The 144,179-nt window shown below is 40.3% G+C and overlaps 1 protein-coding gene across 7 annotated transcripts; it reads left to right on the top strand.

Moving 5' to 3' along the window:
- Positions 1 to 74,457: 74,457 nt before the first annotated feature.
- Positions 74,458 to 136,191, top strand: LOC132045752 (uncharacterized). Of its 7 annotated transcripts, none has more exons than XM_059436337.1 (6): positions 74,458 to 74,532; positions 130,568 to 130,624; positions 131,363 to 131,435; positions 131,951 to 133,339; positions 135,187 to 135,243; positions 135,998 to 136,191. In XM_059436337.1, exons 4-5 carry the CDS (start codon positions 131,953 to 131,955, stop codon positions 135,216 to 135,218), a joined length of 1,419 nt encoding a protein of 472 aa, XP_059292320.1. In that variant the 5' UTR covers positions 74,458 to 74,532; positions 130,568 to 130,624; positions 131,363 to 131,435; positions 131,951 to 131,952; the 3' UTR covers positions 135,219 to 135,243; positions 135,998 to 136,191. The 7 variants fall into 7 exon arrangements, with proteins under 7 accessions (XP_059292320.1, XP_059292321.1, XP_059292314.1 ...); XM_059436338.1 differs by having other exon boundaries at positions 135,187 to 135,256; positions 136,002 to 136,191; XM_059436331.1 differs by lacking the exons at positions 135,187 to 135,243; positions 135,998 to 136,191 and having other exon boundaries at positions 74,459 to 74,532; positions 131,951 to 134,144.
- Positions 136,192 to 144,179: the final 7,988 nt, after the last annotated feature.

Genomic DNA, 144,179 nt, shown 5'->3' with positions numbered 1-144,179 from the left:
TAACAAGTATAAGCATAATCAAAGACAGGAGTACAGAAACATAACAGACGGAACTCTGATTAGAATCTGAAGTACAAAAGGTAATACCTTGTCCGAGACCTCAGAAAACATAGTGCCAAAAGATAAGTAATGCATATCAGATCATGTAATATCATGTGAACATATGTCGTGTCCCGGCCCTCTGATAAGGGACTCGGTAGGTGAAATCATGCATAACAAAATCATATGTTATATACAGACAACGTGTCCCGGCCCTTTATTAAGGGACTCGGTGATGTGGAATCATGTATGTCGGAATCATATATCATGTATACATAACATGTCCCGGCCCTCTACTGCGGGTCTCGGTGAATAATAATCATGAGCCATCCTGGCCACCATCCCCGTATCATCACATCATAATCATGAACAGATAACGTGTCCCGACGCAAGTACGAGGGACTCGGTGAATAATACAAAGAAGTGCGCACGAGAACATGTCACTGGCCCGGGCTCGGTGAAAAGACATATCATAGCTTGCACGAACGGATCAATGCGTAAACATATGCATACAAGTACGGACTTAATAGACAAATCAACAATAAGTCATAATTCGTACCTCTCGGATGTCGTGACGGATTATGTCAAAACGGAATTTTGAGGCTTGTTCATACGAAGCAAATATATCACAAGGCTTACGGAATATTCAGAATGATCGTTCCTTAACAAATAGAATAATTTAAATGACATATCGCTGCAAGGAAATCGGATGACAATCATAGTACATATATAGGCCCTTTTTGGGGATGGCACGACAACTTGCATCGAATCATATTTCTAGGATCATAACATATATCATAATATCATAGATTCGTCGTATTTATCATTTGACAACGGTACAATGATCACAAGATTCCTTTAAGCATTTTGTGTGTAGACATAATCAATTAAAACCATAGTAAGAGGTCTCGGATTACGGGCCCACCTCGGGTGAATCGAGGTGGTGAACTCAAATCATGGATCATAAGCCTTATGGAGTCATTCATGAGAGTTTTGAAACAATCCGAATCTATTTGGGAAAGTTACATACATATAAGTCGCTTAAACTACAATTTGTAAAAAAACTAGTTCAATTGCGCTGAAAGAAATGGGGCCAATTTCAATCTCGGATTTCAGGAGACAGAGTCCTATCTAAGGCCCGCGTTCGAGCCTAACACGTTTAGAACATGCCAGAGAATAGAAGGGAAGACTTTACATACCTTCCGCGCCTTTCTTGCTTACCAAAACTCCAATCCCGTTTCGTCGAAAATCTGCAAATGGTCATCTTTACCAGTTACTATTCATGCAAGTCAACATTCAACTTTGGGGTTATACTTGGCTACCGAAATTTCGGCAGCACTTCCCCTATAAATATGACGTCCCCGAGATTCAACTCGGCTCAAAATAATCAACAACAACCCAACAACAACACCAACCGAACTAAAACGCTTACTAACATAGTTAATCTTCTTTCTCATAAAGCAACAATTTCCAACTAACTTCACATTTCCAAACTAATATCAACGTTTTCATACTCATTTACTCATGCAAGAACATTCAAATACAATTCGGGCGCATTTCGCATTATTTCACAAGTTATGCAAAAATTCCACCGAAATCATATTTCGCTCAAAACTTCCAACATAAACTTCCATGGCATACTTTTAACTTTCAATTCCGTTAACTACTATCATAGTTTGCATCTTACCACTTCCATTCCATATTTACATAAACTATATAAAAATTCGCATACTTTCCGACAACAACTTAACACAATTAACATACTAAATATCATTTATTCATTCCTCCTACACATTAGGTATCACACGGCCACACCAATACATGCACATATACACGGCTCACACAACATACCTCCTAATCCCATGACTTTCATTCAACTTCATTCATCACAACACTTATAAATTTTCTATAACATGAAAGGAAAACATGAAATCCTTGCTTCTTCCCAACATCATGGCTCACGGCCATGCCTTGTTTCACACACACATCACACTCCTTTAATTCTTATCCAATTCTAATCATCCTAACATGCATACTCATTCCATAACATAAAGAAATAGAATTCGTACCTTATTCTTCAAATTCCAACTCACCGCCAACGTAGCTCTTTCGCTTAACCAATGGTATCACGTCGAAGAGCGTCTTAAGCTTGTTGATAATTCAAGAAAGGCAAGATTTTTGGATGAAGCTAGAAGGCTTGGAAATTTTTTTTTCTTTTCTTTTTCTTATACACGGCCGAATGGCCTTAAGCTCTCAACTTTCTCTTTGTTTCTTTTTTTTTCTTGAATGTTCTATGGATGAACATGAATATAATACCCTTTCCATTAGTAGCTCACATGTTATCCACATGATCCATCCCATGGGTTGGGCCAAGGCTCTTGGCCGGCCACCCTCAAATTTTGGGCCTAAATTTTCTCTTATTTTTTTTTTTGAGCCCAATTGGTTAAAATTCTCGTTTTGCGATTCCCGAAACTAATTTCCGAAATTTCTATCTTGCCCTTAGGCCTTCTCCAATATTCTAGCATCCATACATCCATAACCGGCATACCAATATTAAGAAAAAATCCAAACATGGCCTTATTCCTTACAAGTCAAGGTTAGTTCCAAACTTTCGAATACGCAAAAATGCCGGATGTAACATCCTCCCGCCCTTTAAAACATTCGTCCTCGAATGTTAAATTAGCCTTATAGGTTTTACAAACACTTCGGGGAAAGGTCTTCCTGCCAATCACATACTCACACTTAATCGAAGTAATTGTAAAAGCCTTCACTTTCCAAATCCTTCTATCATTTTCCGATATCCCAGTATTGGGGCTGTTCGAAATCCCAATCTAGTGGTCCACACGATTTTAAATCGGATATAGGGTGAACGCAAATTTTTATCGGAGCCGGAAGATCAGAAGTATGTCAAATGAAATCGTATCCGGAATCAGAAGTACAGAAACGTAGCAGACAGAATCGTAATCATACGTCATACAGAACAGATTCATGATCAGAACCAGACACACAGAAGTATATCAGACAAACCCATATTCAGAGTTGTTACATCCCGTATTTTGAGCGACGAGACGATTCGGGTTAACTATGAAAAGTTAGGATTAAGACCATTCCGGGATGCGAAGTCGAGACGTGTGACCTTCGATTTTGTCATGCGACCTAAGTGTGTATGACGTTATTGGTATGGAATCATCAAAGAAACTTCGGGACCAAAAGTGGAATTAAGGGAAGTTGGCTATTATTGAAAGAAAGAGAGGGAGTAGCATATAGCCATGTGGCCGGCCACCTTTGAGTGGGCCATGGCCACATGGTTGGCCATTATTTGAAATTAAAAAGATGACAAAGTCATCTTATTCCATCATCTTCTCCCTTAGAAAAATCAAGAACATTGGAGATCAAAAAACTCCAAGCATTCGGCCAAGGAGAAAAATTTCAAGACCAAGAATAAGCCATTCCAAAATTATTTCTTTGATGCAAACCTACTAATTGGAGGGTGCTTAGTAACGTGGAGGTGTTGTTTCAAGCGTTGGATTGTTCGTTTTCATCCTTGGCCAACTTTGGACAAAGTGAGGATTTGTGAAGAAAGGTAAATTCTAATCTTGTTTCATGAGTTATGGAAGGTTGATGTGTGTTGTTGTATGTTGTTATGGATGAAATTCATGAGATATGGCAATTTGAAGTTGAGGCCGTGTGTGTGTGAGTTGGCCGTGTATGTGTGTTGTGTGTTCTAAGTGATGAACTAAGTATTATGTAGTGTGTTTGGTTATTGTGGTGTGTTGAAATAAATGAAAATCATGAATATGTATGTGTGCAAGGTTGGCCGAATATGGCCTTTGATGTGTGTCAAGAAATGGATTAGTTTCCTTGGAATTTTGGTTGTTGTCGTTATGTGAATTCTATGTTGGAAATGAGAGTTTAATGATTCAAGTTGGTATTGTAAGTGTTAGGGGCTGATTTGGAAGGTTTGGTGCATTTAGTGTAATTTTTATGTTTATGGAAATGGCATGGTTAGAGTGTAGATTGTTGGAGCAAATCATGTCTTGAAATCAAGGAATGTGTTAGAGTTGAGGTTCTCGGGTTTGGGGACTATTTCGGGTGGATTGGAGTGTTTGTTGGATTGTTGGAAAGATTGTGTGTATTGTTTAAAGAGTTCTTGAATGTTGTTTGAGTGGTTTTGGATCGATAATTGAATATGCGTTAGTTTGATTACATGTTGGTTTGTAAGTATGTAGTTATAGTAAGTATAATTGGAATATTGTTGGAATGTGTGGAGAAGGATTTTTAATGTTCGAATGCGTTTCGAATTGATTGTGGATATTGTTGGAATGATTGTTGGTTTGTTGTGTTGTTGAATTTGGCCGAGTTGAATTCTCGGGGTTGGTTCATTTATAAAGGAAGTGCTGCCCAATTTTCCGTAGGATTATGTGTTAGTTGGAAATGAACTTCTAAATGCTTGGTTGACGTTGGTATTTGTTGATGTTATGTAGATCTTGGAGAGTTCGAGACATAAGTTTGAGTTGGATTAGCGTTGTGTGCGAGCGAGGTATGTAAAGCTTAACCCTTCTTTCTTTTGGCATGTCTTAGTTTAATATAGGCTACGATACTAGCCTCGAGGAAATTCCATTCTCATGATCCGAGCATGTCTATGATTCGCGTTTGTCTTTTGGTACTCGTATGTTGATGTGGGAAAATATTGGTTTTGATGTTGTTGGAAAAAAATGATTTTAAAGTTGCATAAAAACTTGGTTTTCAAAAGAGTTTTATTCTTAAACGATGTTGAAACTTCGAACGCTCATAACTTTCGACTAAGGGCTCGGATTGCCTCGATATCGTCGTGGGAGGTTGTATGACGTGTGATGAGTATGTTTTCCATAGGCGGGCCCGGCTCGGGTCGACACTCGTCCGTGGGTCCCGCGACCCTCTTTTGTGCATTTACGAAGACGTTTGGAAGAGTTTGGTATGACGATTTTCCCGATTCCCAAGTATGGTCATTTTACTTACTTTTTGAACTTATGATAATGATTTTATGCATATGGTTACTCACGACTACGCTCGTGCGGTTTGTTGGTACATCGTTCGCCGGTTCCGGGCCGGTTTGTTGTCGTGCGCATTATGATGTATATATTCCGGAGTTATCTTTGTGTTACGGTTCCGAGACCTCGCCATAGGGCCGGGTTCCGTTTATGGAGTTATCTTTGTGATATGGCTTATGATGTGTTGTGATGATGTGTTGTGTTCGGGGATACGGAGATTTGAAATCTTCGGTGTTATCTTGTGTTATGGCGCCAACGACGGGCGGGCGACCATATTTTACGTACCTATGCATGCTTTGTATTTTGAAAATAAACATTTGGCATTTTGGAAGGGTACTTACTTTCGGTACTTCGTTTCGAGTGTGTGTGACTCGGTTATTTCTTTTGTATTTTACTCGCTTTGCATACTCGGTACATATTTCGTGCGACCCCTTTCTTCGGGTGTGGGCTGCGTTTCATGCCGCGGTACGGACGCCCGGTTGATGATCCGTCGGTTTAGGACACCTATCTCGCCGTGTTGGAGTGCTCCTTTTATCCGGAGCCCACATTTTGGTTTATACTCGTTCGTTGCATACGTATGTGTTTGTTCGGGGGTACGGCGGGGCCTGTCCGTCGGATGAGTTTGTTGGTTTGTTTAGGGTACGTAGACGTATATGTGGGTTGTGTGCCTACCCGTACGGATGAGTTTGTATATTATATGTTTTGGGCCGATGTGCCGTCCGGTAGCCTTGTCGGCTTTCGATATGTATGTGTTTGAGTTTGAGATGTGTTTGAGACAGCGTTTGATACTTGTATGCGCGTAGGTCAGCTGTGTGTGATTTAGGTTTGATGAATGCGTTTGGGTGCCCAACTCGGGCACTAGTCACGGCCTACGGAGTTGGGTCGTGACAAAAGTGGTATCAGAGCAGTTCGTCCTCGGATTGTCTACAGACCGTGTCTCGTAGAGTCTTGTTTATCGGTGTGTTGTGCACCACATCTATAAGCAGGAAGCTACAGGGCATCTAGGGTGTTATCTTTCTTTCTGATCCTAGATCGTGCCATAGAGCCAAGTCATAGGAAATGAGATTCCTTACTTTGATCTTTGATTTCGACAGAAGAATGGTGTTGATAACCGAAAGTGATTAGCGATGTTGGAAGTTGCAAGCACGCGAGTAAGTAAAGGTATGAAAGACATATACGAGGTGTGTTTATTATTTTTAAATGCTTGTTGTTGATGTTGGGAGCCATGTGAGGTCATGTGATATGATATATGATCGGGTATGGGGTATGATGTGTTTGGAGATATGCAATCTTTCGAAGTATGATGTCTTTGTGGCGCCGGATGGAGCGGCGACCACGTTCTGTCCGCCGGGTCCCATTATGGACCGTATATGATATGATGAGTCTGTTCACCGAGTCCCCAGTTTTAGCGATCCTTTGAACCGCATATACGCTTTGGTAGGTAGGTGGAATCTAGAGGCGGCACTGAATGTGGGTTCAGGTATATGAGCCCTTATTGTAATAATACGATGTATGTGTGTTTGTTGAATGAATGTTGTTTGATAGCGGCAGTAGGGATCCGAAAGCCGATAATTAGGTATTTGCAACTAACGACGATCGAGGTATGTCTGTTGCCATAGAGAATTTGGGTGTTTGGAATGAGAAGTAGGCATGTCCGTCGATGAGAAGTTAGTGTCGAGGTTTGGAGAGAGCTAAAATAGTAAGTGTGTTATGAGAGCGTTTGGAAATACGGTTAGAGCTTCGATTTACTCCAGATTAGGTGATGAAAGTCATGTGATGGGGTGGACGCGATTATATTGGAGTTAGAGCATCGTATTTCATCGGAGTTCCTGTCACACCCCGACCTCACTAGGGTGTGATGGGCACCCGACTCTCCTCAGAGTCGAGCGAACCCTTAAACATTCGCATAATAAAACCTGCCATTTCGAAAATTTCTTAAGACATGGAACTTTTCAAACAACAATCATTATCTGGAAATACAAACTCTTTTAACATTTACAATCTATTCGCACTTCCCGACGCACTATCCACAGGACACTGTCTGCAAAGTCTCTAACATACGCTGAAAACCATGACACGAACACTTTGACTCGGCAACACTCCGAACTGAGGTGGAGCTCGCCAATCCCGCGGGGACAACTTCTAACAAGTCTTCTCTTCATCTGGGTGTACCTGCGTGGCATGAAACGCAGCCCCCCGAAGAAGGAGGGTCAGTACGGAATATGTACTGAGCATGTAAAGCATTACTAAAGCGTAAATCAGAAAAGTACAACAGAAAGCAAGTTTAGGTTACCTGACATGAATTAAATATTTAACTAAAATAGTCCCTTCGGACGGCCGCTTCCGGCACAATAATAATGATGGCCCCTTCGGGCATTGCCGCTTCCGGCATAATGATAATGATGATAATAATGATAATACTAGTAATAATAATAGTAATAATAATAATAATAATAATCCCCTTCGGGTGTGCCGGTCCGACGTCATCCCGGCCCCATCGGACATGCCGGCCCCGACGTAAAATGATGGCCCCTTCGGGCATGCCGGTCCGACATACGTCTATCCCGGCCCCATCGGACATGCCCCCCCGGCATAATAATCCCGGCCCCTTCGGGCGGTGGGCATGTCACTTGTGGCATACGGCTACCCCCGGCCCCGTCGGGCATGCCACTCGCGACATAATACTAATTCTAGCCCCTTCGGGCATATTAATATTAGCAATAATAATAATAAAATATCGCACCCCCTTCGGAGTGGTTTTTAAAAAGTTTTATAAAATATCACACTCCCTTCGGAGTGGTTTTGTACGCACCCCCTTCGGAGTGGTTTTAGAAAAACCTTAGAAAATAATATATCACACCCCCTTCGGAGTGGTTTTAGAAAAGCTTTAGAAAATAATACATCTCACCCCCTTCGGAGTGGTTTTGAAAAGTTTAAATAATAAAATATCACACTCCCTTCGGAGTGGTTTTGAAGGATTTAAATAATAAAATATCACTTAATGGAGTCATCTATGAAGTTTCAAGGCAATTCGATCACATCCCTGCAAGTTACGAGCGTTTGAACATTTTCCAACAAAATATAAAGATTCTAGTTCGGTCGCCGACCGAATGAATAGTGCTCAATTTCGAATCGACTTTCGATGAACGAATAACCCCGAAGCTCAAATTCAAGCCTAGAACACCTAGGACATGCCAAAGGAAGGAGAGGGATAGCTTCACATACCTTTCGGACGTCTTATGCTCGCTCAATCTCGAATCCCGTTTCGCCCCCGAAATTTGTAAATGGTCATGTTTACCAATTGTCAATAGTAGACCTTTATGCCTTCAACTCTTCCATTCTTCACTTGTCTACAAAATTTGGGCAGCATCTCCTCTGTAAATACACCATCCCGAGAATTATGGCTCGGCCCAAATTCAATAACAATCCGAGAATGGAACTCGGCCACATTATCACAGCAATGCCAACAACATCAATATTCAATTACAAACACATTCTAACACTAGTAACCTTTATCTCTACAAAACAATTCCAACACATTTTCCTTCTTTCAAATTCATAATCTATGTCAACATTTTCATATGCTAACAACATGATTCCCATAAAGCAAGAAGCTCTATTCAAATCACATAAATTCCCCAAATCAGTCCGCCCCATTGTAACTCCATCATAAGTCATTAGACGTTCACTTTCATCATAAAATCTACAATAAACAACAAGTAAACCACTAAATAAAATTTGTTCATCTCTTACACACAAAACTACCTCCATTCGGCCACCACCTCAACATCACCATGTCATGAATTTCATTCATTTTCTACACCTTACAACAACACAAAAACATGCTAAATTCACCCAACTCCCTACTCCTACACAACACACACTATGCACGGCCAACCACTAACATCCACGGCTCAACTTCAACATCCATATTTTCATGTTTTTCATTCATTTCTACATACTACAACACCCCCAAACCATACATAACACATAAAAGAAAGGTTGAACCATACCTTCTTCACCTTTGTTCTTCACACGGCTAAGACAAGTTTTGCAAGTAAGGAGTGTTTTTCTTGCTCCAACAATTAGCTCATGTTGTAGAGGGCCTTCTAATTAGTAAGATAGCAAGAAGAGAATAATTCCTTTCCTCCAATTTTCCAAGGCCATATTCGGCTGTGCCATAGCCGTATGGCTTGTCTTGCCTTTTTCTCCATGTTTCAAGAAATTTCTAAGAGGTGAGCAATGGAAAAAGATGACTAATTAGTCATCCCTCCATATATATATATATATATATCATGCACATGACCATGCACATGCCTCCTTTTTCTTCCAAATTTTTCTAGAGACTTTCTTTTCTTTTCTTGAATTATAAAAGATGACTACTAAAATTGGGCTTGGCCATCCTTGGTCCATAATTAAATTGGGCTTAATCATTCTTTGGCCATATATATATATTTAGCTCCACAAATATATAGTATGCACTTGTGCCATTTCATGAAAATTCTTTTCCAAATTTCTACCTCCATTTTCTCCAAGTTCCAAATTTACCCTTAACGTTCCATTCCAATAATATTTTAAACGACTTGCGCATTACAACAAAACCGGAAAATGGCCTTGCCCTTAACTTCCCGCAATTATCTTAAAATATTCCAACGTACAAAATGCGGGATGTAACATCCTTCCCCCCTTTGGAACATTCGTCCTCGAATGTTCGACTGGGCGCACAGAGTCTCATAAGCGCCTCGGGGGAGCTCCCTTTTTATAGCTATTGCTGTCCTCCATATTGTCTTTTAGGCTATCCAATACCATCCCCTTGTCATACTCTTTTCCTTCGCACACCTCCATCTTCTAGTGTTCTGCCACTCGATGTTTTTGCGAGACTTCTCACACTGCCTCAAACACCATCCTGATTCTTATACGCTTATTGTTGGTCTTTCCGACCTTGTTACCTTGGTTCCATGAGGGAGTTTCATTTGTGGCCCAAGCATCCACACCAAACATACTACCGTATCAACTGTTCCTATTTCATCCTTACATTCCTCTCACCAGCTTCCCCCCTTTAGGGGCGTACTTATGCCATTAACCACTCATGCCTATCTCTTTTTTTCGCGCACGAGAAATCTTACGCTGCCTTTATGTCGTTCAAGCCTATCCTAATTCCAAGGCTGTAGCGTACTTTCTGTCTCTTCTCTAATCTCGCCTGTCGCGTGCTGGGTGGCTCCTTTTATAGCCTCCAACCATCTTGCACCTTCTATTTTCCTATTTGTTTCTTGGATCAACGTGTGAAAATTTTGGCATACTTCCCAGGGGGGTCACCCATCATGAAATTGCTCCTACCTGAGCACGCTTAACCCCGGAACTTCGGTGGGATTTGGTGCCTTAATGCTGATATAATCGCGTTCACTCCCTCATATGATCTTTACTACATAATCTGGAGCCAGTCATCGCTTCACAGATTCTGAGGCATTTTCGCAGCACGTCCTTTCTCCTACAATTACCGTTTTGCCCTTTTTGATTCTTAATGTTCACCTTCACTTCCATTCTCCCGACTTACATTTCAGTAATACTTCAATACTCTTACCTCATCCAACGTGCTTCGTCCGCACCGTTGTTTACCATCGTACTTTGTAACGGTTGATGTCATAGGTCGCTTTCTTTTATCGACGTCGTCCTTCAGCTGAAATAAAAGTTAGTACAAGGGACTTCATACCCTATGACTGGGCTCTATCGCACGATCTTAGATATGAAAGAAGGTCAACAATTCTTAGATATGAAAGAAGGTCAACAATCCCTAAATGCCCCGTAGCCTCTTGTTTATAAATGTGGCGCGCAACACACCATAAACAAGACTCTACTGGACACGACTTTGCAGACAACCCCTAGGACGGACCCGCTCTGATACCACTTTGTCACACCCCGACCTTACTGGGGCGTGATGGGCACCCGACTCTCCTCAGAGTCGAGCGAACCCTTAAACATTCGCATAATAAAACCTACCATTTCGAAAATTTCTTAAGACATGGAACTTTTCAAACAGCAATCATTATCTGGAAATACAAACTCTTTTAACATTTACAATCTATTCGCACTTCCCGACGCACTATCCACAGGACACCTGTCTCGCAAAGTCTCTAACATACGCTCGAAAACCATGACACGAACACTTTGACTCCGAACACTCCGAACCGAGGTGGAGCTCGCCAATCCGCGGGGACAACATCTAACAAGTCTTCTCTTCATCTCAGGTGTACCGCGTGGCATGAAACGCAAATTTCCGAAGAAGGAGGGTCGATACGGAATATGTCGAGCATGTAAAGCATTACTAAAGCGTAAATCGAAAAAGTACAACGAAAAGCAAGTTTAGGTTACCCGACATGAATTAAATATTTAACTAAAATAGTCCCTTCGGACGGCCGCTCCGGCACAATAATAATGATGGCCCCTTCGGGCATTGCCGCTTCCGGCATAATGATAATGATGATAATAATGATAATACTAGTAATAATAATAGTAATAATAATAATAATAATAATCCCCTTCGGTGTGCCGGTCCGGATACGTCTATCCCGGCCCCATCGGACATGCTCGGCCCCGACGTAAAATGATGGCCCCTTCGGGCATGCCGGTCCGACATACGTCTATCCCGGCCCCATCGGACATGCTGGCCCGGATAATAATCCCAGCCCTTCGGGCGGTAGGCATGTCACTTGTGGCATACGGCTACCCCGGCCCCATCGGGCATGCCACTCGCGACATAATACTAATTCTGGCCCTTCGGGCATATTAATATTAGCAATAATAATAATAAAATATCGCACCCCCTTCGGAGTGGTTTTTAAAAAGTTTTATAAAATATCACACTCCCTTCGGAGTGGTTTTGTACGCACCCCCTTCGGAGTGGTTTTAGAAAAACCTTAGAAAATAATATATCACACCCCCTTCGGAGTGGTTTTAGAAAAGCTTTAGAAAATAATACATCTCACCCCCTTCGGAGTGGTTTTGAAAAGTTTAAATAATAAAATATCACACTCCCTTCGGAGTGGTTTTGAAGGATTTAAATAATAAAATATCACTTAATGGAGTCATCTATGAAGTTTCAAGGCAATTCGATCACATCCCTGCAAGTTACGAGCGTTTGAACATTTTCCAACAAAATATAAAGATTCTAGTTCCGCCGCATCAATGAATAGTGCTCAATTTCGAATCGACTTCGATGAACGAGAATAACCCCCGAAGCTCAAATTCAAGCCTAGAACACCTAGGACATGCCAAAGGAAGGAGAGGATAGCTTCACATACCTTTCGGACGTCTTATGCTCGCTCAATCTCGAATCCCGTTTCGCCGCTTAGAATTTGTAAATGGTCATGTTTACCAATTGTCAATAGTAGACCTTTATGCCTTCAACTCTTCCATTCTTCACTTGTCTACAAAATTTGGGCAGCATCTCCTCCGTAAATACACCATCCCGAGAATTATGGCTCGGCCCAAATTCAATAACAATCCGAGAATGGAACTCGGCCACATTATCACAAAGAATGCCAACAACATCAATATTCAATTACAAACACATTCTAACACTAGTAACCTTTATCTCTACAAAACAATTCCAACACATTTTCCTTCTTTCAAATTCATAATCTATGTCAACATTTTCATATGCTAACAACATGATTCCCATAAAGCAAGAAGCTATATTCAAATCACATAAATTCCCCAAATCAGTCCGCCCCATTGTAACTCCATCATAAGTCATTAGACGTTCACTTTCATCATAAAATCTACAATAAACAACAAGTAAACCACTAAATAAAATTTGTTCATCTCTTCCACACAAAACTACCTCCATTCGGCCACCACCTCAACATCACCATGTCATGAATTTCATTCATTTTCTACACCTTACAACAACACAAAAACATGCTAAATTCACCCAACTCCCTACTCCTACACAACACACACTATGCACGGCCAACCACTAACATCCACGGCTCAACTTCAACATCCATATTTTCATGTTTTTCATTCATTTCTACATACTACAACACCCCCAAACCATACATAACACATAAAAGAAAGGTTGAACCATACCTTCTTCACCTTTGTTCTTCACACGGCTAAGACAAGTTTTGCAAGTAAGGAGTGTTTTTCTTGCTCCAACAATTAGCTCATGTTGTAGTAGGCCTTCTAATTAGTAAGATAGCAAGAAGAGAATAATTCCTTTCCTCCAATTTTCCAAGGCCATATTCGGCCGTGCTTATAGCCGTATGGCTTGTCTTGCCTTTTTCTCCATGTTTCAAGAAATTTCTAAGAGGTGAGCAATGGAAAAAGATGACTAATTAGTCATCCCTCCATATATATATATATATATATCATGCACATGACCATGCACATGCCTCCTTTTTCTTCCAAATTTTTCTAGAGACTTTCTTTTCTTTTCTTGAATTATAAAAGATGACTACTAAAATTGGGCTTGGCCATCCTTGGTCCATAATTAAATTGGGCTTAATCATTCTTTGGCCATATATATATATTTAGCTCCACAAATATATAGTATGCACTTGTGCCATTTCATGAAAATTCTTTTCCAAATTTCTACCTCCATTTTCTCCAAGTTCCAAATTTACCCTTAACGTTCCATTCCAATAATATTTTAAACGACTTGCGCATTACAACAAAACCGGAAAATGGCCTTGCCCTTAACTTCCCGCAATTATCTTAAAATATTCCAACGTACAAAATGCGGGATGTAACAGTTCCTAGGTTAAGCGTGCTGAGGTGAGAGCAAATTCAGGATGGGTGACCCCCCTGGGAAGTTTTTGGAAATCTTGCAAGTTCGGATGTAAGAGGCAAATGAGAAGCTAGGGAGTATGTTATGATGTGTGAACGGAAAGTTGTAAGACGAAATCTAAGCCGAGGAGCAATAGAAGAGTTCGAATTCGAGATAAAGAGTATGATTGGTAGGTACGACTATGTGTTATGGTAATAACGGGAATCATCCCCGAGGTCTTCGTACGACCTTATAAGACTAGTTGAACATTCGAGGACGAATGTTCTAAAGGGGGGAAGGATGTTACATCCCGTATTTTGAGCGACGAGACGATTCGGGTTAACTATGAAAAGTTAGGATTAAGACCATTCCGGATGCGAAGTCGAGACGTGTGGCCTTCGATTTTTGTCATGCGACCTAAGTGTGTATGACGTTATTGGTATGGAATCATCAAAGAAACTTCGGACCAAAAGTGGAATTAAGGGGAAGTTGGCTATTATTGAAAGAAAGAGAGGGAGTAGCATATAGCCATGTGGCCGGCCACCTTTGAGTGGGCCATGGCCACATGGTTGGCCATTATTTGAAATTAAAAGATGACAAAGTCATCTTATTCCATCATCTTCTCCTTAGAAAAAATCAAGAACATTGGAGATCAAAAAACTCCAAGCATTCGCCCAAGGAGAAAATTTCAAGACCAAGAATAAGCCATTCCAAAATTATTTATTTGATGCAAAACCTACTAATTGGAGGGTGCTTAGTAACGTGGAGGTGTTGTTTTAAGCGTTGGATTGTTCGTTTTCATCCTTGGCCAACTTTGGACAAAGTGAGGATTTGAAGAAAGGTAAATTCTAATCTTGTTTCATGAGTTATGGAAGGTTGATGTGTGTTGTTGTATGTTGTTATGGATGAAATTCATGAGATATGGCAATTTGAAGTCGAGGCCGTGTGTGTGAGTCGTCGTGTATGTGTGTCGTGTGTTCTAAGTGATGAACTAAGTATTATGTAGTGTGTTTGGTTATTGTGGTGTGTTGAAATAAATGAAAATCATGAATATGTATGTAGCAAGGTTGGCCGAATATGGCCTTTGATGTGTGTCAAGAAATGGATTAGTTTCCTTGGAATTTTGGTTGTTGTCGTTATGTGAATTCTATGTTGGAAATGAGAGTTTAATGATTCAAGTTGGTATTGTAAGTGTTAGGGGCTGATTTGGAAGGTTTGGCATTTAGTGTAATTTTTATGTTTATGGAAATGGCATGGTTAGAGTGTAGATTGTTGGAGCAAATCATGTCTTGAAATCAAGGAATGTGTTAGAGTTGAGGTTCTCGGGTTTGGGACTATTTCGGGTGGATTGGAGTGTTTGTTGGATTGTTGGAAAGATTGTGTGTATTGTTTAAAGAGTTCTTGAATGTTGTTTGAGTGGTTTTGGATCGATAATTGAATATGCGTTAGTTTGATTACATGTTGGTTTGTAAGTGTGTAGTTATAGTAAGTATAATTGGAATATTGTTGGAATGTGTGGAGAAGGATTTTTAATGTTCGAATGCGTTTCGAATTGATTGTGGATATTGTTGGAATGATTGTTGGTTTGTTGTGTTGTTGAATTTGGCCGAGTTGAATTCTCGGTTGGTTCATTTATAAAGGAAGTGTCGCCCAATTTTCCGTAGATTATGTGTTAGTTGGAAATGAACTTCTAAATGCTTGGTTGACGTTGGTATTTGTTGATGTTATGTAGATCTTGGAGAGTTCGAGACATAAGTTTGAGTTGGATTAGCGTTGTGTGCGAGCGAGTATGTAAAGCTTAACCCTTCTTTCTTTTGGCATGTCTTAGTTTAATATAGGCTACGATACTAGCCTCGAGGAAATTCCATTCTCATGATCCGAGCATGTCTATGATTCGCGTTTGTCTTTTGGTACTCGTATGTTGATGTGGGAAAATATTGGTTTTGATGTTGTTGGAAAAAAATGATTTTAAAGTTGCATAAAAACTTGGTTTTCAAAAGAGTTTTATTCTTAAACGATGTTGAAACTACGAACGCTCATAACTTTCGACTAAGGGCTCGGATTGCCTCGATATCGTCGTGGGAGGTTGTATGACGTGTGATGAGTATGTTTTCCATAGGCGGGCCCGCTCGGTCGACACTCGTCCGTGGGTCCCGCGACCCTCTTTTGTGCATTTCTGAAGACGTTTGGAAGAGTTTGGTATGACGATTTTCCCGATTCCCAAGTATGGTCATTTTACTTACTTTTTGAACTTATGATAATGATTTTATGCATATGGTTACTCACGACTCGCTCGTGCGGTTTGTTGGTACATCGTTCGCGGTTCCGGCCGGTTTGTTGTCGTGCGCATTATGATGTATATATTCCGGAGCTATCTTTTGTTTACGGTTCCCGAGACCTCGCCATGTGGCCGGGTTCCGTTTATGGAGTTATCTTTGTGATATGGCTTATGATGTGTTGTGATGATGTGTTGTGTTCGGGGATACGGAGATTTGAAATCTTCCGGTGTTATCAAGCTGTGTTATGGCGCCAACGACGGCGGGCGACCATATTTTTCTCGTGCCTCATGCATACTTTGTATTTTGAAAATAAACATTTGGCATTTTGGAAAGGTACTTACTTTCGGTATTTCCGTTCGAGTGTGTGTGACTCGGATTTATTTCTTCGTATTTTCGCTTTGCATACTCGGTACATATTTCGTGCGACCCCCTTTCTTCGGGGGCGCGTTTCATGCCCGCCAGTGCCGACGCCTTGATTTGATGATCCGTCGCCAGGACACCTATCTGCGTCGTGTTGAGTGCTCCTTTTATCCGAGCCCACATTTTGGTTTATACTCGTTCGCTGCATCCGTATGTGTGTTTGTTCGGGGGCACGGCGGGGCCCCGTCCCGTCGATGAGTTTGTTGGTCCGTTAGTGTTTAGGGTCCGTAGACGTATATGTGGGTTGTGTGCCTACCCCGTACGGATGAGTTTGTATATTATATGTTTTGGGCCGATGTGCCATCCGTTAGCCTTGTCGGCTTTCGATATGTATGTGTTTGAGTTTGAGATGTGTTTGAGACGCGTTTGATACTTGTATGCGCGTAGGTCAGAGGCGTGTGTGATTTAGGTTTGATGAATGCGTTTGGGTGCCCAACTCGGGCACTAGTCACGGCCTACGGAGTTGGGTCGTGACAAGAGTCAGGTATATCGGATTACATCGAACAAGTTCGTAGTCAGAATCAAAGGCATAGGAGTATGTCAGACAGATCTGTATTCGGAGTCAGACGTATAGAGATTTATCGGACAGATTTGAAATCAGGATCAAACGTATCGAGGTATATCGAACGGAATGTGATCGGAGTCGAACGTACAAAGGCATATTAGACAGAAGCGTAATGGGATTCAGAAGCACAGGGGTGTAGAAACGTGGCGTACAGAATCGCAATCAGAGTCGAATTACCTTTACTATACTTCAGAAACTTACGGAGATTTCCTTGTCATCCTACTTGCAAACATTTCCAATCGCCATTCAAATTTGCCCTTTTTGGATCTCTAATCACTCCACATACTCAAATTCCACTTAAGTTACTCCAAATTCTCATTTAGTCTCCATATCCATATTTGTGACAAATTCTTGACGTACTTCCCGGGGTCACCCATCCCGAGATTGCTCTAGTCTTAGCACGCTTAACTTCAAAACTTCCATGCATTTTGATGCGTTATCGACAATATCACCGCGTCAAATGCCCCACACGATCCTTGCCACGTAATTTAGGCGATTCGCGCCTTAATAAATTTTCTTCAGAAATTTCCGTAGCGGGTCCCGCCCCGGTCCAAACTACACAATTATGCAACAAATACACATATATAGAACAAATTTCAACAATTACTCGTATACCTGTGAACGAGCTTAGGGATCTAGTAAGCTTGAGCGAGGGGTCTCCTCCTCGTCACCCACCTCGTCTGAATCTGAGAGGTATAGGTGGTCCGGCGACTCCTGGTTCACCGATGACCAGGATAAAGGGCTGGAATATGGCGTAACGCTCACTGAAGAAGCTGGCGGAACATAATGCTCCTCCATAGCGACCGGCATATATATATATATAGGGGAGCTCCTTCCCGGTGCCCCCGCTCCATACTCGGACGGATCCGTGTCGTAGTCCGCTTGCAGGGGGATCCTCCTCACCGGGGTCGCACTCCGGAGGGATTGTCGCAGGATCCTCCGAAGGATCGGGCCTCGACGATCGAATAGCGGGGCTCCGTCTACTGCCCGACATCCCGGGGCTTTCTTAGCACCCCCATCCCTCCATCGGCTCGCCCTCTTCATTCTTTGTCAATCTACAATCACCTCAGAGAGAGGGGTCGAAACAATTTCCCAAAATACCGACGTTGTCGCTCTTTGGAGCCTCGCCGTATATACAAACTCGTTAGAAGGACCCATCCTATTACATACGCTATCGCACGATCTAGGATTCCAAGAAAGGGTAACATAACATCCTAGATGTCCTGTAGCCTCCTGTCTATAGATGTGGGGCCCAACACACCGATAAACAAGACTCTACTGGACACGGCCTGCAGACATTCCGAGGACTGACCGCTCTGATACCACTTTTGTCACGACCCAACCCCGTGGGCCGCGACTGGTGTCCGACCTGGGCACCCGTACGTACCAAAAGCTCAAAAATAGTAACTCAAGTATTTAGAAAAATTTGGGCAGAGTTTCTCCGTTTGTCTTACTAACCAAAATTTAACTCGCACGCGTAAAATACCAACAAAGGCCACACAAATATAACATATTCATATACACACGTATAGGCGAGCCGCAAGGCCGCCGCGCGGGATAACCGCCCAAACACATAATACATACACAGACTGTACAGATAGGACCATAACCCACTCTTTATGTCTACAGGCCTCTAGTATACAGAACAGAATCAGAAGACGGGACAGGGCCCCGCCGTACCCAAATGATCATATATATACAGAATGCTACGGACGACGGAAGATATATATACCAAAAGTATCGGCTCCGATCAAAGGAGCTCTCAAACAGTGTTGACGATGTCCTAAATCGGCGGCGTATCACGCGGCGCGTCGTACCGCGGGCACGTAGCGCGCCCGAAGAATAGGGGTCAGTACGAAAAATGTACCGAGTATGTAAAGCGGAAAGGTAACAAGTATAAGCATAATCAAAGACAGGAGTACGGAAACATAACAGACGGAACTCTGATTAGAATCTGAAGTACAAAAGGTAATACCTTGTCCGAGACCTCAGAAAACATAGTGCCAAAAGATAAGTAATGCATATCAGATCATGTAATATCATGTGAACATATGTCGTGTCCCGGCCCTCTGATAAGGGACTCGGTAGGTGAAATCATGCATAACAAAATCATATGTTATATACAGACAACGTGTCCCGGCCCTTTATTAAGGGACTCGGTAATGTGGAATCATGCATGTCGGAATCATATATCATGTATACATAACATGTCCCGCCCCTCATGCGGGTCTCGGTGAATAATAATCATGAGCCATCACGCCACCATCCCCGTATCATCACATCATAATCATGAACAGATAACGTGTCCCGCCCGCAAGTACGAGGGACTCGGTGAATAATACAAAGAAGTGCGCACGAGAACATGTCCGGCCCGGGCTCGGTGAAAAGACATATCATAGCTTGCACGAACGATCAATGCGAAACATATGCATACAAGTCCGGACTTAATAGACAAATCAACAATAAGTCATAATTCGTACCTCTCGGATGTCGTGACGGATTATGTCAAAACGGCCGTAATTTTGAGACCGTTCATACGAAGCAAATATATCACAAGGCTTACGGAATATTCGAATGATCGTTCCTTAACAAATAGAATAATTTAAATGACATATCACGCAAGGAAATCGGATGACAATCATAGTACATATATAGGCCCTTTTTGGGGATGGCACGACAACTTGCATCGAATCATATTTCTAGGATCATAACATATATCATAATATCATAGATTCGTCGTATTTATCATTTGACAACGGTACAATGATCACAAGATTCCTTTAAGCATTTTGTGTGTAGACATAATCAATTAAAACCATAGTAAGAGGTCTCGGATTCGTGGGCCCACCTCGGGTGAATCGAGGTGGTGAACTCAAATCATGGATCATAAGCCTTATGGAGTCATTCATGAGAGTTTTGAAACAATCCGAATCTATTTGGGAAAGTTACATACATATAAGTCGCTTAAACTACAATTTGTAAAAACTAGTTCAATTGCACTCGAAAGAAATGGGGCCAATTTCAATCTCGGATTTCAGGAGACAGAGTCCTATCTAAGGCCCGCGTTCGAGCCTAACACGTTTAGAACATGCCAGAGAATAGAAGGGAAGACTTTACATACCTTCCGCGCCTTTCTCGCTTACCAAAACTCCAATCCCGTTTCGTCGAAAAATCCGCAAATGGTCATCTTTACCGTTACTATTCATGCAAGTCAACATTCAACTTTGGGGTTATACTTGGCTACCGAAATTTCGTGAAGACTTCCCCTATAAATATGACGTCCCCGAGATTCAACTCGGCTCAAAATAATCAACAACAACCCAACAACAACACCAACCGAACTAAAACGCTTACTAACATAGTTAATCTTCTTTCTCTCATAAAGCAACAATTTCCAACTAACTTCACATTTCCAAACTAATATCAACGTTTTCATACTCATTTACTCATGCAAGAACATTCAAATACAATTCGGGCGCATTTCGCATTATTTCACAAGTTATGCAAAAATTCCACCGAAATCATATTTCGCTTCAAAACTTCCAACATAAACTTCCATGGCATACTTTTAACTTTCAATTCCGTTAACTACTATCATAGTTTGCATCTTACCACTTCCATTCCATATTTACATAAACTATATAAAAATTCGCATACTTTCCGACAACAACTTAACACAATTAACATACTAAATATCATTTATTCATTCCTCCTACACATTAGGTATCACACGGCCACACCAATACATATACATATACACGGCTCACACAAATATACCTCCTAATCCCATGACTTTCATTCAACTTCATTCATCACAACACTTATAAATTTTCTATAACATGAAAGGAAAACATGAAATCCTTGCTTCTTCCCAACATCATGGCTCACGGCCATGCCTTGTTTCACACACACATCACACTCCTTTAATTCTTATCCAATTCTAATCATCCTAACATGCATACTCATTCCATAACATAAAGAAATAGAATTCATACCTTATTCTTCAAATTCCAACTCACCGCCAACGTAGCTCTTTCGCTTAACCAATGGTATCACGTCGAAGAGCGTCTTAAGCTTGTTGATAATTCAAGAAAGGCAAGATTTTTGGATGAAGCTAGAAGGCTTGGAAATTTTTTTTTTCTTTTTCTTATACACGGCCGAATGGCCTTAAGCTCTCAACTTTCTCTTTGTTTCTTTTTTTTTCTTGAATGTTCTATGGATGAACATGAATATAATACCCTTTCCATTAGTAGCTCACATGTTATCCACATGATCCATCCCATGGGTTGGGCCAAGGCTCTTGGCCGGCCACCCTCAAATTTTGGGCCTAAATTTTCTCTTATTTTTTTTTTTGAGCCCAATTGGTTAAAATTCTCGTTTTGCGATTCCCGAAACTAATTTCCGAAATTTCTATCTTGCCCTTAGGCCTTCTCCAATATTCTAGCATCCATACATCCATAACCGGCATACCAATATTAAGAAAAAATCCAAACATGGCCTTATTCCTTACAAGTCAAGGTTAGTTCCAAACTTTCGAATACGCAAAAATGCCGGATGTAACAGGGTTCTTGTGGATGAAGAGTGGATAGGGTTCTAGAGGATTCTTGAAGTGTGGCAAGAAAGAATGAAATGAATTAAATGAGATTGGGTCCTTATATCAACATTTAAAATCTGACCCGACACGAACATACGGACCAACATACGGTTTGTATCTTTTATATCTTCCGTATGTCCGGCCGTATGTTTGGTCCGAGCCAAGGTCCTCATTCGGCGTAACATACGGCCGCATGTTTTATACGGCCAGTATGTTGTACCGTATGTTGCCCAACTTTCCGGAATTCGTTCTTGTCGACTCGTTTGATATCCAATCCTTATGGAACCTGCTTAACACTTGTTTAACACCTCATTAACAATCCAAGGGACATTATCACTCTTCTCCAAAACATCATTATGCCATCATTAACTTGTCACTCTTAAATCCCTTCCGATACATAACGTATACCTTGCCTTTCTTGGCAAACTTTCTTCTCCTACTTCGAATGTCTTTGAAATCTCAATTAGGACCATCAAATGCTATTTCTTACTTATCAAAACATCGTATACGTCGTTCCCTTCGTTAGTCTATTCACTGTACTTTAATGGGAAATTTCTATAATCTCCCCCAAACTGAGAACCTGAGGCCCTCGAACTCTGACCCTGTCTTGAATGAAAGGAGCGATCAAACCTCCTACCTGTAAATCGTAGTGGTGCACTAGTCACCGACTGGCTTGAGTGTCTAGAATGTGACTGCCTTAATCCCCCTCTATAATCACTACCTGCCCCCATAGATCTGGCCCTCTTGCTTTGCCCTCTATCAATATCACGATCACCCCTCTGCGGATGACGCGTTCCCTTCTAAATTCCGGGGTACGGGCTTGAATGCGGGAAATATCCATCCCATCTTTCAATGAAGCCGTCAAGCAGTCCTTGAACAAATATGGCCCTAAGCCACTCACAAATCTATGCACCCGATCTCCCATGTCGGCCACCATAGTTAGAGCATACCTAGCCAAAGAATTAAATTGAAGGCTATACTCCCGGGCACTCATATTTTCTTGCTTCAAATTTAAAAATCTATCCGCTCTAGCTTGGCGAACCTCGGGTGGCAAATAGTGGCGGATAAAGGCATCTACGAATTCTTGCCAAACGGGAGGGGGCGCATTCTCTTTTCTTGATGATATTTAATTATTGTACCATAAGACCGCCACATCCCGGAGTCTATAAGATACCAACCATACAGATTCGATTTCGGAGGCATGAATAATCTTCAATGTTCTCAACATTTCATCGATAAAACTTTGCGGGTCTTCATCCGGCTTTGACCCAAAAAACACCGGAGGATTCACACTCATGAAATCACGGGCTCTAGTACTAACGGCCCTATCACTTAAACCCGAACCCTGCCGCTGTGCCTGGCCGGTAACTAACTGCATCAATAGATGAATAGCCTCGGTCACTTATTGACCCGAAGTAGCCGGTGGAGGAACTGGAGGCATAGGAGCTGGAGCTGAAGCTCCCTCATTTTCTTCTAAATTAGGCGGAGTAGAAGAGGCATTAGATGGAGCCTCATTATGTGATTCACCCTCTTCTACATTCATTGGTAGCTCTCTTTCTACCTGCTTTTTCATCGGAATCTTGCCCTTCTGGGCGGTTGTAGTTTTTCCCTTTGGCGGCATTTCGGAAATCGTAGCACACTATCAGGGAGGAGAAAATTTTATACACGGCTCTATCGCACGATCTCATAAGAAAGATGGACATTTTTCCTAAATTCCCTATAGCCTCCTGTTTATTAGTGTGGCACACAACACACCATAAACAAGACTCCACTAGACACGGCTCGTAGACACTTCCTAGGACTGAACTGCTCTGATACCGCTTTCATCATGACCCGACTAGGGCCATGACGGGTACACGAGACTAACCACCGAGCACCACTCATCTATTACTCCTTTTTGCGATCATTCATTAATCTCATGCTTATAATCATAGAAGAACCATTTCTACTTGAAACATATTTATCTTATATACATAAGCCCTCCGGCTCTCAAAATAATATATATATATATATATACATACGATGAGAAATCGTGAGACCGTACTACCCACACATACATATCTACGAGCCTCTACTATAGTGTTAGACATAGGGACGGGACAGGACCCCATCGTGCCCAAAATATATGTATATACACAAAAGAATAAGTTAATGGCACCTCCGGAAAAATGGAGTGCTCACAAGTCAGCTAATAGCTCCTACGAGTCTGGATCACCTCCCTGTCTACCTGTGGGCATGAACACAGCTGTCCAAAGAAAACGGACGCGCACGAACACGGTGCAGACGAGTATGTAAGGCATCAACAATAATAATACATCAATGAAATAAGGAAGCATCAAATGAGGAGCAACTTGTAACTGACTATCAATTATAAAAGAAATAACGCATGCTGGGTTACTCCATAATCGTCATCATATCATGTATACCTATAAGTATAAGCTGCCCGACCATATAGGTACGGTGTGATAATCATTAGCCAGCGTCCAGGCCTCCCGCGTCCGGGGTACCATCTCATGCCGCCCACTAGTGGTGTCTGCCCATGCCACCTAGACATAGTGTATATGCTGCCCGCCTTAGCGGTGTCTGCTCGGCCATATAGACGCGGTGTAATATCATCATCATGTACTCGTCGTAATGCATGCATGGAACTCAAAGACAACTATACTTTATCGGGGTAACATAAGGTCGTGAACCCCCGATTCTATTATGGAGCATTCATAAGCATTCTGTCTCACCTTGAAGGAATTAGCATATAAGGTGAGGGTATACAATCAACAACATCAATGGATCGTAGTTAACATCATTAGCTTGTAGAAACATCATATCGTGAACTCTAGAATCCTTGGACTTAAGCTCATCATCATCATGTTCATAATATCTCTTATCTTTAACTCATATGGCTATTCATAAACATAGACTCTTAGTTTTCCGGAATGTAGGAAATTCATGGAGAAGGAGGGAAGGTCGTGCCATAAGATTCATGCCTTAGAAAGAAAGGACTATCCTTACATACCTTTTCCTTTAGCTATTCTACCACTTGATCATTCTTCTTCAATGCTCACGTCTTTACCTTCAAGGGAGTTCGTATTAACATTAACTAAACGACTATAAGAACGTGCTTACTAAAGCTAGAGAAAACTGGGCAGCATTTCCTTTGTTTATACAACTTTACCCATATTACATATCAACTCCAAAACATCCATAACAACATTCACAATATTATGAGCAACAATCATCATTCATCTACATTATCCACATTTCACAATTTCACAATTTCAATTCCTCCATAATCATGGTCATAGTTAACTATTGCGTTTTCTCACATATAATACTTATCCCATGTTCTAAATGTCATTCATAACATACTTACAATTACAACATATCAATATTTAAGACTCATTCCAAACTACTACTCAAAATCTCATTATTCCTATCTTTGTGACCCATTTTCTATCTCCTTCCATAATCTAAGTCTTTCAGCCTCTCATTACCGTAAACAACATAAAAAGATCATAAAACTTACCTTAGCTAGTGTAGGAATAAGCCTTCATTTAAAATACTCTTCTTGCACCAAAACCCTAGTTCACTTCCATTGGAATTTCTTGGCTTGGATGAACTTCAATGAGTTTCATACACTTAATTTTGTTGGTTTGATGAAGTTGATCCTAGATTTCTCTTGGGTTCTTGTGGATGAAGAGTGGAGAGGGTTCTAGAGGATTCTTGAAGTGTGGAGAGAAAGAATGAAATGAACTAAATGAGATTAGGTCCTTATATCAACATTTAAAATCTGACCCGACATGAACATACGGACTAACATACGGTCCGTATATTTTATACCGGGCCGTATGTTTGGTCCGGAAGGTCCTCATTACGGGTAGAACATACGGCCGTACATACGGCCAGTATTTTTTATATGGCCAGTATGTTGGACCGTATGTTGCCCAACTTTTCGGAATTCGTTCTCGTCGACTCGTTTGATCTCCAATCCTTATGGAACCTTTTTAACACTTGTTTAACACCTCATTAACAATCCAAGGGACATTATCACTCTTCTCCAAAACATCATTAAGCCATCATTAACTTGTCACTCGTAAATCCCTTCCGATACATAACGTATACCTTGCCTTTCTTGGCAAACTTTATTCTCTTACTTCGAATGTCTTTGAAATCTCAATTAGGACCATCAAATGCTATTTCTTACTTATTAAAATATCATATACGTCGTGCCCTTCGTTAGTCTATTCACTGTACGTTAACGGGGAATTTTCGAGGTGTAACAGATAATGAAACAAAAGGCTGAATATGATGATATAAGATGCTAGAAAAGAATTCAAAGGCCAAGAACGCGCTAATTTGCCGGCTTGGACTAGACAAGTACAATAGAATCTCCAGATGCACAACAGCCAAGCAAATTTTGGATGTCATGAAGACATCTTATGAAGGAACAAGTCAAGTAAGAAATTTTAGGAAAATCATGCTCTCCACCGATTATAAAAATTTCAGGTTGAAGCCAGGAGAGAAGAGTTGCTGAGATGTTCACTCGATACACCTCCATTGTGAGTGAGTTAACCTCACTTGGAAAGGTCATCTCCACTGAGGATTCAGTCGACAAATCTTACGAACTCTACCAAAATCCTTTAAGATGAAAGTCACGACCATCAGGAAAGCAAAAGACATAGAGGAGATGTCTCTAGATGAACTAGAGGGAAATTTAAAGAGTTATGAGATGGACATGGAGAATGCTAGAATAGAAGAACCAAGTTAAGAAAGATCTTTAGCGGTCAAACCCACAGATAAAGAGGATGACGATGACATGGTCCTTGTTACAAGAAACTTCAAGAAGTTCTTAAAACGAGAAAATCAATGGAGAAAATGCAACACTTACGAGGGAATGACAAATTTTGATAAAGCCCAAACAGGTAGATGTTTCAAGTGTGAAAAAACTAATCACATGATCAAAGACTATCCACTGTGGGAAGTTGAATGGAAAAGAGAGAGGGCAGAAAAGGAGAAGAAAGAGCAGGTGAGCAAGAACAAGAAAACCTCAAAAGAGATAGTAGCCGCCTAGGCTTTCGATGACGACTCTGATGGAGAGATTCATCACACTACTCTCATAGCTTCTGATCATTCAGAATTAGATATAGAGGAAGACATCAAGGTAATCACTTACGAGCTCAAGGATAAGTGAGATTAAATCTCAAAAAATAAAGGAAGACCTTGATGAACACCCTAATTGATGAATATCAAGAGAAGAGCACCAATCGAGTTGAGCTACAGGGTGAATCTACAAGCTTACAGGATCAACTGTTGAATTGCGAAGCCTCTAAAGTCATAATTGAAAGGGCGAATTCACTGTTGAAAGAACAGGTTGCTCAACTTGGTTCATTAGTCATGGTTCTTCAATCCAAAGTCATTAAGCTGACCATCAAACTAAGAGAGTGTGGGTCAAGTATTGAGCCAAGTGAGGTTGAGGTTGAACTGCAAAGGGTAAAAAGGGAGTTTCATCTGGAGAAGGAATTATCCAGAGACCTTAAAGCAAAGCCTCTTAGGACGGAGCATGATCTTTAAAGGGCAAACTATTGGACTCAAGCTTCTCAATTTCTCTCAAGTCTCACCAGCCAAAGGCATAATATAACTACAGGACTGGGATTTGATAGAATTGCCAAACAAGAATTATCTGAAGAAGAATTGTGTACACAACCTTAAGAAGTTGGGACATTGCAAAATTAAGTGTCCAGTTAACATGAGCTACAAGGAGAGAAATTTGAAGGTTGTAACTTGAAACACCAGGCCAATCAAGAAGGGTGCAACTAGTGTTGGAAATGGGTTCACTTGTGCTCTGCCTGAATGGACAAAGAAAGAGCTAATCCATCTGATGGTCAAAGGAAAAGGACCTAAGCTTGCCTGGGTGCCTAAAACTAAACCTTGAATGTTGTTGCAGGTAAGAGGAGCAGAAGTGCAAGTTATAATGACCTATGAATAGTGCCTGCTCATGTTAGAAAATGAATTACAAAATTACTTTTGCTCACTCTTAGAATAAGGAAAAGAAGGATCTTGCACAAGAAAATTCATTCAATCTACTTAAACGAGAAGGCATTTAGACAGGGGGAACCTTTGATGAAACAAGTAGATGAACCTGGTTCCCCACTGAAAGACCAGCAAAACATTCTAAGAGAAACTTTAAGTGAAAAACGAAGACGAAGAAAACACCTCCAATAAAGAAAGAATAATGCACAAAGACAGGGGGAACATCTGATGTAGCCACTATGGAAAAAATTAAGGCCACGACTGTCACGCCCCAATTTCCGAGGGACGTGATGGGCACCCGACCCCATACCCGGAGCCGAGCGAACCCACAGACTCCTATCGCACACATAAATTTTTTTCCAAAACTCAATACTGAAAAATTATAAAATACATAACGAGGCTTACAAACTTGACAAAATCTGTAATTACACAAAATTCATTACATAACACACATCGACATGTCGGCTGATGGAGCCGCTGACAGACTGACACATCATACCCACTACACTGTCTGCAAAGTCTCTACTGCCATCCAGAAGACACAACGTACATACTCGGACTCAGCAGTGCTCCAGAAGGAATTGGAGCTCACCAATCATGCTGGAATATCTTCAACTCATCTGTGGGTACCTGCGCGGCATGGAACGCAGCCCCCGAAGAATGTGGGTCGACGGGAAAATGTACCGAGTATGTAAAGCGAAAAACTAAAAACGTAACATAACCAAAATTAGAGTACGAGAATAGGACCGATGAACCGTAATCGTACTCGGCAATACGATCAGAAGCGTACAAGACCTTAGGCGTATCCGTGGGCACGGCGTAACGTACACAATCGTAAACGTAATCGGAGGTACGAGAAGGCATACTTGACGTTTATTCCAGACGTAACCGTCATCGAGTGCATTTATCGAGTATATCGGACGGATTGTAAACAAAGCGTACGTACGAGGTATATAGACGTAACTAGTAATCGTAATCGAGGATACGAGTGAGCGTAATGTCGTCGGACACCGACCATATGTACCGACACAAATTATGCGTAACGTGTAATGTCCAAGGCAACTCATACGCATCGATACGTATCGTATGCAACATGCGTAATGCCGGTATACGTACGCATCGCGTGCGCATCATACGCGTACGTACCGAATATTGTGACAAATCGATTATATGCAAATGTAACATACAGTATCAAACAGATCATATCCATATGCAGATAAATGCATCCCGCCCTTTTGAGGGACGCGTAACAGTAATCGAGAATCATATATCGTAAATGCACATAATCGGAACGCCGTAGGCACATATATCGAACCCGGCCCTCCAGCCGAGTGGCGCGGTAACAACCCGGCCCTCTAGTACGGGACGCGGTGAACAGACAAATCAGATGCCATCCTGGCCACCACCCCATACATCAAATCATAATATCATAAATCAGAGCCCGGCCCGCCTATGAGGGACGCGGTGAACAATGCAGAGAGGTGCACGATAACGTAACTGGCCCGGACGCAGTGGGGCGTATACGTACGGTGCAGCGTAATGAGCACGATAACATATCAGAACCTGGCCCGGGACGCAGTGAAAGATACATTGAGCCTTGCACGAGCAGAGTAGTGCAGAAACATATGCATACAAATCAAGACTCGACAAACGAATATTCTTACCGATATCTGAGGCCCAGAAGCAGATTTCAGATCAATCCTTACCGGACGTTGCAACTATCGTGTCGAACGCCGGTGACGTATCGATCGTGGTCAAAGCATATCATGTCGAACGTACATTCCGACGCAAATCCGAGATCATTCACGGAAGTCGGGAACATTTAACTTACGAGCTTTCGGAGGACGGATGTGATAAACATACCCAGTTACCATACAGACGTATATAAGGGAGGTATTGGGAGTTGTGGGCCCACTTCGCACAAAGTCGAGATAACATACAGAAGTTAGGAATGTTCATACTTACAGAACTCTTTTAGTTACAGAACCTCCTTGTACTTATTCACTTATCAAACATACGCAACTTAGTGATACTAACAGGCTTACATATGACATAAATCATAATCATAAACAGACTCATAAATCAAGAGCGGAGTTACCCCGAACGCACATTATGTCACAACTTATTGGCTCTAAGACATGCCATAAAAAGAAAAGGTAAGCCTTACATACCTGCGCCGCCTTGCTAGCTACACTTGTTCATCCCAACTTGCTTATCTACATTCACAAGGATCCATATGATCATCAGATTCATCGACTTGCGTTTGCCTTAATTTTTCATACAAGTTCACTTGTGGGCTACCGAAATTTCGGCAAGATTTCCTCTCAGAATACGACATCCCCGAGATTCTCACTCGCTAACTTTTAATCAAAAACAATCCGGAATTCAACCCGGCCAAACCAACATTCATAACAACAATATCGATACTCAACTCACAACATGTTCAAAGCATTCCAACCCAAATCTTCCAAATGCCATAAGAATTCCAACATTACATTTGTTTCTTTCAAACTTATAAACTATATCACAATTCCATACATATACACTATTATTTCCATGAATTCAAGGAAGCATATTCAAATCATGTTACATTCCAATTCAGCCCGCACGGATTCAACTTCAACACGGGATCATTAAACTTCGTTTTTACATTATAAATTTCATAACGACAACACCCAAAGCGCTAGGTAATCTTGGCCCAACACGGCTGCCCCGAAACAGTCCACATACGGTTAGCATCAACATGTAGGATTTCATGATTTTCATTTGTTTTCTACACATTGTAACAACACACAAACATGCCAAACGCAATTCGTTCTTCACTCCTACACAACCACACACTCACACGGCCACCACAACAATATGCACGGCTACAATATAGCATCAATATTTACACGAATTTCCTTCTTTTCTACACATTACACAACAACCAAAACACAACACACACACACATGCACGGCACACTACTATTCTCGGCCACAACACTCCTTCACACACAACACCATATTTTCATAGACTTCTTTCATTCCTACATCTCACAACATCTACAAATCATACACAACACAAAAAAAATGAGATTAAATCTTACCTTTCCTTCCTCTTATCCCCACGGCTAGCTTGCTCTTTTTGCAAAACGAATAATTTTCTCCTTCCAACAATCACTCCACGTCGAAGAGAACCTTCTAATTAGTATAAAAGCATGAAGAAAATATTTTTTTTTTTCACCCACAAACCATGGTTGAATTTTCTGCCACCATGGCCGTGCCTTTCTCCTTCTTATTTTTCCTTCTTTCTTTGTTTCTTTTTCTCTTCCCTTTCTTAATTAAAAAGATGACTAACACTCATATATATATATATATTTATTTGGTAGCATGTGAGGGCACATGCCCCTCTCTAGAATTTTCCTTTCTTTTTCCCTTCTTTTCTTTTTCTAGAATTTTCTTCATTTCTCCTTTCTTGAATTTTTCTAGAGTTTGTAAAATTACCATTTTGTCCCTCGTCTTTCCACAAAATTACCATAATGCCATTTTGCAAATTTTCCCTTTTTGCCCCCAGTCTTTCTCAATATTTCCACACTAATAATATTTTCCAACGACTTACGCATTACAACGGAACCGAAAAATGGCCTTGCCCTAAACGTTCCACCATTGTCTCAGAATATCCAAAGGCTCAAAGTGCAAGGTGTAACAACGACACTTACAAGGAAAGATGAATGGTCAAGGATGAAACCCTTATGAGGAGTAATACTAGCAAGGAACAAGCTTTAAGTGATGAGATTATGTGAAAGGCTTAGCTAGAATAAGGGAGAAAACAATTGTCCATAAGAGCAAATTGGAGGATCAACAGAATTGCGATTACTCCTGCAACCATCTAATAGGATCAAGAACCTGTTCCTAAAAATAAAAGAAGATGGTTAATTGGAACAGGTATTGTCCACTCCTGAGAATAAGGGCTAAATTTCAGGATCACTAAGGAAGAAAAACTGGAAGGCACAAGTCTTGGTAAAGGCAAAAACATGTGGTTAGGTTTGTACCATTGTTGGCATTTATTATGGCCAAAACTAAGGAGTCTAGCATGTCCATTCCTTGGGAAATAGAAATACATGTCAATACTGCTAGATCCCCAGCTTAGCTCAAGGTGACTGACAAATTTGAAGAAGTCTACCCAAATAGCTTATAAAAGAAAGAATTGTGTTGATGTTGGGAATGATTAAAGTTGTACATAGTCAGACTGTCTGGCTCTTCAAGTAATCAACATATTTTACTCAGTCTTATACATTCGATTTTATGTCCTATACAATGATAGGTTCATGATCTTCTTAAAGTCTAACATTATAACTATCACAGAAGCAGGCCTAAAATCAAAGATTGCATATGGTTAGAAAATGCTCCAGGTATGTTTTCTTTTCCCTACAGTCAATTATATGCTCAGATCATGGAACAACTTGGACAACTTGTTCTCCCTATCCTAGTCTAGTCTAGGCATCTTTAAAAGTATATTGAGAAGAGAAAAGTGAGTCCTGATGATAATATTGAAAAAGCCACCACTATCCAATCACACTCTTCCCAAAGAAACTCTTTAGTTGCCCCTTTCATCACTACATAAACTGGCTAAAACTCATCCCTCACCATAGAACCAAATTGAAAACAAAATGTCCTATCTCTCTTTAGGTTCCAATCAACCTCTTCCTTCCACAAACTCTCTTGATTCCTAAAAATCAGATTATATTCATCACGTAACCCTTATTAACCCACCCTTCCTTATTATACATATACATATAACAACTGGAAAGGAGAATGGAGGAAGAAAAGGAGTTGGAGCTCATAGAAAGGGGGAATACATAAAAAAACAAACTAGAACATGGAAGAATATGTAAAATATCAATGACAAAACAGTTGCTCAAGAGAATGTATTGGTTGACACCGCTAGCTCATCTCAAAATAATATAATCGGGCTATTACAAAAAAGAAACTATGAAGACAAAAGGGTTCATGGAGAAGTATGGAAGGTTGAAACAGAGAAGAACCGCCCACCATCTAGGAAAGAAGAGCAGCCTCGGATCTTGGTCTTCATGGACAAAATCGGTGGAAAAATTTGATGGGTCTTCTTGGGGGAAAAAAGCTGGACAAAGATGGAGATCTATCCAAGAGAATGGACTGATTCACATAAAGATTTAGGGAACTAGATGAAGAGATATTCTCCCTTCCAACCAAAGTCAGTTTTCACCTCCAAGCTAGAATCCCCTAAGACTTAGATTGTAACCTCCACATTGGTCCCATTCACTTTCCAAGTGACTAGTTTTTCTCTAGTTTTATCCATGTATAAATCTTAGAGTCTAGTTTCAAAGATCTATTGTGTATGATTGTACTCAAGGGACTTGAATTGTACTTATTGAAGTTAATGAATAAAACTATTGCATATCTTACAAATCAGTGTCTTATGTGACACGAATGTTTTCTTTACTTAAATAAGTAAATGTTCCTATCTTCTGTATATACGATGCCCTGGTGGCGATCAGTTCAATATTGATTAAAATTTACTGGCCATAACTGAGTTAACTTTTTAATGATGCCAAAAGAAGGAAGATGCTACACCCTTGAGATTTATGAGTGCTGGCAGTTTCAAGTATGGACATTGGAGTTACCTCCAAGGATACATGAGATTTGATTCCCTTATCCTATGTTATGAGGGTTTAAGTTCATATAATAAGCGGCGGAAGGATTTGGAGGGCAAGTGAATCAAGGAAATTAAGTTTATTGAACTTTGGAGAAAATATGAGGGGTAATTTGGGCCCTACTTGAGGAAGGAATATCTTTTAGTATATGAGGAGTTTTGAAGCAAAGTAGAAGCCTAAAATGAAGTTCGAGAAGTCTAGTCTCCAATGTAACAAACCATGCATCGATCGGACATCGGAATCAAAAGTTATGAGCATTTTAAGATGTGCTATCAGAGCAAGAAATTAACCCTGCGCGAACGCGCTAAAAGGTAGCGAGAATGCGCAGGGAAGGACCCTGCAACTCAGCACGAATGAGTTCAGAAAGAGTCAAAGGCAGCAGTATTCCATACATTCAGGCCAATCAGTGGCCAGTGCACCTCCTCAATTTACGGGCAAGAGATTTGATCGTCCTATTTATTCTGGATCGGGCCAAAGCTCCATAATTTTGGGTTTCCAGTATAATAATGATTCAGGCCGGGTGAGACCACTTTCACCCCGGTGTGCTCGGCGTGGTAGGCCACATTCTGGACAAAGGCCGCTTAGGTTCAGGAGCTTGTTACGCCTGCGGTCGGGTTGGTCATATGATGCGCGATTGTCTATTGAGGACTGGCAGAGATAAATCTCAACCCACAGGATCAACGGTTGGTTCTTTATCGACAGTACGCCCGGTGGGGCAAGGTTCGCAGGTGCCAGTAGGCCGTGGTAGAGGTAGGGGAGAAGTATCCAGTTCAAGTGGTCCTCGAAACCGTATCTATGCACTAGTTGGATGATAGGATTTTGAGACCTCTCCCGATGTTGTCACAGGTAAATTTTTAACATTCTCTCATGATGTATATGCATCGATTGATTCGAGTCCTGCATTCCTATATGTTATCCCTTGTATTGCTGGTTGGATTGGGGTGAAACTCAAGCTAATTAATTCTTTCGAAGCGTTTCATTAGTGAGACGTCAGTATGAGTAGGTGGGCGGTGTAACTTCTTCTTGAAGCAAGAGGTGGAAAGTATAAGATACATTTATGCATGACCCTTGAGTATAAAAAAGCTAACAGTTGATGAGCGCAAAGGGGTAGAAGAGGTAAGAGAATAATGTGCATGCAAAAATAGCTAGATATCAATAAGGGCTTTTTTATCATATAACGTATAAGGGCAAGGAGGTTGTACGAAGGTACGAGTATAAGGATATATGGATATAAGACAAAGTTAGGACTAAGGTACAGAAAGATTCTTTTTTCGGAAGATCCTCTTGTCACAAGAATTATTGAGTTAGTAATATAAGGCTAAATACCTAAGGAACGGTGTGAATGATGCTTTTAAGAGATTGGTTATGTAGTGGTAGGCGAATGAGTTGGAAGTCGAGAATTGATATAAGATGTACCCTCCAATAAGAAGATGAATTCATAGTTTAAAATAAGTTGTCTAAAGACCGAGTGTTATGTGGCAAAGAGAAGGAGGAACATTAACAATCAGGGCAGATTTTGAGAATTAAAATTAGCACTAGATACCATCGCGGTAAGGAAATAGGGAAAGCGAATAATAGGAGAAAGGTGATCTTGGAAGAACAGTAACTATGAAGATCTTTTTGATGAAATCTTAGGCCCATCTAGGATTAGTACGTCTATGAGGATATGTGACTCATTACGAATAAGTACAATCGATTAGATAAATTTAGACGGTGAATAGTTATGAGTAAGATTGGTTACGGATTCACTGAGAGTGTGTACTTGCAAGGAAAAGGCGAACTAATGGGATGTTAAACATAGAATAAATGGATAACACCCTGAGGGGGTGGGGGGGGGGACATGAGACAAACAAGTGTTGGACCAGAAGTAGGCCTTGTGAAAAGACGAAAATTATGGCAATAAAGGAATTGGAAACCACCTCAAAAGGATACTACATTAGCAGGATGATAAGGTGAACTGACGATTTGATGATAACCATAACCAGTCAGTCATGTGCATGACCAAGTAAAGATTGTAAGGGAATACACTAAGGGAGAAGAAATTACTCAGAAATTCAAGATAAGAGTGTAATAGAAAGTTCAGAGATGAAGAGGCAAAGAAGGGTTAAGTATGATGGTATTCGAAGTAGATAGTACACTAAGATAAAAGTTAAGTGAAATAGCCACTGAGGACAAGAGGAAGGTTAATAGGCTAACGAGTTTGGGCAAGAGACAACACATCAATAACAGGGGATAAGAGTCTTGATAAGGAGTACAGGAATTCGATTACAAAAAAAAAAAAGGATGAATATATGAGGGATGTGTAAAAGTATAAACAAGTTATGGTATTGAAGGGAAGATAAGAAGGGGACAAAGATTGATAAGATATTGGAATAACAAGGACGTCTGACTATAGTACAACCACCTAATTAAGGGAGACCACAACATAGTATGAGCTGAGCAAATGAAAGAGCGGGTTGTGGAAAATAGTTACGATAGTACTGAAAGGAAATTTCGAGATATTCTGGATGTAAGTATGAGAATTATCGATAACCCAGACCGATCATAAAAGAAAAGCAAGGGTCAAATAAAACGGATGGTGAAAGGAAACTTCGGGGTTATATTAACTGGAAAAAAATTAGAATACCGTGAGGATCGATTCCGTCACTATAGAAAAGCAAGGGATACTATATTACCAGTTTCTGAGGTGTCCTTAAGAAAAGAAGGATAAGTTAAGCTCTGAGAGAATAAAGGCATGGAATATCTGTAAAGCATAAGAAGGATACATAAGAATCTAAGGAATAAGAGTTTTGACAATACAAAAGGGATAAAAGTATGTGGTAAGCACTGGGTACACGAAAATATAAAGGTATAAACAATAGAGATTGAAAAGGCAGGGAAGATGATAAACTATGAAGGACTAGGGGACAGACAGGTGATAAGAAAAAGGGATGACAGCCAATACGAGTATGACTTCTAGCCACAGGAAAAAGAAGAAGAATATCCAAGAACCGATCAAGCAAGAAATTCAACAAACTTGAGTCTATAGGTACACAGGATTATGAGCTAGTAGTTGTACGAGGAAGAACTGCATATGTATTAAGGAAGAAACAATTAAATAAAAGGTTCAAGGTATCCTTGATATGAATAACCAGCCCAAACGTAATAAGTCAAATCAAAGGAAGAAAGGATTAAACAAGACATTTTAGCATTGCTCTAACTGGGCAATAAAATACCACAGGAAGTAATTCGACTACTGTAAGAAAACAAATTAGGCTATAATATGACCAATTTTGAAATTATCTCAAGGGAAGGCGCGTCAACCCCAGCAACACAAAGGTCGGAGATAGTTGTTAAGTGTAGGAAGGATACACAGAGATCGGAGAGAACAAAAAAAAAATTCCCGAATAAAATAAGGATGGGATCAGAAACTGGATAAAAGTATGTACCGGGGAAAAAGAGAATATAGGAGTATAGACGATTGAGATGACGAACTAACGAGAATGACTAAGCACTAAAAGTTAGTAAGAAAAAGGAGCGACCTTGAACACGAGCATAAGTTTTTACCGCAAAAAGAAAGAAAAAAAGATAAGTGGCACAATTCAGATAAGTTCAGTCTTAATGAGCAAGGCAAACAGCACGCAAGTAAGGTAGATACTAGTAAATCCAGGCAAGAACATTGGCATCCACCTCAGAGCGAACTCTACTTTAACATTCGAGGATGAATGTTTTTAAAAAGGGGGGGGGGGAGGGGGAAATGTTACACCTCGTGGTTCTGCACATTGAGATTTATGAGTGCTGGCTGTTTCAAGTATGGACATTAGAGTTACCTCCAAGTATACATGAGATTTGATGTGCTTATCTTATGTTATGAGGGTTTAAGTTCATATAATAAGCAGCGGAAGGATTTGGAGGGCAAGTGAATCAAGGAAATTAAGTTTATTGAACTTTGGAGAAAATATGAGGGGTAATTTTGTCCCTACTTGAGGAAGGAACATCTTTTTGTATATGAGGAGTTTTGAGGCAAAGCAAAAGCCTAAAATGAAGTTCGGGAAGTCTAGTCTCCACGCAACAAACCATGCATCGATCGGACATCGGAATCAAACGTTATGAGCATTTTAAGATGGGCTGTCAGAGCAAGAAATTAACCCTACACGAACACGCCAGACGGTAGCGCGATCGCGCAGGGAAGGACCCTTCAACTCAGCGCGATCGCGCTGAGCGAATTTTAAGTCGATTTGCACAGAATATGGAACCATATATTGTTATATCCCGTATTTTGTACGTTGGAATATTTTAAGTTAGTTGCGACAAGTTAAGGACAAGGCTATTTTTCGATTTGGTGTAATGCATAAGTTGTTTATGAATTTTATTGGTATGGAATATTAAGGGAAATTAGGGGCTAGAAGTTGAAATAAATATTTCATGAAAAGGCCAAAGTGGCCATGTGTTAAGGTGGGAACCACATGTCGGGATTTTATAAAGGACATATGAAGAGATATATGGGTAGTATATGTGAAGTTGAGCAAGTCCTAAGAAGGACCCATAAGCTAAAAATGAGTGTAAGCCCTCCAAAAGGATGATTTAAGAAAACGTCTTCGGGTGATCTGACTTCGAGGGGCCAAAACGGTATTACGAGTTTGGAATTTGGGAAAACTCCCAGAATGAAAGTTGTATATAATTGAAATAGCTTTCCAACCATAGGTCGTGGGTTGACAGCCGACATCGGGATAAGGAGATATCTTAGGCGGCCATGCGTATCAAACATAACAAACATATCGTGTGGATCAAATCCGTGTGATGGGCAAAGGAGCGGGAACCCTCGGACTCCAATTTCATATGTACATCGCCTTTCGAACATACATACATGTACAAACATATAGGCCGTTCGAGGCCACCATGGCAAACGGGGCCGCTCGAGACACGGATCTCGGACCCACGACTGCGTCCGCAAAGTCTCTAACACAAATCAGAAATCACAACTCGGGTATGCTCTGACTCGGCGACACTCCGGAGGGAAATGGAGCTCGCCAATCTCGCTGAAACTCCTCCTAGCAAAGTCTTCTGATCATCTGGGTGTACCTGCGTGGCATGAAACGCAGCCCCCGAAGAAAGGGGGTCAGTACGGAATATGTACTGAGTATGAAAGGCAGGAAATACGAAAACAAAATCATGATCGAAATCAAATGTACGAAGTATAGCGAGACGAAATCATAACCGGATCCGGATGTACGAAACATATGTACGATATGCGAGTAACGAAACAAATACGAAGTGACGGATCAAACACACGCGAGAATGCAAATGTACGGAATGCAAATAAAAATCATGCATGGGCTCGGAACGTGGTCACCCCCGACGCCGGTGCCACAACACATCATACTCCGAGAAGATTTCAAATCTCCGTACAAACTCCGAACACATCGTAACATCATACACATCATATCATCGAATATATCGAAGCCATATCACATCATAACACCATAGACGGTAACCGGCCCTATGGCGAGGTCTCGGAAACCGTAACACATCATACTGCCGAATATGTCATAATGCGCACGAAATAAACCGGCCGGGACTCGGCGAAGGAAATCGTAACATATGCACGAACAGAGTAGTGAGAAACTAAATGCACATAAACCAAGACCCGATGAAATAATCAGACGTTCATAATGGATTATTCATAACAGAATACTTATATCAGAATCTTCTTATCGAATATTTATATCGAATACTTATATCGAAACACTTATGTCGGAATATTGATATCAAGGTTAGGAATACTCATACTTATATCGAATACTCAACTCGTCAATACCTATTCCAAATTTCTTGTATCGAATTTCTCATGTCGAACGCTTGTGTCAAATATTTACATCGAATATCTATATCCGGATGCTTAGACCGAATGTTTATATCGGGATACGTATACCGAATGCTTAAATCGAAATTCGTCTGTCGAATTATTAGATACTTAAATTAGGGGGGGGGGGGGGGGGGACATACGACTCCTAAACGATTCGGAATCACAGAATAGAATAACCCGAATATACATATCAATATCACACCTTACTTGGCTCTAAGACATGCCAAAAGAAAGAAAGAAAGGGTAAGCCTTACATACCTGTGCCGCGACCAACTAGTTATGCTTATTTGTCCAAACTTGTCAATCTACATACCAAAGAATTCACACAATCATTTAATCCATTGTTATTCACTTGTCTCAACTTTTCAAATAAATTCACTTATATTCTGCCGAAATTTCGGCAGCATCTCCCCTGAAAATACACCGTCCCGAGAATATGGCTCGGCCCAAACCAACATCAACAAACCCGAGAATTCAACTCGGCCAATCCAACAACAATACTAGCAGTTATTCAAGCAACACTTCTATATTCAATTCAATTCAATTCAATTCACTTCAATTCAATTCAATTCAATGCAATTCACATAATCTTCTAACAACTCAATTAACATATTACTTTACCCGAAACCTTCCAATTCACAACAACTATACATTTCATCATCATTCATGTATACTAACTTCAACAACAACCTTCCCCCTTCATCACATAATTCATAACGACGACAACTAGAATATCCAATAATATCAATTTACATTAACAACATTTTCCATGCAATGTAAGAATTCAAGCCAATATCACATTAACTATTCTAATATTCCGATAACGACTACAACTTCATTTTAAGCCATCAAACCTTCATTTTTCATCATGGATTCCGCAACACAACAACTAAAATATTAACTAGAATTAATTCACCATAACTTGTCAACCTTCCATCATTTTCGGCCACAACAACTACCAACAAGTTTTCATGAATTTTTCATCTATTTCTATACATTACGACAACAACCAATACTAAGAACAATTAATTCATTGTCTTCTACATCATGCAACAACCATACGGCCATATTCCATATTTCCAATTTCAACCCAATTCATTCAACCTTCACTTCCAATATAAAATCCACAATATCCACAACTAAAATACTACATAAAATTCAACTTATTTTGTCTACACAACATTACACACACACGGCTTCATACACACATATAAACACCACGCAAACTTCCATATTCTCATGAATTCTAACCATTTCTACATACTAGAACATAAATAAACCCTTCATAACATATAAAAAGAGATTAAATCTCACCTTTTTCCTTCAACTTCTCACTTGGTGTAGGGTTGGTGCATGACACCAAACATCCTTCTACTTGCTTCAACACTTGCACCATGTTGTAGAGGATCCTCAAATTGATAGGAAAACTAGGAGAAAAATATTTTTCTTGCTCTCTCCCTCATGGCACCAATTCGGCCAAGGCATGGCCGAATGGCCCCTCCATTTTTTTTTCTTCTTTCTTTCTTTCTTGCTTTCTTTCTCTCCTTGTTAAAATATGACCACCCTTCTCTTATATATATACATATTGCATGCATGTGAGGGGCACATGCCCCTCTCTAGATTTTTCTTTTCTTTTCCCCTTTCTTTATTTCTAGAATTTTCTTATTTTCCATGGCAAAGATGACTTAATTTTTGTCATCATTTTCATTTCATTTTTCTAGAAATTTCTTGAAATAACAAAGAAGACTTAATTGTCTTCCTATGTACACTTTAGCCCTCATAAAAAAAATGTGAGCATACACCTACATATGCTACATTTTCGGCCAACATGGCCATTCCATGAATTTTTCTAGAACATCATAAATTCCCATTTTACCCTTAGCCTTTCCGCAAAATTACCATGATGCCATTTGCAAATTTCCTTTTTGCCCTTAACCTTTCCCAATATTTCCATACTAATAATAGTCATAAATAATATTTATAACAACTCGTCCATTAAAATAATTTCTGAAAATGGTCTCGCCCTTAACTTTCCACGACGACCTTGGAATTTCCAAACGTACAATATACGGGCTATAACATCCTCCCCCCCTTTAGAACATTCGTCCTCGAATGTTCAACTGACCTTATGGAGCCTTGTAGCGCTGCGGGAGGGGGTTTCTTTTATCGTTGCCCTTTTCTTCATGCTCATTCCATATCTTTTATCCTACTTTCCTTATTATCAAGCCCCTAAATCCTTACACGAATCCTCATTCTGTGTTATGGGTTTCCTTTCTGGTACTTGAGAATATGGTGATCCCCTTGCCTACAATAGGGTCTCCCCCCCTTTTTAAGGGGCTCCTCATATGCCAACAGTTCCTCTTTTCAACTCCGTGCACAACATAGCAAAATTTCTTACTGTAAGTGTTCCTTTCATTTTCCGTCGATACCATCCTTCTTGTCGGCATTCCCATATCTTTCCATCCACTATTGGTCCTTTCGTACATCTAGTTTGCTTACTTACTTGTAATTTTTCTTAACCGTGCACCTGCGTTGCAACGGCATATCCGTACTTTTGAGCATTTCGCCACTCTTGTTCTTAGCACAAAATCTTTACGATTGGTAGCTTCTCCTTTCTTGTTGTTTGCAGCACCGACTTGAAGTCCACAAAATATTCCCTCTAGTGTACAAATCTGTCCTATTCTTAATTCACCTTTTAAGAGAGTTCCTCCACACCCGAGGCAACCGTGTTAGTGTAACTGCCCATTTATTCCCTTATATACCTTTCAAAAACCGGGATCTTCTAACATCATCACAAGACCTAATCGCCCTTTTCTCTTACTTCACGTTTCTTGTCATGGTCGCTATTCTGTTAGCTCCACTTATTTAAATCGGTTTTCAATCCTCACACACTTTTCCTTCGTTTCATATTACTACACTTTATTCTTTTTACGCACCCATGCTTGCAACTTCATCCCAAATAATCTGTGTCTTTCCGAGTTATTCCTTTTAAGGTCTTGCCCGATCATGTTTCCTTATCTTTCACTTCTTTCGGATATTTGACCTCTTTATTTCCCACCTACTCACTCATTTTCTTCTTCTAATATCATAGCATTAAGACTTTTCTACTCTTAACCTATAGCGAAGATGGCGGCTTATCTTATAGTACCTGTACCATTTGTTTTCTTACTACCGCTCAGGTTTCAGTGCCCTTACTCGGTTGAGGCCTTCTTTATCGTAGCATAGGTTGTTGGGGCACACGTGTCCACTGACATCATCACATATGGGATAACATATACATTCATATATACATATATAGTTGTTATCAACTAGCCCACAAAAATATTTTCAAACTTTATTCAAGCCTATCCTAATTCTACAACTATGGCGTACTTTCTGTCCCTTCTTTAGTCTAGCCTGTCGCGTGCCAGGTGGCTTTTTATGGTCTCCAACCATCTCGTATATTCTAATTTCACTTAGGCTATCCCAACTTCTCATTTGTCCCCTTAAATTCCAACTTTGCAAGATTCCCCAGCTACTTCCCAGGGGGTCACCCATCCCGAAATTGCTCCCACCGAGCACGCTTAACCTTGAAACTTTGGTGGATTTTAGGGCCTTAACGCTTCGTAATCGCGTCCACCTCCGCGTATGACCTTTACTACACGAGTTGGGGTTAGTCGAGGCCCTACAAATTCCAGGACACCCTCGTAACGCGTCTTTTCTTCCACAATTACCATTTTACCCTTTTCGGCCCTTAGTGTCCACCTTTCACTTCCGTACGTAACTACCTTTCATCCTAGGTTCCCAGATTCCTGATGGTAACAGATACACACTTCCTTGCCACTACTTCATAAATACCCAGATATCAGTCCGTTCGAATTCCTACTCACGCTTTCACCTAATATCCCGTAGCAAGTTAAATTGTCAACTTTCCGAATCCTTCACCAAACCTTGTTCTTCTTATACCATCCCCCCGTACACAAAAATATCAATAATGTCTTACGTAACATACAACTATATCACATTCGGTCATCCGAACTACCGATTTCGGGTAATAGGTCAAATACGTCAATACTTACCCCTGTGGCTTTCCATGTCGCCACTTACCTTTTCCGTCGTATGTAAGGCTTACACAAGAGATTTCATTCCCTATAGCTTGGCCCTATCGCACGATCTAGGACAAAAAGAATGTCAACAATCCCTAGATACCCTGTAGCCTCCTGTTTATAAATGTGGCCGGCTTCACACCATAAACAGGACTCTACCGGACACGACTTTGCGTACAACCCCACGGACGGACCTCGCTCGATACCACTTTGTCACACCCTAATCTTGATCGGGGTGTGATGGGCACCCGCCCCACATACGGAGCCGAGCGAACCCTCGTACTCCAATTTCATACATATTCCTTTCAAATTTCCGCATCAAATCACATGAAGCGTACGTAAAAGACTTTCAAAGGAACCGATAACGTACATCGTCTTAGGCGGCCATGCGTATCAAACATAACAAACATATCGTATCAAATCCGTAGGCGGGCGGGATGTACATCGCCCGAACATACATACATGTACAAACATATAGGCCGTTCGTGCCACCATAGCAAAAAGGCCGCTCGAAGACACGGATCTCGGACCCACGACTCGTCCGCAAAGTCTCTAACACAAATCGAAATCACAACTCGGGTATGCTCGACTCGGCGACACTCGGAGGGAAATGGAGCTCGCCAACCTCGCTGAAACTCCTCCTAGCAAAGTCTTCTGATCATCTGGGTGTACCTGCGTGGCATGAAACGCACCCCCGAAGAAAGGGGGTCAGTACGGAATATGTACTGAGTATGAAAGGCGAAATACAAGAAATGTAATCATGATCGAATCAAATGTACGAAGTATAGCGAGACGAAATCATAACCGGATCCGGATGTACGGAACATATGTACGATATGCGAGTAACGAAAACAAATACGAAGTGACGGATCAAACCACGCGAGAATGCAAATGTACGGAATGCAAATAAAAATCATGCATGGGCTCGGAACGTGGTCACCCCCCGACGCCGGTGCCACAACACATCATACTCCGTAAGATTTCAAATCTCCGTACAAACTCCGAACACATCGTAACATCATACACATCATATCATCGAATATATCGAAGCCATATCACATCATAACACCATAGACGGTAACCGGCCCTATGGCGAGGTCTCGGAAACCGTAACACATCATACTGCCGAATATGTCATAATGCGCACGAAATAAACCGGCCGGGACTCGGCGAAGGAAATCGTAACATATGCACGAACAGAGTAGTGAGAAACTAAATGCACATAAACCAAGACCCGATGAAATAATCAGACGTTCATAATGGATTATTCATAACAGAATACTTATATCAGAATCTTCTTATCGAATATTTATATCGAATACTTATATCGAAACACTTATGTCGGAATATTGATATCAAGGTTAGGAATACTCATACTTATATCGAATACTCAACTCGAATACCTATTCCAAATTTCTTGTATCGAATTTCTCATGTCGAACGCTTGTGTCAAATATTTACATCGAATATCTATATCCGGATGCTTAGACCGAATGTTTATATCGGGATACGTATACCGAATGCTTAAATCGAATTCGTCATCGAATTATTAGATACTTAAATTAGGGGGGGGGGGGGGACATACGACTCCTAAACAGATTCGGAATCACAGAATAGAATAACCCGAATATACATATCAATATCACACCTTACTTGGCTCTAAGACATGCCAAAAGAAAGAAAGAAAGGGTAAGCCTTACATACCTGTGCCGCGACCAACTAGTTATGCTTATTTGTCCAAACTTGTCAATCTACATACCAAAGAATTCACACAATCATTTAATCCATTGTTATTCACTTGTCTCAACTTTTCAAATAAATTCACTTATATTCTGCCGAAATTTCGGCAGCATCTCCCCTGAAAATACACCGTCCCGAGAATATGGCTCGGCCCAAACCAACATCAACAAACCCGAGAATTCAACTCGGCCAATCCAACAACAATACTAGCGCTTATTCAAGCAACACTTCTATATTCAATTCAATTCAATTCAATTCAATTCAATTCAATTCAATGCAATTCACATAATCTTCTAACAACTCAATTAACATATTACTTTACCCGAAACCTTCCAATTCACAACAACTATACATTTCATCATCATTCATGTATACTAACTTCAACAACAACCTTCCCCCTTCATCACATAATTCATAACGACGACAACTAGAATATCCAATAATATCAATTTACATTAACAACATTTTCCATGCAATGTAAGAATTCAAGCCAATATCACATTAACTATTCTAATATTCCGATAACGACTACAACTTCATTTTAAGCCATCAAACCTTCATTTTTCATCATGGATTCCGCAACACAACAACTAAAATATTAACTAGAATTAATTCACCATAACTTGTCAACCTTCCATCATTTTCGGCCACAACAACTACCAACAAGTTTTCATGAATTTTTCATCTATTTCTATACATTACGACAACAACCAATACTAAGAACAATTAATTCATTGTCTTCTACATCATGCAACAACCATACGGCCATATTCCATATTTCCAATTTCAACCCAATTCATTCAACCTTCACTTCCAATATAAAATCCACAATATCCACAACTAAAATACTACATAAAATTCAACTTATTTTGTCTACACAACATTACACACACACGGCTTCATACACACATATAAACACCACGCAAACTTCCATATTCTCATGAATTCTAACCATTTCTACATACTAGAACATAAATAAACCCTTCATAACATATAAAAAGAGATTAAATCTCACCTTTTTCCTTCAACTTCTCACTTGGTGTAGGGTTGGTGCATGACACCAAACATCCTTCTACTTGCTTCAACACTTGCACCATGTTGTAGAGGATCCTCAAATTGATAGGAAAACTAGGAGAAAAATATTTTTCTTGCTCTCTCCCTCATGGCACCAATTCGGCCAAGGCATGGCCGAATGGCCCCTCCATTTTTTTTTTCTTCTTTCTTTCTTTCTTGCTTTCTTTCTCTCCTTGTTAAAATATGACCACCCTTCTCTTATATATATACATATTGCATGCATGTGAGGGGCACATGCCCCCTCTCTAGATTTTTCTTTTCTTTTCCCCTTTCTTTATTTCTAGAATTTTCTTATTTTCCATGGCAAAGATGACTTAATTTTTGTCATCATTTTCATTTCATTTTTCTAGAAATTTCTTGAAATAACAAAGAAGACTTAATTGTCTTCCTATGTACACTTTAGCCCTCATAAAAAAAAATGTGAGCATACACCTACATATGCTACATTTTCGGCCAACATGGCCATTCCATGAATTTTTCTAGAACATCATAAATTCCCATTTTACCCTTAGCCTTTCCGCAAAATTACCATGATGCCATTTGCAAATTTTCCTTTTTGCCCTTAACCTTTCCCAATATTTCCATACTAATAATAGTCATAAATAATATTTATAACAACTCGTCCATTAAAATAATTTACTCATTGTTGGTGTAAAATGGTCTCGCCATTAACTTTCCACGACGACCTTGGAATTTCCCAGAGACTTAAGTTTGGACTTGCTTAGGAAGCGGACGAATTATGTAAATAAAGTGCTAGCCAACCTTTTTTCTTTTTTGGCATGTCTTAGATCTTGAAAGCCGAGACTTAAGTTTGGACTAGCTTAGGAAAGCGGGACGAGGGTAAAGCCTAACCTCTTTCTTTTGGCATGTCTTATCCGAGCATGTCTACGGGTCTTATTCACTTTTTAACGTTGGCATTCGTAATGTAATAGAATAATGGTCCTTATGTCTTTGGTATGACTGGATTTCAAATGTTGCATAAAAAGTTTTGTTCCTAAAGGGTTCTACGTCGAAAAAGGGCCGTAACTTTCGTAGACAGAACCGGATCGCCTCGATATGCTCGTAGAAGATTTTGTAACGTATAATGACTCTAACTTTCATAGGCGGGCTCAGATTGGGTTGATACTTGCCCGTGGGCCCCCGAACTTTCCTTTGTGTAGTTCTAACGACTTTTGAAAGAACTTAGCATGACTATCGTCTTAACCCTCGCGCGTCGATTACTTACTTACCTATCGAGTCTGTAATGATGATTATGTTCTTGACTTCCATAAGCTACTTCATATGATTTTGATACGTATCTATGATTTCCAAATTTCTATTTGATATGTCCCCGAGTGACATTTGGGGGAAACTTGATTTGACTACTGTCTTGGTTTTTCAATGATGGTTCGTTTTGATCATTTTATTGAGTCTTTGAAAATGTTTTAAGCTGCATATAGTTGCTCACGACTCTGCTCGTGCATATGGTTATTATATCTTTCGCCGAGTCCCGGGCCGGTTATGTCGTCGTGCGCACTATGTTATATTCCGGTGTTATGCTGTGTTACGGCTCACCGAGCTCCTCGCTAGAGGGCCGGGTTCCGTTTATATTTGGTGTTATGCTGTGTTATGGCGTCATGATGTGTTATGATGTGTGACGGGGATACGGAGATATGAAATCTTCTGGTGTTATGCTGTGTTATGGCGCCAATGACGGGAGGGCGACCATATTCCTGAGCCCCATGCATGATTTGTGTTTTAATAAGTAAGCATTTTGGTATTTTGAAAGTTGCATTTACTTTCTGTACTTCCTGGTTCTGATTATGATCTCGTTTACTATATTTCTTACTTTGCATACTCAGTACATATTCCGTACTGACCCCCTTTCTTCGGGGGCTGCGTTTCATGCCCGCAGGTACATATACTCGCTTTGGTGATCCGGCAGCTTAGGATTTCCACTCAGCTATTTTGGAGCGCTCCCTTATTCCGGAGCTTATGTTTTGGTGCAGACTCTTCCGATGCATATGTATATATCTATTCATGGGTACGGCGGGGCCCTGTCCCGTCATATGATTCTGTTATTGCTCTTAGAGGTCTGTAGACACATATCTGTGGGTAGTGGGCAGTTATTGTACAGTTGTGTCTGTGTGGTTTGTGTTCAGGACGTCCCCCTATATTATGATAGCCTTACCGGCTTATGTGCGATATATATGCTTATATGCGACGGTTTGAGACGACGTCTGCTCTTTGTATATGTATCCTCTGCTGAAAGTTGTGACTACGATATGTGTATAAATTTGTGATGACTTTGGGGCGACGTCTTACTTTCTGTATGTATAAACCATTTGTATGTTGTTTCTGGTTAATGGGTGTGTACGGGTGCCCAGTTCGGGCACTAGTCGCGGCCTACGGGGTTGGGTCGTGATAGAAGTGGCATCAGAGCAGTTCGTCCTCGGATTGTCTACAGATCGTATCCGGCAGAGTCTTGTTTATGGTGTGAAGCCGGCCACACTTATAAACGGGGAGGTCGCGGGGCATTTAGGAATCGGTGACCCTTCTTCCGTCTTAGATCGTGCGATAGAGCCAAGTCGTAGGAAATGAGATTCCTTATACTAACTTTTGATTTCAGCAGAAGGACGACATCGACAGAAGAAAGTGATTGACGATATTGGAAGTTACAAAGCACGCAGGTAAGCTAAGGTACGAAAGGTATATGTCGAATAAGGTATTGAAGTACGAGCGAAATGTAAAGTTGAAAACCGAAAGGGAAAGTAAACAGGAAAGTGTAACAGGTGCAGTTCGAGTTGGACATACGAGGTAAGTCCACCATTTTCATACTGTTGTCGATATTGGGAGCCCTGTGTGGCTGTGATATGATATGATATGTATATATATATATATATATATATATATATATATATGTTGGCCCAGTGAGGCATTGTTGGTATTTCCTGCGTGCAGGTTTTGAGATAGTAAGAAATATAGAGGAAACTCTGTCAAAATTTTCCAAGAAATAAAAAGAGAATGAGATATGGGTTTGTGATATGCTTTGAAAGGTCGAGTCTATAGTAAGGATAGGATTTGACTAAGTTGCAAGTACGGCTGACCTTGAGAAATAAGTTACTGTTGAATTGATGGTAATAGTAATTAGGAGGTCGATATCGATATGATGAAAAAGATTTGGAAAGGGCTTGTGATATGAAGAAGACGATTTAGAAGAGAGATCGGCAAATCTTGATAGAGTGTTATATTACGGTGACCAAAATGTCGAAAGAGCGAAAGAGTAAGAAACACAAGGGAGTAAAGTCTCCAAGAGAGACGACGGGCAAAGCACGGCACGGTTTGGATAAAGATTTGAGGGATAAAGGTTAAAGGGACAGTTGTGGCAGGAAGCTAAAGGAATAGTTGTCACAAGAGCCCAAGGATTTAGTTTGAACTCGAATTATGAATTACCATAAGTGTAGCTGTACTGTGAAGGATAGCGAAGGGTGCAAAACCATTTCGTATATACATACTTGGGATCGATGGAAGTAGTCCTGGGAAGGAACTAGGAGGAATAGTTTAAGGGACATGACCATTGTACTCGCTAGCGAGCCATAGAATGAATAAGGAAGGCTTATCGAGTTCTGTAGAGAAAGTTTGGAATAAGGGTTATATAATAACGGAAATGATAGCGAGTGTAAGAAAAGAAAGGGTGATTGGAAGAAGGAAATAAGAAGAAGCGAGATAACAGTGTAGTAAGAGACCATCACATGTGTGGCCAAGGATGCGAGTACTATAAGTGACGGGATTGTGAAAGACTCGGTTATAGAAAGGATGAAGAACGAGATAAAATGAGAGCAGAAATCCAGAGGCCGATAACCAAGTATTTATAAGTAACGGCGATCGAGGTATGTTCCTCACCATTGGGAATCTGGAAGTCTAGGACGGAAAGTAGTCATATCCATAGGTGAAAAAGTGAATATTGAGGATTGAAAAAAAGGGCTAAAATAGTAATTGTGGAGTCAGAAGAGTAAGAGACCCTTTCTAATGCGGAAGGAGATGTGTTGTGAGAACATTTTGGAATCTGTTAAGACTTCAACTTACTCCAGATTATGTGATGAAGGTCATGCGGTGAGGTGGACGCGATCATACTAGCATTAAAGCATCGTATTTCATCAGAGTTCCAAGGTTAAGCGTGCTGGAGTGAGAGAAATTTTAGGATGGGTGACCCCCTGGGAAATGTTCTGAAAGTTTTATAAATTCAGACATAAGAAGCAAATGAGAAGCTAGAGTAATCTAAGGAAAAATTAGAGTCTGCAGAGTGGGCAGAAACCTTAAGAGGTCGCGTAGAACGAGGCGGATTAGACCGGTGAAGAGAAAGAAAGTTCACCACAGTTTTAGAATTAGGGTGAGTTTGAGTAGTGTTTGAGAATATTTTGTAAACGAGATGCTGGTAACTATGTATATATATAGGTGCACATGATATCCCGCACATGGCTATATCAGCGGATACGTGTATTCCGGCAACCAACGTGGCGGTATATGGAAGGCATTGATCGGACAGGGCAACGAGGTTCAAGTGGAAAAAAAAAATATAAATGGCACAAATGTTACACGGCAAGCTGATACTGTTTTCACTACAGGTTAAGCTAGGAAAGTTCTAATACAATGATATTTGGAAAAGAAAGGAAGTGAGTAGATGGAAAGGCAAGGAATAAAAGTGACGCCTAATTGAGATTGGAAATACGGACATAGGGCAAGTATAAACGGATAATAGTATAAGTACGCCCTTAAGGGGGGAAGCGAGTGCCAGAGATGCAAGTGTAAGATGGGGACAATCGACACTACAATATATTTGATATGGATGCTTGGGCTACAGGTAAGATCCCTGCTGAGACAAGTTAGTAAGATCTAAAAGCCAGTAATAAAGGGGTAGAAGTTAGGATGATAATTCAGACAGTGCTGAGAATTAATTGTAGAGATCTTAAATGATATGACATTGGAAAGTGGGTGCAAAAAAAAAAAAGGGAGAGAATACTATAAGAGAATGATAACGAGTAACTTACGGAGACATTGTGAAAGGCAACACTGCTATGCTGGATTAGAGGCTAAGATGTGGGCAATAGAGTTGTTCGCTAATGATACTGTGACCTATAAGTAGCAAGGGAGAAAGATAGAAAACCTCCTATAGTAGGAAGTGAGAAAAGGAAGGGAAAGGAGTATGACAAGATAGGCTACCAGCGAATGTTAGTACGGAGGGGAGATGTGAAATAGCATGAACCAGGAAGAAGGAAAGATCGTGACTAAGATTGAATACACTTTATACAAGTCGTACAAGAGTAGTTATGTTACCCATGAGCATTATATGCTAGGGATGAGACCAAGCAAATACTTAATGAGGAAAAGTTTGGATTCAAAAGAATAACAATATGGTTACGAGATTTTTGGGTGCATTAAGGAAAGATGTAAAGATAGTTTAAGCTGAATTACCGAGATAGAATTTGTACTGAGGACAAACAGGACATGGCTATGGTTGAACCAAAGACCTATCCCGATACCAAGATAAGAGAGGCGAAGACGAAGTAAACCATAAGGATTAGTGAAGCCACGCTAAGGTATTTCTTGGGCTAATTTGAGCACCTTCGTATATTCGCGTAAAGATTGCAACATCATGTGTGACAGGAAAGTTGAGAGCAAAATCTGAGCAAAGGGACAATAGAAGAGTTTGAATTAAGGATAAAGAGACGACACGAGATAATGTGCCTAGAATGTTACAAGTTGAGACGATTATAAGACGATTTAAGCAAGATGATCAGAACTAGCTGGTCACTAAAAGAGGGTGAATTTACGTCAAATTCTTTTAGAAGTATACCAGCTGATGATAGTTAAAGCCAGGAGCGGCTATGTAAAGTTATTATACGAGGGGACTTCGTCGCTACTTGATAACTAACTCCAAAGACAGAGACTAAGAGCAAAAGATGGAGTGATAATTAAAGCCTTTTAAAGGAGTTGAGAAGAAATACATGAGGCTCGGTATGGCAGAAAGTGTGGATCACCTACGGGCTAGTTTGATGTTGAGGAAGACTAAGTTAATCGGCCCAGATATGACTCAGCAAGCCATTGATAAGGTAACACTTGTTCGGGGAAAGGTCACTAACAGCTCAAAGTCGACAGAAGTCATATGCAGAGAATCGACGTCGACACTTAGTGTCACACCCTTAATCCGACAGGGTGTGATGGGCACCCGACCCTTACCTAGGGCCGAGCGAACCCGCTGACTCTCGTAATACTCGTAATCGTACTGGGCCCTTGGCCATAACACAAATATGTAATGAATTTTTTTTTTGAAAACAACATGCCTTTCCGTCTTTCTCAAACCAAATAAAAATCTGTAATCATAAAATACCTGTAATATAATGCATAACAGTACATCGGCTTATAGATCCGCTTACATAACTGACACATTATACACATGACTCTGTCTGCAAAGTCTCTAACATAGAACAAACTTTCATAACATAAACATTCTGACTCGGCAGTACTCCGGAGGAAATGGAGCTCGCCAATCCCACTGGAACATCTTCTACTAACATCTTCAGCTCGTCTGGGTGTACCTGCGCGGCATGAAACGCAGCCCCCGAAGAAAGGGGGTCAGTACGGAATATGTACTGAGTATGTAAAGCATGGAATACAGAAAACGAGATCATAACCGAAATGAGGAGTACAGAAAATGTGCATAATAGTCAGAATACCGAAGTACATGCATCTGTAATACAAATAGTGCATAAGAGGTACAGAAGACAGATATAATAATCAGAATGCTCAAAATACTTAGCTTTCTTTTGAAAAACATTTCTGTCTCATATGTATATAAAATAGAACATATCATAGTAGCTGACATTAACCGATGTGGGATTCGCCTAAACCAATGTGGGATTTGCCTAAACCAATGTGGGATTCGCCTAAACCAGTGCGGAATTTTGCTTCGCCACTGGGTTTGCTCCACCATTGGGTTTGCCCCACCACCGGCTCCGAAACTAACAGATCATATTTCTGAATACGTATATATATAACACGTAACGTGTCCCGGCCCTCCAGTGAGGGACTCGGTAAACAGAATCATCAGATTATCATATCATCACATCAGACAGAATCATCATATTATCATATCATCAGATTAAACAGAATCATCATATTACCGTATCATCAGAACAGATTTATTAAATTATCAGAACGTCACATCATCAAATCATCATGTCATCAGATCATCAGATTATCATATCACATACCCTATGCGGTCCGTAATAGGACCCGGCGGACGGAACGTGGTCGCCCCTCCTGCCTTGGGCGCCACAGCTCATCATACTTTTGAAGTTTCATATCTCCGTATCTCCGTCACACATCATAACATCATATCATATCATATCAGAAGCTCATCATACTTCGTATCATATCATAATTCAGAAACTCATCATACTTCGAAAACATAACATATCATGTCAGACGCTCATCATACTTCGGAAGCTCATCATACTTCGGATTGTGCGCACGATAGTAACCGGCCCGGGACTCGGCGAAGGAAGTAACAATAATATGCACGAGTAGAATCGTGGGATCTATATGCAACTCAAACATTTACACAGACTTAACAGAACAATAAGACAGATTATCATTTACAAGCCGATGGCATTAACCAAATCAAATATCTTCCGGATATTACTCGGAAACATATCAGATAAAACTCTATCAATCATAGTTACGTATCCAAAAACATATATATACACATCCTCATTACAGACTTAACAGTTGAGTAAGTGATCATACTCGGGGGTCGGGGTGATAATCATTTTGAAGTTCTTTTCCAAAAGCCGTCAGAACTTTACAAGGGAACGTCGCGGGACTCACGGACGAGCGTCAACCCAATCCGAGCCCGCCTATGAACATTATAATCATAATACGCTACCTGACCTTCTACGAGCTTATCGAGGCGATCCGAGCCTTTCGGTGAAAGTTACGGACGTTCGTAGTTTCAGATTTGTTTAGGAACAAAATTCTTTTAAAGGCAAACTTTTATGCCACTTTTAAAATATAGTCATACAAAAGACATAAGAACCATAAATCAACTACATTAAGGATACGGATATCAAGAGAAAGCCAAGAATCATGAACATGCTCGGATCACCAGAGTAGAATTACCTCAAGAATCGTGTCATAACTTATTTACTCTAAGACATGCCACAAGAAAGAAAGAGTAGCTTTACATACCTTGGCCGCCCTCTGAACTAATCCAAACTTACGTCTCGGCTTCTCACGATCTACAATAACGTCATTGGACACCCAACATTAGCCATAAGCATTGAAGAACCCAATCCCAAGCCGTCACTTTATCTACAGAAATTTCGGCAGCACCTCCCCTATAAATCCAACAACCCCGAGATTTCCACTCGGCCAATTTGTCAACAACAATACCACAACCATTTTAACAACCTTCAAACACACTTTAAACAATTTGCACAACATTCCAAATGGCCAAACCCACTTGGCCGAAACTTTCCAATTTCCATAGGGACGACATCAACACATTTCTTCCTTCCAAATTCACAAACTATATCGACAAACCACACATTAACAACATTATCCTCACAAATTCAAGAAACCATAATAAGATCACATTAACTTCAAATCAGCCCACACGGTTTTTCAACTTTAGCTTGGATCATTAACCTTCATTCTACATCATAAAATTTATTACGACGACGACCAAAATGCTAGATAACATCAACTCATTTCTTGCATACCAAACAGCCCCTAATCACGGCCCACACCCATATATATAATTTCATGAGTTTCATTCATTCTCTACACATTACAACAACACACAAACATGCTAAATTCAATAAACTCTCCACTCCTACACAGCACCACCTACACACGGCCAACACACATACACACACACGGCTACACTTCCATCTCCATGTCTTCATGAATTTCATTCATTTTCACTTACTACAACATGCACAACCATCCATAACATATAAAAATAAGATTGGATCACTTCCTTCCCTCTCTCTCTCGGTTTCAAGCTTGGCCGAATGGCTTGGCTTATTTTTCTCTCCAACTCTCTTGAAATTTCTAGAGCAAAAATGATGAAGTGTGGTCTTTCCTTGACCATCACACATATATATATATGTATGAATGGGCACATGGCCGGCCATGTGCCCCTTTTTTTCCTTTTTTTTTCTTTTCTTTTCCTCCAAATTTCTCCAATTTTCTAGATTTTTCTTAAATCATAAAAGATGAATTCTTCCTTGTCATCTTTGCCTACATATACATTTAGCCTTCACACATATAAAATGAACACATGTGCCATTTCATGGCATGAAAATATTGGCCAACCATGGGTGGGGCCCACTTTCCACTATACATGGCCACTTTGGCTTTTCATGGCTATTTCATGAAAAAAAAAAACTCTTTCCACATTCCAAGTTTGCCCTTAGTATTCCATGCCAATACTTATATGCGACTTGGACATTAAAACCGAATTAGAGGTCACAAGCCTCTACCTCTTCTCCCATAATTGTCTTGTCCTCAACTTTTCACGACTAGCTCGAAATGTCCCGACGTACGAAATACGGGATATAACACTTAGGGTTCCAGGTTGGCGAGTGAGCATTCTTGAAGATATCACCCATAAAAAGTGTAATGCGGTTTGACAAAAAGGAGAACCCTATAGCTACGGATCGTCAGGTAAGAAGATCGCGTACTAAGGACGTAGCTTCTGTTAAGGTATGGTGGCGGAGCGATAACAGGGAGAAGATGACTTGGGAAGCTGAAAAGAAGATGAAGAAGAAATATGGTTGGTAGATGAGACTACGTGTTATAGTAATAAAGGAAAACCCCCCGAGATCCTTGTAAGACCTTATGAGACTAGTTTAACATTCGAGGACGAATGTTCTAAAGGGGGGGAAGGATGTTATATCCCGTATTTTGTACGTTGGAATATTTTAAGTTAGTTGCGACAAGTTAAGGACAAGGCTATTTCTCGATTTGGTGTAATGCATAAGTTGTTTATGAATTTTATTGGTATGGAATATTAAGGGAAATTAGGGGCTAGAAGTTAAAATAAAAATTTCATAAAAAGGCCAAAGTGGCCGTGTGTTAAGGTGGGACCCACATGTCGGGATTTTATAAAGGACATATGAAGAGATATATGGGTAGTACATGTGAAGTTGAGCAAGTCCTAAGAAGGACCTATAAGCTAAAAATGAGTGTAAGCCCTCCAAAAGGACGATTTAAGAAAATGTCTTCGAGTGATCTAACTTCGAGGGGCCAAAATGGTATTATGAGTTTGGAATTTGGGAAAACTCCCAGAATGAAAGTTGTATATAATTGAAATAGCTTTCCAACCATAGGTCGTGGGTTCACAGGAGACATCGGAATAAGGAGATATGAACATTTTAAGGTAGAAAGGTCAGTGGGCCAGGCCCAACCCGAGCCCAACCGGGTCAGGCCCATTACCCACACCTTTTTAAATGAAATATCAGACTTTTCTCCTCATTTTTCATACCAAAACACCCAGAAAATTCTGGAGAAAAATATAGAGGAGATCCTAGAGAGAAAAACTAATTTTGACCAAAATCCGCGCCCCGAATTCCGAAGCCCATGAAGAGAAAAGTGTCCTACGTCGCGTTGCCTTCAATTTGAGCTAAAAATCAACCAAGAAGAAGAGGGTGGACGTGGTGGCTGCACACTTGAGGTAAGATTAAGGTTCATTTTCATTGTTAACAAGTTTATTCAGAGTTTAACGGATTAGAACGGAGGGAATAGTGTGTAGAAATGGATGAAATTCATGAAACTTTGTATGTTGATGTTGAGCCATGAGTATGGGCTATTTTGTGACAAGGAATGAACTAAATTTACTTAGTGTTTTGGTTGTTGTTGTTGTGGATTCTATGATATAAAATGAAGGTTTAATGGTTCAAGTTGAAGTTAAAATCGTGTGTGGGCTGTTTTTGGAAGCTAATGTGAATTAAATATAGTTTCTTGTATTTATGAGGATAATGTTGGTAACGTGTGGATTGTTGGTGTAGTTCATGAATTTAGAAGAAAAGAATGTGTTGTGTTGCTTTTGTCGAGTTTGGGAGGTTTCGGGTGGCATTGTATATTGGTTGGGTTGTTTTGAATATTGTGCGGATTGTTTGAAATGTTCTTGAATCTTGTTTGAAAGGTTTCGGATTAGTACTTGAACGTGTGAGCATTGATGTTGGCTTGAATGTATGTAGTTGTATTGAATGTAAATGGAATGTTGTCGAATTATGTAGAAAAGAGATACTAATGTTAAAATGCGCTTTGAATTGATTGTTGATGTTGCTAATATGATTGTTGGTATTGTTGTTGATGATATTGGCCGAGTTGAATTCTCGGGGTTTTTGAATTTACAGGGGAAATGCTGCCCAAATTTCTGTAAATAAAGTGCTAGCCTAGAAGCTAGATTCCTAAGTGCTTATGACTAATGTTTGGTGTCTAACGACGTTGTTGTAGATCTTGGGAAGCCGAGACTTAAGTTTGGACTAGCTTAGAAAGCGGACGAGGTATGTAAAGCCTAACCTTTCTTTCTTTTGGCATGTCTTAGTTGCGAGTAGGATATGCTACGGGCCTAGGGGTAACTCTATTCTTGCGATTCGAGCATGTCTACGGTTCTTATTCACTTCTTAATGTTGGCATTCGTAATGTAATAGAATAATGGTCCTTATGTCTTTGGTATGATTGGATTTCAAATGTTGCATAAAAAGTTTTGTTCCTAAAGGGCTCTATGTCGAAAAAGGGCCGTAACTTTCGTAGACAGAACCGGATCGCCTCGATATGCTCGTAGAATTTTTTGTAACGTATAATGACTCTAACTTTCATAGGCGGGATCGGATTGGGTTGATACTTGCCCGTGGGCCCCCGAACTTTCCTTTGTGTAGTTCTAACGACTTGTGAAAGAACTTAGCATGACTATCGTCTTAACCCTCGCGCGTCGATTACTTACTTACCTATCGAGTCTGTAATGATGATTATGTTCTTGACTTCCATAAGCTACTTCATATGATTTTGATACGTATCTATGATTTCCAAATTTCTATTTGATATGTCCCCGAGTGACATTCGGGGGAAACTTGATTTGACTACTTTTTTGGTTTTTCAATGATGGTTCGTTTTTATCATTTTATTGAGTCTTTGAAAATGTTTTAAAGCACATATAGTTGCTCACGACTACGCTCGTGCATATGGTTATTATATCTTTCGCCGAGTCCGGGCCGGTTATGTCGTCGTGCGCACTATGTTATATTCCGGTGTTATCTTGTGTTACGGCTCACCGAGCTCCTCGCTAGAGGGCCGGTTCCGCTTATATTTGGTGTTATGCTGTGTTATGGCGTCATGATGTGTTATGATGTGTGACGGGGATACGGAGATATGAAATCTTCTGGTGTTATGCTGCGTTATGGCGCCAATGACAGGAAGGCGACCATATTCCTGAGCCCCATGCATGATTTGTGTTTTAATAAGTAAGCATTTTGGTATTTCGAAAGTTGCATTTACTTTATGTACTTCCTGGTTCTGATTATGATCTCGTTTACTATATTTCTTGCTTTGCATACTCAGTACATATTCCGTACTGACCCCCTTTCTTCGGGGGCTGCGTTTCATGCCCGCAGGTACGTATACTCGCTTTGGTGATCCGCCAGCTTAGGATTTCCAATCAGCTATTTTGGAGCACTCCCTTATTCCGGAGCCTATGTTTTGGTGCAGACTCTTCCGATGCATATGTATATGTCTATTCATGGGTACGGTGGGGCCCTGTCCCGTCATATGATTCTGTTATTGCTCTTAGAGGTCTGTAGACACATATGTGTGGGTTGTGGGCAGTTATTGTACAGTTGTGTCTGTGTGGTTTGTGTTCTGGACGTCCCCCCTGTATTATGATAGCCTTACCGGCTTATGTGCGATATATATGCTTATATGCGACGGTTTGAGACGACGTCTGATCTTTGTATATGTATCCTCTGCTGAAAGTTGTGACTACGATATATATATATTTGTGACAGCTTTGGGGCGACGTCTTACTTTCTGTATGTATAAATCATTTGTATGCTGTTTCTGGTTAATGGGTGTGTACGGGTGCCCAGTTCGGGCACTAGTCGCGGCCTACGGGGTTGGGTCGTGACAGAAGTGGTATCAGAGCAGTTCGTCCTCGGATTGTCTACAGACCGTGTCCGGCAGAGTCTTGTTTATGGTGTGAAGCCGGCCACACTTATAAACAGGAGGCTGCGGGGCATTTAGGAATCAGTGACCCTTTTTCTGTCTTAGATCGTGCGATAGAGCCAAGTCGTAGGAAATAAGATTCCTTATACTAACTTTTGATTTCAGCAGAAGGACGACATCGACAGAAGAAAGTGATTGACGATATTTGAAGTTACAAAGCACGCAGGTAAGCTAAGGTACGAAAGGTATATGTCGAATAAGGTATTGAAGTACGAGCGAAATGTAAAGTTAAAAACCGAAAGGGAGAGTAAACAGGAAAGTGTAACAGGTGCAGTTCGAGTTGGACATACGAGGTAAGTCCACCATTTTCATATTGTTGTCGATATTGGGAGCCCTGTGTGGCTGTGATAGGATATGATATGTATATATATATATATATGTTGGCCCTGTGAGGCATTGTTGGTATTTCCTGCGTGCAGGTTTTGAGATAGTAAGAAATATAGAGGAAACTCTAACGAAATTTTCCAAGAAATAAAAAGAGAATGAGATATGGGTTTGTGATATGCTTTGAAAGGTCGTGTCGATAGTAAGGATAGGATTTGACTAAGTTGCAAGTACGGCTGACCTTGAGAAATAAGTTACTGTTGAATTGATGGTAATAGTAATTAGGAGGTCGTTATCGATATGATGAAAAGGATTTGGAAAGGGCTTGTGATATGAAGAAGACGATTTAGTAGAGACTGGCTAATCTTGATAGAGTGTTATATTAAGGTGACCAAAATGTCGAAAGAGCGAAAGAGTAAGAAACACGAGGGAGTAAAGTCTCCAAGAGAGACGACGGGCAAAGCACGGCACGGTTTGGATAAAGATTTGAGGGACAAAGGTTAAAGGGACAGTTGTGGCAGGAAGCTAAAGGAATAGTTGTGGCAAGAGCCCAAGGATTTAGTTTGAACTCGAATTATGAATTGCCATAAGTGTAGGTGAGCTATGGATCAAAGGATAGCGAAGGGTGCAAAACCATTTCGTATATACATACTTGGGATCGATGGAAGTAGTCTGGGAAGGAACTAGGAGGAATAGTTTAAGGGACATGACCATTGTACTCGCTAGCTAAGAGCCATAGAATGAATAAGGAAGGCTTATCGAGTTACTTAGGGAAGTTTGGAATAAGGGTTATATAATAACGAAAATGATAGCGAGTGTAAGAAAATAAAGGGTGATTGGAAGAAGGAAATAAGAAGAAGCGAGATAACAGTGTAGTAAGAGACCATGACATGTGTGGCCAAGGATGCGAGTACTATAAGTGACGGGATTGTGAAAGACTCGGTTATAGAAAGGATGAAGAACGAGATAAAATGAGAGCGAGAAATCCGAGGCCGATAATCAAGTATTTATAAGTAACGGCGATCGAGGTATGTTCCTCACCATTGGGAATGCGGAAGTCTAGGACGGAAAGTATTCATATCCATAGGTGAAAAAGTGAATATTGAGGATTGAAAAAAAGGGCTAAAGTAGTAATTGTGGAGTCGAAGAGTAAGAGACCCTTTCTAATGCGGAAGGAGATGTGTTGTGAGAACATTTTGGAATACGGTAAGACTTCAACTTACTCCAGATTATGTGATGAAGGTCATGCAGTGAGTTGGACGCGATGATAATAGCATTACAGCATCGTATTTCATCGAGTTCCAAGGTTAAGCGTCTTTGGAGTGAGAGAAATTTTAGGATGGGTGACCCCTGGGAAATGTTCTGAAAGTTTTATAAATTCAGACATAAGAAGCAAATGAGAAGCTAGAGTAATCTAAGGAAAAATTAGAGTCTGCAGAGTGGGCAGAAACCTTAAGAGGTCGCGTAGAACGGGGCGGATTAGACCGGTGAAGAGAAAGAAAGTGCACCACAGTTCTAGAATTAGGGTGAGTTTGAGTTGTCACGACCCAACCCCGTAGGCCGTGACTAGTGCCCGATCTGGGCACCCAAAAACTTCCTCAGATAATATCAAACACATCCAGGTATATAACAGAAGCCGACAAGGCTGTGTTTCAAATTTATAAAATTTTCGAAAAATTTCGGCGAGTTTCCTTTGTTTTACGGACTATCCAAAATAACCACCGCATGCGTAAAATACCAACAAAGGCCACACAGGGCCAACAAAACAACATATATACATATGCGGGCCGACAAGGCCGCCACGGCGAATGGGATCGCCCCAAACACAACATATACAAACACAACTGTACAGAATGGCCATAACCCACAAACATGTCCACAGACCTCTAAACAGACATACAGAATCATATGACGGGACAGGGCCCCGCCGTACCCCTGAACAAATATGTACAATGCAACGAACGAATATATACCAAAAGTAGGCTCGGAATAAGGGGGAGCACTCCAAATAAACGAAGAGGGTGTCCTAAACAAGTGGATCACCAAGCGTGCGTCATGCACTGCGGGCATGAAACGCAGCCCCGAAGAAAGGGGGTCAGTACGAAATATGTACTGAGTATGCAAAGCAGAAAATGTAGTACACAAATCTGAGTCATGATCGAAATAGAGGTATAGAAAGTAAATGCATTTCCAAAATATCAAAATGTTACTTCAAAATATAATCATGCATAGGGCACAGGAAATATGGTCGCCACTCATCAATGGCGCCATAACACGGCATAACACCGAGAAGTTTCAAATCTCCGAATCTCCGTCACATATCATACACAGCATATCGCCATACACAGCATCACACCAAATATAAGTGGAACCCGGCCCTCTAGCGAGGAACTCGGTGAACCATGAACACAGCATAACACCGGAGTACATCATAATGTGCACGACAACAGAACCGGCCCGGGACTCGGCGAAGGATATAACAGAATGCACGAACGGAGTAGTGAGGGATCATATGCATCAAATCATTTTCATAATCTAAAAGATAAGTAAAATAGTCATATTGGAAATCGAAATAATAATTGCAACATTCTCTTTCAAAGGTTGTCGAAATTACATAAGGGAACATCGCGGGACCCACGGATGAGTGTAGACCCGAGCTGGGCCCGCTTATGGAAAACATACTCGTGTAACATCATACAACCTTCTACGAAAATCTCAAGGCAATCCGAGCTTTTCTGTGAAAGTTATGGGCGTTCGTAGTTTTTGAATCGTTAAAGAATAAACTCTTAAAAAAAAAAATCAGCTTTCATGTAACTTTTGCAACTTATAAATTTCAAGGTCATAAGGATCAATGTTTTGTCATATCAACAAAAGAATACCAAAGAACAAAAGCGAATCATAGACATGCTCGGATTGCGAGAATAGAGTTTCCTCGAGGCTTGTATCATAGCCTATTTTAACTAAGGCATGCCAAGGAAAGAAGGTTACTTTACATACCTCAAACGCTCTCCAATATGATCCAAACTCAAGCTAAATCCAACCTATGATTCGGGCTGCCCACGATCTATAAACAAGCCATAAAATGCCAAACATTAGCTAAAGACTTTTTTGGGCATTAAATTCCAATTTCGCCCTTAATTCTACAGAAATTTGGGCAGCATTTCCCCTGTAAATAGGCTACCCCGAGAATTTAACTCGGCCAAATCAATCAACACAACATCAATAACCAACCTAGCAATATCAACAACCAATCCGAAAGGTAGTTCAACATTAATAACTCTTTTTTTCATCATTCAACAACATTCATAAATTTAATTCGACGACTTACCTTCAAGCCAACATCGACGCTTATACATTCACATACTAACCCGAACCCATACCAACAATATTTAAAGACATTCTAAGCAATTCATACAACATTTCCAACAACCCAAATTTTTCTCCAATTCAGCCGAATTCGACTTCCAACCCGAGACACCCCTATATCATGTTCCTCATTTCCAAACCATGATTTGTATCCACAATTCACAATGCTATTCTCATCAATATATAAATTACATCAATTGCACAATAGTCTCCAAATCAGTCCGCAACAACTACACATCAATTTGAGTTATTAAACATTCATTTCCAACATAGAATTCATAACGACGACGACTAAAACATTAAGCGATATTCATTCGTTCATTGTCATATAATGTGACCCATTTTCGGCTAGCACACCAACATACACATATGGATAATTCCCATTCATTCTTCACCTTACAATGATCATAACATACTAACTAGACCTTAATTCATCACTCCAACATAACACAACACACACACACACACACGCCCAACCCTCATACATATGGCCTCAACTTCAACATACTTTATTTCTTGATTTTTATCCATATTAACATACTACAACATACATACAACCTTTGTAAAACATAAAACATAATCAATTCTTACCTTTCCTCTTCAACTTCCCAATAGCCTAGGGTTTTCAAGGATGAAAAATAATGGGTTGATCGCTCCAACGACACCTCCACGCTACTAAGGGACCTCAATATAGTGGGTTTGCATCATCAAAATAATTTTAGAAGAGCTAGAAATGGGACTTGAATTTTCTCTTGGTTGGCCGAGAACAAGCTTGTTGGTTCTTCAACTTCTTGAAAATTTTTCTAAGTGTGGTGAAGTGTAAATGAAGACTAGTTAGTCATCTTTCCATTATATGAAGTGTACAATTGCCCTTGGCCCACACCATGTGTTGTTCCAATTAAAATTGAACACACTTTATGTGGGCCAACTCCACACTACACGGCTAGCCATGGAAAAATGGATGACTTTTCCAACTTCCAATTTTATCACTTTTGGTCCCAAATTCTCCTAATTATTCCATACCAACAAATTCATGAACAACTTATGTCTTAAAAAAAAATCAAAGGTCAAAAATCCCCGACTTGTATCCCGGAATAGTTTTGTCCTTAACTTATCATAATTAATCCGGATTGTTCCAATGTACAAAAATACGGGATATAACATGAGTAGTGTTTGGGAATATTTTGTAAACGAGATGCTGGTAACTATGTATATATATAGGTGCACATGATATCCCGCACATGGCTATATCAGCGGATACGTGTATTCCGGCAACCAACGTGGCGGTATATGGAAGGCATTGATCGGACAGGGCAACGAGGTTCAAGTGGAAAAAAAAATATAAATGGCACAAATGTTACAAGGCAAGCTGATGCTGTTTTCACTACAGGTTAAGCTAGGAAAGTTCTAATACAATGATATTTGGAAAAGAAAGGAAGTGAGTAGATGGAAAGGCAAGGAATAAAAGTGACGCCTAATTGAGATTGGAAATACGGACATAGGGCAAGTATAAACGGATAATAGTATAAGTATGCCCTTAAGGGGGGAAGCGAGTGCCAGAGATGCAAGTGTAAGATGGGGACAATCGACACTACAATATATTTGATACGGATACTTAGGCTACAGGTAAGATCCCTGCTGAGACAAGTTAGTAAGATCTAAAAGCCAGCAATAAAGGGGTAGAAGTTAGGATGATAATGGAGACAGTGCTGAGAATTAATTGTAGAGATCTTAAATGATATGACATTGGAAAGTGGGTGCAAAAAAAAAAAAAAGGGGAGAGAATATGTCACACCCCAACCTTACTAGGGTGTGGTAGGCACCCGACCTTTATTTAGGGCCGAGCGAACCCTCAGACTCTTGCTGCACATAAAATCACGTCAAACTTTTTAAATCAAATAAGATAAAATACATAGTAGATTTTTTTTTTCGTAGCCTTCAACTCGAACAAATCTATAATCATACAAAAGTCAGTATATAACACAGACCAACATATCGGTCGACGGAGCCGCTACAAACCGACAACCAATACCCACGACGCCGTTCGCAAAGTCTCTAACATACATCCGGAAATCATAACAAACAAACTCGACTTGGCAGCCCTCCGAGAGAATGGAGCTTGCCACCTCTGCTGGAACACCTTCTATAATAACTTCACTCGTATCGGGAGTACTGCGTGGCATGAAACGCGCCCCCCGAAGACGGGGGTCGATAAGGAATATGTACGAGTATGTAAGGCATGCAACACAAAGTAACGAGAACTATAAATCGAACGGACAGAACTATCGTGTGCATACACTACTCGAATACCGTACGCTTACCTTTCAGACACAGTCCATACATACCTGTCTCATACGCCAGAAAAGGTACAGAAAGTAAGTAGGTCAACCAGAGTACCAAAATGCTTATTTTACAATCACAGGCCGCATGTCCGAAGAGGTGCAGAAAATACAGAGTGCAATCGGAGATGTCACGCCTCGGACGGATACGAACGTACAGATTATTCGGATAAGTTTATGTATCGGACGAAATACGAACGCACGAGAATGCTCGGATGACTTCTTATACCGGACGAGAATACGAACGTACAAAATATTCGGATGAGGTCATATAGCGGACGGAATACCGGCGTACGAAATTCCCCGAATGCTTACTTCCCGCCTCCCGGACACGAGGGACTATATATATCGAATCATATAGAATTTACACAGATACAGAACCCGGCCCCCTTTACGAAGGGACGCGGTGAACAGAATCACCATATGCCAAAGTAACATATCTTATATGCGTGTAACGTGTCCCGGCCCTCCTGTGAGGGACTCGGTGGATAGACTCATCAATGCATGTCAAAATCATAGATCACATATGCATATAACGTGTCCCGGCCCTCTGATGAGGGGCTCGGTGAATAGGATCATGTATAACAGAATCATATGTCATATATGCAAATAACGTGTCCCGGCCCTTTGTTAAGGGACTCGGTAATATGGAATCATGCATATTAGAATCATGTACCAAGTATACATAACGTGTCCCTTCCGCCCTCTATTTGCGGGTCTCGGTGAATAATCATTATATGCCATCCGGCCGCCATCCCCATATCATCATAAGCATATACAGATAACGTGTCCCGGCCCGCGAGTAAGAGGGACTCGGTGAACAATGCAGTGGAATGCGCACGAGAACATGTCCTGGCCCGGGACTCAGTGAATCAAAATCATACCGTAGAGTACGCACGAGAACATAACATGCCCTGGCCCGGGACTCAGTGAAAGATACATTAAGCCATGTACGAGCAGAGTCGTGAGAAACCATATGCACATAAATCCGGACTCGATGGATATGTACACTTACCGACATATGAAGATCCAGAAGCAAGTTTCGAGTCCTTCCGAATTAGTACCAGAAAGTTATGGACGTTTGAAGTGTAGAAATCTCTTCGGACTTTTCAAGCGATCCGGGATCGTGTATGAAGAACATTAAAGCTTACAGAGAATGTTCATATCAAAATACTTGTATCAAATGCTTATATCACAACACTTATATCCGAATACTTATATCAGAATTTCTTATTTCAGAATATTTACATCGGACTGATTATATCAAAATATTCATATCGGATCATTCGTATCGGAGTGTTCATGTCAGGATAGTCAAATCAGAATACTCATGTCTGAGTTACCGGATACTTATAGCAAACACGGAACATTAGCCAAAAGTTTCCATTAATTATCGTACGAAAATAAGGCAAATAGAACAATACACATAGGTCTCGGGGATTGTGGGCCCACCTCGGGTCAAATGAGGTGGCGTACACAATTTACGTATTTTACACTTCATGACGTTATTCATGATAGTTCTAAGGTAGTCGGGTCCCATTTGTTCAAGTTCTAGGTATTTAGTTAACTTTTCCAACCATTAGCAACATAATTGGTTCAATTCCACTGAAAGAAAAAGGGGCAATTTCGGACGTGGATTCCGAAGAGTAGAGTTGTCCCCAAGGTCCAAATTCAAGCCTAGTATATCTAGGACATGCCAAGAGAAAGAAAGGGTAAGCCTTACATACCTTTTCCGCTTCTTAAGCTTCTCCAAATTCGAATCCCGTTTTCTCCAAAATCTTTTCCGCTTCTTAAGCTTCTCCAAATTCGAATCCCGTTTTCTCCAAAATCTTTTCCTTCAACTTCCTCACTTAGCTAAGGTTGGAATTTTGCACCAAAAAGTGATTCTCTTGCCTCAACAATTATACCATGTTGAAGAGCATCCTTGGATTAGTAGGAATATCATAAGAATATAATTTTTGGGATCAAATTTCTTGGCCTTGGATTTTGGCCTCTTGGCCTAATAGTATGGCCTTCTCTTTCTCTTTTTTTTTTTTTTTTTTTTTTTTTTTTTTTTTTGTCTTTGTTTCTTTCTTGCTTTCTTTCTCTCCTTCTTCAAATATGAACACCCCTCTCTTATATATATATATGTGTGTGTCACATGACCATGCACATGCCTCATTTTTTTTTATTTCAAATTTCTCTAGATTTTTCTTTCCTTTTCCTCCCTCTTTTTTTCTAGAATTTTCTTTCGTTTTTCTTTTTCTAGAATTTTCATCCTTTTAAGGATGACTTAGTTTGGTCATCCTTTTTCATTCTTTTTTCTTCACATGCCCAATATGGCCCCTTCTGGAGCTTCTTGAACACAATGTGAAATTACCATTTTGCCCCCAGCCTTCCACATTATTCCCATGACGCCGCTTTGCAAATTTCCCTTCTTACCCTTAACCTTTTTCAATATTTCCATACTAATAATGTTCATAATTAATATTCGCCAACGACCTCTGCACAAAAATAATCTTGGAAAATGGTCTAACCCTTAACTTCTCGCAATTATCCCGACTTATCCGAACGCATAAAATACGGAATATAACATCCTCCCCCCCTTTAGAACATTCGTCCTCGAATGTTCAACTGACCTTATGGGGTTTCATCACACTTCGGGGAGGTCTCTTTCTTTTCCTTCTCTACGCATAACATATCGAAAATTCCTTACCATAAGGCTTCCTCTCACTTTATGTCTATATCCTTATTTATCCACGTCTTCATACTTTCTCTTTTTCAAATATCCTTATGTCAAGACTCCTCCATCCCTAACCTGTAGCGAAAATAACATCAGCTTATTTTATGACACTTATACCATTTATTTTTACTGTCACCACTCAGGTTTCAGTATCCCTCACCCGACTGAAGCCGTCTTTACCGTAGCGCCGGTCGTTGGGGCACACGTGTCCACTAATACAATCACAGATGAGGCGTCATACACATTCATATGCATATGCATAATTATTATCAACTAATCCACAAAACACTTCCAAACGTAGTTCAAGCCTATCCTAATTCCAAAGCCGTAGCGTACTTTCTGTCTCTTCTCTAATCTCGCCTGTCGCGTGCTAGGTGGCTCCTTTTATCGTCTCCAATCATCTTGCACATTCTAATTTCCCATTTGTCACTTGGATCAACATTTGTGAAAATTTTAGCATACTTCCCAGGGGGTCACCCATCATGAAATTGCTCCCACTTGAGCACGCTTAACCCCGAAACTTTGGTGGAATTTGGTACCTTAATGCTGATACAATCGCGTCCACTTCCTCATATGCCCTTTACTACATAATCTGGAGCCAGTCAAAGTTTCACAGATTCTGAGGCATTTTCGTAACTCGTCCTTTCTTGTGCAATTACCGTTTTGCCCTTTTCAATCTTCCATATCACCTTCACAAATTCTTATTATCCGAAATCTATACACCGCGAATACCATCAATACCTTACAGAGTATATAACTCCATATCACATTCTTGCCATCCGGTCTCGGGTAACTGGTCAAATATATCCACACTTACCTCCTTCCGTCGTATGTAAGGCTTACGGATGGGACTTCTTATTTCATTCTCCTATGACTGGCTCTATCGCACGATCTATGACAGAAAGAAGGTCAACAATTCCTAGATGCCCCGTAGCCTCCTGTTTATAAATGTGGCGCGCTTCACACCATAAACAGGACTCTACCGGACACGACTTTGCAGACGACCCCTAGGACAGACCTGCTCTGATACCACTTTGTCACACCCCGACCTTACTAGGGTGTGGTGGGCACCCGACCCTTATTTAGGGCCGAGTGAACCCTCAGACTCTTGCTGCACATAAAATCACGTCAAACTTTTTAAATCAAATAAGATAAAATACATAGTAGATTTTTTTTTCGTAGCCTTCAACTCGAACAAATCTATAATCATACAAAAGTCAGTATATAACACAGACCAACATATCGGCTGACGGAGCCGCTTACAGACTGACAACCAATACCCACGACGCTGTCTGCAAAGTCTCTAACATACATCCGGAAATCATAACAAACAAACTCTGACTTGGCAGCCCTCCGAGAGAATGGAGCTTGCCATCTCTGCTGGAACACCTTCTATAATAACTTCAGCTCATCTGGGAGTACCTGCGTGGCATGAAACGCAGCCCCCGAAGACAGGGGGTCAGTACGGAATATGTACTGAGTATGTAAGGCATGCAACACAAAGTAACAGAACTATAACTGAACAGACAGAACTATCAGGTACATACACTACTCAGAATACCAGACGCTTACCTTTCAGACACGGTCGATACATACCGTCTCATACGCCGGAAAAGGTACGTAAAGTAAGTAGGTCAACCGAGTACCAAAATGCTTATTTTACAATCACAGGCCGCATGTCCGAAGAGGTGCAGAAAATACAGAGTGCACCGGAGATGTCACACGTCAGACGGAGTACAGAACGTACAGATTATTCAGATAAGTTTATGTATCGGACGGAATACCAAACGCACAGAATGCTCAGATGACTTCTTATACCGGACAGAATACAGAACGTACAGAATATTCAGATGAGGTCATATAGCGGACGGAATACCGAGCGTACGTAATTCCAGAATGCTTACTTTCCGGACACGTATTAGACTATGAATATCGAATCATATAGAATTTACACAGATACAGAAGCCGGCCCCTTTACGAAGGGACGCGGCGAACAGAATCACCATATGCCAAAGTAACATATCTTATATGCGTGTAACGTGTCCCGGCCCTCCTGTGAGAGACTCGGTGGATAGACTCATCAATGCATGTCAAAATCATAGATCACATATGCATATAACGTGTCCCGGCCCTCTGATGAGGGGCTCGGTGAATAGGATCATGTATAACAGAATCATATGTCATATATGCAAATAACGTGTCCCGGCCCTTTGTTAAGGGACTCGGTAATATGGAATCATGCATATCGAATCATGTACCAAGTATACATAACGTGTCCCCGCCTCTCTTGCGGGTCTCGGTGAATAATCATTATATGCCATCCTGGCCGCCATCCCCATATCATCATAAGCATATACAGATAACGTGTCCCGGCCCGCGAGTAAGAGGGACTCGGTGAACAATGCAGTGGAATGCGCACGAGAACATGTCTTGGCCCGGGACTCGGTGAATCGAGAATCATACCGTAGTACGCACGAGAACATAACATGCCCTGGCCCGGGACTCAGTGAAAGATACATTAAGCCATGCACGAGCAGAGTCGTGAGAAACCATATGCACATAAATCCAGACTCGATGGATACGTACACTTACCGACATATGAAGATCCAGAAGCAAGTTTCGAGTCCTTCCGAATTAGTACCAGAAAGTTATGGACGTTTGAAGTGTAGAAATCTCTTCGGACTTTTCAAGCGATCCGGGATCGTGTATGAAGAACATTAAAGCTTACAGAGAATGTTCATATCAAAATACTTGTATCAAATGCTTATATCACAACACTTATATCCGAATACTTATATCAGAATTTCTTATTTCAGAATATTTACATCGGACTGATTATATCAAAATATTCATATCGGATCATTCGTATCGGAGTGTTCATGTCAGGATAGTCAAATCAGAATACTCATGTCTGAGTTACCGGATACTTATAGCAAACACGGAACATTAGCCAAAAGTTTCCATTAATTATCGTACGGAAATAAGGCAAATAGAACAATACACATAGGTCTCGGGGATTGTGGGCCCACCTCGGGTCAAATGAGGTAGCGCACACAATTTACGTATTTTACACTTCATGACGTTATTCATGATAGTTCTAAGGTAGTCGGGTCCCATTTGTTCAAGTTCTAGGTATTTAGACAACTTTTCCAACCATTAGCAACATAATTGGTTCAATTCCACTGAAAGAAAAAGGGGCAATTTCGGACGTGGATTCCGAAGAGTAGAGTTGTCCCCAAGGTCCAAATTCAAGCCTAGTATATCTAGGACATGCCAAGAGAAAGAAAGGGTAAGCCTTACATACCTTTTCCGCTTCTTAAGCTTCTCCAAATTCGAATCCCGTTTTCTCCAAAATCTTTTCCTTCAACTTCCTCACTTAGCTAAGGTTGGAATTTTGCACCAAAAAGTGATTCTCTTGCCTCAACAATTATACCATGTTGAAGAGCATCCTTGGATTAGTAGGAATATCATAAGAATATAATTTTTGGGATCAAATTTCTTGGCCTTGGATTTTGGCCTCTTGGCCGAATAGTATGGCCTTCTCTTTCTCTTTTTTTTTTTTTTTTTTTTTTTTTTTTTTTGTCTTTGTTTCTTTCTTGCTTTGTTTCTCTCCTTCTTCAAATATGAACACCCCTCTCTTATATATATGTGTGTGTCACATGACCATGCACATGCCTCATTTTTTTTTATTTCAAATTTCTCTAGATTTTTCTTTCCTTTTCCCCCCTTTTTTTTTCTAGAATTTTCTTTCCTTTTTCTTTTTCTAGAATTTTCATCCTTTTAAGGATGACTTAGTTTGGTCATCCTTTTTCATTCTTTTTTCTTCACATGGCCAATATGGCCCCTTCTGGAGCTTCTTGAACACCATGTGAAATTACCATTTTGCCCCCAGCCTTCCACATTATTCCCATGACGCCGCTTTGCAAATTTCCCTTCTTACCCTTAACCTTTTTCAATATTTCCATACTAATAATGTTCATAATTAATATTCGCCAACGACCTCTGCACAAAAATAATCTTGGAAAATGGTCTAACCCTTAACTTCTCGCAATTATCCCGACTTATCCGAACGCATAAAATACGGAATATAACAGAATACGATAAGAGAATGATAACGAGTAACTTACGGAGACATTGTGAAAGGCAACACTGCTATGCTGGATTAGAGGTTAAGATGTGAGCAATAGAGTTGTTCGCTAATGATACGGTGACCTATAAGTAGCAAGGGAGAAAGATAGAAAACCTCCTATAGTAGGAAGTGAGAAAAGGAAGGGAAAGGAGTATGACAAGATAGGCTACCAGCGAATGTTAGTACGGAGGGGAGATGTGAAATAGCATGAACCAGGAAGATGGAAAGATCGTGACTAAGATTGAATACACTTTATAAAAGTCGTACAAGAGTAGTTATGTACCCATGAGCATTATATGCTAGGGATGAGACCAAGCAAATACTTAATGAGGAAAAGTTTGGATTCAGTAATAACAATATGGTTATGAGATTTTTGGGTGCATTAAGGAAAGATGTAAAAATGGTTTAAGCTGAATTACCGAGATAGAATTTGTACTGAGGACAAACAGGACATGGCTATGGTTGAACCAAAGACCTATCCCGATACCAAGATAAGAGAGGCGAAGACGAAGTAAAACATAAGGATTAGTGAAGCCACGCTAAGGTATTTCTTGGGCTAATTTGAGCACCTTCGTATATTCGCGTAAAGATTGCAACATCATGTGTGACAGGAAAGTTGAGAGCAAAATTTGAGCAAAGGGACAATAGAAGAGTTTGAATTAAGGATAAAGAGACGACACGAGATAATGTGCCTAGAATGTTACAAGTTGAGACGATTATAAGACAATTTAAGCAAGATGATCAGAACTAGCTGGTCACTAAAAGAGGGTGAATTTAGACGTCAAATTCTTTTAGAAGTATACTAGCTGATGATAGTTAAAGCCAGGAGCGGCTATGTAAAGTTATTATATGAGGGGACTTCGTCGCTACTTGATAACTAACTCCAAAGACAGAGACTAAGAGCAAAAGATAGAGTGATAATTAAAGCCTTTTAAAGGAGTTGAGAAGAAATACATGAGGCTCGGTATGACAGAAAGTGCGGATCACCTACGGGATAGTTTGATATTGAGGAAGACTAAGTTAATCAGCCCAGACATGACTCAGCAAGCCATTGATAAGGTAACACTTGTTCGGGGAAAGGTTACTAATAGCTCAGAGTCGACAGAAGTCATATGCAGAGAATCGACGTCAACACTTAGGGTTCCAGGTTAGCGAGTGAGCATTCTTGAAGATATCACCCATAAAAAGTGTAATGAGGTTTGACAAAAAGGAGAACCCTATAGCTACCGGATCGTCAGGTAAGAAGATCGCGTACTAAGGACGTAGCTTCTGTTAAGGTATGGTGGCAGAGCGATAACAGGGAGAAGATGACTCGGGAAGCTGAAAAGAAGATGAAGAAGAAATATGGTTGGTAGATGAGACTATGTGTTATAGTAATAAAGGAAAACCCCCCGAGATCCTTGTAAGACCTTATGAGACTAGTTTAACATTCGAGGACGAATGTTCTAAAGGGGGGAAGGATGTTATATCCGGTATTTTATACGTTGGAATATTTTAAGTTAGTTGGGACAAGTTAAGGACAAGGATATTTTTCGATTTGGTGTAATGCATAAGTTGTTTATGAATTTTATTGGTATGGAATATTAAGGGAAATTAGGGGCTAGAAGTTGAAATAAAAATTTCATGAAAAGGCCAAAGTGGCCGTGTGTTAAGGTGGGACCCACATGTCGAGATTTTATAAAGGACATATGAAGAGATATAAGAGTAGTACATGTGAAGTTGAGCAAGTCCTAAGAAGGACCCATAAGCTAAAAATGAGTGTAAGCCCTCCAAAAGGATGATTTAAGAAAACGTCTTCGGGTGATCTGACTTCGAGGGGCCAAAACGGTATTATGAGTTTGGAATTTGGGAAAACTCCCAGAATGAAAGTTGTAGATAATTGAAATATCTTTCGAACCATAGGTCGTTGGTTTACAGGAGACATCGGGATAAGGAGATATGGACGTTTTAAGGCGAGAAAGGTCGATTGGGCAGGCCCAACCCGAGCCCAACCGGGTCAGGCCCATTACCCACACCTTTTTAAATGAAATATCAGCCTTTTCTCCTCATTTTTCATACCAAAACACCCAGAAAATTCTAGAGAAAAAGAGAGAGGAGATCCTAGAGAGAAAAACTAATTTTGACCAAAATCCGCGTCCCGAATTCCGAAGCCCATGAAGAGAAAAGTGTCCTATGTCGCGTTGCCTTCAATTTGAGCTAAAAATCAACCAAGAAGAAGAGGGTGGACGTGGTGGCTGCACACTTGAGGTAAGATTAAGGTTCCTTTTCATTGTTAACAAGTTTATTCAGAGTTTAACGGATTAGAACGGAGGGAATAGTGTGTAGAAATGGATGAAATTCATGAAACTTTGTATGTTGATGTTGAGCCATGAGTATGGGCTGTTTTGTGACAAGGAATGAACTAAATTTACTTATTGTTTTGGTTGTTGTTGTTGTGAATTCTATGATGTAAAATGAAGGTTTAATGGTTCAAGTTGAAGTTAAAATCGTGTGTGGGCTGTTTTTGGATGCTAATGTGAATTAAATATAGTTTCTTGTATTTATGAGGATAATGTTGTTAACGTGTGGATTGTTGGTGTAGTTCATGAATTTGGAAGAAAAGAATGTGTTGTGTTGCTTTTGTCGAGTTTGGGAGGTTTTACGGTGGCATTGTATATTGGTTGGGTTGTTTTGAATATTGTGCGGATTGTTTGAAATGTTCTTGAATCTTGATTGAAAGGTTTCGGATTAGTACTTGAACGTGTGAGCATTGATGTTGGCTTGAATGTATGTAGTTGGATTGAATGTAAATGGAATGTTGTCGAATTATGTAGAAAAGAGCTACTAATGTTAAAATGCATTTTGAATTGATTGTTGATGTTGCTAATATGATTGTTGGTATTGTTGTTAATGATATTGGCCGAGTTGAATTCTCGGGGTTGTTGAATTTACAGGGGAAGTGCTGCCCAAATTTACGTAAATAAAGTGCTAGCCTAGAACTGGATTCCTAAGTGCTTATGACTAATGTTTGGTGTCTAACGACGTTGTTGTAGATCTTGGGAAGCCGAGACTTAAGTTTGGACTAGCTTAGAAAGCGGACGAGGTATGTAAAGCCTAACCTTTCTTTCTTTTGGCATGTCTTAGTTGCGAGTAGGATATGCTACGGGCCTAGGGGTAACTCTATTCTTGCGATCCGAGCATGTCTACGGTTCTTATTCACTTCTTAATGTTGTCATTCGTAATGTAATAGAATAATGGTCCTTATGTCTTTGGTATGATTGGATTTCAAATGTTGCATAAAAAGTTTTGTTCCTAAAGGGTTCTATGTCGAAAAAGGGCCGTAACTTTCATAGACAGAACCGGATCGCCTCGATATGCTCGTAGAAGATTTTGTAACGTATAATGACTCTAACTTTCATAGGCGGGCTCGGATTGGGTTGATACTTGCCCGTGGGCCCCCGAACTTTCCTTTTGTGTAGTTCTAACGACTTTTGAAAGAACTTAGCATGACTATCGTCTTAACCCTCGGCGTCGATTACTTACTTACCTATCGAGTCTGTAATGATGATTATGTTCTTGACTTCCATAAGATACTTCATATGATTTTGATACTTATCTATGATTTCCAAATTTCTATTTGATATGTCCCCGAGTGACATTTGGGGGAAACTTGATTTGACTACTGTCTTGGTTTTTCAATGATGGTTCGTTTTGATCATTTTATTGAGTCTTTGAAAATGTTTTAAGTTGCATATAGTTGCTCACGACTCTGCTCATGCATATGGTTATTATATCTTTCGCCGAGTCCCGGGCCGGTTATGTCGTCGTGCGCACTATGTTATATTCTGTGTTATCTTTGTGTTACGGCTCATCGAGCTCCTCGCTAGAGGGCCGGGTTCCGTTTATATTTGGTGTTATGCTGTGTTATGGCGTCATGATGTGTTATGATGTGTGACGGGGATACGGAGATATGGAATCTTTTGGTGTTATGCTGTGTTATGGCGCCAATGACGGGAGGGCGACCATATTCCTGAGCCCCATGCATGATTTGTGTTTTAATAAGTAAGCATTTTGGTATTTTGAAAGTTGCATTTACTTTCTGTACTTCCTGGTTCTGATTATAATCTCGTTTACTATATTTCTTGCTTTGCATACTCAGTACATATTCCGTACTGACCCCCTTTCTTCGGGAAATTCGCGTTTCATGCTCGCGAGTACGTATACTCGCTTTGGTGATCCGCCCGGCTTAGGATTTCTAATCGGCTATTTTGGAGCACTCCCTTATTCCGAGCCTATGTTTTGGTGCAGTACTCTTCCGATGCATATGTATATGTCTATTCATGGGTACGGTGGGGCCACATCCCGTCATATGATTCGTTATTGCTCTTAGAGTTCGTAGACACATATGTGTGGGTTGTGGGCAGTTATTGTACAATTGTGTCTGTGTGGTTTGTGTTACGGACGTCCCCCCTGTATTATGATAGCCTTACCGGCTTATGTGCGATATATATGCTTATATGCGACGGTTTGAGACGACGTCTGATCTTTGTATATGTATCCTCTGCTGAAAGTTGTGACTACGATATGTGTATATATTTGTGACAGCTTTGGGGCGACGTCTTACTTTCTGTATGTATAAATCATTTGTATGTTGTTTCTGGTTAATGGGTGTGTACGGGTGCCCAGTTCGGGCACTAGTCGCGGCCTACGGGGTTGGGTCGTGACATATATAAGGGGGCTTACTCCCTCATTCCTGATCCAAAACACCCCAAATCTTCCCCAAATTTTTGGAAAATTCTCCCTAACTTCCAACACCAAATTTTAAGCCCAAATCAAGTATAATCTCCGGATTCAGGTCCGATGACATATAGTTGCGATTATAATATCGTATTGCGGTGAATCTTAGCTAGAATTCAAGGTGAATATTGAAGATATCGCGGTTTTAATGGGAGTAAGGTATGAATCTTCCTTTATTAGCATTGATTTAAGTTAATTACAGAGATAGAACTATTAAATGGACGTATAATAATTTTGTTGGTGGAAATATTGGATAAACATCATGTGGAATGTTTTATGGAATACTTTGGTATTGATAATGTTGTGTTGATGTTGGTATGGTTGTTGTTGTTGCAGGTTGCTGAATCGTGATTTCAGGCTAGGTATATAAACAGGGGAGATGCTGCTCGAATTTTGGTAGAATTCTAAAGGAGTTTAATTTAAAGACTTGAGATAGGCACATGACTATAAGTCTAACCGTGGTATGACTTCTCTTGAATGTAGAATTACAAGCTTGCGAGATAAAGCGTTAAGTGGTAAGAAATCAATCAGGTATGTAAGGCTAGTCCTTTTCTTTCTAAAGGCATGATTCATATGTTATGATTCCATATATGTCTTCCATAACATTCTTGTTCCTGAAAAGCTAGGAGTTCATGATTCTCAAGGTTTTTATGATATTAAAGACAAGATGTTTTCTATGAGGACAATGATGACAATGAGGACTTCTCTCTTGTGAATCCATACATGTCTTCCATAATTTCCTCATTTCCAAGAGCTAAAGATTCATGAAGTTTCTTACGACGCTAAAGATGATTATGTTTTCATGATGAAAATGATGCTGATGATAATGATGATGATCCTATTTCTAGAAGTTTCGAAGTTTATGATTTTAATGCTAAGATGAGATTATTGAGCTTATTTCATGATCTTCTTGATTCCACTCATTGTTGTTGATCTCACCTTATGATCATTGTTCCGTCAAGGTGAGTTAAAGCGATGATGATTGTTCCATAATATAAATCGGAGGCTACCGACATTACGTCACTCCGATAAAAAAGTGATAACTTTTACCTGGGCTCTCATGCATGCTACTTATGTTTTATATGTATATATGGGGTAAGGGGAAAGGTGAGGCATTATATATGCATAGCCACCTGTTCAGCTGGATATCATCCCGGACGCGGGATGCCCGGATGCGGGATATATGGATAAATGGACCGAGCCATTCGTTCCGCTGCAAAATATATGTAAAATGATGATATGATATATGGATCGGGCTACACGTTCCGCAGCAATCTAAAATGTTTATGGATCGGGCTGCATATTCCGCGGCGCTACTATTTATTTATGGATCGGGCTCCATGTTCCGCAGCACTATTTTTTTTTTAGGGAAAACCAATCAGCCTGATGCTGTTGGATTTTTATTAAAAAGAAATCAACAGTATTTACAGAACAAAGTGAAAGAAACTGAAAATAAACTATACTACTCTATCATAGGAAATCAAAAAATCTAAGCCTTGTTTGAATAGCCAAGTGTAACAATGAAGGAACTGCAAACAAGAACACTCCTTCTTTGGATTGATGCCATTATCAGTCACCTCAAGCTCTCACCAGGTGATATGGTATCTAATCTCACTGAAAATCTTTCAAAAAGAAGTGTGGTATGAAGTTCCTCATAGTTGCTGTCTTATGCTGTCCAATATCCTTAATCAATTTTACTCATGAGGTCATGTTGAATGTTTGTAGCTGAATTAGGTAACTAAAGAGATCCTGTTAGTAGGATGAACATTTCTATTAATACCATACACTAACAAGGATAACCTTAGTCATCCAACCAGGTATACAATAATCAAACCAAGCTATTATCATGAAACTTTACTCCCTTGTGAAACAAAATCATGTGTCGTCACTTGTTGGCTTGTATACAGAAATCAGATATAAATGAGAGTTTCAGTCTGGTTCTCTATTTCTATAAATCTTGCTTCTGAAGTTAGGCATCATCATCTTATCACTATTGAGAATACGCTTTGCACTGCTTTGGCAATTCGGCAAATGAATGAAATTGAACCTGCCAAAATCAAAAACCAAGTTAGTTAAAAAATCTGCAAGTGCATTTCCTTCCCTAAGGATATGAGCAAACTGCACTTGCCCCTTGTTCCACCAAAACTTGATCTTACTAACTTCCATAATGATCTTCCATGGAATCTCCCATACTCCTTGAATGATGTTTATCATGGACAGAGAATCTGATTCAATCATTACAGGCACCAGATCATTTTTAATGCAGAATTCAATTCCATCCAATATAGCCACATATTCTGCTGTAACATTTGTTGTATCAGCTATTCTTCTTGCCCCAGCTTATATCAGGTTTCCAACATCATCTCTAATGCAGAAAGCAGCTGAACTCAAACCTGGATTACCTCTAGAGGCCCCATCTATTGCACTTGAACCAGCCAACATCAGGACACTTCCATTGCACCATCTTATTGTCACGACCCAACCCCGTAAGCCGTGACTAACGCCCGACCTGGGCCCCGTACGTACCAAAGTCCCAAAAATAGTAACTCAAATATTTAATAAAATTTGGGCAGAGTTTCCTCTATTTTTCTTACTAGCCAAAATTAACCTGCACGCAGAAAATACCAACAAAGGCCACACAGGGCCAACATAACCATATATACATATACAGGCAAGCCGGCAGGGCTGCCGTGGCGGACCGCCCAGAACATATCACATATATATACACCGTACAGACATAGCCATAACCCACGTACATATCCACAGGCCTCTAAACAGAATAACGAAAACATATGACGGGACAGGGCCCCGTCGTACCCCTGAATAATAATGTACATATACATCGAAGAAAATATATACCAAAATATATGAGCTCCGAAGAAGGAGCGATCCCGAAAGTTGGATAGGTGTCCTAAGCGGGTGGATCACCGAGGCGAGCGTAATGTACTTCGAAGATGGGGGTCGGTACGGAATATGTACGAGTATGTAAAGCGAGAATACGAGAATCATAAGTGGGAACAAAGATGCGAAATCAAGTACAATATGCAAATGTTAAAATACTTATGTAAAAAAACATAAATCATGCATAGGCTCTTAGAACGATGGTCGCCGCCGACAATGGCGCCATACCACATCATACCCGAAAAGTTTCGATCTCCGACACCGACGGATCATATCATATCACAAAGCGTACCCCCGTAACGCCAAATATATACACGGTACCCGGCCGAAGGGGACACGGCGTAACACATCATACTCCGGAATATATATCATAGCGCGCACGAACATAGCCGGCCCGGGATCCGGCGGACGAGGTGATAACAATGAGCACGAGCGGAGTCGTGAGCATACATATGCATAAAATCGTATTCATAAGTCATAAAGTGAGTAAGAAGTCCACATGCCAAAGTTTAAACGAAAATAGTATTAACCTTTTCCTGAAAATCATTACGGAAGCATAAAAAGGCCGCGGGCCCCACGGACGGGTGCCGACCCCCATCCGAGCCCGACTATGGTAGTTAGGGGAAAGATAGGTCTTATGAACATACATATTATGTTTGGGGGCGTTCCGAGCTCGTATGCAAAAGTTACGGACGTTTGAAGTTCGGGACCTCTTTGTAGTCAAAATTCTTTTTAAGTCTTTTGAAACTCATTTATTTGAAAACTTAAGAACATTATATTGAACACAATAATGAATCAACCTTTAGGATCGATCAAGTACGTATCTAAGCTCGGATTTAAGAACAGAACAACCCCGAGATGCGGGTCATAGCCTATTAGCGCTAGGACATGCCAAACGAAAGAAAGCGACGCCTTACATACCTTATCCGCTCGCGAGCTAAATCAAGCCTCAAGTCTCAAATGCTCCAAAATCTACATAACACACATTATGCTAACATTAGCCACAAACTTTTAGGCATTCAATATTCAAGCGAACATTAAATTCTAACGAAATTTCGGCAGCATTTCCCCTGTACATTCACCAACCCCGAGATTTACACTCGGCTAAATTCAACAACAACCAAACCAACAACCAAAATACAACATCAATAATCGATTCGCAATACATTCTAACATTAATATCCAATTTCCAACACATTCCAACATTAAATGCATTTTGCTACATACTCAGAAATATTCCAATATATTCAACTATACTCATATAGTCAACTTAACATTAAGGCTCATACGTTCCATTACTAATCCGAACCCATTTAAATCATATTCAAGAACACTTTAAGCAATTCACACAATTTTCCAAATAACCCAAACATTGTCCCATCTTACCCGAAATGCAGCCCAAACCCGAGAACAACATAGCTTGCCTTCCTTTCTTCCAAATTCATAAATTACACTAACTATCCATCCTTTATAATATCAATTCCATAAATGTAAAAATGTACACAAAGATCACAATCACTTCCAAATCAGTCCACACAATCCCAATAATCAACATAAGTCATTTAAGAGCTCATTATCAATTTAGAATTCACAACAACACAACTAAAACACTAAGGGAACTCAATTCATTTCTTGGCACCAAAATGGACCTATATTCGGCCATGTCACAACACACATATATGGATGATTCCCATGCATTTCAACCCACCATAACAACAACCAAACATGTTACAAAGAATCCAATTCATCAATCCAACAATACATAGGAACCACACGGCCACAAGCCATGCATGGCTCATGGCCACGGTTCAACTCCAACGTCTAAGCTTTCCATGAATTCATTCATGTTTACCTACTATAGCATGTCCACACCATTCATAACACAAAAAAGAGAAGTAATTCTTACCTTTTTCCTTCACTTCACACGTTAGCTCAAGTCTTCCAAGAGGGAAAACGGATGATCTAATGATTCAAACGACGCTTCCACGTTAACGAGCACCCTTGAATTAGTTGCTTTGCTAAGAGAACCAATTTTTTTCATGCAAGTTTCTTGGTCTTGTTTTCCCACTACTATGGCCGATTGTCTCCTTCTTTCTCTCTTATCTTTGCTCTCTTGATTTTTCTAGAATAAATGAGGAGAAAGATGAATTAATCATCTTTTAAGTTGCCAAGAAAAATAATTAATGTGGCCTTGGCCCACAAGTAGTGTGGCCGGCCACTTTGGCCCTTTAGTTACATAATTTGCAAGTTGTCTTAATTCCTTTTTGGCCCCAAATATTCACTTAACAATTTCCATGCCAAGAAAGTCATATACCACTTGTTTAAAAGAAAGTCATAATTAAAGAAAATCCCGACTTCTTGTCTCGGGATAGCCTTGTATCCTAACTTGTCATATTAACTCAAGTTATCCCGTTGTTAAAAATACGGGATATAACACTTATATCCTACTCTAGGCCTGTGATCCCCCAAATATTTCACCATGTGAGGCCAATCGTATGGAATATTTCTCAGCCAAGGATATAATGTCTTCACCAGTTGTTGTAGATTGTAGTTGATCCCATTTATCACCTTTATTTTATTCATCTTACCTCCATGCATGATAGTATTTCTTCTCTTCCATAATTGTCAGTATATGAATGCTGGTGCAGCCTGCATAACTGACTTGAGTTTTGTAGGAGCTTGCATATACCACCATTGCAATATTATACTTTGGAACAATTATCCCAACGATTATAATATTGCCATATTTCTGCTACAAATTCACCAGTTAAGAATAGATGTTGAACTGTCTCCTCCTGATGAGGGTTCAGACAGCATCTATATCTACATACAATACTAATCTTCATTCTCTTTAGTACATCATCCACTGGTATTTTGAACTTCCACACCTCCCGAAAGGAAGAATGATATTTTGAATGGAACACAACCATAATTTTGAAAAGTGAGCTGATGTTTAAGCCTTTTTCCTGAGCAAATTCCAAGCACTCCCTACAGTGAAATTTCCTGTAGTATTGGCGATCCACCAGGCTTTATCTTTCTCCTCTAAATGCTCTACTATACTCAACTCTTGTAGGATATGATCACACACATTAATTGGCAGCTTGTTATGCAATTTATGTACATCCCAGCCATCTGCATTCATGAAGTATGATACCTCTTCAATGCTGGTGCCAATCTGAAACTCTGGAGGCATTGCCTGTTTAATTGAACCAAGTTTAGTCCAATTATCTTCCCATACATCAAATGCTTCATTTCTAGGTTCCCACCATTTCTGTTGATCCACCTGACCCCTTGCTTCTAACATTCTTTTCCACACTTGTTATCCACCTTTTCTCTTGCAATATTTATTCCACATGAAGGTTGACCATAATGTATTTGATGTTCTAAATCTCCACCATCATTTGGCAAAAAGGGCCTTAGACACGTCATCATAGATCTGAATCCTAGTCCTCCTTCTTCTTTTGGTAAACAAACTTTGTCCCACCTGCTTCTTTTACCCTCTTCTTTAGTACTCCAATAAAACCTTGCAAAGATTTTATGAAGCTCATTAATAGTATATTTTGTGGGAACAACAGTTGAAAGCATGTATATGGGAATACTCTGAAGCACACTATTGATAAGAACTGCTTTTCCACCAAAAGAGAGCAATTTTCCTTTCCAGTTTTGCAGCTTGTTTTTCACCTTCTTGATAAGGTCATTGTAATATACCTTTTTCCTCCTTGCATGAAATATAGGGCTTCCCAAATACTTCAATGGAAATTGATCCCTTTTAAAGCCTGTAATCTGCTCCACCTGTTGAGACAGTACACTAGGAATCTTGTGATACATATAAAAGGCACTCTTGTCTTTATTGATCAGCTGACCTGCAATTGCCTCATAATCCTGTAGAATCTTCATAATTCTCTTCAATGACTCTCCTTCTGCAGATGCAAATATTATAGTATCATCTGCATAAGCCAGATGATTGATATTTTGACTCCATTTAGGCATGCCATAGCACACATACTCAGCACTGTCAAATTCTGCATTTAAAGCTCTTGATAACACCTCTGCTGATAGGATGAACAGTGTAGGTGAAAGTGGATCACCTTGTTTGACACCCCTAGTTGAGTGGAAAAATCCTTTGGCCTAACCATTGAAAAGGATGGAATACCATTTATTTGCAATCAGCCTCCAAATCATGTCAATGAATTGACTAGCAAATCCCATTCTGCTGAGTACCTTTATCAGATATGACCAAGATACTCTATCATAGGTTGCCATGTCCAATTTGATCACTACATTTGCTAGTTTGCCCCTTTTTCTGATGTCTGTCACAATTTCTTGTGCCAAGAGCACATTCTCAATAATGCTTCTCCCCTGTACAAAGCCTGCTTGATTAATAGATATCAACTCTGGTAGCACAGCTTCCAATCTGTCATGAACCACTCTTGACATCACCTTGTTGATAAAATTGCTTAAACTTATAGGTCTTAAGTTTGAGTAACTTTGAACCAACTCCTTCTTTGGTAGTAGTATAAGATTAGTATGAATAACTGCCTTAGGGAGAGTATGACCCTGAAAGAAAGCCACCACTATCTTGTATACATCCAAGCTAATAATATCCCAACAAGTCTAATAGAAAATTCCAGGAAAACCATCAGGTCCACTAGCACTTGATCCACTAAGGTTGAAAACAGCTTTTTTGACTTCATCAACACTAGGCATTTGACACAGTAAATCATTTCTGTTTTGATTAATCAATACAGGAATATGTGACAATAAATTTTCTCCTCCAATTGAATCTTCTTGTGAAAATTGTTGTGTATAAAAGTGCACAGCCTCAGCTGTCATTTGGTCCTCATCCTCAATCCATGAACCATCTGAATTTTGAATTCTTTTGATTTGCAGTTTCTTCCTTCTTCCCTTCACTAGATTATGGAAGAATCTAGTATTTTTGTCACCATCTACAAACCAATCCGTTTGATTTTTGTCTCCAGTACTCTTCTTCATAATGCAAGTATCTTTTAGTCTCAGCCTGAGCTTTCTACAGAACCATTCTATTTACTTGGCTTGGATTTTATTCAAACAACTCTTCCTTTAATCTCACTGTTTCCTCCCTTATGATCACCTACTTGAAGATGTCACCAAACACTTCCCTGCTCCATTTGGATAACACCCCTTTCAACTTTTTCATCTTGCATTTGAAGTTTATAAAAGGGTCCTCATGCTCCCAAGTGGACCAATTTTGCCTAACTGTATCTAGGAAAGATGCATGTTCTATCCAAAATGATAGAAATTTAAATGGTCTGAAATGATTCTGATGGTTGTCACCATATGTACACAAAAGTGGAGCATGATCTGATCCAGTTCTTGCAAGATGTTCCACTTCAATATTTCCAAAATTGTCAAGAAGAGGAGAATTCACCAACATCCTATCCAGTGTCTCAAAAATACATTCTTCATCTACTCTTCCATTCCACTAAGTGAAGGGACTTCCCTTAAACTTTACCTCTTCAAGTTCATAGAAATTTATGCAAAAAGCAAACTCTTCTACATCCTGAGGTTGAATAGGATTACCCCCTATCTTTTCTTCATCATTCAAAACCTCATTGAAGTCTCCTCCTATCAACCAAGAACAAGTCAAGGTATTGGAAAGATGATAAATATCCTCCCACAACTCTAGCCTTTCAGATGCATTACATTTAGCATATACTAAAGTAGCAATAAAATGCTGATTCAAATCTTGTATAAACAACTTCAAGGTAATCTGCTGAGGGGAATCCATCAGAACTTCCACTTCTATATTATCAGCCACAAAGTACCAGATTTTACCATTACAGTTAGCATTAGCTAAGCACATTCCCAACCTTCTCCTATAATGGTTTATTGTCTTGACATGTTGAAATGGTTCCATGAGAGCAATCAAAAAGAATTTGTGATGTCTATTTAACATTTGTAACCTATGAAAGGCTTTTTGTGTCTTCACTGATCTAATGTTCCAAATGAATGATTTTAACATCATTTAACATTAGATTTAGCAGCATTCCTCTTTGGTACCACTCTGAGTGGAATTTGCTTGTCAATAGCATTTTTCTTTCCTTTCTTCTGACCCTTATTGTTAGACTTGCTATTAGGAGATATATCATCCTGTTTAAGAATATTTCCTTTGTTCTGCTTAATATTCTCCTCCTTGTCTTCTTTATGAATATCTCTGACATCATCCTCTACTTCCATTACATCAATATTATGAGAGATCAGGTCATGTAACTCTTTGATTGGGGAAGGTTTTCTACAAAGTGTCACCTGTTGGCTCTCAGTATGTGAAATCACCAGTGCCTTTTCTGAGGAAGGAGGATCTGGTGGATCAGCATCTTGCTCCAAATCCATCTGCTCCTCCATCTTGTCACTTGTGGAAACTACAGCAATTGCCTCTATTAATTGCACATTTTCCTGCACTTTTCCTTCTCTTTGCAAAGGATCATGAATTATCACTGAGGGAGAACCCCCTGTAGCCTCTTTTACTCCATCTAATCCTCTATCATTAACAACCATATTTTTATCATGATCAGGATGAACATCTTGTTTTTGAACCTCCTCTTTGTCTGGAACCTCTACTTGCCTCAACCTTGTTCCCTTTTCTGTTGTATTGGTGCCACCAGGATTTCCTTCAGATGTTTCTTCCACACTGTCCTCTTTCCTAGGATCTCCATCAGTATAACCTTGCTCTCCATCTTCCTATTGCTTTTCTCCTGTATTCATTTCCTTTTCCTCCACCTTATCAGCCCATGAACTATGAAGTTCTTCCTCTTGATCTGTCACCTTTTGAGTAGTTGTTTGTTGCATTATTCCTTGCTCATTATTAATGCCTGGCATAACTTCTTGTATTCTTTACTGACCTTGTGTGGAACATTGAATAATGTCATCCACATTTGTTTGTTCCATGTCTGCATTATTCAGTTAGTCTCCAACTGATTACTTTGACCATCCTTGTTGCCATTTGTATTTGAAATCTCCCCCTCAGCTTTGGATGTACTTGTACTTGGTATCTCACCTTCTTCCACAGTATTTAAAACATCAAATTTGTTTTGCACCACCACTTGTACTTCTGAATCAGCATTATTCTTTGCATCAACATTCTCAACCTTGCTTTCATCCACCTTATCAGAAGTGTTAGTTTTTGGAACAAATTTCATCATATGGTAGTTTCTACCATGATACCATCTGCGTTCCTCATGCTAGCCTTTATCCTGGACAATTTGTTCCTCTTGATTTCCTGTATTCTTCATCCCTTTATCTGAGCTTATAACATCAACTTCTGCTGTTTTCTTCAATTCAGGATGAAGGATTCTACACTCGTCTCTAGGGTGGCCTTGAATCTTACATTCAGTACAATATTTTGGTAAGAAATCATATTGAATTTTGATTTTCATCTTCCTGATATCCTTTGTATCCTCATCCTCTATTTCCAACATCAGAAAGTTAGGTTACTTAGCAAGAAGATCTACTTGGACCTTGACTCTACCACAACTAGGTCGAGTCTTGTTTATGGTTGCCATGTCCAACTGCAAAGGCCTTCCAACAGCAGAAGCCATAGTAAACAAAGATTCTTTGACAAAGAAAGTAGGTAACAAGTTTGGAAAAGAAATCCACGCCATTGCCTGGGATGTTTCTTCATCCACTTTGAACTTAGAATCATAAATAAGGGGCCTCATCTGATAAGTAAAACCATCTTTACCCTTCAAATAATATGCACCTTTGGTCGTAAGATTGATAAAATCTTCCATCAGTGAGCATCTGATCAAAACATGTCTTAGTCTAAATAAACCAACCATACAATCTCCTTTTACGCCACATTGTAATGGTATAATGTTGCGTAGTTCTTCCAAATCAGGCCATCCATGAGAAAACTTTCCTATCACTGCATGTTGAAGGTCTTCCAATATCTCCATTCGTTTTATTTCAGCCTCGGTCCACTTCACCATTGGAATACCATCAATGTACGTTAGATTCTTCCTAGTCATAGGCTCACATTGCTGCTTTATTGTTGTACAAACTTCCTCTCTACCCATTAAGGTGTTAGCAAAGCTTTTTGAAGAAGTAGGGTTTGTAGTTGGGTTTATAGTAGGGTTTGAAGAATTAGGGTTTGGTTGAGATGAACATGAAGGGGGTAGGTTGGATTGAGGTAGAGGTGGAAATATGATTGAGGAGGTGAGAGGGAAAGGCTGGTCATCCGCCAACGACGGCTGACCAGTGGCCGGAGTGGCCATTATACGGCTAGGTTAGGGTTTGTAGTATTAGGGTTTGCATGAAATTTTAGGAGAGAGAAGGGAGCGTTGAGGAAAGTTTCTTTTTTTTTCATTATTTATACATATATAAGGAATGTTTTTCTTAAGAAAGCTAAGCATGCATGGTATCCGTCTTGTGAAACTATCAGATTTATAGGTTATCTTTATCTCATGTTATGTTCTATATTTCTTATCATGTTGTTATTCATGCCTTACATACTCAATACATCGTTCGTACTGACGTCCCTTCTTGTGGATGCTGCGTTCATGCTCGCAGGTAGACAGGTACACGAATTTGACTCGTAGGTGATTAATCAGCAGATTCTCAGGAGCACTCCATATACTTCGGAGCTGCAGTGTATTGCTTCCTTACGGTCATATGTATTTTTTTAGAGGCTCGTAGACAGATGTATGTAGTTAGATGTTCCTTAAACGTCATCAGCTCTTATTGTTGTATAATATTTAGTAGCCTTGTTGGCCTACACTTATAGACATAGCTGTTGATAACAGTTTTAAGTATGATATTCACGAGCTGCCTATGTGGCCCACTTAGAAATGTTTATGAGATGTATGTTTCGTGGTGCTCTGTGTATTAGCTCCGGGTGCCCATCATGGCCCTCTAGTCAGGTCGTGACAGAAGGCCTGTGTGCTTACTTGCTTTATGACTCATACGCTAACATAGTTTAATCTTAGTTCAAATTCGATGCTATGAGTTGTTTGGAACAAGTTGTACATGGTGTAAGAAGCACAGGGCTTGTCATCATCAAAAAAGGGGAATTTGTTGGCATAAAGCCATGTATGAACTTTTGATGATTGACAAAGTGAACCTACAATGCAAAGAAACCAAGTCGAGACAAAGTAATTGAACAAAGCTAGACAGATGGTTTAGGTTTAGAAGATATTCCAAACACAGTGATACGCTGTCATGACCCTAATTACTGATCGTGCGGGCTCCTACCTTAATATCACTAGTAGGCGAACCCTTACCCGTTAACCCATTAATCACTAGCCAATTTCAACTTCTTTAATCATTTATTCTCTAACAATCAATAGATAAGTGAATGAATAAATATCCTAACCAAGTCATAACTAATAAATATCGTAAGTGTAGAAGTCTAACTATTACATCCCCAAAATCTGAAAGTCATCGTACAAGGACTCTAACCAACAATGTCTAATGAACAAAATATCTATCAAATATAATAATGAATAATGTCTAGAATGAAAGTAGACATCTTGAAAGAATGATCTTCAGACGGCATGTGTCACGACCTAACCCCATAGGCCGTGACTAGTGCCCGAACTAGGCACTCGTACCCTCTACTAATCATAATCAACTCATAGCAAACATACTAAGAACTTATACATACCGAAAAGCACGGTGAAGCATATACATATATACATATCATACAAATAACCTGGAATGTACAGAACGCAGACGCAACTGACTATACTACCCACAACCCACAGACATGTCTACAGACCTCTAGGAGTAATAACCGAATCATATGACGGGATAGGCCCCGCCGTACCCCTGAATAAATATATTTATATATATACATAACAGAAAAGTCTGTACCAAAATGTGGGCTCCTGGACAAGGGAGCACTCCAACAGCAGAATAGAGGTCCTAAACTGGCGGCTCACCAAAATGATCGTCTGTACCTGCGGGCATGAAACGCAGCCCCCGAAGAAAGGGGGTCAGTACGGAATATGTACTGAGTATGTAAAGCATGGAATACAATAAACAAGATCATAACTGAACTGGGGTTTACAGAACAAGTATAGTAGTCCGAAAAATCGGAAGACAGAAAATCAGAACACTTGCCTTTAAATCATATATCATGTATGTCCGTGTCATATCATAATGTCATCATATATGCATACCGTACCCGGCCCTCTAATGAGGGACTCGGTGAGTAAAATCATATAATCATCATACATAGCCATCATGTAATCATATATATACATATATACTGAAACCGGCCCTCTAGTGAGGGACTCGGTGAAGTGTCATATGCATACCGTACCCGGCCCTATATGAGGGACTCGGTCGTACCCGGCCCTTCCGGGACTCGGTGAATTATCACATACATGCCGTACCCGGCCCTCTAGTGAGGGACTCGGTGAAACATCATATACATACCGTACCCGGCCCTCTAGTGAGGGACTCGGTGAATAATGCCCAAACGTCTGTGCACGAATACATACCCGGCCCGGGACTCGGTGAATGATGTAACCATAACATGCACGAGCGGAGTAGTGAGAAATCATATGCATACAGATCATCATTATCGACTCGACAGAATGATCAATGAAATTCCATTTAAAGGCCAACAATAGTCAAATTACGTTTCCTCTGAATGTCGCTCGGAATCATATCAATTAGGACTTTAGATGTCATAGGTACATATCCAAATCGTATGAAGTAGATTATGAAAATCAAGATCATAATCGTCGTTACAGACTCGGTAGATAATTAAATAATAGTGGCTCGAGGGTTAGGACGATAATCGGATTAAGTTCTTCCAAAGAAACCATTACAAACGAACATAGAAAGGTTTCGGGGCCCACGGACGAGCATCAAACCAATCCGGGCCCACTTATGAAGATTAGGCTTATTACTCGTTATGGAGCCTCCTACGAACGTTTCGGGGCGATCCGAGCTCGTCTGCGAAAGTTACTGTCGTTCGTAGTTACAGAGCATTTTTAAAAGCAAAAATCCTTTACACAAACAATCTTTTTATGCAATATTCAAAAATCCAACCGTACAAGGGACATAAGAACCATAGCTCATCTATATCAAATATATGAATATCAAGGGACGATTAAGAATCGTAATTATGCTCGGATCGTGAGAATAGAGTCACCTCGGAATCATTTCATAACCTACTTGGACCTAAGGCATGCCAAAAGAAAGGAAAGACAAGCTTTACATACCTCGTCTATTCTCGAAGCTAATCCAATCTTACGTCGCGAACTTTCCAAGATCTACAATATGCCATTAAATACCAACATTAGCTAAGGCATTTAGGAACTCGATTCCAAACGAATACCAAATTCTACAGAAAATCGGGCAGCATTTCCCCTGTAAATGCAACACCCCGAGAATTCGGCTTGGCCAATTTCATCAACAACCATACCAACAATCATAATAACAACATCAATAATCAATTCAAAACGTACTATAACACTAGTAACTCTTTCCCACATACTTCAACATGTCATTATATTCAATTCGACTACTCGCATTCAAATCAATATAAACGCTCATATATTCAACTACTAATCCGAACCCGTTCAAACAATATTCGAGAATGCTTTAAACAATTCATACAATATTTCAAACAACCCAAACAAAGCTCCAACTCACCCGAAATCACTCCCAAACCCGAGGGCAACACACCTATATTTCTTTCTTCCCAATTCATGAATTACACCAATAATCCACACCCTAACAATGTCATTACCATAACTATAGAATCTACATAAAAATCACATGAACTTCTAAATCAACCCACAACCATTACAACTTCAACTTGAATCATTAAAATCTCATTTTCATTATAGAACCAACAACAACATCAACTAAAACACTAAGTAACATTAATTCATTCCTTGCCATATACAACACCATACATACGGCCAACACCCCCATGTAAATTCCATGATTCCCATTCATTTTCTACACATTACAACAACACACAAACATGCTAAATACACTTGATTCATTATTCCTACACATTACTACACCCACACGGCCAAAACCTCACATGCACGGTTTCACTCCAACAAGCAATATTTCCATAATTTCATTCATTTCGACACACTACAACACACATGAACCATCCATAACACATAAAAACAAGATTAAACATTACCTTTCTTCTTCAACTTTCCAACTTAGCTAGGGTGGTGAATGAAGAAAACGAATAGCTTATTGCTTCCAACAACACTCCCACGTTAATGAGCACCCTCCAATTAGTAAGTTTGCATGAAGAAACAATTTTTTTCTTGATCAATTCTTGGTCTTCAATTTCCTTGGTCTATGGCCGAATGGCCTTGTTTTTCTCCTCTCAAAACTTCTTGATTTTTCTTGATCTTTCTTAAGTGAAGAAGGAGAATAAGATGACATATTAGTCATCTTATACACTTATATTTATCATCCATGTGGCCATGGCCCACACCAAGGTGGTCGGCCACATGGTCCTCTATATTTTTTTTTCTTTCTTCTTTTCTTTTTTTCCATTTTCATGACATAAAATACTTGCCAAAAAAATAGCTTTTGACCCCAAATGTTTCCTTAATATTTCCACGCCACTAAAATCATACGCAACTTATACTTTTAAACAAATAAAAGTCTCTACTTCGTATCCCGGAATGGTCTTGTTCTTAACTTATCGTAGTTAACCCGGATTATCCCGACATACCAAAATACGGGATATAACATCCTTCCCCCCTTTAGAACATTCGTCCTCGAATGTTAAATTAACCTCGTAAGGTCTTATTAAGATCTCGGGGGTTTCCTTTATTACCATACATGCAGTCCCATCTACTGATTGGATTCCTTTTTCATTTTCTCTTCAGCCTCTCAAGTCTTCTCCTTCTTATCATTATTCCCTTACAATGTTTTAAGAAGGCCACGTCTTTCAGTACTCAACATTCTTACCTGACAACAACGTAACCAGGTCCAAGGCATATCTTAAGTTAGACTCTTCCTCCTTGCCGACTTATTATTACTCCTTTCGTGGAACACATAAGTTCGCCCTCTTTTGGTAGCCAACTAATTATGATCATCTCGCTTAAATCACCTTATACTCAACTTGCAACACTCTAAACACATGACCTCGAGTTTTCTCTTCGTCTTTAATTCAGACTTTTCTATTGTCCCATCGCTCCGATCTTGCTCCCAACTTCCCAGTCACATATTACATAGCGACTTTTGCAAGAATATGCGTAGGCGCTCAATTTAGCCCGAATATACCTTAGTATGGCTTCCATAATCCTTACGCTTTACTTGGTCTCCGCCTCTCTAACACATAAATATCCATAAGTAGTATAACTACTCTAATACGGTTTGCATAAGGTGTATTCTACCTTAGTTACGGTCTTCCCTTCTCCTAGTTCACTCTGCACTACCTATTTCTTCCGTCCCAACATTCGCTTGTAGCCTATCCTGTCCTACTCTTTTCCCTTTCTTCCTTTCTCTTTTTTTTTTGGGTCATAGTATTATTAGCAGACAATCTTACTGCTCACATTTTAGTCTCCAATCCAACACCGTAGTGCTACCCTTCACAGCGTCTCCGTAAGTTACTTATTATCGTTCTCTTGTCGTATTCCCTTTTTAGTCTCCACTTCCTAATGTCACACCATTCAGGATCTCTACAATTAATTTCTCGGCACTATCCTAATTACTATCCTAGTTTCCACTCCCTTTTTGCTGAGTTCAGATCTTACTAATTCGTCTTGGCAAGGAACCTTACCTGCGATCCGAATATCCGTACCCAATATTTTGTAGTGTTAATTGTCTCTATCCGGCACTTGCATTCCTCGCATCCGCTTCCCCCCTTTAGGGGTGTACTTATATCCTTGCTTGACTATATTTTTGCCTTATGTCCGCGTTTTTCCAAACCTCAATTAGTCGGCATTTTTGTTCCGGCATTCTGATTCTCGTGCCGTTCATCTTCTTACTTCCATCTTCCTCCCTAAATTTCATTGAGTTAGTACTTCCCGATTTTAACTTGTAGTAAAACAGCATCAGCTTGCTTGAGACATTTGTGCCACTTATTTTTCTTTTCACTTGAACTTCGTTGCCCTATCCGATTAGTGCCTCTCAAATACCGTCACGTCGGTTGCCAAAATGCACATATCTACCGGTATGACCTTATACGGGGTACCACATACTCACTTGTACATACACGTAATTGCTAACGTTTCGCTCACAGGAGATTCCCCAAACACTACTCAAACTCACCCTAATTCTAGCGCCGTGATGCACCTTCTTTTCTCGTGTCGGTCTAATCCGCTCCGGCCTACGCGGCCTTTTTAAAGTTTTCGCCCTCTCTGCACACTTTAGTTTCCTTAGACTACTCTAACTTCTCATTGGGTTCACCTGTGTCTGACTTTGTATGATTTTCAATAAACTTCCCAGGGGGTCACCCATCCTGAAATTGCTCTCACCCTAGCACGCTTAACCTTGGGACTCCGGTGGAATACGATGCTCTACTGCTAGTATAGTCGCGTCCACCTCACCACATGACTTTCATCACATAATTTGGAGCAAATTAAGGTCTTAACAGTTTTCGAAACGCCCTCGTAACACAATTACTATTTTACCCCTTTTCCGATCCTTAACACTCATTTTTTACCTATAGGGTACTACCATTTTCCGTCTTAAATTCCCAGACTCTCAGTGGCGACGGACGCACCATAATCGCCATTATTAGTAAATACTGGATTATCGGCCTTTGGATTTCTATTTACCGCTATTAAATAACATTCATACAGTAAGTACACATACATAAAAATATTACAATAAAGGCTCATGTACCTGTATCCATATCCGGTACCGCCTCCAAATCCTGCCTGCTGGCCAAAGCATATAGGCGATTCGAAGAACCGCTAGCACTGGGAGCTCCGCCGCGGCCCCTACCACGGCCTCGCGATGCGGCGATCCCCCCCATAGGGCGCGGTCCGAAGGAGACGAACCGGCGACCCGGTGGGTCGGGCCGCACCACCTGAACCACCTCTGTACGGACACTCCCGGATAATATGGCCTGGACGGTCGCAAGAATAACAAGCATCAGTGGCAAAACGACATTCCCCGAAATGAGGCTTACCACAACGAGAACACCGAGGCAAAGGTGGCCTCGACCGACCCGAACTCCTGCGCATCTGTGAACCTGAAGCCCTGGAGCTTTGTCCGGCCCCTGAATATCCTGTACTGTCACGTCTCCTATCCGGGAACCGCGGGGGTGCGCTCTGCGCGGGCTGAGAAGAAGACCCAGTGTACTGTCGCGGCTGCCCGCCTCGGAACTCCCCCGAATAACCGGCTGATCTAGCCCTCTTGGGCTGGCCCCCATCATACTCCCTGCCTGGCTGACGTCCCCTGTGCCGGTCCTCCATACCCTGGGCATACGCCTGTACCAGGGCAATATCCATGCCGGGCTGAGAAGCCATCGCCAAACAGCTATCAATCAAATACTCGTCCAGTCCCATCACATACTGATGTACCACCGGCCGCCATATGAGCCACGATGGTAGGCGCGTATCTAGCCGGAGAATCAAACTCAAGGCTATACTCCCGACACTCCCGCCGCCCCCTCAAATGTGGGCACCGCGAACCCCGGCTCGCCTCGTCTGTGGGGGGCAGAAAATGGCCAAAAAGGCCTGCGTAAACTCGGCCCACACTGCCGGAGGAGCATCCTCACCCCTCGACAACTCCCAGGACTCGTACCAGTTAGCAGCTATATCATACAACCGATACGACGCAAACTCGACAGACTCAGTCTCGGAAGCCTTAACCAACCGCAACGTACGCTGCATCTGTCTGATGAACTCCTGGGGGTCCTCCTCGGGCCTTGACCCGAAAAACTCTGGCGGATTACAGGTCAAGAAATAGCGGGCCCTCTGACTGTCACGTCTGTCTACATAATCACCGCCTAGACCGTACCTGCGAACCTGCCCCGCCACAATCCTGGTCAATAGCTGGATCGCATCTCGCATGGCCCTATCCTCCGCCCCTACCTGGGGAGCTGGAGGCTCGGGTGTCGGGGGTGGGGCCGCCCCCGACCTACCGTGGGTCGCTCCAAGTCCATCCGATAATCGGCGGTGTGGCGACCTAGCCGTCGGGGGCACGACCTCGAGTACGAGCTCGGCACGGGCCCCGCAACTCCCCGGGCCCGGCCAGTCTCTCCCCGCCACCGTGGACTTGCCCTTCGGGCGGCGCCTGTCGCCTTTCTCGGAGGCATCGGCGAAAACATAACAATTCGTTAGAAGGGGATCATCACCGATAACACGCTCTATCGCACGATCTAAGATCAGAAAGAAGGGTAATATCCTAAATCTCCTGTAGCCTCCTGTTTATTGATGTGGTGCACAACACATCGACAAACAGGACTCTACTAGACACGGTCTGTAGACATTCCGAGGACAAACTGCTCTGATACCACTTTTGTCACGACCCAACCCCGTAGGCCGTGACTAGTGCCCGAACTAGGCACTCGTACCCTCTGCCAATCATAATCAACTCATAGCAAACATACTAAGAACTTATACATACCGAAAAGCACGGTGAAGCATATACACATATGCATATCATACAAATAACTTGGAATGTACAGAACGCAAACGCAACTGACTATACTACCCACAACCCACAGACATGTCTACAGACCTCTAGGAGTAATAACCGAATCATATGACGGGACAGGGCCCCGCCGTACCCCTGAATAAATATATATATATATATATATATATATATATATACATAACAGAAAAGTCTGTACCAAAATGTGGGCTCTGGACAAGGGAGCACTCCGACGAGAATAGAGGTCCTAAGCGGCGGCACGCAAAATGATCGTTTGTACCGCGGGCATGAAACGCGGCCCCGAAGAAAGGGGGTCGGTACGGAATATGTACGAGTATGTAAAAGCATGGAATACAATAAACAAGATCATAACGAATCGGGGTTTACGAACAAGTATAGTAGTCCGAAAAATCGGAAGACAGAAAATCAGAACACTTGCCTTTAAATCATATATCATGTATGTCCGTGTCATATCATAATGTCATCATATATGCATACCGTACCCGGCCCTTTAATGAGGGGCTCGGTGAGTAAAATCATATAATAATCATACATAGCCATCATGTAATCATATATATACATATATACCGTACCCGACCCTCTAGTGAGGGACTCGGTGAAGTGTCATATGCATACCGTACCCGGCCCTATATGAGGGACTCGGTCGTACCCGGCCCTTTCGGGACTCGGTAAATTATCACATACATGCCGTACCCGGCCCTCTAGTGAGGGACTCGGTGAATAATGCCCAAAAGTCTGTGCACGAATACATACCCGGCCCGGGACTCGGTGAATGATGTAACCATAACATGCACGAGCGGAGTAGTGAGAAACCATATGCATACAGATCATCATTATCGACTCGACAGAATGATCAACGAACTTCCTTTCAACGGCCAACAATAGTCAAATTACGTTTCCTCTGAATGTCGCTCGGAATCATATCAATTAGGACTTTAGATGTCATAGGTACATATCCAAATCGTATGAAGTAGATTATGAAAATCAAGATCATAATCGTCGTTACAGACTCGGTAGATAATTAAATAATAGTGGCTCGAGGGTTAGGACGATAATCGGATTAAGTTCTTCCAAAGAAATCGTTACAAACGAACATAGAAAGGTCTCGGGGCCCACGGACGAGCATCAAACCAATCCGGGCCCACTTATGAAGATTAGGCTTATTACTCGTTATGGAACCTCCTACGAACGTTTCGGGGCGATCCGAGCTCGTCTGCGAAAGTTACGGTCGTTTGTAGTTACAGAGCATTTTTAAAAGCAAAAATCCTTTACACAAACAATCTTCTTATGCAATATTCAAAAATCCAACCGTACAAGGGACATAAGAACCATAGCTCATCTATATCAAACATATGAATATCAAGGGACGATTAAGAATCGTAATTATGCTCGGATCGTGAGAATAGAGTCACCTCGGAATCATTTCATAACCTACTTGGACCTAAGGCATGCCAAAAGAAAGGAAAGACAAGCTTTACATACCTCGTCTATTCTCGAAGCTAATCCAATCTTACGTCGCGAACTTTCCAAGATCTACAATATGCCATTAAATACCAACATTAGCTAAGGCATTGAGGAACCCGATTCCAAACGAATACCAAATTCTACAGAAAATCGGGCAGCATTTCCCCTGTAAATGCAATGTCACGACCCAGCCCCGTAGGCCGTGACTAGTGCCCGAGCTAGGCACTCGCACCCACCTATCAGTCGTAATCAGATCATAGCAACAAAATAGAAACTTATACGTACAGAAAGGCACGACACCGCGCACACATATATACATATATCACATATACAGCCTGAAGATATACAGAACACAAACACAACCGAACAGTGCTACCCACAACCCACGTTTATGTCTACAGGCCTCTAACAGTAATAACAGAATCATATGACGGGACAGGGCCCCGCCGTACCCTGAATAAATATATACACATATAACACAAGAGTCTGTACCAAAATCTGGGCTCCGGACAAGGGAGCTCTCCAAAATAGCTGAGTAAGGATCCTAAGCTGGCGGCTCACCCAAACGAGTACACCGCCCCGCGCGGCATGAAACGCACCCCCCGAAGAAAGGGGGTCGATGCGGAATATGTACTGAGCATGTAAAGCATGGAATACAGTAAACAAAACCGTACCAAAATAAAGAGTATGGAACATGAGTACAAAGGCCAAAAAGGCTTACCTTTGAACATAGACAATGCATGATCATGTCATAAACATAAGTAATCATCATATACATATGCATATACATAGCGTGTCCCGCCCTCAGTGAGGGACTCGGTGAATAGAATCATCATATGCCATCCTGGCCGCCATCCCCGTCTCATCACACCATCACACCATCATGTATATATATATATATATATATCGTGTCCCGGCCCTCTAGTGAGGGACTCGGTGAATAATGCAGTAAAATGCGCACGAATGCGTGTCTCGGCCGGGACTCGGTGAAAGACATATTGAGCTTTGCACGAGCGAGTAGTGAGAAACCATATGCATATAAATCATTTCAAAGACTCGATGAAATAAGTTAAACGAACCATCATTTGAAAATCGGAACAATAGTCATATCAAGTACCTTTCGGACATCTCTCGAAACTTATCAAATCAAACTTTAGAAATCATAATTACGTATTGAAATTATGCGTAACAATCCTCATTTAAAATGCATAAAAATTTAATCCTAAACTTATTAAATAAGTAAGTAATCCAACTTGGGAGTTAATAGTAAAATAGTATAAATCTTTCAAACAAAGGTCATTAAGGTTAAACATAGAAAAGCGTCTTGCGGGCCCACGGACGGGTGTCAACCTCATCCGAGCCCGCCTATGAGAGTTGGGGGAATGTTATGTCTCATGAAGTCACCTATGAGGTTTCGAGGCGATCCGAGCTTGTGTGAAAGTTACGAGCGTTCGTAGTTTCGGAACCTTTTAAAGGCAAAATTCTTTACAAAACTTTAAGATTTAAACATCAAATGAGAACACAAGACCTTAACATGTTTCATTAAGAATAGTAATGTTAGAATGCAATAAAATACGTATATAAGCTCGGATCTCGAGAATGGAGTTTTTTCCCGAGGCTCGTATAATTCCTTTTAACACTAGGACATGCCAAAGAAAGAAAGGTTGAGCTTTACATACCTCGTCCGCTCTCCAAGCTAATCCAAACCTCAAGTCTCGGACACACCAAAATCTACATAACGCCAATATATGCCAAACATTAGGTAAAGGCATTTGGGAATTTAATTCCAAGTGAACATTAAGTTCTACAAAAATTTCGGCAGCATTTCCCCTATAAATACACCACCCCGAGATTTCAACTCGGCCAAATTCATCAACAACAACACCAACCACCAAACTAGCAACATTAATAATCAATTCAAAATACATTCTAACATTAAATACACTTTTCTATATAATTCAACCATACTCATAATATTCCAATATACTCACTTCAACTACTTACATTCAAATCAATATCAACGTTTATACATTCGATTCTTAATCAAAAACCATTCAACCAATATTCAAGGACGCTTCAAACAATTCACACAATTTTCCAAACAATCCAAACAACTCTCCATTTCACCCGAATTCTCCCCAAACCCGAGAACAACATGATCCACATTCTTCTCTCCAAATTCATGAATTACACTAATAATCCACACATTAGCAATGCAATTTCCATAACTACAAAAATTACATAAAATTCACATTAAATTCCAAATCAACCCATAACCAACACAACATCACTTTGAGTCATTAAACTTGCATTTTTCATCCTAAAATCCATAACGACGACAACCAAAATAATAACGATGATTTGTTCATTCCTAACTACACCAAAGGAGGACCATTCGGCCAACATCATACACCTATACAAAGATGATTTTCATTCCTTCCTTCACACTACAACAATCAAAACATGCTAACTAACATTAATTCATTACTTCCAACACAATATACACATACACGACCAAACACCACCTACACAACTGCAACTTCAACTTGATTTCTATCATGAATTTCTTCCATTTTAGCATGCAAAAACACATATAAACCATTCATAACACATAAAACACAAGATTAAACTTACCTTCCTTCACAACTTCTCAATTTGCCCAAAGTTGGCCAAGGATGAAAACGAGTAATCTATCGCTTGAAACAACGACTCCACGTTACTAAGCACCCTTCAATTAGTAGGTTTACTTGAAGAAATAATTTTTTTGATGGCCAAATCTTGGTCTTGTTTTCTTGGAGCTTGGCCGAATATGGCCTTGTTTTTTTCTCCTCCAATTTTTCTTGATTTTTTCTAGAATGTTAAAGTGTGGAAATAAGATGACTAAGTCATCTTTAATATACCATGTATTCACAATCCATGTGGCCATGGCCCATCCAAGGTGGCCGGCCACATGGTGCCATGTTTTTCTTTTTTTTTGAATTTTCAACCTTCCAAAAATAGCATACTTACTAAAAATGAAATTTTCCTCCAAGTGTTTCCTTAACATGTCCATACCAATAAAATCATACACAACTTAAGCCTTTAAAACAAGCAAAAGTCTCTCGGGATGGTCTTGTCCCCAACTTATCGTAATTCACTCATGTTGTCCCGTTGTTCGAAATATGGGATATAACATCCTTCCCCCCTTTAGAACATTCATCCTCGAATGTTCAACTAGTCTTATAACGTCGGATAAGGATCTCGGGGGTTTTCTTTACCGCCATAGTACACAATCTCATTTACCGATGGTATTTCTCCTTTACCTCCTCTTTAGCTTCTCAAGTCATCTTCTTTCCGTTGTTACTCCGTCACAACACTTTAAGAAGGCCACGTCTTTATTGCACAACATCTTTACCTTACAACAATGTAACCAGGTCCACGACATATCTCGAGTTAGACTCCTCCTCCTTATCGAATCTTGCTACGCCTTTCGTGAGGCACATAAGTTCGCCCTCTTTTGGTAGCCACTATTCTGATCATCTCGCTTAACCCATCTTATACCCAACTTTTAATACTCTAAACACATTACCTCGGGTTATCTCTTTATCTTTAATTCAACTCCGCTATCGTCCCTTTGCTCAGATCTTGCTCTTAACTTTCCGGTCACACATTATATCGCAATCTTTACAAAAATAAGCGAAGGTGCCCAATTTAATCCGAAATGCCTTAGCACAGCTTCATTAATCCCTATGTCTGTCTCACTTGTCTACGCCTTTCCTTTCTCTACGACCGGTATCGGAACAGATCTTTGGTCCAACCATAGCCATGTCCTACTTATCCTTAGTGCAAGTTCTATCTTAGTAACCTAGTTACCATCTTTACACCTTTCCTTGCTGTACCCAAAATATTATCACCGCATTGGTATTACTGAATCCAGACTCTTCTCATTAACTACTCTGGTACAAGTTGTATAAAGTACACTTAATCTCAGCCCCGATCTTTTCTCCACCTGGTTCACCCAGTTCCACCTATTCCTTCCGTCCTAATATTCGCTTACGGCCTACCCTATTATACTCTCTTTTCTTCCTTTACTCACTCGTCTACTATGCTCACTTCCTACCATTGAAGGTTTTTCTATTTTTTCCCTCTTACTATCCATAAGGCGTAGCGTTATTAGTGAATAACCTTATTGCCCCCATCTCAGTCTTTACTCCAGCACAGTCGCATTCTCGTTCACAACGTCACTGTAAGTTACCCGTTATCGCTTTTTCTCTCTCTTTTTTTTTTTTTTTTTTTTTTTTTTTTGTGTTCGTTCCTGTAAACCTCTGCTTTCTAATGTCATATCGTTCTGGACTTCCACTATTAATTCCCAGCACGATAGCGTTACCTTCCACAGCGTCCTCGTAAGTTATTCGTCATTGTTTTCTTATCGTATTCCCCTTCAAGCTCCCACTTTCCAAGGTCGTGTCATGTAAAATCCCTACGATTTATTTTTAGCACCCTCTCAATTGCCGTTCTATCTTCTGCCCTTTCGTCGGCTTTGAATCTTACTAACTTGTCTCGGCAAGGGACCTTACCTGTGGTCCTAGTATCCATATCCTATATCTGTGGTGTTACTTGTCTACATCTGACACTTGCATTTTTCGCCCTCGCTTCCCCCCTTTTTGGGGTGTACTTATACTATTATCCAATCACGTTTGACCCTTATGTCTGCGTCTTCCATTCCCGGTCAACTACACTTTTATTTCGACACTCCGATCCTCTTGCCCTTCGCCTGCTCACTTTGTTTCTCTTTTCCATATCATTATATTAGTACTTCCCACGCTTACCCTGTAGTAAAAACAATATCAAATTGCCTTATGGCATTCACGCCACTTATTTTTTATTATATATATATTTTTTTCCTTCGCTTGAACTTCGTCGTCCTGTCCAATTAATGCCTTCCGTATACCGTCACGTTGATTGCCGGGATACGTTCACCCGCTACATAGTCATGCACGGAGAGTATCACCCGCTTTCCGGTACACATATATGATTGCCAACATCTCACTCACAAAAGATCCCCCCAAACACCACTCAAACTGACCCTAATTCTAACGCCGGGATGCACTTTCTTTTTCTTTACCCGGTTTAGTCCGCTCCGGCCTACGCGGCCTCTTAAAATTTCCGCCTACTCAGTATATTCTAAGTTCCTTTAGACTGCTCTAGCTTCCCATTTGCTCCTTTTGACTAAGGTTGCAAGACTTGCAGAAACTTCCCAGGGGGTCACCCATCCTGAAATTTCCCTCACCCTAGCACGCTTAACCTCGGAACTTCGATGAAATACGATGCTCTAACGCTAGTATAATCGCGTTCTCCTCACCGCATGACCTTCGTCACGTAATTTGGAGCAAAATAAAATCTTGGACAGTTTTCCGAACGCTTTCGTAATACAATTACCATTTTGCCCTCTCTCGATTCTACCTATTCACCGTCACCTATGGATATTACTACTTTCCATCCTAGACTCTCGGTCCGTAATAACAATGAACACGCCTTAATTACCGTTACTTATTAATACTTGGGCATTAACCCTCGGATTTCCACTACCGCTATTAAGTAACAATCGATGCAATAGATACACACATATAAGAATATAAATTCTAGTAGCGATTCATGTACCTGTAGCCGCATCTGGTGGTGCCTCCTGATCCTTTCTACTGACCAACGCGTATAGGCGGTTCGATGGACCGCTAAAACTGGGGGCTCCGCCGCGACCTCTACCACGGCCCGTCGGGGTGCATCACATAGGGTATATCTTCGCCCCATGGGGCGCATAGCTACCGAAGAAGACGAACCATTTGATCATTAACCGACCCGGAGGGCCGAGACTACATCACCTGAACCACCCCTATACGGGCACTCCCTCATGACATGGCCCTGACGGCCACAAGAAAAACAAGCACCAGTGGTGTAACGACATTCCCCCGGGTGGCACCTGCCACACTGAGGGCACTGAGGCATAAATAGCCTCGTCTGGCTCAAACCCCTACTCGACTGCGAGCCTGAAGCCCTAGAACTCGGACCGGCTCCCGAATACCCTGCACTATCAAATCTCCGGCCCGGGAATCGTGGCGGTGTACTCTGGGCTGGCTGAGGGGGATATCTACCCCACTGCTGCTGAGGCTGCCTACCTCGAGACTCCCCGCTATATAATCGTGAATACCCAACCGATCTAGCCCTCTCGGGCGGCCCCCGTCCGAATCTCTATCGGGCTGGCGCCCTCTGTGTCGCTCCTCCATACCCTGGGCGTACGCCTGTACACGTGCAATGTCCATGCCGGGCTGAGAAGCCATCGCCATACAGCTGTTAATCAAATAACTATCCAGCCCCATCACGTACTGGTGCACTCTGTCCGCCATATCAGCAACAATATGAGGCGCGTATCTAGCCAGAGAATCAAACTCAAGACTATACTCCCGGACACTTCTGCCGCCCTGCCTCAGATGTAGAAATCGGTGAACCCTGGCTCGTCTCGTCTCCGGCGGTAGAAAGTGGCCAAGAAAGGCCTCCACGAACTCATCCCATATGGCTGGAGGGGCACCCTCACCTCTGGACAGCTCCCAAGACTCATACCAATTAGCTGCTATGTCGTGCAGCCGATACGACGCCAACTCTACCGACTTAGTCTCGGAAGCCCTGATAAGACGCAGCGTACGCCGCATCTGTCTGATGAACTCCTAGGGGTCCTCCTCGGGCTTTGACCCGAAGAACTCTGGCGGGTTACAGGTCAAGAAATAACGAGCCCTCTCACTGTCACGCCTGTCCGCACGGTCATCCTCTACTCCGTGCCCCTGAATCTGCCCTGCTACCAATCTGGTAAGCAACTGAACGGCGTCCCTCATAGCCCTGTCCTCCGCCCCAGGCTGAGGAGCTGGAGGCTCGGGCGCTCGAACCTCAGGGGCGGGCGGTGGAACCGCCTCCTGTCCTGCAGCTGCTGCTGCTCTTGCTCTATGCCCCTCTGATGGTGATGGGGTGGCAGAACTGGCCGACCGGGGCACAATCTCTGGCTCGAGCTGAGCACGGGCCCTAGTAACTCTCTGGGCCCTACTGGTCTCTCCCTCTGCAGTAGACTTGCCCTTCTGGGCAGCTGTCGCCTTTCTCGGAGGCATCGCTGAAAACATAGCAATTCGTTAGGGAGGAGTCATCCTGATAATACGGCTCTATCGCACGATCTAAGATCAGAAGGAAAGGTAACATCCTAAATGTCCGGTAGCCTCCCGTTTATAGATGTGGTGCACAACACACCGATAAACAGGACTCTACTAGACACGGCCTGTAGACATTCCGAGGACTAACCGCTCTGATACCACTTTTGTCACGACCCAGCCCCGTAGGCCGTGACTAGTGCCCGAGCTAGGCACTCGCACCCACCTATCAGTCGTAATCAGATCATAGCAACAAAATAGAAACTTATACGTACAGAAAGGAACGACACCGCGCACACATATATATATATATCACATATATACGAGACACACAAACACAACCGAACGGTGCTACCCACAACCCACGTTTATGTCTACGGCCTCTACAAGTAATAGCGAATCATATGACGGGACGGGGCCCCGCCGTACCCCGAATAAATATATACACATATAACACAAGAGTTTGTGTGCCAAAATCGGGCTCCGGACAAGGGAGCTCTCCAAAATAGCTGAGTAAGGATCCTAAGCTGGCGGCTCACCCAAACGAGTACCTGTACCTGCGCGGCATGAAACGCAGCCCCCGAAGAAAGGGGGTCAGTACGGAATATGTACTGAGCATGTAAAGCATGGAATACAGTAAACAAAACCGTACCAAAATAAAGAGTATGGAACATGAGTACAGTGCCAAAAGGCTTACCTTTGAACATAGACAATGCATGATCATGTCATAAACATAAGTAATCATCATATACATATGCATATACATAGCGTGTCCCGGCCCTCTAGTGAGGGACTCGGTGAATAGAATCATCATATGCCATCCTGGCCGCCATCCCCGTCTCATCACACCATCACACCATCATATATATATATATATATATATATATATATATATATATATATATATATATATATATATGGGTGTCCCGCCCATCTAGTTAGGGACTCGGTGAATAATGCGGTAGAATGTGCACGAATGCGTGTCCCGGCCGGGACTCGGTGAAAGACATATTGAGCTTTGCACGAGTAGAGTAGTGAGAAACCATATGCATATAAATCATATCAAAGACTCGATGAAACAAGTTAAACGAACCATCATTTGAAAATCGGACAAGAATTATGTCAAGTACCTTTCGGACATCTCTCGGAACTTATCAAATCGCACTTAGAAATCATAATTACGTATTGAAATTATATGCGTAACAATCCTCATTTAAAATGCATAAAAATCATAATCCTAAACTTATTAAATAAGTAAGGAATCCAAACTTGGGAGTTAAAGTGAAAATAGTAAGCTAAATCTTCTTTCAAGGTCATTAAGGTTAAACATAGAAAACATCTCGGGGCCCACGGACGGGTGTCAACCCATCCGAGCCCAACTATGAGAGTTGGGGGAATGTTATCATCTCATGAAGTCTCCTATGAGGTTATCGGGCGATCCGAGCTCCTTACGAAAGTTACGAGCGTTCGTAGTTTCGGAACTTTTTAAAGGCAACAAATTCTTTACAAAACTTTTGAAACTCAATCATACAAAGAACACAAGGATTATTAGGTTTACATTAAGAGATGAATCGTTAGAAGATGAATAAAATCGTATATACAGCTCGGATCGCAAGAATAGAGTTACCCCGAGGCTCGTGTCGTATATTTAACACTAGGACATGCCAAAGAAAGAAAGGTTAGGCTTTACATACCTCGTCCGCTCTCCAAGCTAAGCCAAACCTCAAGTCTCGGGCACACCAAAATCTACATAACGCCAATATACCAAACATTAACCAAGCACTTAGGCATTCAATTCCAAATGAACATTAAATTCTACAGAAATTTGGGCAGCATTTCCCCTGTAAATACACCATCCCCGAGATTTCAACTCGGCCAAATTCATCAACAACAACACCAACAACCAAACTACAACATCAATAATCAATTCAAAATACATTCTAACATTAAATACACTTTTCTACATAATTCAACCATATTCATAATATTCCAATATACTCACTTCAACTACTTACATTCAAATCAATATCAACGTTTATACATTCGATTCTTAATCAAAAACCATTCAACCAATATTCAAGGACGCTTCAAACAATTCACACAATTTTCCAAACAATCCAAACAACTCTCCATTTCACCCGAATTCTCCCCCAAACCCGAGAACAACATGATCCACATTCTTCTCTTCCAAATTCATGAATTACACTAATAATCCACACATTAGCAATGCAATTTCCATAACTACAAAAATTACATAAAATTCACATTAACTTCCAAATCAACCCATAACCAACACAACATCACTTTGAGTCATTTAAACTTGCATTTTTCATCCTAAAATCCATAACGACGACAACCAAAATAATAACGACGATTTGTTCATTCCCAACTACACCAAAGGAGGACCATTCGGCCAACACCATACACCTATACAAAGATGATTTTCATTCCTTTCTTCACACTACAACAATCAAAACATGCTAACTAACATTAATTCATTACTTCCAACACAATATACACATACACGGCCAAACACCACCTACACAACTTCAACTTCAACTTGATTTCTATCATGAATTTCTTCCATTTTAGCATACTACAACACATATAAACCATTCATAACACATAAAACACAAGATTAAACTTACCTTCCTTCACAACTTCTCAATTTGCCCAAAGTTGGCCAAGGATGAAAACGAGTAATCTATCGCTTGAAACAACGACTCCACGTTACTAAGCACCCTTCAATTAGTAGGTTTACTTGAAGAAATAATTTTTTTGGATGGCCAAATCTTGATCTTGTTTTCTTGGAGCTTGGCCGAATATGGCCTTGTTTTTTTCTCCTCCAATTTTTCTTGATTTTTTCTAGAATGTTGAAGTGTGGAAATAAGATGACTAAGTCATCTTTAATATACCATGTATTCACAATCCATGTGGCCATGGCCCACCCAAGGTGGCCGGCCACATGGTGCCATGTTTTTCTTTTTTTTTTTGAATTTTCAACCTTCCAAAAATAGCATACTTACTAAAAATGGAATTTGCCTCCAAGTATTTCCTTAACATGTCCATACCAATAAAATCATACACAACTTAAGCCTTTAAAACAAGCAAAAGTCTCTCGGGATGGTCTTGTCCCCAACTTATCGTAATTCACTCATGTTGTCCCGTTGTTCGAAATACGGGATATAACATGCAACACCCCGAGAATTCGGCTTGGCTAATTTCATCAACAACCATACCAACAATCATAATAACAACATCAATAATCAATTCAAAACGTACTATAACACTAGTAACTCTTTCCCACATGCTTCAACATTTCATTATATTCAATTCAACTACTCGCATTCAAATCAACATAAACGCTCATACATTCAACTACTAATCCGAACCCGTTCAAACAATATTCGAGAATGCTTTAAACAATTCATACAATATTTCAAACAACTCAAACAAAGCTCCAACTCACCCGAAATCACTCCCAAACCCGAGGGCAACACACCTATATTTCTTTCTTTCCCAATTCATGAATTACACCAATAATTCACACCCTAACAATGTCATTACCATAACTATAGAATCTACATAAAAATCACATGAACTTCTAAATCAACCCACAACCATTACAACTTCAACTTGAATCATTAAAATCTCATTTTCATTATAGAACCAACAACAACATCAACTAAAACACTAAGTAACATTAATTCATTCCTTGCCATATACAACACCATACATACGGCCAACACCCCAATGTAAATTCCATGATTCCCATTCATTTTCTACACATTACAACAACACACAAACATGCTAAATACACTTGATTCATTATTCCTACACATTACTACACCCACACGGCCAAAACCTCACATGCACGGTTTCACTCCAACAAGCAATATTTCCATAATTTCATTCATTTCGACACACTACAACAAACATGAACCATCCATAACACATAAAAACAAGATTAAACCTTACCTTTCTTCTTCAACTTTCCAACTTAGCTAGGGTGGTGAATGAAGAAAACGAATAGCTTATTGCTTCCAACAACACTCCCACGTTAATGAGCACCCTCCAATTAGTAAGTTTGCATGAAGAAACAATTTTTTGCTTGATCAATTCTTGGTCTTCAATTTCCTTGGTCTATGGCCGAATGGCCTTGTTTTTCTCCTCTCAAAACTTCTTGATTTTTCTTGATCTTTCTTAAGTGAAGAAGGAGAATAAGATGACTTATTAGTCATCTTATACACTTATATTTATCATCCATGTGGCCATGGCCCACACCAAGGTGGCCGGCCACATGGTCCTCTATATTTTTTTTTCTTTCTTCTTTTCTTTTTTTCCATTTTCTTGACATAAAATACTTTCCAAAAAACTAGCTTTTGACCCAAATGTTTCCTTAATATTTCCACGCCACTAAAATCATACGCAAGTTATACTTTTAAACAAATAAAAGTCTCTACTTCGTATCCCGGAATGGTCTTGTTCTTAACTTATCGTAGTTAACCCGGATTATCCCGACGTACCAAAATACGGGATATAACAGCATGGCATGGATAGAAGCTCACCCGTAGATCTGATCAAGCAAACTAGCTTTAAGCTAGAGATGTGGTCTGGATGAAATCTCTGGAACACAATCTGCACTCAAAAAGGGTGCAGCAAGGTAGTATCAGTACAAATACTACGTATCGTTAGATATCATAGGCCGACTAAGATTAGTTCACGCATATAAGCATAAAAAAACACGATAAACAGATAGGCACATAATACTCAAATCAAGGTCACAGAATCTCCCATAACTGAATCACAGCCTAAGATGAAGCTTCTAAATCACAAGTCTGTCAAGTCTCAATAATCTCACCCGATAATCACAAGTCCAAGTTTCGACCCCAGATAGAGTCACTAATCCATATCTTTAACTCCATCATTAATCATATCTGTTCCATGTAGCCGTTTCAACAAACCGTGCAAAAATCAGAACTAAACGGGCCATATAATGATCCAGAATAAAATGTAATGATGTGCCATGCAATGCAATGCACTGGCCAATTATCTCAAAACTCTCACATATCTGTACACACATGCTAAATGGTAACGTTTGACCTATTAGCCATGACCTGCAGGGGTTCCATGGTGTCCATGTACCCTCGCTCCGAAATCCTACCTCAGATCACGAGCCTTTAACTTAGGCCACATCCTCACCCCCTGTCAAATGTGCCTTTTCATATTTATAATATCTTTCGCATCACAATGTATTTTCGTTCCGCAATCAATAAGGAATGTGAACAATCAATAAGTCAATGTCAGGGAACACAAGTCACCATGTCACAAGTCATATCAAGACTCAAGAATCAATTAGTCAATAACATGAATAAGGGATTACTCCAAGTCAACAAGAAGAGTGTATATGAACTCCTTCTTTATCATTTCATATCAGTTCATCATTGTCATGACCCAACTAAGGGCCATGACGGGTATCCAGAGCTACCCTACCAAGCACCGCCCATCATACTTTTCATCTAACTCTTCCTGAATATACCTTACTCTCAACACGGAACTTGTCATAATACAATCATCATCATTTCCAAAATACATCTACTTTTGTGGACATAAGCTTACGAGGCTATCGAAAAGGACTATACAAATATACACTGTAGTAATCATGAGACATCTGCTACCCACACATAAGTATCTACGAGACTCTACAGGAATACCGAGACATAAGGACGGGACGGGACAGGACCCCGTCATACCCAATATATGTACACAAAAGGATATACCCAAAATCTGCAAGTCCGGAGTAATGGAGTGTTCCTGTATATATATGCTGAACAGGCTCCTAGGAATCCGCTCTATCTCCCTGTGTACCTGTGGGCATGAACACAGCGTCCAGAAAGAAATAGGAACGTCAGTACGAACAATGTACTGAGTATGTAAGGCATGAGTAATACTAACATAATAAAGAAATAATGAAACATGAGGCAAAGATATAACCTGTACGGCAAGTTCCTCTTGAGGCGAATATTATGCCTGCTTAACTTTTTAAACAAAACACATGTCATGCATATCAAATGTACCATCATCGTTAATCCATGGACGGGTAACTATCGCACGCCGCCCACTAGTGGTGTCATGCCCGGCCAAATAGGGATGGTGTTATCATAAGCCGCCCGCCTTAGCGGTGTCATGCCCGGCCAAATAGGCACGGTGCTATCATAAGCCTCCCGCCTTAGCGGTGTCATGCCCGGCCATCTAGGCACAGTGTAATCTCATCAACATGCATTCAACATAAAGCAGGCATAAGAGGTCAAATAAAAGATGTGACTCTATCGGAGTGACGTAAGGTCGGTAACCTCCGATTATCTTATGGAACAATCATAATCGGCATGCCTCACCTTGAAGGAACTAGTATCATAAGGTGAGACTAGCAACAATGAGCAACATCAAAGAATTCACACCACAAGACCATTATCCTCACAATAACATCAAGTCATAAGTTTTAGGATCTCTAGACAAGGACTCATCATCATCATCATGTTCATAACATATGTCTTATCTTTATCTCATGAGAAGCTCTTAATAATCCTAGACTTGTAACTTTTGGAATCAAGGAAAGTCATGGATATCATAAATAGAGATGTTAATATACGAGTCATGCCTTTTGAAAGATAGGGGGACTAGCCATGCATACCTTTATATCTCCTTAACACTAAACGCACTTCTTCCAAGCTAACGATTCTACATTCAAGAGAGTTCACACTATAATTAGATAGTGAAAACATACTTAAGCTTAAGCTAATGCGACTGAAAGCTAATGAAAATTGGGAAGCATTTTCCTTTGTTTTTACAACTTTCTCCATATAATAAACAACTCCCAAACACCATTAACAACACCCAAAACATCGTAATCAATAAACTTCTTCAAGTTAAACATCATTCGATTCTAAAAATGCCCTTCTAATGTCATCCATAACCATAACTATGGCGTACCACCATATTCGTTCGCATATAATGCTTTTTCAACATTCTTAATATCCTTCACCACAAGATTATACTCATGACACATCAAGAACTATGATTCATGTCAAGTCACTATCCAAGAATACCATCAATTCCACCTTTGAGCTTCATATTCTACTCACTTCCTTTATTCAAGTTATTCCACAACCAAATACTCTTATTACCATGGATTAAATGTGAAACTCACCTTTGATCACATAGGAATGGTCCTTGGATGAAAATACTCCATTTAAGAAAATCCCTAACTTCAATTCCAAAGAACTTCTTGGCTTCTAGCAACCCTAGAGAGCATCCTTGCACTTGATTTCCGTAGATTAATGATGTTTGATCTTTAATTTGCCTTGGATTTATGTTAGTAGGGTGTATAGAATATTCTAGAGCTCTCAAGAAGTGTGGAGGAAGTGAGAGAAATGAAAAATAAGAACTTGGGTCTTCTATATATACTTGCAAAAATCTGACCCGACATGGTTTTATACGGACACTTATACGGTCCGTATAATTTTATACGGTCTGTATAAGTGATCGTATAAGTCCATCAGAGACTGGTCCATCCTGACACTGTTATACGGACCATTATACGGATCGTGTAAATGGTCGTATAACCCACTTTTCTCCCGAACTTGATCTCATCGATTCGTTTGATCTCCAATCCTTGTGGAACCTTCTTAGCACTTGTTTAACACTTCATTAACAATCTAGACATCCTTATAACTCATTCACAAGACCTTACTAAATAATCTTTAACTCGATACTTATGAAACCTTTCTCTCAAACATGACTTATACCTCACTTTCCTTCGATGAACTTTCTTCCTCCGATTCATACAACTTCAAAATCTCATCGTATACACTTTAAAACTACCAAATACCCTCCTTAATGTTATAAGAACTCCATGTTCACCTTAAGCTGACATTAGTCTACATATGACACAACGATATAAAATTTCGAGGTGTAACACTCTCCCCCCCTTAACAACATTCGTCCTCGAATGTTAAGCTCTCGGGGGTTTCTACAAAAATTTCGCCAGAGTTTCTTGTTATATCCCGTATTTCGTACGTCGGGATAATCCGAGTCAACCTTGAGAAGTTAAGGACAAAGCCATTCCGGGATACGAAGTCGAGATTTCAACCACAATTGTGTTTTAAGATGTAAGTGTGCATGATAAGGTGGCATGAAAACATTAAGGGAACATTTGGGGTTAAAAGCCACTTTTGGAAAATATTCTAATTTTGGAAAGAAAATTAGTTCATGAGCAAAAAAAAAAAAAATGAGGGCCATGTGGCCAGCCACCTTATGTGGGCCATGGCCACATGGTTGGATAATATGTGCAAATAAAAATATGACTTAGTCATCTTCTTGTTCACTTCTAACACTCTAGAAATTTCAAGAAAAATTGGGAGAGAAAAACCATAGGCCATTCGGCCATAGCACAAGAAAAATTGAAGATCAAGATTGATCCCAAAAAAATAATTTCTTCTAGTTTTCCTACCAATTGAAGGGTGCTCTTTAACGTGAGATAGTTGTTAGAACAAGCAAAGCTCTTATTCTTGCAAGAACAAGGCTAGCCGAGTGAAAGAAGTTGGGAGAAGAAGGTATGCTTTAATCTTCTCTTTTATATGTTATGAATGGTTTGTGGATCTTATAGCATGTAGAAATGTATGAAATTCATGAAATATGGATGTTATAGTGAAGCTGTGTATATGTGGGTGTTGGCCGTGTGTGTGTGTGGTGTGTAGGAGCAATGGATTAATGGTATTTAGCATGTTTGTATGTTGTTGTAGTGTGTAGAAATAGATGGAAATCATGAAAATGGCATATTAATGTTGTAGCCGTATGAAGGGTGTTGGAACCGTGCATATGCAGTATGCACGCCAAGAATAAAGTAATTTTATTTAACGTTTTGTTTGTTGTTGTCGTGTGGATTCTATGTTGATAATAAAAGTTTAATGAATCAATTTGAAGTTGTAATGGTTGTGGGCTGATTTGGAAGCCAATGTAACTCTTATGTAGATTTTATATTTATGGTGATGACATTGTTAACATATAGATTGTTGATGTAGTTTATGAGTTTTGGAAGAAGGAAATATGTTAGTGATGTTCTCGGGTTGGGGAGGATTTCGGGTAAATTGGAGTGTTAGTTGGATTGTTGGAAATATTGTGTGAATTTTTTAAAGTGTTCTTGAATATTGTTTGAATGGTTTTGGAATAGAAATTGAATGTATGAGCATGAATATCGGTTGGAATGTAAGTAGTTGAAGTGGGTATATTGGAATATTATGAATGTTGTTGAAGTTATATAAAAGGAGCTATTAATGTTAAAATGCATTTTTTAATTGATTATTGAGGTAGTAGTTTGGTTGTTGGTGTTGTTGTTGATGAATTTGGCCGAGTTGAAATCTCGGGGTTGGTGTATTCACAGGGGAAATGCTGCCCAAATTTCTGTAGAATTTGGTGTTCATTTGGAATCGGATTCCTAAATGCCTTTAGCTAACGTTTGATAGTTAATGACGTATTGTAGATCTTGGGAAGTCCACGACGTAAATTGGATTAGCTTGGAGAGCGAACGAGGTATGTGAAGCTCACCCTTCCTTTTTGGCATGTCTTAGATGTAAGGGAAATATCCTACGAGCCACGGGGTAATTCTATTCTTGCGATCCGAGCGTGTTTATGACCTTTTATTCGTTTCTTAATATTACATTCTTAAGGTAGCTATGTTATAATCCTTGTGTCTTTTGTGTGATCAAATTCCAAGTGTTACCTAAAGAAGTTGTTCTTAAAGAGGATCCCGAAACTACGAACTACCGTAACTTTCACAAAAAGGCTCAGATCGCCTCGATATGCTCGTAGGAGTTTTCGTAGCGTATGATGACTCTAAATTCCATGGATGGGCTCGGATTGGTTTGATACCTATCCGTGGGCCCCCGAGACGTTTCGTGGTATAGTTCTACCGGTTTGATTGCAAGAACATAATATGCTTACTATTCCGACCCCCGAGTTTGATTACCTATTTATTTATCGAGTCTAAACGTGGATTGTTATGCATATAATTTCGACACGTAGCTATGATTTCCAAAGTTCGATTTGACATGTTCCGAGAAAGATGTCCGAAAGGTACTTGACATAATTCTTGTCCGATTTTCAAATGATAGTTCGTTTAACTTATTTCATCGAGTCTTTGATATGATTTATGTGCATATGATTTCTCACTACTCTGCTCGTGCAAAGCTCAATATGTCCTTCACTGAGTCCCGGGCCAGGACACGCATTCGTGCACATTCCACTGCATTATTCACCGAGTCCCTCGCACTGTAGGGCGGGACACGCTATATATATATATATATATATATATATATATATATATATATATATATATATATATATATATATATATATATATATATAGATATGATGATGTGATGATGTGATGATATGGGGATGGCATATGATGATTCCATTCACCGAGTCCCTCACTAGAGGGCCGAGACACGCTATGTATATGCATATGTATATGATGACTACTTACTTACGTTATGATATGATCATGCATGATTTATGTTTCAGAGGTAAGCCTTTCCTGATACTGTTCTCATGCTCCATACTCTTTATTTCAGTACGATTATGTTTACGGTATTCTATGCTTTACATGCTCAGTACATATTCCGTACTGACCCCCTTTTCTTTCGGGGGCTGCGTTTCATACCGCGCAGGTACAGATACTCGTTTGGGTGAGCCACCAGCTTAGGATCCCTACTCAGCTAATTTGGAGAGCTCCCTTGTCCGGAGCCCAGATTTTGGTACAGACCCTTTTGTTATATGTGTATATATTTATTCAGGGTACGGCGGGGCCCTGTCCCGTCATATGATTCAGTTATTACTGTTAGAGGTCTGTAGACATGAGCGTGGGTTGTGGGTAGCACTATTCAGTTGTGTTTGTATTCTGCATATCTTCAGGCTGTATATATGATATATGTATATATGTGTGCGCGGTGTCGTGCCTTTATGTACGTATAAGTTCCTAACTTATTTGCTATGATCTGATTACGATTGATAGGTGGGTACGAGTGCCCAGCTCGGGCACTAGTCACGGCCTACGGGGCTGGATCATGACATTTCTTCTATAATATTGCACTACCATCCTGTCACAAAGAACCCAAAATAACACTGCCACACAGGGCTACAATATCACAACACACAACATGGCCACACGCGACCAAAAGAATTAAAAGTAAAGCATTGCATTATATACCTGGGGCAATGGCGTCTCATCTTGAACCTCTTCTGGGTGTGGAGATAAATGCGTATACTTGGACTTCGTACCCTTTTTTGCTTCCCAATGCATCTCTTCTACTTACGCATTCTTTCCTAATATCTTCATCAAGCTCACATCAGTTCGCCACCCCATAGCCATTAGTGAGGACCATAAGAATTTCCTGTAAAGTCTTTTAATAATGATCCTAAATCTCTTCAAGATGTAATCTCCACGTTCCAGTGATTTGATGCTCTCTTATTCTTGCAAGCTTTATACAATCATCTAGTTATATCAATTCCAAATCATCTTTACAAGCCTCTTCATTTTTCCTAAAGGTCTAACACACGTGTTCATAGCATGCCTTGGGAAGTTAGGAAATGAGCACTATTTGCCTATCCATCTCCAAAATGGGGTTTACTAGGATGGCCTATATTTCCCAAGTTTCTCGGAATGTGTCGATCTTTAGGCACTAGTGAAGAACTGAATATTTTAGTCTGACAATATCCATAGATAGCTTATATGATTCTTTACAAATGCAACCTCCACTTCGGCTTTAGGTTCGTTCTTGTTCTTGGTTGGTATTACAGGATTGTCTTACACTGATTTACTCCTTATTACCTCCTACACTATCACCTTTCACCTTTAGTTCCTCATTTTGATCCAGCTTATGCCATTTACTATCGCCTTTAATTCCTTTACGTTTGAGTACTTTATGCTTGAAATGCTTGCATAATCCATAAACTTTCTTTTCTAAATGATCATACAAATCTTTTCCTTTTCAATGTAGATTGCTACCATCAAATATTTACATGCTTTCAAATGGTTTATTTTCATTTCGATCCCCTTCTATTGTTAATTCCGCATCCTTCTATTAACAAAGGCATTATCAAATGCTGAGTCAAGTATTGCCTTTGAGGCTTTCCCTGTACAATGCTATCTCCATCTCCATACAACTAGCTCGTAGTGGCTATTTCAATTGGCTCCTCATCTTAGCCGATTATTCACTTCTCTCTCTCTAATCCAAGTCTTACACTCATCGCCTGTATCCTCTCACTATGAAATCATTCGCATGGGCCCTTATTGTATAGAAATACCATTTTATTCTTGTCCATCTTACATTTGACTAGAGGTCCTAATATTCACGTGAGGTATCTTTTTAAAGTTAATACTTCTCTTGTATTCTTATGCCTATCTTTTAACTCTACCTCATAATCCACCTTATTGTTGTACGACTGCCATGTTGGATTCTCCGCCCGTCTTACATTCTATGGCCCATATCTTGTATTATTTCATTCTTACGCCTCCGGCGGTTACGTCGCCTCAGAAAGTCGAAGTCTACTCCTTTGATGGTCTCTTTTTGTTACCGTTTAGTTGCCACAACTATCAAACCATAAGGGAATTGTTTTTACCCCAATGTTTCTTTCATTACCTCTATAAATACCCATAGACCATCTTGTATGTTTATCATTTCCACCAATATAGCTCATATTCGCTCTATGCTCTCTATGACGGATCGTCCACCCACTCGCCCTCTCTTGGCTCACCTTTTCTCAATAATCTCTCCCTGGAACCCTTATCGGATACCTTATCGAGGGCGTAATTCCATTCGTTGTTGCCTTACACACATGTAAAGTCAGTCCATTGATCATTCACCATGAAACCTTGTTTCCTCTTTCGTCTCACTTCCTATCCTTTTCCTCCAATGATTTCGTTCATAGAATAATAGTCTATGCATAGTTCAAGGTGGCATCGACTTCAGCGTCAATCCTTTCATTCCCTTTTCTGATCCAATTCCCGCTGCCATAGGAGTATTGTACCCCGCTATCCCAGCATGTTAATAACGGGTAACACATGGTCCATTTAGAATTCTTTATATGGATATCGCGTAAACTCGCTCCTCAAGCATAAGATATCTAGCACAACAAATGGTTAAATAATTCTCGTCATAACATAATTAGCCACACCGTCCTTACATTAAGATTCAAAATTTCAATCACTCCATGACACCTATCACCATTCCTACTTGATGTTAGGATATCCACAGGGTTTGGTCCTATTCCACCCTCTGTTTATCGGGTTTCTGCTTTAATAGACCTTTCTTCTATTTACCTCACTTTTGCCCTTCCTTCTCTATTTCCAACATGTTTCTCTTTCTTCTTTTATCTACACATCACACATACTGGACATTCGTCATTTATAGTTCTTTTATTTCGTTGATCAACCTTATTTTGGTTTCGCTTCCCTTCATATCAGTAATAATAAACTTCCATCATGTAATTGTCCGAGTAATTTCCTTGATAACTAACCTGAACTACAATGCAGAATACAACTGCGGTCATACTATCGATCAATCGTCCGGCAAAGAGCTTTTGTGACACATCCCTTCTAACCTCTTTTCTCGAGGTATCTCCGAGGTCATTAAGGCTAGCTTATAGTGGCATGAAAATTTTCTCCCACTATAATCATCAGGCAAAGCCTAGCTTAATAATTTTATTCGGTGTCACATGCATTGGCCTATACGTATACATTAGGCTCATTTTATAATTCGATCTTCCAAAGCATGAAAAGGCTAACCAAGGCTCATTTTATAATTCGATCTTCCAAACATGAAAGGGCTAACCAAATTCTTCTAACTTACGAATCCTTCTAGAATGCCTGTCTCTTTAATTCTCCTTAGTATGTCAAAATTCTTTCTATTTCAAGTGCATCATTCTCCCTTCCCATGTTCTTTATTCCATCCTAACCTATTCAACATTCCCTTAGTCTAATACATACTCGTTGCTGGTCCTCTCTTCTTCTCATGGCAATTCTGTCTACAGTTCCCACAATTTCCTTTAGATTCCTGGGAGAATTTCGACAGTGTTACCTTTGTAAATATAACAATCCCAAACCTACACATAGTGTTATACCCGGCATTTTTGCACATTTGGAAAGTTTGGAATAATTTTTGCTTGTAAGAAATAAGGCCACATTTGAATCTTACTAGTATGAATATGTTGGCTATGAAAAATATTGGTGTGGAAGTGTTGGAGAAGGCCAAGGGTAAAGTTGGAATTTTGAAAATTTGTTTCGGGAATTTTTAAAATATGATCCATGATTAATTGGGCTCAAAAAAAGAAAAAGAAATGAGGCCCAAAATTGGAAGCCTTGGCCGGCCACTTCATGGCCCAAATCCATGGATTTTAAATTAATCCATGTGATGAATTAAGGGAGAGGACTATATAACATTCTAGGCTATCTAGAATTTTCAAGAAAAACAAAGAAAAAAAAAGAAGAGAAATCAAGAAAGGAGCCGTCGGCTCAAGGGAGAAAGAAAAGAAAGAAAAGAAAAGAAATTTTCTAGCTTGCATCTTCAATCCAAAAATCTTGTTCTTCTTGAATTCGTGACAAGTGCAAGACGCTCTTTGACGTGGTATAATTGGTTGGGAGGAAGAACTCCGTTTGCGGAAAGCTGAAATTTCAAGGAAAGGTAAGATTCTTATGTTTCATGTTATGGAGTGAATTTATATGTTATAATGATTAGAATTAAGAGAGTGTGGTGTGTGTGTGTGTGCATGACCGTGTGCATGTGTAGAACCATGCATGGCCGTGAGCCTTGTTGTGGAGAAAGAGCAAGAATTTTATGTTTCTTCTCATGTTGTAGGAAATTTATAAGTGTTGTGGTGAATGAAATTGAATGGAAATCATGGGGTTAAGAGGTGTTGTGTGAGCCGTGTGTATGTGTTTATATATATATATATATGTGGCCGTGTAGTGCTATGTATGTAGGGAAATTGGTTGAATTTATTTAGTATGTTAATTATGTTGTTATGATCTTGTGAAGTGAATAGAAGATTAATGGCTTTGTTGCAACGGAAGAAAAGTGGATGTTGGCCGTGTAGTATGGATAAAATGAAATAAGAATGAATTATTTTGCTTGATATGTTAATTGTGTTGTGATGATGTTTATAACATGAATAAAGGTTAAATGGTTTGAGTTGGTACTGGTTTGAAAGTATGAAGTCGAAAATCTCGAGAATTCTTGCATTTTGTCCAAGGAAATAGTAGGTTAATGGCATTATGATGCGATGTTGTTTTGACGAGAGATTGTTGTGGTTGTTGTTGGTTATTGTTGGTTGAAATCCGAGTTTGGATTTTATTTAGTTGAATCTCGGGGGAATCAAATGTTATACTTATAGGGGAAATTATAAATAACTCTGGAGCCGAAATTTCGGTAGCCAAATAGAAACCAAGGATTGAATGTCAACTTGCATGAATAGTAATTGGTATATATATATGATGACCAAATTTGCTTTTGGTATTATTTTCGACGAAACATCAAAGAATTCACACCACAAGACCATTATCCTCACAATAACATCATGTCATGTGTTTTAAGATCTCTAGACATGGACTCATCATCATCATCATGTTCAATATTTTATCTCATGAGAAGCTCGTGTGTATCCTAGACTTGTAACTTTCCTGAGACTTAATCATAAATATGTGGGAAAGTCGCGTGGTACGAATACCCGGAGAGATAGTAATATACGAGTCATGCCTTTGAAAGATAGGGGGCACACTAGCCTTACATACCTTTATGTCTCCTAGACACTAAATGCTCTTGATTTTGATTCCAAGCTCCCGTACATTCAACATTCAAGAGAGTTCGCACTATAATTAGATAGTTGAAAACATACTTAAGCTTAAGCTAATGCGAAATCGAAAGCTAATGAAAATTGGGCAGCATTTCCATTGTTTTTACAACTTTCTCCATATAATAAACAACTCCCAAACACCATTAACAACACCCAAGACATCATAATATATATATATATATATATATATATATATATATATATATATATATATATATATATATATATGTACATCATTTGATTCTTAAAATGCCCTTCAAATGTCATCCATAACCATAACTATGGCGTACCACCATATTCGTTCACATATAATACTTTTTCAACATTCTTAATATCATTCACCAGAATACTATACTCATGGAACATCAAGAACTATGATTCATGTCAAGTCACTATCCAAGAATACCCTTAATTCCACCTTTGAGCTTCATATTCTACTGCCTTCCTTTATTCATATATAATCAATATATATTACCATGGATTAAATTTGAAACTCACCTTTGATCACATAGGAATGGTCCTTGGATGAAAATACTCCATTTACGAAAAGCCCCAACTTCAATTCCAAAGGACTTCTTGGCTTTTAGCAACCCTAGAGAGCAACCTTGCACTTGATTTCCTTAGATTAATGTTGTTTGACCTTTGATTTGCCTTGGATTTATGTTAGTAGGGAGTATAGAATATTCTAGAGCTCTCAAGAAGTGTGGAGGAAGTGAGAGAAATGAAAAATAAGAACTTGGGTCATATATATATACTTGCAAAAATCTGACCCGACATGGTTTTATACGAAAACTTATATGGTCTGTATAATTTTATGCGGTCTGTATAAGTGACCGTATAAGTCCATCAGAGACTGGTCCATCCTGAAAAAATTATACGGACCGTATAAACTTATATGGACCATATAAATGGTCGTATAACCCACTTTTCTCCCCAACTTGATCTCGTGGATTCGTTTGGTCTCCAATACTTATGGAACCTTCTTAGCACTTGTTTAAAACTTCATTAACAATCTAAACATCCTTGTAACTCATTCACAAGACCTTACTAAATAATCTTTAACTCGATACTTATGAAACCTTTCTCCCAAACATCACTTATACCTCACTTTCCTTCGATGAACTTTCTTCCTCCGATTCATACAGCTTCAAAATCTCATCGTATGCACTTTAAAACTACCAAATACCCTCCTTAATGCCATAAGAACTCCATGTTCACCTTAAGCTGACATTAGTCTACGTACGACACAACGATATAAAATTTCGAGGTGTAACAATCATATAATTAATCAATCAATATCAAACACAAGGCATCATGCCACAAGTCTTTTATGAATCTTTCCGAACCATTTCCATCATGTATGAGTGAGTGAATGCAAAATGCTAAATCATTGCAATCAATGCCAATGAATATACGATGGAAGTCACAACACTATAAGCCATATCAAGACTTATAAAAATCAATGGAATGAACTATACGCACCATCTTAGTCAAGATAAAGAGTCTATAACACCTTTTTCCTTCTAATTAAACAAGTGCACTTCGTACTAAGTCTTATGTCATCAAATGCTCCATTTTCTCAGGTATCATCAACATACCAAGTCGTAATTTAATATCAAAGATACGTATGAAATGAGAATGTATGCCATGCATGTTATCATCATTAACAATACATCATGCTCCACGTTTTCATATGTGTATTATCATAAGTACATATCACGATTCAGGTCTACTCTCATTAGCCTTCCTTTCTCCGAAATAGCAAAACAACAATTCAGGTAACAAGTCTAATCACCATAAAGTAATGGCGAGAAGCCCATATAATTAGAAGTCATACCAACCTAGGTAATATCCAACCAAACACCATGTCCGAAGGCCAAATCATGCTTTCTTCCGTCAATTCTACATAATATATATGTTTCGCTAATCAAAGTCTAACTAAAGTAAGCCGTAACCTACCTCGAATGCAGAACAGGAGCCACGAACTATTCCAGATGAGCCTTCTATTTCTGAAGCGCCTCAGAACGGTCAAAGTCTAGCAATATAATGCTAAGTAAGCGATAGACCTTCTAATCAAACAAGAACAATAATTGGGGAAGAAGACCCAATTACTTCTGCCATTTTCAATTGGGTGAACTATCACTTAATGGTGAATATCTTATAACTTCTATCGGTACAATCATACTATTCCAATTCATGGGTTTTCTAATCAATTTCACCCTTTCAAACAGATTTTAAGCCAAAGTTCCCATTTTTATTCGAACCCTAATTCTCAAAACACAATTCTCATCATAGGAAGTGATAATCTATACTCCTAGATGATTAGACAACAATAAAATCAAAAACCCATCAATTATTTAAGGTTTACTAATTCTAGGGTTCTAGGATTTTCATTCACCATTAGAGAACCTTAAACCAGCCATGGAACTTAAAGAAGAGAGGTAAAGGAACACATAAAGGTAGGGACATACCCTCAAAGATGCTTTCATCAATGAATGGAATAAAATTAGCATCTTTCTCTTTTGAAAATTGTGGTTGGAGTTTTGTGGGTAATGACTTCGAAATTTCAATATAAAAGTAGGCTTCTGCCCTCTAACCATCGCTGAAGTGGTTTCGCTTCCGCGGTAATGAGTTTCACTACAACGGGTTAGCTGTAGCACTCCCTAGCTTCGCTGCAGCGGACTTGCTGGTATAGCCCGCACTAAAATGACCATAACTCCCTCATCCGAAGGAGAAATGCGACGATTCTTTTTGCTAAAGCTTCATAATTACGATACAGATCTAATGGTTCAATAAAAACACAAAACAAAGGTAGTTTGATCAAAATGGTTCCCTTTATAACTAACGAACTACGGCAAAAACATTGAATTCGAGCGCGACAAACCCCAAACCTATCTGAAACTCTTTGGAACTTCACCAAAACTTATGGACAAGTCCAAAATCATGATACAAACTTGTTGGAACTTTCAAAGCATTGACATGGGGTCATCTTAACCGAATGTTGACCGTGGTCAACTCTGTTTGTTTAACTTAACTAGTTCCTCCACCAATGACTCAAATCACACTCAAACCTTTCGGGAATCAAATCAATGACTTCACTAAGTCATAAGGCATAATAACGGGAATCGAGGAAGGGTCAACAAGGGTAAATGGGTAAAAATACCATAACGACCTAACGGGTCATTACATATGCAAGAAAATAGAATGGGTGGAACTGATCCAAGAACATGATTTATCACATTGATAGAAGCAGGACAAAAGAGATGAAGATGACTCAGTCACAGAGAAGTTCAATGAATTGAATAGAACAAGCATGACAACATGTTCAATCGCAAGGAGTTCTCAGATGCCGATGATGAATGAATCAGAAGAAGAAGAGATCATCAGCAGAAAAGGTGAAGATGACTCAAAAGTATAGTGTTCAAGTAAAGAGAGTTGTAGACAATACATATGAACCAAGTCGTCAAACATGTTCCAGAACAAGAAAATAATCAGAGTCTAAGAGCGAGACTATTACACCCCATACTTTTGGAGAAGCACTTGTTAAATTTGAACGTAAGTATGTCAAGATATGGCTAGGTAAAACAATTTTGGATTGTGAGGAACGAAGCATTATTAAGTATATTGTTAAGTAAGGGATGAATTATGATCTTGTAAGTCGTAACCGGAAAGGAGATGTTACACCTCGCAGTTTGGACGTTGAGTTCCGTAGGTGTTAAGAATCGCTTAATGTGAACACTAGAGTGATATGTGCCTATCTTATGGTTATAAGGGTTTAAGTGCATAGAGTAAGCTATGGAAGGGTTAAAGGGCAAGTGAATTAAGGAAATTAAATTTGTTAGAACTTGGAAAAAAATATGAGGGGCAATTTTGGCCCAACTTGGAGAAAGAATATCTTCTAGTAGATGAGGAGTTTTAAAGCAAAGTAAAAGCCTAAAATAAAGTTCATCGTGTCTAGTTTCCAATGCAAAAACCGCTCGTTGATACGGTATCAAAGTGGAGAATTATGGACATTACAAGTTAGGCTGACAGAGCAAAAACGCTGCTACAGTAATCAGACTGCTACAGTACCGACTTGCTACAGTACTGCTACAATGGCCCGACCCGAATTTGATCTACTATTTAAGGATCAAATCTGATCCTAAACCTCATTTTTCAGCCAAGAAATACTCCAAATATTTCCCAAATCTTCTAGAAAATTCTCCCAACTTTCGTCCACTAGATTTTAACGAAATTAAGTGAAATCCCTAAATTTAAGTTCGGACAACATATAGCTGCGATTATAATATCGAATTGCGGTGAAACTTTGCTTGGATTCAAGGTAGTAATTAAAGATATTGCAATTATAGCGGGTGAAAGGTATGAATATTTCCTTATTAGTATTGATTTAAGCTTATCTACGGAGGAAAAGTTACTGCATGAGCGTATAATGAATTTCTGGGTCGAGAAATTGGATCAAACATCGTGTGAGGTGTCTATGGAATATTTTGGTGTTGATAATATTGTTGTTGATGTTGGTATTGTTGTTGTTGTTGTTGGTTGCTGAATTGAGATTTTGGGCTAGGAATATAAACAGAGGAGATGCTGCCAAAATTTCGGCATATTCTAGAAAAATTTATTTGGAGGCTTAGGATAAGCATATAACAACGAGCCTAACAATAGTATGAATGGTTTTATATGTAGCTTTCAAGACAGGAGGTAGGTTGGAAAGTCGAGAAGCGAACTTCCAGGTATGTTAAGGCTCATCCCTTTCTTTCAAAGGCATGATTCCTATGTTTTGATTCCATACATGACATTCATAATATTTTTACACCTAGAAATGCCAGAAGTCTATAGTTTCTGAAGAATCTTACGATGAATCCAATCCTAGAGATTTTCAAGCCTAAGGTTCTAGATGATTTCATGACGTGACTGAGCGTGCTATATAATATATGGCCTCATCTTATGTCTGAGTGTGCTATATAACATATGGCCTCAGCTTATGTCTGAGCGTGCTGTATAACATATGGCCTCAGCTTATGCCCGAGCGTGCTATATAACATATGGCCTCAGCTTATGTTATGGATCATTCAAAGTGAGACGTGATAGTGGTGATGATTACGGTAGTGATGAAGATCCTTATTATCCAAACGAACCCAGCTAATAAACGGATTCCAAAGACTCTATTCCTAGACAGTGCAGGGATATTCGTATCCTTGACCTATTAAGTCCCGAAGGGGCATCCATAAGTTGTGCGATTTTATAATGATGTCTAATTCCTGAAGGGGACATTCTTAAGGTTTCCTTATTCCTATGCATTTTACATTTAAATTTTGAGTCTCGAAGGAGACAAATAAAAAGGGGAAGAAGTTCTGATTTTTAAGAAAAGGGAAGAAGTTCCCGTTTTGAACTGAAAGTTGCTCCGAAGGGAGTCTTTTGATGGTTTCCAAAGATTTTCATGCATTTTCATATTTACATACATGCACGACATCATTTCATAGGGAAGGGGAAAGGGCTAAGGTGTTATATACGCAAACCATCTGATCAGTTGGTATACGATGATTATGATGCCCGAAGGGGCCATTATGTTATTATGCCCGAAAGGGCTACGAGCAGGGTGAAGGCATGCATTATATATATATATATGTATACATATATACATATATATATATATATATATATATATATATATATATATATATATATATATATATATATACTACATATATATACACATAAATTTCATGTGCACATACATGTTTATCAAAGTTAGTTATTGGTATAGATTGAGTTTGTTACTCTTTTATCATCCGAGTCGAGATAGCTTGTTTCAGTTCTGCCTTACATACTCAGTGCATTATTCGTACTGACGTCCCTATGCCTGGAGGCGCTGTGTTTCATGCCACGCAGGTGTATACATATGAGTAGAAGACATTGGCTATAGGATATTCCCAGGCTATCAGCTGGATTGGTGGGCTCCATCTCAGTTCGGAGTGTTGCCGAGTCAGAGTACTTATGTTATGGTATCTCGTGTATGTTAGAGATTTTTGCAGACAGTATCCTGTGGATAGTGCGTCGAGATGTCGACAGTTGTGTAAAGCGACCATATAGGTCGATGTATTCTATGCTTTATTTTTTAAAGATTTTATTGTGACTAAATGTTTTCTTTGAATTAACGATAAGGGAGAAGTCCCTGATTTGACGAAAGAGTTTTATTGAAAGGTTTTTCATATTTTACTTGACGGAAGTGTCACTTCATAATTTAAAGGTGCACATAAGGTTTTGACTTATGAATAGAATAGTAGTAGGGCACTCAGCCGAGCAGGGTCCTGGGTGTCAGTCACGGCCCTCCAATTTGGGTCGTGACAGAGACAAGGCTGACGACATGATTTACTCCAAAGAATGAGTAAATCTAAATAAAGAAGAAGACACACACAGAGCATCACTTGATTAATGAAACAAGTCTGTCAACATGTTCCATCATCCATCATAAAGCAGACTCAAGACAGAGTTGCGGGAATGAACAAGAAAGGGATGATAAAATAGGTTTGTGAACTTGTTCCATCTCAGACAGTGCAGAGATTCAGAGGCAGACGAACCATGTGGATGAAATAGGTTCGTGAATGTGTTCAAATGCAAGTCCTACAACAACTGGGATTTGCAGATTTATGGTAAAGACTTGGTAGTCAAGTATGCAAATTTCCTTGCCATACTTGTTGGGATTAGTAAGACTTCTACAAGGACAAGAAGCGGACTCAACAATGAAATAATCCAAATAGAACACATACCCTAACATCTCATGGGCCTACTTGAAGAGGGTTTTGTGTTTGCCGACCTGCTGTGCACTCAATGTTATAAATATACAAGTCTTACCAAGAAGAAGTTTTCGCACCCACAAAGATAGAATTCCAAATATTGAGCAATCAAAAGATATATCACGAATATTCAAGAATCCAGGTGTGCGTCCCTAGTATAAGAAGATAGATTGAAGGATTATTCTATTGTATAATGTTTTGCGATTCTTAAGCCTAAAAACTTGTAGTAGGTTGTTTATCGAGTTGTATCTGTTTTGTTGCACGACCTACTTTCTATCCTATGCGTATCCAATTCTCACTTATAGGATGGAACACGTTATTGTACATGTTCTATGCCATCATCGTTGCGGAATAAAACTTTATATAAGTAAAGGACACACTATATTTTTGTGGAAACCACCCGACTCAAAATGTGATAAAAAAAACACGACCTATAAACCTGTAGGATTTCCCCAACTTCACTACAACAATGAATCCAACTGCAAGTTACAATTACAACCTCTGTAATCTAACTCCTATCTCAGCCTTGCTACCCAAACTCTGACTAACAAGTTATCTCCAAGTAGTAAACTCCTACTTGAAGTTACAACACTTGTATAAACTTTTATACTTCTTAATAAGTGGATAAAGATACAACTCGATAGAACAAACCTAATACAAGATATCTAGACTTATGAACTGGAGAACATTATCCAGTAAAACAGTTCCTTCAATCCTTCTTCTTGCAAGGATGCAACCCCGGATTCTTGAATATTCTTGGATATATCTTCTTCGCTCAATATTGAATTCCCTCTTTTTGGGCGCGCAAACCACTTCTTGGAAAGACCTGGGTTTTTACAACTATCACGACCCAATTTAAGAAGTCGTGCGGGCACCTACCTATCACACCTTGGTAAGCGAACCCTTAACCCAACATTCAACAAAAAAAGTATAAATAGCGGAAGAAGATAAATTAACGTAAGTCTGACATATGGATATATAATAAAAGCGGAAGTACATCAAAAACCACCCTAGTATTTGGTCTAGATATACAAGAGCATCTAACTAAAATCTCTAAGTCTGGAAGTAATAATAATACATCAATGGTCATAAATGTGTCTCAAAATAGCAAAAATAAGGCATAATAAAGGAAGAGTCCTCGGGTAGCGAAGCTGTTACATCCTGTATTCTCATGCGTTAGAAAGTGTACGAGTTAAATGATATTAGTAATGGACATGAGGTTATCCCCCAAGGTTATAGGTGGTTAGATTGATGGTACAGATGTGTTGTAAATATCAGAAGTTAAACAAATAGAAGAAAATAAGTTTCATCGAGGTTTAAAATTTATTTGAGTGAAATACGGTCCAAGCTATGATATTCCATATTTTTGAACTAGGAAAGTGAACCGTCCAACATGAGGAAATTTATCCGAATCCGGAGAATTTGGTTATATTTAAGCATGAAAAACAAGAACTTGGTATATGTGAGGAATGAAGTCCAAAAATAATTTGGGCCTTAACAAGTGTAACGACGGTGATTGGAAATTATCCTTTATGTATGGCAAACGAGGCTGTGGACTAGTGTTATATTACATGATCATGATAATGGGTATATGAAGTATATAAAAAAATAATTATTATTTAAATGGGTTGAGATCAAGAAATTAATTATGTGTGCAATCTATTAAGTCGAAATTTGCAATGGAGATTAAAGAATTAATTGAGATTAGTGGATAATTATTAGCGTGCGATTCCACACGTGTTATGAACAAATAATGGGCAGCAAGGCATGATAGAATAAATTCAACAAGGTTGATGTAGAATAATTATTAGTTGCTGCATATGTGTCTAATGGTGGCACCTTTAAGACAAAAACTCATTATTACAAAGGAATGGTCAAAAAGGGGGTGGATCCCACTGCCCATAATGAAGAATTTAATTATGATCTTCTATATAATGAATATTAGACGTGGGCAACACAGGACTTTCTATATAATTTTGGTTCTTTCAAATGGAAAAGTCGTGCAACTTAGCAACCTTCTTTGGAAATTAAATAGCAACGAAGTGTACTGCAATGGCACTGAAATTTGACGCAGCAAAGTGTAGTTTTTCTCAAGAAAAATACGGGTGTTGGGCACCATTTTGATCTCGTTGTTCGTGTTGTCGTGTTATTGGATTCGGACTTTCTTCGTATTAAAGTAAGGTGGAAGAAGATTATTTCTTGGAATATAAGGTAAGAATTCTCCTCTATTAGATATATTTAAATTCGTCCAGGTCATAGTTAAATTATGACATGGGAAATACGAAAATTATGCCGAAAATCAGATAAATTATCATTGTTACCATGTGGACTGTTTGGTGGTTGTTATAAATTGTTTGGTGTACTGGAATATCGGGGAATTGGCTGTAGTTGTTGTTATTAGTATATTATGAATATACAGAAATAAAGAAGTGTGTACAAACATTGACATCCGGATGTATATTGGACCGTTTTGGAAGTAAATTAAGAATGGATTTAATTCTAGTTTGATATGAAATTTTGGTATTGTTGTTGTTGGTATTTTGATTGATGTTTGGCTAAGTTGGAATTTCGAGGATTGTTAAGTTTACGGTGGGAAATGCTTTACTTAAATTTTCTCTAGAATTTACGACGCGTTTTTATAATCGATTAACTAATGTTAATACAAATTCTCCCGTGAAGGTAACGACGTGACATTAGGGGAGGGCAAGTGAACGATAACATAGCTAAACGACAAAGGTATGTGAGGCTAGTCCTTTCTTTCCAATGGCATGAATCCCATAGTATAAGTTCTTTTACTCTTCATGAGTTCATGTATTCCAAGAAGCTAAAAGCCTAGATCCATAAATGTCTATATAAGATAAGAGATATGATGTAATGATGCCATATTGATAATGATGCTATTTATTGCTTACACTCACCTTATGTACTAATTCCTTCAAGGTGAGGCAGAATGTCAATAATTGCTCCATAATGAAATCGGGGAATCACGACCTTACGTCACCCCGATAGAGTATAGTTGATCTTGAGTCTTATGCATGTACTATGATAAGCATATTATTACAAGTATTTTATGATGAGCATGTCATGATCATATTACACCGCGCCTAGTTGGCCGGGCAGTCACCGCTAAGGCGGGCAGCTTATACACCATGGCCAGACGGCATGGGCAGACACCATTAGTGGGCGGCATGAGATGATACCCCGGACGCGGGCTAATGTTATTGATTATCACACCGTACCTATATGGTCGGGCAGTTTATATACATATGTGTTATGCATACATGAGATGATGAGTATGGAAGTAAGTCAGCATGCAATATGTCTCTATGATTCACAATTAGTTACAGATTATACTTTTTTTTTATTGATGCCTCCCTATTTCATTGATGTATTATTATTGATTATGCCTCTCATACTGAGTACAATATTCGTACTGACGTTCGTTTTCTTTGGACGCTGTGTTCATGCCCACAGGTAGACAGGGAGGTGAGCTTGATCCAGATCCCTAGTAGCTGTCAGCTAGTTGAGAGCACTCCATTGTCCGGAGGTGCTTATGATTACTCTTTTGTTATATTTGTACATTTTGGGCACGACGGAGTCTTGTTCCGTCTACATGTGTAGTACTCCGAGAGGCTCGTGGATGCGCGATGTGGGTAGTATGGTCTCACAGTTCCATGTATATGTGTATTATTATTTTGATAGCCTACGGGCCTATGTTTATGGGAGTATGATTCCTACTATGATTTGTATATGATTATAATAAAAAAAGAGCATAATGAGAATAGTAAGCAGCAGAATAAGCGGTGCTCGGTGGTTAGCCCCGGGTACCCGTCGCGGCCCTTAGTCGGGTCGTGACAGAAGTGGTATCAGAGCAGTTCAGTCCTAAGAAGTGTCTACGAGCCGTGTCTAGTAGAGTCTTGTTTATGGTGTGTAGCGCGCCACTCTAATAAACAAGAGGCTACGGGGCATTTAGGAAAAATGACCGTCTTTCATCTTAAAGAGATCGTGCGATAGAGCCAAGTTAAGGATGCAACTATCTAATCTTTTCTGTTTAATTTTCAGCAATGCCTTTGAGAAAGAAGAAGAAAGCCAGCACAATACGAGGCGCTGCGGGAGAAGGCACCAGCCGAGAGCCCCCGGTTGAGCTAGGACATAGTGAATCTCAGAGTGCCACTCCCTCGCACGCTACCTCTATTCCTCCAGTAGCAGGAGGGCATGAAGAGGTCTTCACTCCAGCTCCAGTGCATCCAGTCCCTCCACCGGTTACTTCGGGTCAACAAGTGACCGAGGCCATCCATTTACTGACACAGTTGGTTGCCACCCAGGCACAGCGGCAGAATGTGAGTTCAAGTGATCAGTCAGCTAGTACCAGAGCTCGTGATTTTATTAGTCTGAAGCCTCCGGAGTTTTTTGGGTCAAAGCCGGATGAAGACCCGCAAGGTTTTATTGATGAGATGTTGAGGACATTGAAAATTATTCATGCCTCCGAGACCGAGTCCGTGGAGTTGGCCTCTTATAGACTCCGGGACGTGGCAGTGTTATGGTATAACAACTGGGTGCTGTCAAGAGGAGAGAATGCGCCTCTGCCTATATGGCAGGAATTTGTGGATGCTTTTATTCGTCACTACTTGCCGCCCGAGGTTCGCCGAGCTAGAGCGGACAGGTTCTTGAATCTAAAGCAAGGAAGCATGAGTGCTCGAGAGTATAGTCTGCAATTTAATTCCTTAGCCCGGTATGCCCCGACTATGATGGCCGACATGGGGGATCGTGTGCATAGATTTGTGAGTGGTTTGGGGCCACACTTATTCAAAGACTGTCTGACAGCCTCGTTGCAAGCAGGGATGGACATTGCCCGTATACAAGCTCATGCTCAGAATCTAGAAGGAAAGCAACCTCCGCAAAGGGGTGACCGCGATGTTGATCGAAGGCAAAACAAGAGGGATAGGTCGATGGGAGAAAGCAGTGAATATAAAGGGGGATCAAGGCAAAACTATTCTAGTCACTCAGTTCAATCGGTGACTAGCGTACCTCCACGAGTTGCAAGCCAGGGGTACGATTTCTCTAGTCATACCGGACCGGATCAGAGTTTTACAGAGTCGGGCTCTCGGTATAGGGGAGATTATAGCCAAAGAAGACCCCCAGCACCGCGGTGCAGTCAGTGCGGTAGACTACATTCCGGACGGTGTCTCCAGGGATCAGATGCTTGTTACGCCTGTGGCCAGGTTGGGCACATGATGAGAGATTGTCCGTCGATGAGTGGTAGAGTTGGGACTCAGCCCACAAGATCAGTGGCCGGTTCTTCTTCGGTGCGCCCAGGAGGCCAGACTCCCTCGATTCCAGCAGGTCAAGGTAGAGTCAGAGGGGGAGCATCTACTTCAGGTGCCACTCAGCCCCGTATATATGCTCTAGCAGATCGACAGGATCCAGAGTCATACCCCGATGCCGTCACAGGTACATCTGCACCTTTGATAATGTGTGAAAGAAGAAATGAATATTTGTAATATTAAGCAAGTATGAATTGAGAGGTTTTATGCTATGTAGCGACGGTAATCGATAAAGTATGTTTTGTGGTATTAACAATGTTTATATATACCCTTGAGGACAGTATTGATCCATCACCCGTAATCTTTATAAAATACTTTTTTTTTTAAAAGTACTACCGATGGGACTTAAAGGGTATTGTAGGGATGATGGTACTTAAGTTTTAAGGAAGTATTGGGAGTGCAGGACTAGTTTAACATTCGAGGACGAATGTTCTAAAGGGGGGAAGGATGTTACATCCCGTATTCTCATGCGTTGGAAAGTGTACGAGTTAAATGATATTAGTAATGGACATAAGGTTATCCCCCAAGGTTATAGGTGGTTAGATTGATGGTACAGATGTGTTGTAAATATCAGAAGTTAAACAAATAGAAGAAAGTAAGTTTCATCGAGGTTTAAAATTTATTTGAGTGAAATACGGTCCAAGCTATGATATTCCGTATTTTTGAACTAGGAAAGTGAACCGTCCAACATGAGGAAATTTATCCGAATCCGAAGAATTTGGTTATATTTAAGCATGAAAAACAAGAACTTGGTATATGTGAGGAATGAAGTCCAAAAATAATTTGGGCCTTAACAAGTGTAATGACGGTGATTGGAAATTATCCTTTATGTATGGCAAACGAGGTTGTGGACTAGTGTTATATTACATGATCATGATAATGGGTATATGAAGTATATAAAAAAATAATTATTATTTAAATGGGTTGAGATCAAGAAATTAATTATGTGTGCAATCTATTAAGTCAGAAATTTGCAATGGAGATTAAAGAATTAATTGAGATTAGTGGATAATTATTAGCGTGGGCAGATTCCACACGTGTTATGAACAAATAATGGGCAGCAAGGCATGATAGAATAAATTCAACAAGGTTGATGTAGAATAATTATTAGTTGCTGCATATGTGTCTAATGGTGGCACCTTTAAGACAAAAACTCATTATTACAAAGGAATGGTCAAAAAGGGGGTGGATCCTTAGCCCATAATGAAGAATTTAATTATGATCTTCTATATAATGAATATTATACGTGGGCAACACAGGACTTTCTATATAATTTTGGTTCTTTCAAATGGAAAAGTCGTGCAACTTAGCAACCTTCTTTGGAAATTAAATAGCAACGAAGTGTACTGCAATGGCACTACAATTTGAGGCAGCAAAGTGTAGTTTTTCTCAAGAAAAATACGGGTGTTGGGCACCATTTTGATCTCGTTGTTCGTGTTGTCGTGTTATTGGATTCGGACTTTCTTCGTATTAAAGTAAGGTGGAAGAAGATTATTTCTTGGAATATAAGGTAAGAATTCTCCTCTATTAGATATATTTAAATTCGTCCAGGTCATAGTTAAATTATGACATGGGAAATACGAAAATTATGCCGAAAATCAGATAAATTATCATTGTTACCATGTGGACTGTTTGGTGGTTGTTATAAATTGTTTGGTGTACTGGAATATCGGGGAATTGGCTGTAGTTGTTGTTATTAGTATATTATGAATATACAGAAATAAAGAAGTGTGTACAAACATTGACATCCGGATGTATATTGGACTGTTTTGGAAGTAAATTAAGAATGGATTTAATTCTAGTTTGATATGAAATTTTGGTATTGTTGTTGTTGGTATTTTGATTGATGTTTGGCTAAGTTGGAATTTCGAGGATTGTTAAGTTTACAGGGGAAATGCTGCCCAATTTTCTCTAGAATTTACGACGCGTTTTTATAATCGATTAACTAATGTTAATACAAATTCTCCCGTGAAGGTAACGACGTGACATTAGGGGAGGGCAAGTGAACGATAACATAGCTAAACGACAAAGGTATGTGAGGCTAGTCCTTTCTTTCCAATGGCATGAATCCCATAGTATAAGTTCTTTTACTCTTCATGAGTTCATGTATTCCAAGAAGCTAAAAGCCTAGATCCATAAATGTCTATATAAGATAAGAGATATGATGTAATGATGCCATATTGATAATGATGCTATTTATTGCTTACACTCACCTTATGTACTAATTCCTTCAAGGTGAGTGCGTAATGTCAATAATTGCTCCATAATGAAATCGGGAATCACGACCTTACGTCACCCCGATAGAGTATAGTTGATCTTGAGTCTTATGCATGTACTATGATAAGCATATTATTACAAGTATTTTATGATGAGCATGTCATGATCATATTACACCGCACCTAGTTGGCCGGGCAATACCGCTTTCGGCGGGCGGCTTATACACCATGGCCGAGACGCGATAGGCGGACACCACTAGTGGGCGGCATGAGATGATACCCCGGACGCGGGAGGCCTGGACGCGGGCTAATGTTATTGATTATCACACCGTACCTATATGGTCGGGCAGTTTATATACATATGTGTTATGCATACATGAGATGATGAGTATGGAAGTAAGTCAGCATGCAATATGTCTCTATGATTCACAATTAGTTACAGATTATACCTTTTTTTTATTGATGCCTCCCTATTTCATTGATGTATTATTATTGATTATGCCTCTCATACTCAGTACAATATTCGTACTGACGTCCGTTTTCTTTGGACGCTGTGTTCATGCCCACAGGTAGACAGGGAGGTGAGCTTGATCCAGATCCCTAGTAGCTGTCAGCTAGTTGAGAGCACTCCATTGTCCGGAGGTGCTTATGATTACTCTTTTGTTATATTTGTACATTTTGGGCACGACGGAGTCTTGTTCCGTCTACATGTGTAGTACTCCAGTAGAGGCTCGTGGATGCGCAGTGTGGGTAGTATGGTCTCACAGTTCCATGTATATGTGTATTATTATTTTGATAGCCTACGGGCCTATGTTTATGGGAGTATGATTCCTACTATGATTTGTATATGATTATAATAAAAAAAGAGCATAATGAGAATAGTAAGCAGCAGAATAAGCGGTGCTCGGTGGTTAGCCCCGGGTACGCGTCGCGGCCCTTAGTCGGGTCGTGACAGAAGCGTCCACATGCTCACCCCGACATACTCGAATCAGCAGCCTCAAACTCTCAGCCACGAGGGGTAGACGTCGATCCCACCTGATACTCTGAATTCATAAACGAAGGCAACAAGTGCAGTTCAGTACAAACAACGCGTAGTGGTAGGTATCATAGGCTGACTAAGATTAGCTAACATATACCATGACAATAAAGAAAGATAAACATGTAAATCAACAAGGTATGAGTCGACACAAGCCAGTAACCAAGTATAAGTCATCACCTATATTATAGCATCTAAACCCAATTGTGCCAAGTCTTAGTAAATCCAATTTGAATCCGTATATCACAACAATATCACAAGAAGTCAAAGGTACAATGCAATGCAATAATGTTTGAACTATGGATGCAATGCATATGCACCGATACACATGTACTCCGATGATGGAACATCACATCTCGGCAAAGACAACCTATGGGGGACCCGCGAAGTCCATGTACCAATCCTCATGCTTTTGGAAAATACCTTGGCAATTGCTACCAAAGACTCATACCTCGATTCCAGGATAAACATCGGACATCGGTCCTCACGTCACTCTCATCCAACTGAGCCCAGCTCATAACAGTGTTTCCTTGTATATCATCAATGTATCAACAGTATATCATAAAGGATGAGAATGCGTGCAATGTATGAGTTCAATGTCAATAATCAAATCAATCTCAACAGTACCACACATGGGCACACCAACAATATCAATAAAAGGCTACACAATAAGCCATAATAGAGTCACAATCCTCGTCTCAAAATAGCAGCAAGTAAAGTGCTACAATATCAACATCAAGATATATCACTAGTCGCCAATATCTACTATCTCCACATGGCAACGAGCCAACAACAAATAGAACAAGATAAGTAATGACACAACAGGGTGGGCAGCCCAAATGATTCAACAAGGCCCAACCTAAGGCAATATCCAACGCAACTTCATACCCAAAGTCTTACATGCATTCTCCGATAATATCGCCTAAATATAGCTTTACTAATTGAAGTCTCACCATGGTGTAAACCGCAACCTACCTGGAAGGCCGAATAGCAAAGTCACCAAAATCAAACCTTTGTCTTCCCTTTCCTTTGAGCCTCGAGATAAAGAAAGTCAAAACATATTCGAATCATGAAATTAGAATCAAGAATAACATCATTCAAATCCTACTTCTATTCAAGACCCAAATCCTAACCTATGGAATGGGTTCTATGAACTAGAAGGACGAAATTAGGAATCTATAGGCCTCAACATGAAATTATTGTTCTAGGTGACCAATTCCCATCAATAATAAGCTAGGAGAACTAACAAAATGCTTAAATTCGGATTCTAGGCAAAACCCCCAAATTTGGGTATGAACCCTAACTTCCAATCCGATAAATTCGCCACTAATTTGGAAGAATTCATGCAATAATAGATTCTAGTCATCAATTCAATGCATAATAAAGCTAACCCAATCAAAAAAATAAAGATTACAAAGCCTTGAAGAAGAACTCATTGAACCCTCCTTTAATTTTTAAACTCTTAGTGAACAAACATGTTAATGGAATCCTAAGTTGATTATGGAAAATGGAATAGCAAAGAAGATAGAAGGACTTACCACCAAGATTTTCCCCTTAGAATCACCTTAAAATGCACCAATAACTCTAAAGTCAAAATAATAAAGAACGAGGGACTTAGGGCTTTTGATACTCATTTAATGAAATAATCTGCCCGATACCGCTTCTGCGACAACGGGACCGCTGCGATTACCACTCAGACCGCCACAGCGGTCAGCCAACATTTGCACTTGACTACTGTTGCGGCAAGTCCACCGCTATAGCCGTGCCGCTGCTGCGGTAATGGTGCCGCTATGGCGGGACCAGAACCAGAAACTCCCAAAGTCACAATCTCGACCCGAAATCCCAACTATCATCCGAGGCTATCTGTTCACATACCATATATATAGGTACACATAAAAACACGCTACAAACGCACCCGTGGGCTCGAAATTCCCAACGGAGGCCTCGTTGACTGAGTCAACCCTCGATACCTCAAATCTAACTTCCCAACCCAAGTCCTAAAATGAACCCGATTGCATTGGGAACCGAACCAAATATACGAAGAAGTTCTAAATGACCATCCGAACCTCTCAAAGTCTACAGATTCTCCAAAAAGGTCCGTTTACTCAAAAGTCAACTTTGAGTCAACTCTTTTTCGCTTTAAGCCTAAATTTCCCAAAAAGTCGCCAGAATCATATCCAAACACCTTGAGAAGTGTGTCAACGGTCCCCTTGAGTCAAATGTTAGCTACACAAGCTCGGGAAAGGGTCAAAAGTACCAAAAATACTATAACGACCAAACGGGACATTACATCAGATACCAATTAAATTATCGCTCATCCTCGAGCGAAGAAGGGAAAAGAACGGAAAGGTACCTGAATCAGCAAATAACTGAGGATATTGGCTACGCATGTCGAACTTAATCTCCCAAGTGGCCTCCTCAATAGGACGATGCTTCCATCGCACCTTCACAGAATCTATCTCCTTAGACCTTAACTTTTGAACCTCCCTATCAAAAATCGCAGTAGGCTCCTCCTCATAAGTCAAATTCTTTTCAAGAAATACCGAGTCCCAATGAACAATATAAGTGCCATCGATATGATACTTCTTCAAAGATAGACACATGAAAAACTGGATGAACTCCTGCTAAGCCTGGTGGCAAGGCCAACTCATAAGCAATATCGCCCATACGGTCAAGAATCTCAAATGGCCCAAGATACCTTAGACTTAACTTACCTCTCTTCCCAAATCTCATAACACCCTTCATGGGTGAAATCTTCAATAGAACCTAATCACCAACAGCAAACTCTAAATCTCGGACCTTCCGGTCTGCATACATCTTCTATCGACTCTGAGCTGCCACGAGCTTGGCTTGAATGACCCTCACCTTCTCTAGAGACTCTCTCAAAAGATCCGTACCCGAAGGTCGAACCTAAAATGCATCAAACCAACCAACCGAAGATCTATATCTTCTACCATACAAAGCCTCAAAAGGCGCCATGTCGATACTCCGTGATAACTGTTGTTATACACAAACTCTGCCAATGGAAAGAACTGATCCCAATGACCACCAAAGTCTATAACGCATGCTCTCCACATATCCTCGAGCACCTAAATGGTCCGCTCAGACTGCCCATTGGTTTGGGGGTGGAAAGCTGTACCAAGATCCACTCGGCTACCCAACTCATCATGAAACACTCTCCAGAAATGAGAAGTGAAGATAGTACCCCCGATAGATATGATAGAAATAGGAACCCCATGCAATCTCAAAATATCACGAATGTATGACTTGGCTAACCTCTCCGCAGATTAAGAAACCTGAACTGGATGAAATGAATGGACTTAGTCAACCGATAAACTATCACCCAAATCGAATCAAACTTACCCAGGGTCTTCGAAAGACCCACAACGAAATCCATGGCAATCCTCTCCCACTTCCACTCGGGAAGGGGCATCCTCTGAAGTACACCACCAGGTAGCTGGTGCTCATACTTAACTCGCTGACAATTACCATACTTAGCCACGAAATCAGCTATATCCCTCTTCATACGACGCCACCAATAGTGCTGCCTGAAGTCCCGATACATCTTAGTCGCCCCGAAAGAATGGAATATCTAAAGCTATGGGCCTCAGTCAAAATCAACGGAATCAAGTCACCAACACGAGGAACGCACACTCACCCCTTAATCCTCAAAATGCCCTCAAAATTAACCATGGCCTCCATGGCCTCACCGCTCAGAACCCTATCTCGAATCTTGTTCAACTGAGTATCCTCAAACTGATGAGTCGTGATCTGATCTAATAAGGACGACCTCACCTCCGCACAAGGTAACACTCCGCCTGGGGCTGAAATATCAAGACGAACGAAATTGTTGGCTGGAGTCTAAACCTCCATGGCCAACGGACGCTTGAAAACAACCAAATAGGCTAAAATCCCCATTCTCGAGGCCTTGCAACTCAAGGCATCAGCAACAACATTGGCTTTCCCTATATTATAAAGAATAAAGATGTCATAGACCTTCAGGAGCTCCATCTATCGACTCTGCCTAGAATTAAGATCTCTCTGGGTAAACACGTGTTGAAGGCTACGGTGATCGGTGAAAACCTCACAATGGACACCATACAAGTAATGCCTCTAGATCTTCAAAGCGAAGACCACAACCAATAACTCCAAATCATAGGTAGGATAATTCCTCTCATGGATCTTCAACTGACGGGAAGCATAGGATTTAACTCTATTCTCCTGCATCAAGACAGCACCCAAACCCACATGAGATGCATCACAATAAACTGAGAAATCCTTACCCTCCACGGGCAATGCTAGAATCGAGGCTGAAGTCAAAAGAGTCTTGAGCTTTTGAAAACTCTCCTTACAATTATCGGACCACTGGAAGGAAGTATCCTTCTGAGTCAATCTAATCAAAGACGAAGCAATAGAAGTAAAAATCTTCACGAATCGGCGGTAGTAGCTGGCCAAACCCACGAAAATATAAATATCGATCACAGTAGTGGGCCTCACCCAATCCCTCACAGTCTCAATCTTCTGAGGATCAACCATGATCCTGTCCTTAGACACAACGTGGCCCAAGAATGCCACAGACTCCAACCAAAACTCGCACTTCAAAACTTAGCAAACAAGCAATTTTTCTTCAATAACCCAAGTATAGTGCGAAAATAGCTCTCATGCTCCTATCTACTCTTGGAATACACCAAGATATCATCAAAAAACACAATCACAAAGGAGTTAAGGAATGGCCTAAAGATGCCATTCATCAAAGTCATTAATGCAATCGGGGCATTGGTAAGCCCAAATGACATCACCAGAAACTCATAATATCCATATCTCTTCTAAAAAGTTATTTTTGGAATATCCACAGCCCTGATCTTCAGCTGATGGTAGCCTGAATGCAAGTTAATCTTCGAGAACACTAAAGCACCCTAAAGCTAGTCAAATAAATCATCAATACTAGCCATAGGACACTTGTTCTGAATAGTAACCCTGTTCAGCTGGCGATAATCAATGCACATCTTCATAGATTCATCTTTCTTCTTTACTAACAACACAGGAGGACCCCAAGGAGAGACACTCGGTCTAATGAATCCCTTGCTCAATAATTCCTGCAATTGCTCCTTAAGCTCTCTTAACTCGGTAGGTGCCATCCGATATGGCAGAATAGAAATAGGGCGAGTGCCGGGATCTAAGTCAATACATAAGTCAATGTCGCGATCGGGTGGCATACCCGCCAAATCAGTCGAGAATACCTCCACGAACTCGTTCACAATGGGAATGGACTCAAGGGGTGGAGATGCAAGAGTAGTGTCATGCACATGAGACAGATATGTCACACACATGAGCCAGATAAGGTAAACACCCCTTGTTGACTAATTTTTTTGCCTGAATGAAGGAAATAATCTTCTTCAGAGTGGGCTAGGAGTACCCCTCAACTCAAGTCTAGAAATGCCCGGCATGGCTAAAGTAACTGTCTTGGCATGACAGTCCAAGATCGCATGATAACGAGAAAGCCAGGTCATACCTAAAATAATATCAAAATTCACCATATCAAGAATCATCAAATTTACCCAAGTGTCATAACCCATAAAAGTAACCAAACACGACCGATAAACTCGATTAACTATAACAGAATCTTTGACCGGAGTAGACAACCGATAAACTCGACCAACCACAACAGAATCTTTATCCGGAGTAGACACATGAATAGGTACAATTATGTTATCACAAGGATAATCCCAATCAACGGCATAATATGCAGACACATACAAATAAGTGGATCCAGGATCAAATAATACAGATGCTGCTCTATGTTGGATAGAAACGATACCTGCAATGACAGCATTTGAGGCATCTACCTCGAGTCTACCTAGGAATGAATAACACTGGGCCCCATCACGACCAGACTGTGGTCCACCTCTCGAACTCTGGGATCCACATCTACCAACCTAGGATCCATCTCTAGAAACCAAAGGAACCACCACCGCCTGACTGAGCACCACCCCTCTTAGAAGCACCACCTCGGCTACCTGAAGATACCGGAGTCCTCTGGAATTGATGACCCTGCCTGGGTCGTGGACACTCTCTAGCAAAAAGATCGGGCTCTCAACACAAAAATCACGCCTTAGAAGGCCTGATAGACTGAAGCTGAAGACCCAGCCAAAACAACTCTGTCTGCTGGTTGAGAGAACAAGCTCTCAGGAGCTCTCTGCCTGGGTGGCCCACTAGAGGAAGCCTGCAAAGCTGAATGCAAAGGGCGGCCGAAATAGGGTTGATATGGCCTAGAAAATTGATCGAAATCCCTTGAGTTGGAACCACCATAACTCCCAAACTGTCGTGGCTTCTTCTCACTAACTCCCCTAAATGCGCAAGGCCTTAGCGGCCTCAACCAATGACGTATGCTCAACTATGGACTGGAAGGAAGCACTCATGGCCTTAAGCTGAAGACATAGAATCTGAAGAGAGCCAACGAGCCCACCAACAAAGCGTCAAATCCTATCAGGCTCTGTAAGAATCAGGGGAGCTGAATAACGGGTCAAATACAGATAGCGAGTCAGATCGATATCAACAGATAGTCCTCTCTAGTGCAGGTGGAGAAACTCATCCCTACACGTCTCTCTCAAAGCTCGGGGTATATACTTCTCAAGGAAGGCCCTATAGAACTATGTCCAAGTCAGTGGAGAAGAACCCTCAGGTCTGCAAGCAACAAAATACCTCCACCAAGTCTTCGCGTCCCCGCGAAACTGGTACGACATATAATCAATCCCATAGGACTCAACAATCCCCATCTGGTGCAATAACTCATGCATGTCCAAGATGAACTCATACGCATCCTCTCCAGAAGTACCCCACGAATCTCGGCAGCTCTAACTTCCTAAACCTCCCAACTAGATCCTGATCAGTCAAGGTTATAATAAGGCCCGCCACAGGTCTAAGATCATCTCCTGGGGCTGGCACTTCATCCATCCATGGCGCCATAGCCACAGCAAGGTGCGCTGTACAAGTCGGTCTCTGCTCAGGGGTCTACGCCCCAACTCTAGTCTGCGATACTCCGCCCGGAGAAGTAACACCAAAGGGAAGCCTGCTGGGCATCCAACTGGAGTAGAACGTGAGACATAGTATCCTGCATCATCTGCTCTGAAGTGGCCTCGGGGTGTGCCCGTGGTGGAGTCGCATCATCCTCGGCGGCCTGGTCTTGAACTTATTAAACCTCAGGCTCTGGAGATGGAGATCTCTCACGCCGCTGCCCTACCGCAGGAGCCTTGCCCCTGACTGGGGCAGCCCTGCGGCCTCTAGCTCGATTGCGTCCTGTAGCTGTCGCTCTCCCCTTGAGCCAGCTGTAGCTGTGGGCTCCGGCACCTGGTCTCGGGCTATCGTAGTTTGAGTCCTTACTATCTATAAGAGAAGAGATAAGAGTTAGATAAATACGGAGCTCATCGTGCCGATCCACGAGACTCTACAAGACACGCTCTTATATTATAGACCGGGTAACCTGTGGCTCTGATACTAATTTTTCACGACCCAATTTCAGAAGTTACCCGGGCACCTACATCTCTCACCTCGATAGGCGAACTCTTAACCCAACATTCAATAAAAATAGTATAAATATTGGAAGAAGATAAATTAATGTAAGTCTGACATATAGGTATATAATAAAAGTGGAAGTACATAAAAAACTACCCCAGTATCTGGTCTGTTTATACAAGAACATCTAACTAAAATCTATA

This window comes from Lycium ferocissimum, unplaced genomic scaffold (assembly GCF_029784015.1).
Source record: "Lycium ferocissimum isolate CSIRO_LF1 unplaced genomic scaffold, AGI_CSIRO_Lferr_CH_V1 ctg781, whole genome shotgun sequence".
In the NCBI taxonomy this organism is placed as follows: domain Eukaryota; kingdom Viridiplantae; phylum Streptophyta; class Magnoliopsida; order Solanales; family Solanaceae; genus Lycium; species Lycium ferocissimum.
The sequence above is the reverse complement of the archived record's forward strand: the minus strand, read 5'-3'. Positions and strand labels throughout refer to the sequence as shown.

Excerpts from the sequence above, each read along its gene's own strand:
- LOC132045752 (XM_059436331.1), top strand. The coding sequence starts at position 131,953 with ATGCCTTTGAGAAAGAAGAAGAAAGCCAGCACAATACGAGGCGCTGCG.